We start from the raw sequence: 119,177 nt of genomic DNA, 5'->3' as shown, positions 1-119,177 counted from the left end.
ATGGTAAAAAGAAAAGTCTTCAGTCTTAATTTAAAAGAACAGTTTCAGCAGACCTGCAGTTATCTGGGAGTTTGTTCCAGATATACGGAGCATAATAACTGAACGCTGCTTCTCCTTGTTTAGATTTGACTCTGGGGACAGAAAGCAGACCTGATCCCAGACGACCTGAGAGGTCTGGATGGTTCATAACGAAGCAGAAGATCAGAAATGTATTTTGGCCCTAAACCATTTAGTGCTTTATAAACTAACAGCAGGATTTTGAAATCAGTGCTTTGACATACAGGAAGCCAATGTAAAGACCTCAGAACTGGAGTGATGTGATCCACCTTTTTGGTCTTAGTGAGGACTCGAGCAGCAGCGTTCTGAATCAGCTGCAGCTGTCTGATGGTTTTCTTAGGGAGCCTGTAAGGACGCTGTTACAGTAGTCGAGTCGACTGAAGATAAATGCATGGATACGTTTTTCCAGGTCCTGCTGAGACATAAGTTCTTTAATCTGTGATATATTCTTCAGGTGATAGGCTGACTTTGTAATTGTCTTAATATGGCTCCGCAAATTCAGGTCTGAGTCCATGACAACACCAAGATTTCTGGCTTGATTTGAACTTCAGTTTTATCTTTGTTCAAGTGAAGAAAATTCTGGCACATCCAATCATCGACCTGCTCAATACAGTTACTCAGCGCCTGTATGGAATCATAGTCCCCTGGTGAAATGGTTATGTAAATCTGTGTGTCATATGCATAATTATGGTAACATATTTTGTTGTTTTTCATAATCTGAGCCAGTGGAAGCATGTAAATATTAAACAAAAGAGGCCCCAGAATGGAGCCTTGGGGAACTCCACGTCATTTTTGTCAGCTGGGATGTGTGATTACCTATAGACACAAAGTAGTCCCTGTCCTTTAAGTAGGATTCAAATCATTTTAGTACTGTGCCAGAAAGTCCAACCCAGTTTTCAAGTCTGTCTAGTAACATGTTGTGGTCCACCGTGTCGAATGCAGCACTGAGATCCAATGATACTAAGACTGAAATTCTGCCACTGTCAGTGTTTAAATGGATGTCATTGAAGACCTTAACAAGAGCCGTCTTAGTGCTGTGGTGTGGTCGAAAACCTGACTGGAAGACATCAAAACAGTTATTTAGTGTCAAGAAAGCACTAAGCTGTTGAAAAACATGATTTGATATGGGCCTATAATTGCTCTTTAGTGAACTGTCTAGATTGCTCTTTTTTAAGAGTGGCTTAATGACTGCAGTTTTCAGGGCCTGTGGGAAAAAACCTGAGAGGAGAAACATGTTGACAATTTGTAGTAAATCTGAGGCCGTGCATTTAGACACATATTTGAAAGAACCTGTTGGCTGAATATCAAGGCAGCATGAGGAGGATTTCAGATGTTATGTCCTCCAGGTTTTTATGGTTAATAGAATCAAATTGTCTCATGCTATATGAATTGTTTTTGAGTGGACACAGGGACAAGACATATCCTGTTACTGGCATGGAGGCACTGATTGCTTGTCTAATTGTTTGAATTTTGTCTGTGAAGAAGGAGGCAAAGTCATTGCAGACCCTGGTGGATCAAATAAAATCTCCATCCGTCAGCTGTTTCTTAGACAAACTGGACATTTGAAAACGAAACTGTGATGAACATTTTTACTACTTTCTGACATTTTAAATACAATTAATCACCTTATCAAAATAAATTAACAGAATAACCGAAAGTAAAATTAATCTTTGTTAAAAAAAATCACAATGTTATTAAATAAAAACTATAAAATCTACATTTAAGATGATCAATAAGTGCTGAAGCCATGGAAATCTTATTTCAAAGAAAGAAAGCAAATCCTTCATCAACCATCGGTGTGTGAAATTAAAAACTGTAGGATCATCTCCTGATTATTGTTCCCGCCGCTGTGTCCCGCAGTTTGATGCTTCATGTGGTTTAAATTCTCATTTGTTCCACTGCCCCTGAAGGCATCTCCAGCCTCCCTGCGATGCACAGTACGCATGCGCCGTGTTCGCGGAAGAAGCAAGTTGTGTTGACGGCGTCTGTTGTGTGTCTGCTAGTCCGGCTCAGAGGGTCCGTCTGGGTCGGAGTCTCCGGCTCGTTTCGGTCTGAACAGCCGGGAAGATGAGCTGCTGCCCGGACATCTCCCGCAGGAACCCGCAGGAGGACTTCCAGCTGATCCAGCGGGTCGGCAGCGGGACGTACGGCGACGTCTTCAAGGTGGGGACAGCGACGTCACAGACCGACTCTGCGTTAGCTTAGCAGCAGGTCAGCTCGGAACCGGGCTGCAGGTACAGGTGTGCGCGCGGGTGGAGGAGGTGGTTTAGAGGTGACGTCAGATCAGGTAAACAAACTGATTTTTAGGTTCAGTTTTATTGAGATGACAGAGGTTAGAGAGCAGGTCCAGATCCAGTTGGACCCAGTTTCAACCACGAGCAGCACCGGGCCACACCGGCAAGGAGAACTCCTGTTAACAGGTAGAAACCTGGAGCAGAACCTGGTCTGGGGGGGCAACGCCAGACATCACTGAAAATTAATTATAGGTCTAATAAGAATAACAGAGGGTGTAGAGCAGCTCCAGACCCCCCCAGATCCAGACCCCACAGCTCCAGACCCCCCCAGATCCAGACCCCACAGCTCCAGACCCCACAGCTCCAGACCCCACAGCTCCAGACCCCCCCAGATCCAGACCCCCCCAGATCCAGACCCCACAGCTCCAGACCCCACAGCTCCAGACCCCCCCAGATCCAGACCCCACAGCTCCAGACCCCACAGCTCCAGACCCCCCCAGATCCAGACCCCACAGCTCCAGACCCCACAGCTCCAGACCCCCCCAGATCCAGACCCCACAGCTCCAGACCCAACAGATCCACAGCCCACAGATCATCATCACAGAGCATCATCACAGAGCATCATGGGAAATCCCCCAGCAGTCTAGGGCTGTGTCTCAAAAGTCAAAAAAATCTCCTTTCCTAACCACCTTTCCTTGACCTCAATGGAAAACGTCATGAGGTCAAACTACGTGTAAACATGGTTCAGGAGAAACGAAGAGTCTGTCAGTTCAGTTAAATTCAGTTATTGGGATGGTGTTTGTTGCCGAAGCTGAAAGTCACATGAATAATAAAATATACATAATAAACAATAAAATGAAATTAAGAAAAGAGAAAACAAACTAAAAACAAAATTTACGTTAAAACTTGGTTCTGCTTTTTGACGAGCAGTAACAACTCCTGCCGAGGAACAACAACAATCATTTATTATTTGACACAAACATCGACAGAGGTTTATTTTCTCTCTCGGTCTGAGCTCTGAGGTTCTTCTCAGTTTGTGGCGTGACGAGATGACTGTTCTCCCTGTCAGCAGAGGAGTGAGGTCTCTCTCCCTCTCTGTGGGCCAGGATGAGGTTTGTTGTGTATCCTTGGCGTCCCGGTGACTGCGGCCTCATGGGAAATCTCAGGTGACTGCGTCTCTCGTCCTCACGGAGTCAAAACTCAGTGTGACGGCAGAAAAAACTGAAAGTTTGTCCATTAAGTTGATCAATAATTCAGCAGCGTCCCTGCTGGGCTCTGCTGCTTCCTGTAACACGACCCCCCCAGAACCTCCGTGGTCACCCTGGAGTCTCCCACCTTGACTTTGACATCTGATTGGCAGGACGCTGGTGACTGTTTGCTGCCTACAGCTATTGATCCTTTTCAGTATCAATCAGTAGCTGGTCAGTTTATCATTTATTTCAGTCTATAAACAGGATCCGGTTACTGATCAGAGAAACTGGGACTAGAAGGACTGGAGCTGCCCCGGGTTTCCCTGGACGGTGTCACTAGTAGTGTTAACGCTGAGCTCATTACAGAGAAATACACAACTAAAATGAGCTGCTCGTTTGTGGGTTCTGGTTCTGGACGCGTGCAGCAGCAGTAGGACGTGTGAACGCAGACCGATCAGCATGATGGAGGATGTATAACGGTACCGACTGGTTAACCCTGATCCTCCTGGTGGTCGAAAGCGCCGGTGCTGGAGGTGGAAACAAGCGCCATCGCTCTGAGCTCATCCCCTGTTGATCGTCTCATTGGTTCAGCTTTAGTTCAGAGTATCAGCATCACATGACAGGAAGTTGACATTCGGCAGGTCTACTAATGATAAAAACAGCAGAAGAATCCGTCAGTTCAGCTCCTCCCTTAGTCAAGATGACTCATAACATGTGGTGGATTTACTAACGTTGGTTCTGTTCATGATCAGAACTGTTCCTTCGGCCTTCAGTGAATCCTGAACCATTCATGAGTTTATGTTTGCTGCCAGAACTCTTCCCATGATGCACTGAGATCCTCTCTCTCTTCATCTGTATTAATGCATCTTACTAACTCCACTGCTCACCTCTCTGGTGGTCTTGTGCTGTCCCGGTTCTGCTCCAGGTTCCTGGCCTCTGTGGCCTGTTGGGTCTCATATTACAGAGTGTTCAGTCTGGATCTGCTCGGTCTGGAAAGTGTTGCTGGTGCTGTATAAATAAAGCTGAACTAGGTTCTCTTGGTTTGTGTGTGAAACACGATCCGGGTCAGAACTCAGAGAGAGTGGATCTGATCTCCGCGTTAACTCAGCGTGACGCCGGCGTGATGTCATAGTCTGACAGTGAGCTCATCAGTGATTCAACACACACTCCGCCCCCTCACCCTTCACTGATCAATACCTGGGTGGGCCGTTTCCCACGATCCTCTGCTCTGGCCCGCTGCGTGCGTGTCATTAGCATTGTTAGTCAGGAGTTATTGATTGTCGTCCCGAAGCTCCATCAGCTCGTATCGACCCACCGTCAGGACGCTGCTGCTTCACCTTCCAGAGGGTCGTGTTTTAATTACCGCTCAGTTGGGGAGCGGCTGTGTGCTCAGAGGTGTGAATATCATTGCTGTGTTGAAGTGCTGAAGCGGCGCGATGATGGAGGTCAGGCCGGAGGAGGATCGATGGGGCGCAGCCTGTCCTCCATCAGGTCCTCCGGTCCCTCCAGACACCGTCACCTTCTTCTGGCCCTGCAGAGACATGAGAAGCCTCATGCAGGTTCCTTCTGTAGAAACACAAAGAGATACTGTGATACTGCAGGAACCCTCAAGTACTCAGGCACGCTTTTCATTAATAAACTCTTGCTCCACACTGTCTCCGTTGGACTGAACTGATGGCAGGTCAAAACCTGGAGCCTGAGAGATCAGATCCAGTACTGTAAAGTACTGCAGGTTAGCAGCGCAGCAGGAGTGCAGAGAGACGAGAGGTCGATCTGAACACGCTGAGGTTTCAACAGCATGAACGTGAGCAGTGGGTCAGACAGGAAGAGTAACTGGGCTGTGAGGCTGTGAGGCTGTGAGGCTGAGGGAAGGTGAATCCACGTTAATAATTATCTTATTGATCAGTGGTGACAAGAAGTGAACTGTGTTGAGCCAACACACACACACAGTAACACACACACACACACACACAGTAACACACACACACACACAGTAACACACACACACACACTCACACACTCACAGTAACACACACACACACACACAGAGCTCTGAGGGCGTGTGCATGAATTGATGGCTGCTGCTTCGGATCCTGTGTTTAATAAAATGTAAGTTTATTATGAGCAGCTCATTTTGCAGAACCTTTGGAACATGAGAACAAACATTAAGAAATGTTGAATGTTGATGATTAAGAAACGATCTCTGTCTGTCGGCAGGCGAGGAGCGTCGGCACCGGAGAGCTGGCCGCCATCAAGGTCATCAAGCTGGAGCCTGGTAGGAATCAAAGCAGCAAAATCTGTTCATCCTGCCGTCACATCACGCGCCATTATCTTCCCACAATGCACTGCGAGCCCCACTGTACCCACTGCAGTCAATCACCACTGCATCACATCACAGGCAATTATCTTCCCACAATGCACTGCGAGCCCCACTGTACCCACTGCAGTCACTCACCACTGCATCACATCACGGGCCATTATCTTCCCACAATGCACTGCGTGCTCCAATGTACCCACTGCAGTCAATCACCACTGCATCACATCACATGCAATTATCTTCCCACAATGCACTGCGAGCCCCACTGTACCCACTGCAGTCAATCACCACTGCATCGCTTCATATCACATGCAATTATCTTCCCACAATGCACTGCGAGCCCCACTGTACCCACTGCAGTCAATCACCACTGCATCACATCACAGGCAATTATCTTCCCACAATGCACTGCGAGCCCCACTGTACCCACTGCAGTCACTCACCACTGCATCACATCACATGCAATTATCTTCCCACAATGCACTGCGTGCTCCAATGTACCCACTGCAGTCAATCACCACTGCATCACTTCATATCTCATGCAATTATCTTCCCACAATGCACTGCGAGCCCCACTGTACCCACTGCAGTCAATCACCACTGCATCACATCACATGCAATTATCTTCCCACAATGCACTGCGTGCCCCACTGTACCCACTGCAGTCAATCACCACTGCATCACATCACATGCAATTATCTTCCCACAATGCACTGCGAGCCCCACTGTACCCACTGCAGTGAATCACCACTGCATCACATCACGGGCCATTATCTTCCCACAATGCACTGCGTGCCCCACTGTACCCACTGCAGTCAATCACCACTGCATAGCTTCATATCACATGCAATTATCTTCCCACAATGCACTGCGAGCCCCACTGTACCCACTGCAGTCAATCACCACTGCATCACATCACATGCAATTATCTTCCCACAATGCACTGCGAGCCCCACTGTGTACCCACTGCAGTCAATCACCACTGCATCACATCACATGCAATTATCTTCCCACAATGCACTGCGAGCCCCACTGTGTACCCACTGCAGTCAATCACCACTGCATCACATGACATGCAATTATCTTCCCACAATGCACTGCGAGCCCCACTGTACCCACTGCAGTCAATCACCACTGCATCACATCACATCACATGCAATTATCTTCCCACAATGCACTGCGTGCCCCACTGTACCCACTGCAGTCAATCACCACTGCATCACATGACATGCAATTATCTTCCCACAATGCACTGCGAGCCCCACTGTACCCACTGCAGTGAATCAACGTGTTGTCAGGTCTCTTCAGCTTTCTGTCTCTTGTGAAGTTACATTGTTGTTGCGGTGACTTCCTGAAGACGTAGTAGGTTAGTTTTGACAGATGATTGAGACGTTTTCACTTCAGTGATGCAGCTCTTCATCATCTTCATCCTCCTCATTAATCAGTGCAGGCAGACTGCAGCAGTCTGCAGGGGGTCCAGCTGCATCGCACTGTGTGTGTGTGTTACTGTGTGTATCCTGAGGCTCCCCATTTGATGATCAGGCTATAGAAACTAATGAAGACAACTGCAGAACTGTGTTACTGTATGTGGGTGTGTGATATATATCCAGTGAATACTGATCAGGTGTTTATCATTCTGCAGGTTAACACACACACAGTCTCAGAGCATCCTGCTGTATCACTGTCTTTATGAGGACACTGATATTTTCATTAAGCCCTGCACGCAGCGCCCCCTGCAGGCTGCATTACAAACAGCATCCTGATCATCGAGATGACGGCGGCTGACTTGGTCTAACGTGTGCTGCAGGTGACTGCAGGGGCGGGGAATAAAAACGCCGTCAAGTCGGATACATTCTACCTACGCGAGCTTACTGTGAGCTGAAATCAATGACTGATGACCAGGCAATAGTGTTGTTCCAACTTGGTGCAGCCGTGGAAAAGCAACTGCGGCCGCCGGAATCGGCGCCTGCATCTGGCTTGCCCCCGCAAGGTTTTAATGTCATGTGACATGGTGACGTTTTGCAGCGCCGGTGAAAGTCGGACACAATTTCTAACCAGCTTGCCTTATTTTAAGTCCAGCATGCATCACGTTAAGTCAGCACTGCGCAGCATGAAGTCAAACCCACCTATTAACATCTAATGCAGTGGTTCTTACCCTTTCTGGCAGTCCGAACCCTTTTTGAGGTTGAAAATATTTCGCGACCCCCCTCCCCCAACACATACACCTCCATCCTACTCACTTATGGGACTTTTTTTCATTCTTTTACTTCTTTGGTGTTTCATGGCGGTTGGCATCACCTCCACCTACTGGATTAACCCGTGGAAACTATTTACACCCAAGGTGATTCCACTCACAACTATACAGGTTTTTCAATTCAATTTTATTTATGTAGTGCCAAACCACAACAACAGTTATCTCACAGCGCTTTTCATAAAGAGCAGGTCTAGACCGTATTCTGTGATGATATTTACAGAAGCCCAACAGTTCCCACCAAGAGCAGCACTAGGAGACAGAGGCAAGGAAAAACTTCCTTTAAGAGGCAGAAACCTCGAGCAGAGCCATGACTCAGGGTGGGCGGCCATCTGCCTCCACCGGTTGGGGGTGAAGGGGGGGGGGGGGGAGGCAATGATAGCAATCGTAATGTTAAAGATTATAATAACAATAATAAGACTAGTAACAATAGTCGTTGCAACAGAGGGTGTCGAGCAGGAACACGGGGGCAGCAGGTGACCCGCAACCACAGATTCAGACTCCATAGCTCCAGAGCCAGAAACACCTGCAGGAAGTGATAGGAGGAGAGAGGAGAGGGACGAAAAAGCACAAGACTACCGGAAAGGGGAGAAGTTGTGTTAGTAACATGCAATAATGGGATGAGGTTCCATACAGAGGGAGAGAAAGTAGAGGAGAGAGGAGCTCAGTGCATCATGGGAAATCCCCCGGCAGTCTAGGCCTATAGCAGCATAACTAAGGGATGGTTCAGGACTCACCTGAGCCAGCCCTAACTATAAGCTTTATCAAAGAGGAAAGTCTTAAGCCTACTCTTAAATGTGGAGATGGTGTCTGCCTCCTGAACCCAAACTGGAACCTGGTTCCTAGTCTACTTTTGGAGACTCTAGGAACCACAAGTAACCCTGCATTCTGGGAGCGCAGTGCTCTGGTGGGGTAGTAAGGTACTATGAGCTCTTTAAGATAAGATGGTGCCTGACCATTAAGAGCTTTGTAGGTAAGAAGAATGATTTTAAATTCTATTCTGGATTTTACTGGAAGCCAATGCAAAGAAGCTAAGACAGGAGAAATATGATCTCTTTTCCTGGTTCCTGTCAGAACACGAGCTGCAGCATTCTGGATCAGCTGAAGAGTCTTAATGGACTTTTTCGAGCAGCCTGATAATAAGGAATTGCAGTAATCCAGCCTAGAAGTAACAAATGCATGGACTAGTTTTTCTGCATCATTTTTAGACAGGATGTTCCTGATTTTCGCAATATTACGTAGGTGAAAAAAGGCGGTCCTTGAAATTTGCTTAATGTGAGACTTAAATGACATGTCCTGATCAAAGATAACTCCAAGATTCCTCACAGTGGTGCTGGAGGCCAGGGCGATGCCATCAAGGGAAACTATATCTTTAGATAATGCGTCAAGGAGGTGCTTAGGCCCCAGAACAATAAATTCAGTTTTATCTAAGTTTAACATTAGAAAATTACAGGTCATCCAGGTTTTAACATCCTGAAGGCACATTTGAAGTTTAGCTAACTGATGAGTTTCATCTGGTTTGATCGAAAGATATAACTGAGTATCATCTGCATAACAATGAAAGCTTGTGGAATATTTCCTGATAATATTGCCTAAAGGAAGCATATATAAAGTGGGATTGGATTGGACAAGGATTGGACAAGGATTGGTCCGAGGACAGATCCTTGAGGAACTCCATGACTAACTTTGGCGTGCATGGAGGACTCATCGTTAACATGTACAAACTGAAATCGATCTGATAAATAGGACTGGTCCACTAATAAACTTGGCCAGATTTCTAGAAATGAGAGCTGCTCCTTGAGATGGATGCCGTCTCTCCGGATCAGACCAGGTCTTCCCCAGAAAGTCTGCCAATGATCTACAAAGCCCACATTGTTTGCTGGACACCACCTCGACAACCAGCGGCGGAATGACGACATACGGCTATACATGTCATCACTGGTCAGATTTGGCAGGGGTCCAGAGAAAACTACGGTGTCCGACATTGTTTTTGCATATGTACACACCGACTCAACATTAATCTTAGTGACCTCCGATTGACCGCTGACGTGAATAACAGTCTTACTGTATTTACGTTTATCCTTAGCCAGCAGTTTCAAATAAGACTCAGTGTTGCCCGCTCTGGCCCCAGGGATGCACTTAACTATGGCCGCTGGCTTCGCTAACTTCACGTTTCTCAAAATGAAGCTGCCAATGATCAGAGTTGGTTTCTCAGCGGGTGTGTCGCTGAGTGGGGAAAATCTGTTAGAAACGTGAACAGGTTGATGGTGCCCCGTGGACTTTGAATGCTTACGACTATCCCTCCTTCGGACAGTCACCCAGCCCCCCCCCTTTCCTGGCTGCTCAGGAGATTCCGGGGGACGGCTACCAGAGGCTAACTCAGGCCGTTCCGCACAGACTACCGGGGACTGGCTAGCTACAGTAGCTAAAGACTGATCTACCAAGGTGCGGAGCCGGACTTCTAAATCACTGAGTCTCGTCTCCATGTCTATAAATAAACTACACTTATTACATGTACCATTACCGCTAAAGGAGGCAGAGGAGTAACTGAACAGCTGACACACCGAGCAGGAGAAAGTGGGAGAGAGAGAGGGAGAAGGAGAAGCCATCGCTAGCTGCTAAGCTAAAGTCGCTAACGGCTAAGCTAAATTACTGTAGCGTCAGCTACCAAAACTTTAGAACAACTATGAGATTGAACAGCAGTCACTAAAAGATGGAAAGAACTGTGAGTGCTTAGGCAAAATTACTGTAAAGAATAAGTGTTTAGCAGACAGTTGGCTGCTGTAATCTAACAAATGTAGCTGGTATTTAGCGAGAGCAGCACCACACGGTACCAACACACAAGCACCGGAAACAGAAATGAGTCGACACGCTTACCGCAGTACATCATGCGGCGTGGCATGGAGTCCATCAGTCTGTGGCACTGCTCAGGTGTTATGAGAGCCCAGGTTGCTCTGATAGTGGCCTTCAGCTCTTCTGCATTGTTGGGTCTGGCGTATCGCATCTTCCTCTTCACAATACCTCATAGATTTTCTATAGGGTTAAGGTCAGGCCAGTTTGCTGGCCAATTAAGAACAGGGATACCATGGTCCTTAAACCAGGTACTGGTAGCTTTGGCACTGTGTGCAGGTGTCAAGTCCTGTTGGAAAATGAAATCTGCATCTCCATAAAGTTGGTCAGCAGCAGGAAGCATGAAGTGCTCTAAAACTTCCTGGTAGACGGCTGTGTTGACCTTGGACCTCAGAAAACACAGTGGACCAACACCAGCAGATGACATGGCACCCCAAACCATCACTGACTGTGGAAACTTTACACTGGACTTCAAGAAACGTGGATTCTGTGGCTCTCCTCTCTTCCTCCAGACTCTGGGACCTTGATTTCCAAAGGAAATGCAAAATTTACTTTCATCAGAGAACATAACTTTGGACCACTCAGCAGCAGTCCAGTCCTTTTTGTCTTTAGCCCAGGCGAGACGCTTCTGACGCTGTGTCTTGTTCAGGAGTGGCTTGACATAAGGAAAGCGACAGCTGAAACCCATGTCTTGCATGCATATATTTTTGAATGGGTTTTGTTTCACAATCCTCTCCAGGGTGCGGTTATCCCTATTGCTTGTACACTTTTTTCTACCACATCTTTTCCTTCCCTTCACCTCTCTATTAATGTGCTTGGACACAGAGCTCTGTGAACAGCCAGCCTCTTTAGCAATGACCTTTTGTGTCTTGCCCTCCTTGTGCAAGGTGTCGATGGTCGTCTTTTGGACAGCTGTCAAGTCAGCAGTCTTCCCCATGATTGTGTAGCCTACAGAACGAGACTGAGAGACCATTTAAAGGCCTTTGCAGGTGTTTTGAGTTAATTAGCTGATTAGAGTGTGGCACCAGGTGTCTTCAATATAGAACCTTTTCACAATATTCTAATTTTCTGAGATACTGATTTTGGGGTTTTCATTAGTTGTCAGTTATAATCATCAAAATTAAAAGGAATGGACACTTGAAATATATCAGTCTGTTTGGAATGAATGTATACATTATACAAGTTTCACTTTTTGAATGGAATTACTGAAATAAATCAACTTTTTGATGATATTCTAATTATATGACCAGCACCTGTAGTCCGTCTAGTTATTTTAAAGGTTTTGTTTTTCCTATTTTTGTGTCTATAGTAGCATTCTCGCGACCCTCCTGGGACCAGGTGGCGACCCCCAGGGGGTCCCGACCCCCAGGTTAAGAACCACTGAATCTAATTGGTTCATCCTCTGGAGAGCCGGGAGGAGATCAGTCTGACTTGTGACTGTGTATTTCAATTGTTGTAAGGTGGACCGGAGGTGGAGACTGATTGGTTGTATAAAGGTGGACCGGAGGATAGGCTGGTTTAAAGGTGGACTGGAGGCAAGGCTTGTTTTAAGGGGGACCTGAGGTGTTGAATGAGTCTGATTAGATGTATAAAGGTGGATCGGAGGCGAGGCTCGTCTAAAAGTGGACCTGTGGTGGTGACTGATTGGTTGTATAAGGTGGATTGGAGGGGAGGCTTGTTTTAAGGTGGATCGGAGGCGAGGCTCGTCTAAAAGTGGACCTGAGGTGGTGACTGATTGGTTGTATAAGGTGGATTGGAGGGGAGGCTTGTTTTAAGGTGGATCGGAGGCGAGGCTCGTCTAAAAGTGGACCTGTGGTGGTGACTGATTGGTTGTATAAGGTGGATTGGAGGGGAGGCTTGTTTTAAGGTGGATCGGAGGCGAGGCTCGTCTAAAAGTGGACCTGAGGTGGTGACTGATTGGTTGTATAAGGTGGATTGGAGGGGAAGCTTGTTTTAAGGTGGATCGGAGGCGAGGCTCGTCTAAAAGTGGACCTGAGGTGGTGACTGATTGGTTGTATAAGGTGGACAGGAGGAGAGGCGTGTTTTAAAGTGGACTTGAAGTGGTGACTGAGTCTGATTAGATGTATAAAGGTGGACTGGAGGCAAGGCTGGTTTTAAGGTGGACCAGAGGCGAGGCTCATCTAAAGGTGGACCTGAGGTGGTGACTGATTGGTTGTATAAGGTGGATTGGAGGGGAAGCTTGTTTTAAGGTGGATCGGAGGCGAGGCTCGTCTAAAAGTGGACCTGAGGTGGTGACTGATTGGTTGTATAAGGTGGACAGGAGGAGAGGCGTGTTTTAAAGTGGACTTGAAGTGGTGACTGAGTCTGATTAGATGTATAAAGGTGGACTGGAGGCAAGGCTGGTTTTAAGGTGGACCAGAGGCGAGGCTCATCTAAAGGTGGACCTGAGGTGGGGACTGATTGGTTGTATAGAGGTCGACCTGAGGATAGGCTGGTCACTGATGGGGGTGTGTGGTGCTGATCCAGCAGCCGTCTCTGTCCTGCAGGAGGATTTTAACAGAATCAGTCGAGGTTGGTCGCTGCAGGAATAAACACGTCTCTGATCTGAAATCACTGCAGAGTTCAGAATCTGTTCTGTGAATCACAAACATTTGTTAGTAACAGCAGATCATCAGAGTCGGAGGAGACAGGAAGTTCCTGTTGCCACCGCCGTATGTTGACCATGTTTGAGGATGGTGGACGTTGACGGACACAGGTTGGACGAGCTCGGTGTGGAAGAGTTGGATGTCAGAGTTACAGCTGTCAGAGGTAAAACCTGAATTTCATTGTGAGTTTTTGTTATTTCTCGGGGAGGAAAACTGATTTCCAGCAGCAGAGTGAGAGCTCTCCTCCAGCATCAGCTCACAGCAGAGCTTCTGTTTTAACGAGACGTTACATAAATCCTGTGTTTATTATTCTGATCAGCTGGAGGACGGTGGAGCTCTAATGAGGCCTGAAGCCTGCGGCAGCAAAGATCCACAACAAAGACTCTTTGTTCTCTTTTATTCTCAGCTCTGACATGATGAGCACATTCAGCTGTGGACAAAATAACAGAAACACCTGCAACTCCGTCTGCATACTGAGCAGAAGAGTAAGAGTTTACCTGCTGGACAGGTGCAGAGTCGGTAGATCATCAACAAACAACAAACAAAATGCATTTTCATTATCAATTGATCAGCCCATCAGCTTCTTGATGGATCAGAGAATTGGTTTGTCTATACAGAATCTGCACCACTGGAGTATCAGAAAATACTCCAGTGTGATGTTTTGTTCGACCAACAGTCCCAAACCCTAAAAGTTTACTGAGATATAAATCAGAGAAAAGCTGAAATGAGAAGCTGAACTGGTGAAGGTGGAAAAAGGACTGACACGATTGTCAACCAAGTTTTATTTTTCTGTGGACTGACTAATTAATGCATCACCTTTCAGCTCCACATGTCACTGCATGTTTTCTGTCTGATGTGTTAAAGAAAAACAAAAGGTCAGAGGTTACAGAAGTCCCAGAGAGCATTGCTGTAAATCATTCAATCAGAGAGTTTCAGACATTTGAATTCGTCTGAAAGGAGCTGAAGGGTCACCTGGCTGATTGGGTCAGTATCAGGTGCTTGCTATGGAGTCCCATGTAGTTACTATAGAGATGTGAAGTGGGAGGGGACCACTCAGACTCATGTACTGTGAGTACTGAGCTCAGAACTGAACTCAGTTCTGTGTTTTCTCTGTGTGTCTGTAGGTGAGGACTTTGCTGTGGTGCAGCAGGAGATCACCATGATGAAGGACTGTAAACACTCCAACATTGTGGCGTACTACGGCAGCTACCTCCGGTAACATCTACAAAACAGCCAACCAGTCTCCAAACCAACCAACCAGACTCTAAACCAACCAACCAGACTCTAAACCAACCAACCAGACTCCAAACCAACCAACCAACCAGACTGCAAACGAACAAACCAGACTCCAAACCAGCCAACCAGACTCCAAACCAGCCAACCAGACTCCAAAACAACCAACCAGACTCCAAACCAACTAACCAGACTCCAAACCAACCAGACTCCAAACTAACCAACCAGACTCCAAAACAACCAACCAGACTCCAAACCAACTAACCAGACTCCAAACCAGCCAACCAGACTCCAAACCAGCCAACCAGACTCCAAAACAACCAACCAGACTCCAAACCAACTAACCAGACTCCAAACCAACCAGACTCCAAACTAACCAACCAGACTCCAAACCAACCAACCAACCAACCAGACTCTAAACCAACCAACCAGACTCCAAACTAACCAACCAACCAACCAGACTCCAAACCAACCAGACTCCAAACTAACCAACCAGACTCCAAACCAACCAACCAGACTCCAAACTAACCAACCAGACTCCAGACCAACCAATCAACCAGACTCCAAACCAGCCAACTAACCAGACTCCAAACCAACTAACCAGACTTCAAACTAACCAACCAACCAACCAGACTCCAAACCAGCCAACCAACCAGACTCTAAACCAACCAACCAACCAGACTGCAAACTAACAAACCAGACTCCAAACCAGCCAACCAGACTCCAAACCAGCCAACCAGACTCCAAACCAGCCAACCAGACTCCAAAACAACCAACCAGACTCCAAACCAACCAACCAACCAGACTCTAAACCAACCAACCAGACTTCAAACTAACCAACCAGATTCCAAACTAACCAACTAGACTCCAAACTAACCAACCAACCAGACTCCAAACTAACCAACCACCCAACCAGACTCCAAACCAACTAACCAGACTCCAAACCAACCAGACTCCAAACTAACCAACCAACCAGACTCTAAACCAACCAACCAGACTTCAAACTAAACAACCAGATTCCAAACTAACCAACTAGACTCCAAACTAACCAACCAACCAACCAACCAGACTCCAAACTAACCAACCACCCAACCAGACTCCAAACCAACTAACCAAACTCCAAACCAACCAGACTCCAAACTAACCAACCAGACTCCAAACCAACCAACCAACAAGACTCTAAACCAACCAACCAGACTTCAAACTACCCAACCAGACTCCAAACTAACCAACCAACCAGACTCCAAACCAACCAACCAACAAGACTCTAAACCAACCAACCAGACTTCAAACTACCCAACCAGACTCCAAACCAACCAACCAACCAGACTCCAAACCAACTAACCAGACTTCAAACTAACCAACCACCCCACCAGACTCCAAACTAACCAACCAGACTCCAAACTAACCAACCAGACTCCAAACTAACCAACGACTCAACCAGACTCCAAACCAGCCAGCCAACCAGACTCCAAACCAGCCAGCCAATCAGACTCCAAACCAACTAACCAGACTTCAAACTAACCAACCAGACTCCAAACCAACCAACCAACCAGACTCCAAAACAGCCAACCAACCAGACTCCAAACTAACCAACGACTCAACCAGACTCCAAACCAGCCAGCCAACCAGACTCCAAACCAGCCAGCCAACCAGACTCCAAACCAGCCAGCCAACCAGACTCCAAACCAACTAACCAGACTTCAAACTAACCAACCAGACTCCAAACCAACCAACCAACCAGACTCCAAACCAGCCAACCAACCAGACTCCAAACTAACCAACCAACCAACCAGACTCCAAACCAGCCAGCCAACCAGACTCCAAACCAGCCAGCCAACCAGACTCCAAACCAACTAACCAGACTTCAAACTAACCAACCAGACTCCAAACCAACCAACCAACCAGACTCCAAACTAACCAACCAGACTCCAAACCAACCAACCAACCAGACTCCGAACCAGCCAACCAACCAGACTCCGAACCAGCCAACCAACCAGACTCCGAACCAGCCAACCAACCAGACTCCAAACCAGCCAGCCAACCAGACTCCAAACTAGCCAGCCAACCAGACTCCAAACCAGCCAACCAACCAGACTCCAAACCAACCAGACTCCAAACTAACCAACCAGACTTCAAACTAACCAACCAGACTTCAAACTAACCAACCAGACTCCAAACTAACCAACCAACCAACCAGACTCCAAACTAACCAACCAGACTCCAGACCAACCAACCAACCAACCAGACTCCAAACCAGCCAGCCAACCAGACTCCAAACTAGCCAGCCAACCAGACTCCAAACCAGCCAACCAACCAGACTCCAAACCAACCAACCAGATTCCAAACTAACCAACTAGACTCCAAACTAACCAACCAACCAACCAAACAGACTCCAAACCAGCCAACCAACCAGACCAACCAGACTCCAAACTAACCAGCCAGATTCCAAACTAACCAACCAGACTCCAAACTAACCAACCAACCAACCAAACAGACTCCAAACCAGCCAACCAACCAGACCAACCAGACTCCAAACTAACCAGCCAGATTCCAAACTAACCAACCAGACTCCAAACTAACCAACCAACCAACCAGACTCCAAACTAACCAACCAGACTCCAGACCAACCAACCAACCAACCAGACTCCAAACCAGCCAACCAACCAGACTCCAAACCAACTAACCAGACTTCAAACTAACCAACCAGACTCCAAACTAACCAACCAACCAACCAGACTCCAAACTAACCAACCAGACTCCAGACCAACCAACCAACCAACCAGACTCCAAACCAGCCAGCCAACCAGACTCTAAACCAACCGACCAACCACACTGCAAACTAACAAACCAGACTCCAAATCAGCCAACCAGACTCCAAACCAGCCAACCAGACTCCAAACCAACTAACAAGACTTCAAACTAACCAACCAGACTCCAAATTCACCAACCAACCAACCAGACTCCAAACTAAGCAACCAGACTCCAAACCAGCCAACCAACCAGACTCTAAACCAACCAACCAACCAGACTGCAAACTAACAAACCAGACTCCAAATCAGCCAACCAGACTCCAAACCAGCCAACCAGACTCCAAACCAGCCAACCAGACTCCAAACCAACTAACCAGACTCCAAACCAACCAGACTCCAAACTAACCAACCAGACTCCAAACCAACCAACCAACCAACCAGACTCCAAACCAACCAACCAACCAACCAGACTCCAAACCAACCAACCAACCAGACTCTAAACCAACCAACCAGACTTCAAACTAACCAACCAGATTCCAAACTAACCAACTAGACTCCAAACTAACCAACCAACCACCCAACCAGACTCCAAACCAACTAACCAGACTCCAAACCAACCAGACTCCAAACTAACCAACCAGACTCCAAACCAACCAACCAACCAGACTCCAAACCAACCAACCAACCAGACTCTAAACCAACCAACCAGACTTCAAACTACCCAACCTGACTCCAAACCAACCAACCAACCAGACTCCAAACCAACCAACCAGACTCACCATTGTTGTTGTCGCCCAGTTCTGTTTTAAACTGGTCAAACATTTCACCATCATCCGTGTGTGTGTGTGCAGCAGGGAGAAGTTGTGGATCTGTATGGAGTTCTGTGGAGGAGGATCACTTCAGGACATCTACCACAGTGAGACACACGTTTGCCTATGTCACTTCCTTCAGACCGACCCAACAAACCCTAAGCACTGACCCAAAACTCATTTGGACAGTCCGTCACCGATCAGCTGGTCTGTTGTCACATCTTCTTCCCCTTTAAATGCCGTGACTGCCGAGTGCAGACACAAAACGGTACGGTAGGACAGGGGCAAACACTGAGCCAGGGAGAACACAGAGACAGGAAGTACAAGTTCAGACACCAGGAAGAATCGTTTCAAAATAAAACAGGAACTAACACAGACAGGGATTTAAACCTGGAGGCTCCTCAGAGCAGCAGCATGCCTTTAGTCTGACGTGTTGTGCTGTTTGTTGAGGGCCGTGGCCGAATGAGGGGCCTCCTCTCTAACTTCTGTCAGGAGGTGATTCACCTGAAGGGTTTCTGCTAGATTCACTGACTGTGTTCAAATCAAAGGCACTTTTCTAAACTCCCTTTGGAGGATTTCTGAATTAATTAATTCTGGCTGGTGGATTTGAAGTTTTTACTCACAGGTGAGCCTCACCTGTCTGAACCTCTGATCGTGCTGAGGTTTAATATTATAATGTACATGTGATGTGGTAATGATTCAATTCAATGCAGTCTAGGCCTATAGCAGCATAACTAAGGGATGGTTCAGGACTCACCTGAGCCAGCCCTAACTATAAGCTTTATCAAAGAGGAAAGTCTTAAGCCTACTCTTAAATGTGGAGATGGTGTCTGCCTCCTGAACCCAAACTGGAACCTGGTTCCACAGGAGAGGAGCTTGATAGCTGAACGCTCTGGCTCCTAGTCTACTTTTGGAGACTCTGGGAACCACAGGTGCATTCTGGGAGCGCAGTGCTCTGGTGGGGTAGTAAGGTACTATGAGCTCTTTAAGATAAGATGGTGCCTGACCATTAAGAGCTTTGTAGGTAAGAAGAATGATTTTAAATTCTATTCTGGATTTTACTGGAAGCCAATGCAGAGACGCTAAAACAGGAGAAATGTGATCTCTTTTCCTGGTTCCTGTCAGAACACGTGCAGCATTCTGGATCAGCTGAAGAGTCTTAATGGACTTTTTCGAGCAGCCTGATAATAAGGAATTGCAGTAATCCAGCCTAGAAGTAACAAATGCATGGACTAGTTTTTCTGCATCATTTTTAGACAGGATGTTCCTGATTTTCGCAATATTACGTAGGTGAAAAAAGGCGGTCCTTGAAATTTGCTTAATGTGAGACTTAAACGACATGTCCTGATCAAAGATAACTCCAAGATTCCTCACAGTGGTGCTGGAGGCCAGGGCGATGCCATCAAGGGAAACTATATCTTTATATAATGCGTCACGGAGGTGCTTAGGCCCCAGAACAATAACTTCAGTTTTATCTGAATTTAACATTAGAAAATTACAGGTCATCCAGGTTTTAACATCCTGAAGGCACATTTGAAGTTTAGCTAACTGATGAGTTTCATCTGGCTTGATCGATAGATAGAGAGTATCATCTGCATAACAATGAAAACTTATGGAATATTTCCTGATAATATTGCCTAAAGGAAGCAAATATAAAGTGAAGAGGATTGGTCCGTGGACAGATCCTTGAGGAACTCCATGAGTAACTTTGGCGTGCATGGAGGACTCATCGTTAACATGTACAAACTGAAATCGATCTGATAAATAGGACTTAAACCAGCTTAGAGCGGTTCCTTTAATGCCAATGAAATATTCCAGTCTCTGCAATAGGATCTGATGGTCAATGGTATCAAATGCAGCACTAAGATCTAATAAAACCAGTACAGAGACAAGTCCTTTGTCTGATGCAATAAGGAGGTCGTTTTTCACCAGTGCTGTCTCTGTGCTATGATGAGCTCTAAATCCTGACTGAAAATCCTCAAATAAACTATTGCTCTGTAGAAAGTCACACAGCTGTTTAGCAACTGCTTTCTCCAGAAGCTTAGAGAGAAATGGAAGGTTAGATATAGGTCTATAGTTGGCTAAAACATCCGGATCAAGTTTGGGCTTTTTCAGAAGAGGTTTAATTACAGCTACTTTAAAGTACTGTGGTACATAGCCTGTTGATAGAGATAGATTGATCATATCTAGTATAGAAGTGCTGACTAAGGGTAAAACATCTTTAAGCAGCCTAGTCGGGATGGGGTCTAAGAGGCAGGTTGATGGTTTAGATGAAGAAATTATTGAAGTTAGTTGGTAAAGATTGAGGGAAGCAAAACAGTCTAAACATGTATCTGGTTCTACAGCTGTTTCTAAGGTTCCTGAGTTTAGAGATAAGTTGGTGCCAGTTGAGGGCAGGTCTTGGTGAATTTTGTCTCTAATAGTAAGAATTTTATCATTAAAGAAGCTCATGAAGTCGTAACTACTGAGAGCTATGGGAATACTTGGCTCAATAGAGCTGTGACTCTCTGTCAGCCTGGCTACAGTGCTGAAAAGAAACCTGGGGTTGTTCCTATTTTCCTCTATTAATGACGAGTAGTACGCTGCTCTGGCATTACGGAGGGCCTTCCTATAAGTTTTAAGACTATCTTGCCAAATTAAACGACAATTTTCCACTTTGGTGGAACGCCAATTCCTTTCAAGTTTCCGCGATATTTGCTTTAATTTGCGAGTTTCAGTATTATACCATGGAGCTAACCGTCTTTGTTTTAGTATTTTCTTTTTTAGAGGGGCTACAGAGTCCAGTGTCATTCGCAGCGAGCCTGCAGCACTATCAACAAGATGATCGATTTGGGACTGACTGAAATTAGCATAGGAGTCCTCTGTTACTTTGTGACTAGATAATGTATTTAGAGCTGATGGAATCGCGTTCCTTAAATTTAGCTTCAGCACTATCAGACAGACATCTTGTATAGAAAGTTTTGCCCAATGGCGAGTAGTTCAGCAATACAAACTCAAAAGTTATCAAACAGTGGTCGGATAAAGAGGGATTCTGTGGGAACACCACTAAATGTTCAATTTCAATACCATACACCAAAACAAGGTCGAGGGTGTGGTTAAAACAGTGAGTCGGTTCATGAACACTCTGAGAGAAGCCGATGGAATCTAACAGAGAGATAAACGCAGTACTGAAGCTGTCATTCTCAACATCCACATGAATATTAAAATCCCCTACAATAATAACTTTGTCTATTTTAAGGACTAAAGTTGACAAAAACTCTGCAAATTCAGATAAGAATTCAGAGTACGGGCCAGATGCTCGGTACACTATAACAAAAAGAAGTGGTTGCAGTGATTTCCAACTTGGGTGCGAAAGACTAAGAACAAGGTTTTCAAATGAGTTATAGTTTAATTTAGGTTTAGAGCTGATTAGTAGGCTAGAGTGGAAGATAGCTGCAACTCCACCTCCTCAGCCTGTGCCTCGAGGAATGTGAGTATTAATATGACTGGGAGGGGTGGATTCATTTAGGCTAACATATTCTCCATCACCCAGCCAGGTTTCAGTAAGACCAAATAAATCAATATCATAATCTGATATTAGTTCATTTACTAGTACACCTTTAGAAGAGAGAGATCTGATGTTTAAGAGTCCACATTTAACTCTCCTATTTGTTTGCACTATTGCTCTTGTGGTTTTAATTTTTATGAGGTTTTTATGCACAGCTCCTCTTCTGTTTACCTTTTTAAATAATTTCGATGGTCGGGAGGCAGACACCGTCACTATAGGATTTTCACTAAGTAACTCCTGAAATGGAGGAGCAGAGAAGTGTGTTAAACTGCGACTCTGCCTCCTGGTCTCAACTCTGGGTTGTCATGGATTTGGTCCACTAATAAACTTGGCCAGATTTCTAGAAATGAGAGCTGCTCCTTCCCAAGTGGGATGGATGCCGTCTCTCCGGATCAGACCAGGTCTTCCCCAGAAAGTTTGCCAATGATCTACAAAGCCCACATCGTTTAATGATGCAGCTGTTGTACATATCCAGTGGTGTGTAGCTCAGCTGACAGAGTCCAGGTTCTGCTCCAGGTTTCTGCCTGTTAAAGGGAGCTGTTCCGGCCTCCTTGGCCCGGTTCTGCTCACGGTGGGAACTGTTGTAAGTAATATTACACAGAGAATGATGTGGACCTGCTCTGAAAGGAACGTGACACGAGATAACTTTGTTATATAAATGGGTTTTTATGTTTTCTTGGAGAAGCTTCTTCTTCTTCGCTGTTCTTTTCACCGGCAGATGGAAAGTTTGGAGCAGAAGAGGTTCGATGAAAAAAACAGAACACAGTTTAACTTTTCTGAACCAACAGACAGATGGTGCCTGTACTGTTGGCTCACAGAGTTTCTGACCCGATCGGACTGAGGAACCGAACCCTCCGCCAGACTTCAAAGCAGTGGTCGGCAATAGGTGGCCAGATTACTTTGATAGCAGAAAAATAAAAAATAAATAAATTGATAGCGGCTGGTGCATGACAGCTACAGTTACTCACATAATCACTAATCAGTGATTGTGCCTCCAAAATAAAAGCGTGAGAATGTTTTTTGCAGCAATGCTTCATGTTGAGGTGATTGAGAGCTTTTACTTTGAAAGGTTCTGAAGGACGTTCGAAAGAGTCTCTGGCTTTCTTGACAAACCTCTGAAAAAGTAAAGGTCTGATTGGATTCCCCTGAATTTCCTCAGTGAAATGAAAAATAGTGTCCACAGGTTTATGAATGCGGATCAAACGCCGGGACATGCACAGCACTGCAGCACATATTTAAAAAATGTGCAAAAGTGTCCTAATAGGCTGATCAATTTGTTTAACAGAGAAAAAAAAGTCTGCCAGATTTTGGGATCGATTATGGAACTCCTCCAACGGGAGTCCTGCACTTGACCCACTGAGCTGGACGTGCAGATGAGCATCCAAGAATGGGAAATAATTTGATGAAGTAATGTTCTGGCCCGCCATGTAGCCTAATGGCTGGAAAAAATGTGGCCCGATGTCAGCGTTATTTGCCGACCCCTGCACTAAAGGATCCAAAAAACAAACTGTTTCCCTTCCTGCGGCTTTGAAAGCCTCCAGCATCTGATCTCTGTTCAGTAATGAGGGGTCATTCTGAGGCGGCCATCTTTAAATCTTCAGCCGTCCCTGTCGCCATGACGACACCCACACTGCCTTCATGTCTCTGCTCGTTAGGGCCCGGGCTCGTTAAGGCGATGTCGGTGAGACCCGAGGGTGTCTAGTTGTCGTCAGCGAGCTTTAATGAGCGGTGGAACGGCGGCCGCTCGGCCTCATTACACCTCACTGCAATGCCGAAGGTGACCGGGGGCGACCCCCAGACCCCCCGCCAGTCTGATATAATCCCCCCCCCCTGTGGAGAGAGGAGGCCGAGGCAGACCGCAGCCTGACTCCCTGCAGACATATAATGAGTGAAACTACAGTCAGTTCACACACATCTCAAGCACCGCCCCCTCACTGCAGGTCACCTGACAGTGTGTTTTCACTGTCCCAGCATGCACTGGGATGGAGGCTGCATATGGACACTGATCGTGTTGTTTTGTCTTTCAGTCACTGGCCCACTGACTGAGTCCCAGATTGCCTACGTCCTGCGGGAAACACTGCAGGTAACGTCCAATCAGACAGTAGGCTGAGGTCACTGTTACCTGCCTGTTACCTGCCTGTTACCTGCATGTTACCTGCATGTTACCGGCCTGTTACTGGCCTGTTACCGGCCTGTTACCTGCCTGTTACCGGCCTGTTACCGGCCTGTTACCGGCCTGTTACCTGCCTGTTACCTGCCTGTTACCGGCCTGTTACCTGCCTGTTACCTGCCTGTTACCTGCATGTTACCTTCCTGTTACCAGTATGTTACCTGCCTGTTACCGGCCTGTTACCTGCCTGTTACCTGCCTGTTACCTGCATGTTACCTTCCTGTTACCAGTATGTTACCTGCATGTTACCGGCCTGTTACCGGCCTGTTACCGGCCTGTTACCTGCCTGTTACCTGCCTGTTACCTGCATGTTACCTTCCTGTTACCAGTATGTTATCTGCCTGTTACCTGCCTGTTACCGGCCTGTTACCTGCCTGTTACCTGCATGTTACCGGCCTGTTACTGGCCTGTTACCGGCCTGTTACCGGCCTGTTACCGGCCTGTTACCGGCCTGTTACCGGCCTGTTACCTGCCTGTTACCTGCCTGTTACCGGCCTGTTACCTGCCTGTTATCTGCCTGTTACCTGCATGTTACCTTCCTGTTACCAGTATGTTACCTGCATGTTACCTTCCTGTTACCAGTATGTTACCTGCCTGTTACCGGCCTGTTACCTGCCTGTTACCTGCCTGTTACCTGCATGTTACCTTCCTGTTACCAGTATGTTACCTGCATGTTACCGGCCTGTTACCGGCCTGTTACCGGCCTGTTACCTGCCTGTTACCTGCCTGTTACCTGCATGTTACCTTCCTGTTACCAGTATGTTATCTGCCTGTTACCTGCCTGTTACCTGCATGTTACCTGCCTGTTACCTGCCTGTTACCTGCATGTTACCTGCCTGTTACCAGTATGAAGTAACACCGTCTGTTTGTGTTCTGCAGGGCCTCTTCTACCTGCACAGCAAAGGGAAGATGCACAGAGACATCAAGGTGAGCTGCAGTGTGTTATTAATGATTATTATTAATTATCACAGTGTGAATCACCAGTCAGGTGCATTAAGTGTGAGCCTGAGTGGGCGGAGCTACAGCGGCGAGCTAACAGTTTGTGTTGCATCTGCAGGGAGCGAATGTCCTGCTGACTGATAACGGATACGTCAAACTGGTGAGTCTCACGCACCTGGGAGGTCTGTGATGTCATGAGCAGACTCCGCCCACTGATCAGGTAGAGAGGCGGGTCTTGTGATATGTCATATGTCATATGTCACACTGAGTCAATCAGCCTGTCTGAGACAGCAGACTTCCTTTTCTGAATTAAACCATTAAAATAATTCAGACTTACGTCACTCCTCAGTGTCTCGTGCTCGTCGTTGGTTCATGCAGTTTATATTTCCACTGTGTGGTGATGTCACAGCCTGTCAGCCATATGAAGTATTACGATGCGGTCATACACAGTTAATGTGTGCTCAGAAGATGGCTGGTTTGACCTTTCACCCCTGGCTCTGTGTGTGTGTTGGCAGCGGACTTCGGCGTGTCGGCTCAGATCACTATGACCATCGCTAAGAGGAAATCCTTCATCGGGACGCCGTACTGGTACGACATTGTTCCCCCTTCTATTGGTGGTCTCTATGGTGACGCTGAGGTCAGCAGCCTGCAGCCGCCGTCTTGTCTCCCAGGACGATGATGACGATGATGATGATGATGAGGCTGCAGCTTCATGTTTCTCTGTTGTGTCTCGACTTCCTGATGTATTTATCCAGTCAGCTTGTCGGGTTCTGTGATTGGCCGAATCTAAGCCAATGGGTGTGTGTTGTTGCAGGATGGCTCCGGAGGTGGCGGCGGTGGAGAGGAAGGGTGGATACAACCAGCTGTGTGACATCTGGGCCGTCGGCATCACCGCCATCGAACTAGCCGAGCTGCAGCCGCCCATGTTCGACCTCCACCCCATGAGGTTTGTAGTTTCCACACCAGAGAACAGAAGAATTTATCAACGTGGTGTGCAAACACAAAACTCAAGAGTAACAACACACATTAGAATAAAATGACCATATAATGCAACAACAAGCAGCAGATCATCCACGAGCACATGACTGTTCTATCTGTTCGTGTGCCTTACCAAGGATAAATAACCAATCACGATGTTTGTTTACAATAACTCGCAAGTAGAAAGCCTCTTTGTTACGTACAATTTAACGCCAGCAACGTGTTGAATGTTTTATGTTTTCAATACATTACATACGGTGGATATAGGTGCTGGTCATATAATTAGAATATCATCAAAGTTGATTTATTTCAGTAATTCCATTCAAAAAGTGAAACTTGTATAATGTATACATTCATTCCACACAGACTGATATATTTCAAGTGTCCATTCCTTTTAATTTTGATGATTATAACTGACAACTAATGAAAACCCCAAAATCAGTATCTCAGAAAATTAGAATATTGTGAAAAGGTTCTATATTGAAGACACCTGGTGCCACACTCTAATCAGCTAATTAACTCAAAACACCTGCAAAGGCCTTTAAATGGTCTCTCAGTCTCGTTCTGTAGGCTACACAATCATGGGGAAGACTGCTGACTTGACAGCTGTCCAAAAGACGACCATCGACACCTTGCACAAGGAGGGCAAGACACAAAAGGTCATTGCTAAAGAGGCTGGCTGTTCACAGAGCTCTGTGTCCAAGCACATTAATAGAGAGGTGAAGGGAAGGAAAAGATGTGGTAGAAAAAAGTGTACAAGCAATAGGGATAACCGCACCCTGGAGAGGATTGTGAAACAAAACCCATTCAAAAATATATGCATGCAAGACATGGGTTTCAGCTGTCGCTTTCCTTGTGTCAAGCCACTCCTGAACAAGACACAGCGTCAGAAGCGTCTCGCCTGGGCTAAAGACAAAAAGGACTGGACTGCTGCTGAGTGGTCCAAAGTTATGTTCTCTGATGAAAGTAAATTTTGCATTTCCTTTGGAAATCAAGGTCCCAGAGTCTGGAGGAAGAGAGGAGAGGCACAGAATCCACGTTTCTTGAAGTCCAGTGTAAAGTTTCCACAGTCAGTGATGGTTTGGGTGCCATGTCATCTGCTGGTGTTGGTCCACTGTGTTTTCTGAGGTCCAAGGTCAACACAGCCGTCTACCAGGAAGTTTTAGAGCACTTCATGCTTCCTGCTGCTGACCAACTTTATGGAGATGCAGATTTCATTTTCCAACAGGACTTGGCACCTGCACACAGTGCCAAAGCTACCAGTACCTGGTTTAAGGACCATGGTATCCCTGTTCTTAATTGGCCAGCAAACTGGCCTGACCTTAACCCTATAGAAAATCTATGGGGTATTGTGAAGAGGAAGATGCGATACGCCAGACCCAACAATGCAGAAGAGCTGAAGGCCACTATCAGAGCAACCTGGGCTCTCATAACACCTGAGCAGTGCCACAGACTGATGGACTCCATGCCACGCCGCATCGCTGCAGTAATTCAGACAAAAGGAGCCCCAACTTAGTAATGAGTGCTGCACATGCTCATACTTTTCATGTTCATACTTTTCATTTGGCCAACATTTCTAAAAATCCTTTTTTTGTATTGGTCTTAAGTAATATTCAAATTTTCTGAGATACTGAATTTGGGATTTTCATTAGTTGTCAGTTTTAATCATCACAATTAAATGAAATAAACATTTGAAATATATCAGTCTGTGTGTAATGAATGAATATAATATCCAAGTTTCACTTTTTGAATGGAATTACTGAAATAAATCAACTTTCTGATGATATTCTAATTATATGACCAGCATCTGTAGGTGTTGCTGCAGTAAACAGCAGATGAGATGAAATTTAAAGAGCTCCAGTTTGTCACTAAGATGATGACTGATGATCTGTTTCCCTCTCAGAGCTCTGCTTCTGATGACCAAAAGTAACTTTCAGTCGCCCAAACTGAAAGACAAGGTGAAGTGGTGAGTATCTCTCAATTCAATTCAATTCAAATTAGCTTTATTGGCATGAATGTAATAACATTGCCAAAGTATCATATATACACAACATAAGAACAATCAGCCCCATACATTTCATTAAACAATTAAAGCGTAAAGTAATCAAAGTGTATGTGTGTTTGTGTTTAAAAAAATATATATATATAAAAAATTTAAATAAATCAAATGGTAAGTGTGTGTGTGTGCATGCTAAAAAATATATAAAAAATAAAATAAATAAATGAAACAGTAACGTGTGTGTGTATATTAATAGACAAAAAACCCTTTTTTTAAAGAATTAATTGATTAAAAAAATAATAGTGTCAAATGTAAAAACAAACAATTACTAAAATATCAAACGATCAAAATAATAATAATTTGAAAATCTGTCCAATTATTTATCAGTCTGAGGTTCTACTGGTTGTCTTCACTTCATGGCATGAGGAGACATATTTTGCAGCAATTATTTCACATTTGGGCATTTCTCCCAGTAAATAGGGGAGTTTCTGTGTGTCTGATATGAATTTGAATTCGGGGTATATTTGGGAAATGTTTGCAAAGTGTTTTTGTCTTTGTGTTTTATATTAAGGACATGAGGTTAGAAAGTGCAGCTCTATTTCTACCTGTCCTCTGTGTCTCTACCTGTCCCCCGAGTCTCTACCTGTCCCCTGTCTCTACCTGTCCCCTGTCACACTGAGAGCAGAGTCTCTCCTCTTGTGGTAGCCAGCTCTGTCTGTGTCGACCCTTTTCTATGGCCAGGCTGTGTTCACTCAGTCTGTACGTTGTCAACATTTTTCTTAGTTTGGGACATGTGTGTTCCTCTCCCTCTCTCTCTCTCTCTGTTCCTCTCTGTCTGTGTTCCTCTCTCTCTCTCCCTCTGTCTCTCTGTGTTCCTCTCTCTCTGTGTTCCTCTCTGTCTGTGTTCCTCTCTGTGTTCCTCTCTCTCTCTGTGTTCCTCTCTCTCTGTGTTCCTCTCTGTCTGTGTTCCTCTCTGTGTTCCTCTCTCTCTCTCCCTCTGTCTCTCTGTGTTCCTCTCTGTGTTCCTCTCTCTCTCTCCCTCTGTCTCTCTGTGTTCCTCTCTCTGTGTTCCTCTCTCTCTCTCCCTCTGTCTCTCTGTGTTCCTCTCTGTCTGTGTTCCTCTCTCTCTCTCCCTCTGTCTCTCTGTGTTCCTCTCTGTCTGTGTTCCTCTCTCTCTCTCCCTCTGTCTCTCTGTGTTCCTCTCTCTCTGTGTTCCTCTCTGTCTGTGTTCCTCTCTCTCTCTCCCTCTGTCTCTCTGTGTTCCTCTCTGTCTGTGTTCCTCTCTCTCTCTCCCTCTGTCTCTCTGTGTTCCTCTCTGTCTGTGTTCCTCTCTCTCTCTCCCTCTGTCTCTCTGTGTTCCTCTCTCTGTCTCCCTCTGTCTCTCTGTGTTCCTCTCTGTCTGTGTTCCTCTCTCTCTCTCCCTCTGTCTCTCTGTGTTCCTCTCTGTCTGTGTTCCTCTCTCTCTGTGTTCCTCTCTCTCTCTCTGTGTTCCTCTCTGTCTCTCTGTGTTCCTCTCTGTCTGTGTTCCTCTCTCTCTCCCTCTCTCTCTCTCTGTGTTCCTCTCTCTCTCTCTCTCCCTCTCTCTCTCTGTCTCTCTCTCTCTCTGTTCCTCTCTCTCTCTCTGTTCCCCTCTCTCTCTCTCTGTGTTCCTCTCTGTCTCTCTGTGTTCCTCTCTGTCTGTGTTCCTCTCTCTCTCCCTCTCTCTCTCTCTGTGTGTTCCTCTCTCTCTCTCTCCTCTCTCTCTCTCTCTCTCTCTCTGTTCCTTCTCTCTCTCTCTGTTCCTCTCTCTCTCTCTCTCTCTGTTCCTCTCTCTCTCTCTGTTCCTCTCTCTCTCTCTGTTTCTCTCTCTCTGTTCCTTTCTCTCTCTCTCTGTTCCTCTCTCTCTCTGTTCCTCTCTCTCTCTCTGTTCCTCTCTCTCTGTTCCTCTCTCTCTGTTTCTCTCTCTCTGTTCCTTTCTCTCTCTCTCTGTTCCTCTCTCTCTCTCTCTCTGTTCCCCTCTCTCTCTCTCTCTCTCTCTGTTCCTCTCTCTCTCTCTGTTCCTCTCTCTCTCTCTGTTTCTCTCTCTCTGTTCCTTTCTCTCTCTCTCGTTCCTCTCTCTCTCTCTCTCTGTTCCTCTCTCTCTCTCTGTTCCTCTCTCTCTCTCTGTTCCTCTCTCTCTGTTTCTCTCTCTGTTTCTCTCTCTCTGTTTCTCTCTCTCTGTTCCTCTCTCTCTGTTCCTCTCTCTCTGTTCCTCTCTCTTTCTCTGTTTCTCTCTCTCTGTTTCTCTCTCTCTCTGTTCCTCTCTCTCTCTGTTCCTCTCTCTCTCTCTGTTCCTCTCTCTCTCTCTCTGGTCCTCTCTCTCTCTCTCTCTCTGTTCCTCTCTCTCTCTCTGTTCCTCTCTCTCTCTCTGTTCCTCTCTCTCTCTCTCTCTGTTCCTCTCTCTCTCTCTCTCTGTTCCCCTCTCTCTCTCTCTCTCTGTTCCTCTCTCTCTCTGTTCCTCTCTCTCTCTCTCTGGTCCTCTCTCTCTCTCTCTCTCTGGTCCTCTCTCTCTCTCTCTCTGGTCCTCTCTCTCTCTCTCTCTTTCTCTGTTCCTCTCTCTCTCTCTCTCTCTGTTCCTCTCTCTCTCTCTCTCTCTCTCTGTTCCTTTCTCTCTCTCTCTCTCTCTCTCTCTCTCTCTCTCTCTCTCTCTCTCTCTGTTCCTTTCTCTCCCTCTCTCTCCCTCTCAGCATGGAATCAGTGAAATAATATGTATGAGGACAATCAAGAAGCTGCTGAATTATTAACATCAGCCAGCCAGGTGCTGTTAATGCTAATAAGAAGAATATTCTCTTTGAATGTCAGCCGGAGCTCAAGCAGAGCAGCGACGTGAGCAGCAGACTGATGGTGAATTTAGACAAACTGGAACTTTACATCCCAGTAGAGTCAGCATAAAATCCAAACAACATCACTGGAACAGTTAATATCACCACAGGAACAGTTAAATCACCACAGGAACAGTAAATCTCAACACAGGAACAGTTAAATCACCACAGGAACAGTAAATCTCAACACAGGAACAGTTAATATCACCACAGGAACAGTTAAATCACCACTGGAACAGTAAATCTCACCACAGGAACAGTTAAATCACCACTGGAACAGTAAATCTCACCACAGGAACAGTTAAATCACCACTGGAACAGTTAAATCACCACAGGAACAGTTAAATCACCACTGGAACAGTAAATCTCACCACTGGAATAGTTAAATCACCACTGGAACAGTAAATTTCACCACAGGAACAGTTTATATCACCACTGGAACAGTTTATATCACCACCGGAACAGTAAATTTCACCACAGGAACAGTTTATATCACCACTGGAACAGTTAAATCACCACTGGAACAGTTAAATCACCACTGGAACAGTAAATTTCACCACAGGAACAGTTTATATCACCACTGGAACAGTTAATATCACCACTGGAACAGTAAATTTCACCACTGGAACAGTTAATATCACCACTGGAACAGTTAAATCACCACTGGAACAGTAAATTTCACCACTGGAACAGTTAATATCACCACTGGAACAGTTAATATCACCACTGGAACAGTAAATCTCACCACTGGAACAGTAAATCTCACCACAGGAACAGTAAATCTCACCACAGGAACAGTTTATATCACCACTGGAACAGTTAATATCACCACTGGAACAGTAAATCTCACCACAGGAACAGTAAATCTCACCACAGGAACAGTAAATCTCACCACAGGAACAGTTTATATCACCACTGGAACAGTTAATATCAACACTTGAACAGCTGATCTCGCCACTGGAACAATAAAGCATCGCTGGAACAGTAAAACGTCATTTGCATTCTTAAAGATTCTGAAACACTTTTTTACTTTGTCCACATTTCCCAGCATGCATCTCTGCGCACTCGACAGTGTAGGACACTGGAGCAGCTCCCCGTGGTATGCCTTGTTGGTTGTTTTCACAAAAACGTAACGGTGTGCTACATCATGCTCGACTTCACTGTTGGTATCGGTTATCACCTCTTTTCTAGCTGATGTCAATGTGCTTGTTAGAGTCTGGTGTTTATTTTTTCTCACTACCACTAGTTGATAAATATAAAATATATAACCCGAGTATTATCAGTGAGGTATTTAGTGTTCAATCTGTGTGTTTTTATCTCTGCAGGACTGGAAACTTCCATCAGTTTGTAAAAATTGCTCTGACCAAAAACCCCAAGAAACGACCGACAGCTGACAAACTCCTGCAGGTAGTAAAACGGTGCTGTGACGATGCAGTAGAGTCTCAGAATACGTTTCTAAACCTGTCATGGTCAAACTGCACGGCCACAAACAAAGCTGTGTCCCCTACTTCCTGAATAAACCAGATTTCCACTTGACATCAGCATTATGTGTTGATGAAGGATGCAGATTAAAGGGACATGATGATGTTTTTTGTCCTCCCCCAGCATCCGTTTGTCTCTCAGCCTCTCAGTCGGACTCTGGTCATCGAGCTGCTGGATAAAGTCAGTAACCCGGACCAGACTTCCTACCAGGACCACCTGGACGATGACGAGGCCGATACAGAGGTGGGGGGGGGGGGGCAAAGGACTCTTAACGTCTGCAATATCGTCAGATATTTGTTGGTCTCTCACAGTAAATGTTCTGGTGAAGTCGGTTAAAGACAGGTAAAGGTCAGTGTTCAGAGTCACTGCAGCTCAGCAGTGTGAGCTTCGTGTCATTCACTACATTCAGACAGCTGCTTTTCCTGTTGTCAGCTCTGTGGAGGGAGAAATGGTTCTAACATTCTGACTAACTTGTATTTGACTAGCAGAGTAAACAGACAGACCTAAAACAAAATACATTAGTGCGTCTCTTGTGAGAGGCATTTTAAAACCCGATTGGTCCAAATCTGAGCAGCAGAGGGGGAAATTTCCTGACTAACCCTGAAGACACGTTTAATAACATGTGTGCTCATTATTCTTACATTAGACTTGTAATCACCAATAGTCAGTCAGTTCAGTGTCGACAATATTCTTTTTTAATATCCTCAGTGGATCCTCAAACCTTATTGGTGAACACTGATTTGATCTTTAATCACCACAGAGCCTCTGGTCACATCCGGGTCACATCCGCGATAGTCACATTGCAGAATGTGTAGTGTCACAGAAAGCAATTCACTCAAACACGTCATGTGTTTTGCTGCTTGATACAAAAGGAAAACTTTTCCAAAACCAATCTCCAAGAGAAGTCTGCATGGTGTCACATCATTTAGTCCAGTGCAGTAAGTGATTCTGGAGAAATCACGCCACGATACTGAGCATACAACGACAGCAAGTAAGTTGTAAGTTGTGTTTAGCTAACCTCGGCTACAATTGCTGCTGCAAAGCTATCATGAAGCTATCGTGAAGCTAACACGCAGGGAGGCCGGCACAGCGGCTCCAGACAGCTCTCCATCACAACAGTGTTGGTGAAGTAGGGAGGAAGCTGAATGTCCGTGGGCGAGTCATTAAACGTTAATGAACAGTGCTGTTGTTGTTTCCTGTGTACAGAGCACAAACAGTTCCCAGCATGCTCTGCACCATCTGCTGAACTTCACTGGATCTTTTCATATTGCAATGAAATATTAATTCCCGTTCATGTTCCTTCCTGTTCCTTCCTGTGCCTTCGTGTTATGTCACGTTCCTTCATGTTCCTTCCTGTTCATGTTCCTTCCTGTTCTGTCACGTTCCTTCCCGTTCATGTTCTTTCACATTCCTTCCTATTCATGTTCCTTCATGTTCTGTCACGTTCCTTCATGTTCCTTCCCATTCATGTTCCTTCGTGTTCTGTCACGTTCCTTCCCATTCCTTCCCGTTCATGTTCCTTCGTGTTCTGTCACATTACATCATGTTCCTTCGTGTTCTGTCACGTTCCTTCCCGTTCCTTACTGTTCCTTCGTGTTCTGTCACATTCCTTCATGTTCCTTCCCATTTACGTTCCTTCGTGTTCTTTCACGTTCCTTCCCGTTCATGTTCCTTCACGTTCCTTCCCGTTCAGGTTCCTTTGTGTTCTGTCACGTTCCTTCATGTTCCTTCGTGTTCTTTCACGTTCCTTCGTGTTCTGTCACAGCAGTAGTGCCAATCCTGTTCTGTACAGTAATGTGTGTCAGGTAACTGCTGTTTTGCTAATTAGTCAATAAATTGATGAATTGATCAGTGATGGGGGGCAAATCCTCCTCTTTCACTGATTAATCATGTTTTTTTCAGTTTGATAGCAATAAAAAACTGGGAGGGAGAAACAATCTGAAGACAACACTGAATCACACCTTTCATTTTATAACCAATAAAAATCAGGCATTGACTGAAAAAAACAATCAATAGATCAGTAAGGATCAGTTGGTTTCCTCTCCTCGTGCTGAGAACATGTTCAGTCCGTCAGCACCTGACTGAAGCATCAGATGAAGCTGTGAGGAGGAAGCAGAACTGATGCCAGCATCACAGTTGATGCCCAACACGAGGCTTCGAGGCCCTGGAGGGTTCAGCTGAATGTGTCTGCCCTGACTGAAGGATGCCGCTCAGACGCCGTCTTGGATCTGCAGCTGTCACTTTGTGCGTGTGTCTGCTGTGAAAGTGTCCTCTGCTGAGAGGAAAAGGATGCCGAGGGAATCCCCTCTGTGGCGGGCCCCCCCTCACCCCCATAAAATAAAGAGTAAAAGTCACCTCTGTGTTCTTGAGGTTCAGTAAACCTGTTGAATGTGTTCGTCCTCGTTAAACACATGTATGTCAGCGCACAGATCAAACCACACGGGGACGCCGCTGCAGCGCCGCAGAGGACCATTAGCACACCTGTAGTTACTGACTTCCTGTCTGTCTGCAGCTCGTGTCTGTCCCTCAGAGGATCCCGTCCAGAAACACCAGAGAAGGAAAAACTCTGTCTGAGATCACCTGTAAGTTTACGGTGGTGGTGATGATGATGATGATGGTGGTGATGATGGTGAGTGATGGATGGTGAGGGTGAGGTTGAGGGTGATGGTGATGATGGTGAGTGATGGATGGTGATGGTGAGGGTGAGGTTGAGGGTGATGGTGATGATGGTGAGTGATGAATGGTGATGGTGAGGGTGAGTGATGGTGAGGGGGGTGGTGATGATGAGTGATGGTGATGATAATGATGGCGAGTGATTGTGATGATGGTGATCATGGTGATGGTGAGGGTGAGTGATGGTGAGGGGGGTGGTGATGAGTGATGGTGATGATAATGATGGTGAGTGATTGTGATGATGGTGATCGTGGTGATGATGAGTGATTGTGATGATGGTGAGTGATGGTGATGATGGTGAGTGATTGTGATGATGGTGATTGTGATGATGGTGAGTGATTGTGATGATGGTGAGTGATGGATGGTGATGATGGTGAGGGTGGTGATGGTGAGTGATGGATCATGATGATGACGATGATGGTGAGGGTGGTGATGTGAGAGATGGATGATGATGGATGATGATGATGGTGAGTGATGGTGATGGATGGTGATGATGGTGAAGGTGGTGGTGATGATGAGTGATGATGATGATGATGATGGTGAGTGATTGTGATGATGGTGAGTGATGGATGGTGATGATGATGTGATGATGGTGAGTGATGGTGATGGATGGTGATGGATGGTGAGGGTGGTGGTGATGAGTGATGGTGATGATGATGGTGAGTGATTGTGATGATGGTGAGTGATGGATGGTGATGATGGTGAGTGATGGTGATGATGGTGAGTGATTGTGATGATGAGTGATTGTGATGATGGTGAGTGATGGATGGTGATGATGATGGTGAGTGATGGTGATGATGGTGAGTGATTGTGATGATGGATGGTGAGGGTGGTGGTGATGATGAGTGATGGTGATGATGATGATGGTGAGTGATTGTGATGATGGTGAGTGATGGATGGTGATGATGATGAGTGATGGTGAGTGATGGATGGTGAGTGATTGTGATGATGGTGAGTGATGGATGGTGATGATGATGATGGTGAGGGTGGTGATGATGGTGAGTGATGGTGATGAGTGATTGTGATGATGGTGAGTGATTGTGATGATGATGGTGAGTGATGGTGATGGATGGTGGTGATGATGAGTGATGGTGAGTGATGGATGGTGATGATGAGTGATGGATGGTGATGATGATGGTGAGTGATTGTGAGTGATGATGATGGTGAGTGATTGTGATGGTGATGATGAGTGATTGTGATGATGGTGATGGATGGTGATGATGATGATGGTGAAGGTGGTGGTGATGGATGGTGATGATGGTGAGTGATGGATGGTGATGATATGAGGGTGGTGATGATGGTGAGTGATTGTGATGGTGAGGGTGGTGGTGATGATGGTGAGTGATAGATGGTGATGATGATGATGGTGAGTGATTGTGATGGTGATGAGTGGATGGTGATGATGATGGTGAGGGTGGTGGTGATGATGGTGAGTGATAGATGGTGATGATGATGATGGTGAGTGATTGTGATGATGGTGAGTGATGGATGGTGGTGATGGTGATGATGGTGAGTGATGGATGGTGATGATGGTGAATGATGGTGAGTGATTGTGATGATGGTGAATGATGGTGAGTGATTGTGATGGTGATGATGAGTGATTGTGATGATGGTGAGTGATGGATGGTGATGGTGAGTGATGATGAGTAATTGTGATGATGGATGGTGATGGTGATGATGGTGAGTGATGGTGATGATGATGATGATGAGTGATTGTGATGATGGTGAGTGATGGATGGTGATGATGGTGAGTGATTGTGATGATGATGGTGAGGGTGGTGGTGATGAGTGATGGTGATGATGATGGTGAGTGATTGTGATGATGGTGAGTGATGGATGGTGATGATGAGTGATGGATGGTGATGATGGTGAGTGATTGTGATGGTGATGATGAGTGATTGTGATGATGGTGATGGATGGTGATGATGGTGAAGGTGGTGGTGATGGATGGTGATGATGGTGAGTGATGGATGGTGATGATGTGAGGGTGGTGATGATGGTGAGTGATTGTGATGGTGATGAGTGGATGGTGATGATGATGGTGAGGGTGGTGGTGATGATGGTGAGTGATAGATGGTGATGATGATGATGGTGAGTGATTGTGATGATGGTGAGTGATGGATGGTGGTGATGGTGATGATGGTGAGTGATTGTGATGATGGTCAGTGATGGATGGTGATGATGGTGAGTGATTGTGATGATGGTGAATGATGGTGAGTGATTGTGATGGTGATGATGATGAGTGATTGTGATGATGGTGAGTGATGGATGGTGATGATGGTGAATGATGGTGAGTGATGATGAGTAATTGTGATGATGGATGGTGATGGTGATGATGGTGAGTGATGGTGATGATGATGATGAGTGATTGTGATGATGGTGAGTGATGGATGGTGATGATGGTGAGTGATTGTGATGATGGTGAGTGATGGTGATGATGAGTGATGGTGATGATGATGATGATGGTGAGTGATTGTGATGATGGTGAGTGATGGTGAGTGATTGTGATGATGGTGAGTGATGGATGGTGATGATGGTGAATGATGGTGAGTGATGGTGATGATGAGTGATTGTGATATTGGTGAGTGATGTGATGATGGTGAGTGATTGTGATGATGAGTGATTGTAATGATGGTGAGTGATGGTGATGGTGAGTGATTGTGATGGTGATGATGATGATGATGAGTGATTGTGATATTGATGAGTGATGGTGATGGTGAGTGATTGTGATGATGAGTGATTGTGATGATGGTGAGTGATGGATGGTGAGTGATGGTGATGGTGAGTGATTGTGATGGTGATGATGATGATGAGTGATGGTGATATTGGTGAGTGATGGTGATGATGGTGATAATGGTGAGTGATTGTGATGATGATGAGTGAGGGTGGTGGTGATGATGATGATGAGTGATGGTGGTGATGGTGGTGATGATGATGGTGAGGGTGGTGATGATGATGAGTGATGGTGGTGATGGTAGTGATGGTGATGGTGGTGATGATGGTGGTGATGGTGATTAGTGATGGTGGTGATGGTGGTGATGGTGGGGATGATGGTGAGTGAGTGTGTTTTGTCTTTCAGTTGATCAGATGAAGTTTGATCCTCCTCTGAGGAAAGAGACTGAAGCGCACCATGAAGAGGTAACACTCTCAAACTGTTGGGCAGGGCTTATATACACGTCATTGCTGATTGGGTAACACCTCTGACACCAAATGAGAGAAAACATAGCTCAGAGGAAACACGGCATCCCCCAGGTGGATGTGATGCAGGTCACATGGTAGCACCAGGTGGTCACGCCGCCATATTCTGTCTGACCCGTCTTGTCTTGTGTTTTCAGGCCGACCCGGATCGTTTCCTGGACTGTGAGGAGGAGCTCTACTACACCGCGAGATCCACCCTGGTATTTACCGCTGCCTCTTCCTGTTTCCTGTTAGCACTCCAGCTAACTGACTTGCCACGCTAACAGGCCAACAGCTTCTTTTTGTTTTCTTCTTCTTCTCTGCTTTTCCACCTGGATGATGTCACTTCCTGCTCTGCTGTCACTGGTCTGTGTTAGTTAGTCTGTGATTCTGTCCAATCAGCAGTTTAGAGGTGTGCCAGTGACAGAGCAGTAGAGTCACATGATGTGTGTCAGACAGCTGATTCGTTAAAACCGTGAGTGAAGTGTGGAGGGGGGGGGGGTACAGCAGCGCAGCGGCGTTTGGGTCTGTAAGGAATCAATCAGCTGCCTCCACATCTGCTCTGGAATTTGTACAGCAGGCTTTTAGGAAAGGGGAGGGGGGGAAAGATCAAATCCTCTAAGCTGAAGATAATAAATCGTGTCTCCTGCAGGAGCTGCAGATGGAGGAGGAGGATTCTGCTGCAGGATCAGGATCAGGATCCAGCCTCAGTGGAAACAGGTGGGAAACACAGGATCAATAAAACATCTCCGTCACATTTAAAGATCAGACACAAAGCAGCAACATGTGAAGGCGTCCAGGCAGAAGGAGGGAAGTTCTGATCACATCCAGAGTGAGTGGAAGACTTCCTGTGATGCTCAGACAGAGACCACCGTCGGGCCTCACGTCCTCGGGCCACCATCGGGTCTCAGGGTCTCGGGTCACCGTTGGGTCTCACGTCTTCGGTGCCACCGTCGGGTCTCACTGCCACTTGTATGTTAATGAGCTCACCTGTACAGGTGTTAGCTGGAAGCTAGCAGCAGTGTTGAGACTCTCTCCTGGTTCTGGAGAACTTCAGGACGAGGCTCTCGTGCTGTCTGAGCTATATCTGATCACGCCTCCTCTAGAAGTCACATTTTTTAACTCAGTTCAGTGAAAAGGCGTCCTCTCACCTGAGCACGCTCAGTGGAGCCCTCCCGCATTTAATTGTTGATGATAAAACGGGACAGTGAGTCGGGGGGGTTGGTCCCCAGCACTGGTTCTCTGGTCCTGGGGGCCACATCATGTAAACGAGCTGCTGGTTGGTAATTGTGGAGTTTGCAGACCCTCCGCAGCACACGTGAACGCAGCACGTGAAGAAGAGAGTTTCTCTCCTCCCTCAGCGAGTGCAGACTTCGGCTCCGGCTGAATTATTTATTGCTCGCCGATGAAAATTTAAAGACGCTGCATTTGAGCACTTTGGAATTTTTGCTAACGGTGAAGAAAGCGGTTTTAAATGGACGGCTGGCATTTCCACTGACGTTTTCTTCTTCTGCTGCTGTCTGAATGCGCCGACCTCTGACCTCGCCGCTGACCTCTCACTTCTCGTCACACCAGGGAAATGTGTCTGATGATGAGAAAGACTGTGAAAAGGGAGAGCAGACGGGTCTCCTGGAGAACCTGCAGGGTTCTGGCAGCTGAATAAGGTTCTAAGAGCTCTTTCAGATGAGACGCCGTCCGACAGCTCAGAAGGATTTTTACTGACAGGAAATCAGAATATTGAGGAAAAGTTCATTAATTTAAGCTTATGGAAATCCAGATCTGAAAATATTAGATCTTTAAATCAGAAATGTGGACCTGAGACGATCAGAGAGTCATGCTTCACCTGCTGACGAGCTTTATGGAGACGCCGGTTTCCTGTTCCAGCAGGATCTGGCACCTGCCCGCAGGACTAGAACCACTAGGAACCGGTCTGCCAACCGTGGTGTTCCTGTGATTGGTCGGCCAGCTCACCTGACCTGAACCCCTCAGAGACTCTGAGAGACACCAGACGGGCTGAAGGTCTCATCAAAGCTCGGCAGGCTGGTCGCCTCCTCGCCGCCCTGAAAGCGAAACTCGACCAGCTGCTGAGAGGAGAAACTAACCAACCAGAAGGTTTTCAGAAGATCCACATTTCTGTATAATTTATTTATTCTAATATTTAGAGATCTCGATTACTGATTTCCATGAGCTGCAATCATCAAGATGAAACTAACGAAGAAATAAACGTGTCACCTGTAGACATTGTTCATGTTTAACATTCACCTGTTGAACATCACCTGGACGCTTCACCTTTCCACATCACACCGGGTCAGTTTCATACTCGACCCTGATTGGCTCCAAGCCAGCTGTGATGTCATAACTCGTGCTGGTAAATCCCGGTGTTAAGAGGTGAGTTTAGAGAGAACGTCTCGTCAGCTGCATCACTGCTGACGGAAGAGAAAATGCCATGTTTGTAAAAGGTGTTGTAAAGTGACATCAGTTATTGGTCAGCTCATGTTTAAAGACTGAGTTTCTTTTTTTGTTCCCTCCAAACTGTCCAATCAGGAGCCAGCTGAGGTCTGTGGAGGAGGAGCTCAACCAAAGGTAAGCCCCGCCCCTCCACGCACTGACAGGTGTGACATCCCACAGGTGATACGTGTCGGTGACACGCTCACTTACTGAGTTATCTGTGAACCTGGAGATGCCTGTTTCCTCCACAGGGGCCATGACACTCACCTGGATGAGGTGGCTGCAAGTGAGGATGAAGGTAAGACTGAGGATGATGATGAAGGCTGTGTGGGAGGAGAGAACCAATCAGGCGTCTCTAATTCTCCAGATCACCATGACAACGACAATGGAGACAACATGCCGCAGTGAGTGTGATGAACACACCTGAAAACACCTGACGCTAACGTTGCGCTAGCTTTCAGCCTGAAGTGAAAATGTTTGGTTCTGGTTCTGGTCGGACTCACAGGAAGTTCTCTTCTCTCTCTCTGTGTCTTTCAGTGTAAAGGACTTGACGTTGCGGCCCGGCCCTCCTCCTGAAGCCCCCCCCCCCCAGGTGTGTCCTCCCACCTGTCCTGGATCTGTCTGTCTGGATCATGTCTGTCAGAACCAGCATCTCATATCTCTGCGCCCCCTACAGGAGGGACCACCTTCTTCTGATGACGACCATCATGGCGACCAGGGTACCATAAAGCGCCATCCTCCGTCAGAAAGCCCGGTCCGCTCGGCCACCCAGGGTCCACCCAGACCTCCACCCCCTAAACTGCCCCCCCACAGACTGAGCAGCCTGGGTAAGTTCTGCTGGAACCTCTGAGAACATCAGATCAGGTCGTTTGCTTTCACATCTCAAGCGAACAGGTCAGGTGTGAAAGCACCTGCAGCTTCCACTACACTTCATGTACACTTCCGACACACCTGGAATACACCTGCCGTGTGTCCAACAGTCTCTCTCTGTGCAGGTAACGCCCCGCCCTCCTCTGAGCAGCACTCCGCAGCGCCTCCTGCTGGCCCCGACAGGAAACATCCTCCGGTAAGAAACGGATTCATCTTTCATGTTTCTGCAGCAGCAGCAGGGAGCAGAGGTCCGACAGGCTGCAGGTAAACCCCGCCCCTCTGCTGCACCCTGCAGGTGAAAACTAACCGCATAAAAAGAGGCAGACGTCTCTTACTGATAACTGATGTGCACATGCTCAGAACTCATGCTGATGTCAGTGTTTGTTTCTCCATCAGAAACCCGCCAGCAACGGACTCCCGCCTACACCTAAAGTCCACGTAGGTCCAACACACACACAAACCCCCACCCCTAACATAAACCGGACTCTAACCTCAGAACGTCTGCTGCACTTTACATCACAGCTCAGCAGTGTGATAATAAGCTAATAATGAATAATTAACTTCCGCCTGGTCAGTGTGCCCGATTCATTGGACCCTGACAGCGATCCTAGGACTGAACCCTGAGGCTCCACCAGTGACCTGGGTGGTGGATCTAAAAGCAGAACACCACGTCAGCTGTTTAACGAAGACTAGATGATAGAAGGGCTGAACGCTCAGAGACCCTGAGCTTTATGTTGGTTTCTGTTTCCTCCTGTTTTCAGATGGGAGCCTGTTTCTCAAAGGTTTTCAACGGCTGTCCTCTGAAGATTCACTCTGCTGCCTCCTGGATCAACCCGGACACCAGAGGTACGTCCATTCATCACATTTCATCACACCAGGATCGCCTTCGGTCCGACCCGGCTTCAGTCTGGGAGTCTCTGGGATGAGTCGGTGCAGGAGGGTGCGGGGTGTCTCGCCATGGAGAGTGAGCCCTACACTGGTTGATGTGTCCAGGAAAACTGGTGCCTTATTGTGGGTTTGGTGGGAGGGGCTTAGCGGAGTGACACGAGCAGCAGAGTAGTTGTTCCCAACTGCTGCTTTGAAGGGGAACTTCTGTATTTTACTTCTGGACCCCATTTTCAGTCTGCAGCCATTTCACGGCTTGTGGGTAACCTCGTCTCGTCAGAGTCGATCCACCGCAGAGCTGGTTTCTGCCGGGCTCAGACAGTTATAGTGGAAAGGATCCTGCAGAGAGAGACAGGAAGGCTCTTCGATGAAATTCTGCCCCTCTGGTCCGCCGCTGCCTCCATCAGTCAGCTTGTGTTATTGTGTGACTTTGGTGTTTAGGGTCCAGTCCGTCCCAGTCCGTCAGTGTCGTAGTATTTCTGTGTTCAGTATTGTTTGTGTGCTTCTGTCCTCAGATCATTATCTCATCTTCGGAGCCGAGGAGGGAATCTACACTCTGAACCTGAACGAGCTCCATGAGAACTGCATGGAACAGGTGAGAGACAGGAAACAGCTGCTTCTGGAGGGCTCACCTGGTCCACCTGGTGGTGCTCGGACCCCTAACCCAAAAAACACTACAAACATTGTAGACTTTAGATTTCAGCTGACGGCACAGAGGTTAGTGCAGAAATGCAAATAAATAAAAGAGTTTCATCAGGAAGACTATTCGGGTTTTTAGTTTTGACACCAGATTCAGGGTCTGATCTAGTTTTCAGTCCAGATCAGGAGGCCACGGCAGCGTGGGGTTCAGGGTCTGAGGCTGAGTGCAGGATAAATCAGTGACCGCTTTGTGTGTGTGCAGTTGTTTCCTCGCAGGTGTACCTGGGTTTATGTGATGAACAACACTCTGATCTCCATCTCAGGTCAGTCACACACCGTTGATTTTTTATTCTGCTCTTATTGTCTGCTTTAGTTATTTTTCATGAATTAACTCTAACAAGTGAATGACTCAACAACACGAGACAAAAAGTCCTTGAAGCAAACTGACACCTGAGGAAGGAAAATAAGTAAAGGACTCGAATCAGGTCATTAAACGAATCAAAGAAAAACAAACTCTAAAATCTTAATTTGATTCATAAAAACAATGCGAGACTGTAAAAGAAAAACAATGAAAAAGGAAAACTATGATGTGTGTTACCTGACCCCTGCGTCTCGTCTGCAGGTAAAGCCTCTCAGCTGTACTGCCACAATCTGGCCGGCATGTTCGAACAGGCTCGACAGAAACTGAAGCTGACGTCTCACCGGCTGCCCGATCGCATCTTACCGCGGTCAGTTCCTGAAAACATTCAACACATGTTACAAGCTTTAAACACAAAGGCTCACCGCTCCCTGGGTGCAGCCTCACAGGGGTGAGGACTCGTAGCGTCCTGGAGTTCAGTTCTAAAATGTTCTTGTTTTTAGTCTCCTGGAGCATTATGGGTAATGTTTCAGGTATTGTTTTGGACATGGAAACGGTTGTAATCCTCGCTCGGCTCGCTCACGTTGTCCCGGTACCTTAAACGCCCTCCTGATCGTTTGCCTTATTGTTTTGGTCTCCAGGAAGTTTTCCATCTCCAACAAGATTCCCGACACCAAAGGCTGCCTGAAATGCTGCGTAGGTGAGTCTCCCATGGTTTCCCATCATGCACCACACCCTCTCCACTGAAGCTGGCAGGCTCTGACCACATGTACATGAGATACACGACACGCCTTTTAACCACGTGTTCGCACAGACAGCCGGCTACAGCGTCCGTTGCTAGGTAACAGATATAAAGGGGGACAAGAGATGTTGGATTGAGTATTTAGGATTCCCAAACTTGAGAGAAGATGGGGTTCCTTAAATTAGTTTGGTATTCCAGAAGCCTCTTGTCCTGACTTCAGACAGGAGGCTTCTGGGATTTGGGTCCCGGTCCTTGTCTACAGCCGGCTCTGCTCTGTGCAGCCAGACAGACACATGTGATTATCTTTGACACCTGTCCCTGCTCCCCACAGTGAGAAACCCCTACACTGGTCACAAGTACATGGGCGGAGCCTTCCAGTCCGGTGTGGTCCTGCTGGAGTGGGTGGAGCCGATGCAGAAATTCATGCTGGTCAAGGTAAGAACACAGGGCTAATCAAACCAAAAAAAGCGAGACCAAGACACCTGAAAGTGAACACAGCACAACACAGGAAGTACAGTAATCTGGGAAAATAAAACAGAGGACGTGGACGACCAGAACAGATCCATGGACCAGGAAGAATGAAAGTGAAAACTTAAAACAAGGAGATCAGACCTGTCAGGAAGTCAGAGCTCGGGAGAGAAACTAAAAGAGAAGGACGTGAACTAGGAAACCCAAAACCATGACCAGGGGTGGAAACTAACCAATCATGTTTACTCGCGTTACTATAACTGAGTACTTTGTGTACTTTTTTTAAGTCGTTTTTATAATCTGTAATTTTAAAAGTATGTTTTCTTTGAAGTTTTGTACTTCTTTGTAGTTTTAAATCACAGCGTTACTGAGTAAAACACAGGACTGACTGTGACTCAGCCAGCTGCAGAAGCACCAGGGCTGAACGTCGTGCTACATACTGCACCGCAAGAGAAGGTTTTCGACTCGACGCGATTTTAATGATGTGCACCTCGCGCTGTGAGTCCAGGCAAAAGCTGGGAGGCTACAGTTTTTTAATATGAACATCTTGAAAGTGAAGCGCAGCCTGTGAGCTGCTCTTCAACAGAGCTGAACATGTGGACTGTGGAGAGATTTCTGCCTGATCAATCGTGTGTAATCAGTATAAATCAAATCTTAAATGTAAATCAAATATTAAATCAATTAAATCATCATATAAATCTGATATTAAATCAATATAAATCAGATATTAAATATAAATCAGATATTAAATCAGTGTAAATCAAATATTATATCAATATAAATCAGATATTAAATATAAATCAGATATTAAATCAGTGTAAATCAAATATTAAATCAATATAAATCAGATATTAAATCAGTATAAATCAGATATGAAATCAATATAAATCAGGTATTAAATATAAATCAGATATTAAATCAGTGTAAATCAAATATTAAATCAATATAAATCAGATATTAAATCAGTATAAATCAGATACTGCGGTGGACTGGTGATCTGTCCAGGGTGTACCCCGCCTTTCTCCAGCCCCCCGTGACCCTGTACGCAGGATAAAAGGTTGACAATGGATGGATGGATATAAATCAGATATTAAATCAATATAAATCAGATAATAAATCAATATAAATCAGATATTAAATCCGTATAAATCAGATATTAAATCTAAATCAGATATTAAATCAATATAAATCAGATATTAAATCAATATAAATCAAATATTAAACAAATCAGATATTAAATCAATATAAATCAGATATTAAATCAGTATAAATCAGATGATAAATCAATATAAATCAGATATTAAATCAGTATAAATCAGATCTTAAATATAAATCAGATATTAAATCAGTATAAATCAGATATTAAATCAATATAAATCAGATATTAAATCAGTATAAATAAAATATTAAATCAATATAAAGATATTAAATATAAATCAGATATTACATCAATATAAATCAGATGGACTGGTGATCTGTCCAGGGTGTACCCCGCCTTTCTCCAGCCCCCCGTGACCCTGTACGCAGAATAAAAGGTTGACAATGGATGGATGGATATAAATCAGATATTAAATCAATATAAATCAGATATTAAATCAGTATAAATCAGATAATAAATATAAATCAGATATTAAATCAATATAAATCAGATACTGCGGTGGACTGGTGATCTGTCCAGGGTGTACCCCGCCTTTCTCCAGCCCCTCGTGACCCTGTACGCAGGATAAAAGGTTGACAATGGATGGATGGATATAAATCAGTATAAATCAGATATTAAATTAGTATAAAACAGATTAAATCAGTATAAATCAAATGTTAAATATAAATCAGATATTAAATTAATATAAATCAGATACTGCGGTGGACTGGTGATCTGTCCAGGGTGTACCCCGCCTTTCTCCAGCCCCCCGTGACCCTGTACGCAGGATAAAAGGTTGACAATGGATGGATGGATATAAATCAGATATTAAATCAGTATAAATCAGATATTAAATCAATATAAATCAGATATTAAATCAGATATTAAATCAATATAAATCAAATATTAAACAAATCAGATATTAAATCAATATAAATCAGATATTAAATCAGTATAAATAAAATATTAAATCAATATGAAGATATTAAATATAAATTAGATATTACATCAATATAAATCAGATACTGCGGTGGACTGGTGATCTGTCCAGGGTGTACCCCGCTTTTCTCCAGCCCCCCGTGACCCTGTACGCAGGATAAGCGGTTGACGATGGATGGATGGATATAAATCAGATATTAAATCAGTATAAATCAGATATTAAATCAGTATAAATCAGATATTAAATCAGTATAAATCAGATTTTAAATCAGTATAAATAAAATATTAAATCAATATAAAGATAGTAAATATAAATCAGATAATAAATCAATATAAATCAGATATTAAATATAAATCAGCTATTAAATCAGTATAAATCAGATATTAAATATAAATCTGATATTAAATCAGTATAAATCAGATATTAAATCAATATAAATCAGATATTAAATCAGTATAAATCAAATATTAAATATAAATCAGATATTAAATCAGTATAAATCAAATATTAAATATAAATCAGCTATTAAATCAATATAAATCAGATATTAAATCAATATAAATTAGATATTACATCAATATAAATCAGATACTGCGACCCCGCCTTTCTCCAGCCCCCCGTGACCCTGTACGCAGGATAAGCGGTTGACGATGGATGGATGGATATAAATCAGATATTAAATCAGTATAAATCAGATATTAAATCAGTATAAATCAGATATTAAATATAAATCAGATAATAAGTCAATATAAATCAGATATTAAATCAGTATAAATCAGATATTAAATATAAATCAGATATTAAATTAATATAAATCAGATACTGCGATGGACTGGTGATCTGTCCAGGGTGTACCCCGCCTTTCTCCAGCCCCCCGCGACCCTGTACGCAGGATAAGCGGTTGACGATGGATGGATGGATATAAATCAGATATTAAATCAATATAAATCAAATATTAAATCAGTATAAATCAGATATTAAATCAATATAAATCAGATATTAAATTAGTATAAAACAGATTAAATCAGTATAAATCAAATGTTAAATATAAATCAAATGTTAAATATAAATCAGATATTAAATCAATATAAATCAGATAATAAATATAAATCAGATACTGCGGTGGACTGGTGATCTGTCCAGGGTGTACCCCGCCTTTCTCCAGCCCCCCGTGACCCTGTATGCAGGATAAAAGGTTGACAATGGATGGATGGATATAAATCAGTATAAATCAGATATTAAATTAGTATAAAACAGATTAAATCAGTATAAATCAAATGTTAAATGTAAATCAGATATTAAATTAATATAAATCAGATACTGCGGTGGACTGGTGATCTGTCCAGGGTGTACCCCGCCTTTCTCCAGCCCCCCGTGACCCTGTACGCAGGATAAAAGGTTGACAATGGATGGATGGATATAAATCAGATATTAAATCAGTATAAATCAGATATTAAATCAATATAAATCAGATATTAAATCAGTATAAATCAGATAATAAATCAATATAAATCAGATATTAAATCTAAATCAGATATTAAATCGATATAAATCAAATATTAAATCAGATATTAAATCAATATAAATCAGATATTAAATCAGTATAAATAAAATATTAAATCAATATGAAGATATTAAATATAAATCAGATATTAAATTAGTATAAAACAGATTAAATCAGTATAAATCAGATAATAAATCAATATAAATCAGATATTAAATCAATATAAATCAGATATTAAATCTAAATCAGATATTAAATCAATATAAATCAGATATTAAATCGATATAAATCAAATATTAAATCAGATATTAAATCAATATAAATCAATATAAATCAGATATTAAATATAAATCAGATATTAAATCAGTATAAATCAGATATTAAATCAGTATAAATCAGATATTAAATATAAATCAGATATTAAATCTAAATCAGATATTAAATCAGTATAAATCAGATATTAAATCAGTATAAATCAGATATTAAATATAAATCAGATATTAAATCAGTATAAATCAGATATTAAATCGATATAAATCAAATATTAAATCAGATATTAAATCAATATAAATCAATATAAATCAGATATTAAATCAGTATAAATCAGATATTAAATATAAATCAGATATTAAATCTGTATAAATCAGATATTAAATTAATATAAATCAGATATTAAATCAGATATTAAATCAATATAAATCAAATAGTAAACAAATCAGATATTAAATCAATATAAATCAAATAGTAAACAAATCAGATATTAAATCAATATAAATCAGATATTATATCAATATAAATCAGATACTGCGGTGGACTGGTGATCTGTCCAGGGTGTACCCCGCTTTTCTCCAGCCCCCCGCGACCCTGTACGGTTGACGATGGATGGATGGATATCAATCAGATATTAAATCAATATAAATCAGATATTAAATCAGTATAAATCAGATATTAAATCAATATAAATCAGATATTAAATCAATATAAATCAGATATTAAATCTAAATCAGATATTAAATCAATATAAATCAGATATTAAATCAGATATTAAATCAATATAAATCAGATATTAAATCAGTATAAATAAAATATTAAATCAATATAAAGATATTAAATCTAAATCAGATAATAAATCAATATAAATCAGATATTAAATCAGTATAAATCAGATCTTAAATCAGTATAAATCAGATATTAAATCAGTATAAATCAGATATTAAATCAGTATAAATCAGATATTAAATCAATATGAAGATATTAAATATAAATCAGATATTAAATCAATATAAATCAGATACTGTGGTGGACTGGTGATCTGTCCAGGGTGTACCCCGCCTTTCTCCAGCCCCCCGCGACCCTGTACGGTTGACGATGGATGGATGGATATAAATCAGATATTAAATCAATATAAATCAGATATTAAATCGATATTAAATCAGATATTAAATCAGTATAAATCAGATATTAAATCAGATATTAAATCAATATAAATCAAATAGTAAACAAATCAGATATTAAATCAATATAAATCAGATATTAAATCAGTATAAATAAAATATTAAATCAATATGAAGATATTAAATATAAATCAGATATTAAATCAATATAAATCAGATACTGCGATGGACTGGTGATCTGTCCAGGGTGTACCCCGCCTTTCTCCAGCCCCCCGCGACCCTGTATGCAGGATAAAAGGTTGACAATGGATGGATGGATATAAATCAGATGTTAAATAAATATAAATCAGATATTAAATCAGTATAAATCAAATATTAAATCTGTATAAATCAAATATTAAATCAACATAAATACGATATTAAATCAGTGTAAATATAATATTTAACAGCGCACTCTGCTGGTGTCCTGCTGCCACTGTATGTTTAACTTTCATTTAAAGCAGCAGCGCCTCAAACATCTAACAAGCTGCGGTGGACGAAGTATTCACATCCATTACTGCAGCAAAAGTACTAATACTACACTGTAAATGTACTTTTACAAGTAAAAGTCCTGCATTGAAAATGCTAATCAGGAAAATGTACTTAAAGTATTAAAAGTAAAGTACTCAATGCAGAAAAACGTCCCTGTTGTACTATTATATACAGTATGTATGTATATAGACTGAGCTGAAACTCTACACTGTGATCAGCATGATGGTACCGACTGTGAGAATCTAACCCAGAACTCTACCTGTGTCCCCGCCAGAACGTGGACTTCCAGCCTCCGTGTCCTCTGGAGGTTTTTGAGCTGCTGGTTGTCCCGGAGCAGCTGTACCCTCTGATCTGTGTCGGCCTGAGCAAAGGAGCTAAAGCCAACCAGCCCGTCAGCTTCCAGACCCTCGACCCCAATTCTTCCTGCCCCGCCCCCCCTGAGACAGGTACACCCCCCCCCCCGGACTCAAGGATACCTTCCCCCCAGACTCGGGTACAAGTCCTTCCTATTTAACTTCCACTCTCCTTGCAGAAAACCCTCAGAGCTGTGTGATCCACATCACTCAGCTGGAGAGAGACACCGTCCTGGTCTGTCTGGACCGTAAGTTCATGAAACCATTTTAATGACAGACGTTTTATTTTGAAGGCTGACGTCACCTGAGCTGGTTGTACCTTCTACTTCCTGCAGGTTGTATAAAGATCGTAAACCTTCAGGGGAAGCTGAAGTCCGCCAAGAAGCTGTCAGCTGAGCTCACCTTCAATTTCCAGATCGAGTCGATTGGTAAACCCTCAGCTTTGAACCACCTTCAGACGGTCACCTGATCTAACTTCACCTTCAAAAATAACTACATTTGATACTACGGGGAAAACTGACTCTGAGGGAGAGATAAATCTAACGAGGCTAATTAATAACCCAAACAGCTGATGATTTTGTTCGATTGATTATTGGCAGCCCTGCCGTCACATGCATTAGGTTCATCTCAGACCACCTTAAAACCACCTGAACCCCCCTCCAGGTGTGCTGACCCTCTCCTCCTCTTCTTCAGTGTGTTTACAGGACAGTGTTTTGGCCTTCTGGAGACACGGCATGCAGGGGCGGAGCTTCAGATCTAATGAGGTAATGATCATCATCATAATCAGAGGCCAGGAACCCGCCCACTTCACTGCTGTGTCATAACCTCTTCCTCCTCCTTTTTTCTGCAGATCACTCAAGAGATCAGCGACAACAGCAGGATGTTCCGCCTGCTGGGCTCCGACAGGTGAGACACCTGTCCGTCAGCTCACTCACCTGTCTGTCAGCTCACCTTTCCATCCACCTGTCCGTCAGCTCACTCACCTGTCTGTCAGCTCACCTTTCCATCCACCTGTCCATCAGCCAGCTCACCTGTCTGTCAGCTCACCTGTCTGTCAGCTCACCTGTCCATCAGCTTGCTCACCTGTCTGTCAGCTCACCTGTCTCTTCACCTGTCAGCTTGCTCACCTGTCTGTTCACCTGTCAGCTTGCTCACCTGTCCATCAGCTCACCTGTCTATTCACCTGTCTGTCTGCAGGGTGGTAGTTCTGGAGAGCAGGGCGACAGATAACCCAACTGAACACAGTAACCTTTACATACTTGCCGGACACGAAAACAGCTACTGAGACCAGGACCGGCTGTGGACCAAACCAGGACCAAACCAGTTAAAACAATTAGAACCAGGACAAAAACACTTCAAACCAGGTCCGAACCAGGACCAGACGTGGCACAAACCAGGACTAACCAGGACCAAATCAGTTAAAACAATTAGAACCAGGACAAAAACTGTTCAAACCAGGTCCGAACCAGGACCAGACGTGGAACAAACCAGGACCAAACCAGTTAAAACAATTAGAACCAGGACAAAAACACTTCAAACCAGGTCCAAACCAGGACCAGACGTGGCACAAACCAGGACTAACCAGGACCAGACGTAGACCAAACCAGGACCAAACCAGTTAAAACAATTAGAACCAGGACAAAAACACTTCAAACAAGGTCCAAACCAGGACCAGACGTGGCACAAACCAGGACTAACCAGGACCAGACGTAGACCAAACCAGGACCAAACCAGTTAAAACAATTAGAACCAGGACAAAAACTGTTCAAACCAGGTCCGAACCAGGACCAGACGTGGAACAAACCAGGACCAACCAGGACCAGACGTGGAACAAACCAGGACCAAACCAGTTAAAACAATTAGAACCAGGACAAAAACTCTTCAAACCAGGTCCGAACCAGGACCAGACGTGGCACAAACCAGGACTAACCAGGACCAGACGTGGAACAAACCAGGACCAAACCAGTTAAAACAATTAGAACCAGGACCAGACGTGGAACTAATTAGGACTAAAATTGGACCAAACCAGTATCAGACCAGATCAAATGAAGTTCTACACCAGAACTGTTCCAGTTACCAGTCACTATTAAACTACCAACTACCATCATGCATTGAAGCTCACCTGTATAGTATCTAACCCAAGAGAAAACAAGCTTAGAGCCAATCATCCTATACTGGACCCACAGCATTATTATATTATTGTGTCTAAAGTACTAAAGTACTGATGTACTTGAGATTCAGTCTGAAACGCCACCTTCAAGTACAATGGAAAAAATCACTGTCTGTGCAGCAGAGACTAACTCAAGGTTCATTTTACGCTCGCTGCCTTCACAGTCTGAGCTGAGCAGAACTCACCTGCTGGGTTCAGAGTGCTGTCTGAGGCACATTCGGAAAGATCAGGGGCCAAAGGCCCAGTCTCAAAGGTCCGAAGCCAGAGGCCCGGTCTGTAAGGTCAGAGGCCCGGTCTGAAAGGTCCGAGGTTTTACTGATCGGAGGTCACATGTTCTACACACCTGTATTTATTCTATGATGCCAGTTAAAGGTACAGAGAACGTAGAGCAGCAGCTTGTTTCTACAGTAACGTGTCTGCATTTGAATTTTAAAGCTGCTTTTAGTACAGTTTACATTTATTCTTTTTTATGCTGATGTGCAAATACTGTAAAATAAAAACTGACTTTGTACACTCTGACCCAGCGTCGCTCTGAATCACTTAGAATCTGAATCACTGTAAATAATAATTAGACGATATATATATATATATATCCTGAACGTCTCGGGCTCTTCAGGTTTACTTAATAAAATAAAAATATTCTATGGCAGGACATTTAGATTTAAGAAATGAGGCAGTACCGGGACATGAACCAAGACACAGGTCTAAGCACTAACACATAACTGGGACATGAACTAAGACACAGGACTAAGACCTAAGACAGGACATGAACTAAGACACAGGACTAAGCACTAAGACAGAACCGGAACATGAACTAAGACACAGGACTAAGCACTAAGACAGAACATGAACTAAGACACAGGACTAAGACACAGAACTAAGACCTAAGACAGAACCAGGACATGAACTAAGACACAGTACCAAGACCTAAGACAGAACCGGGACATGAACTAAGACACAGGACCAAGACCTAAGACAGAACCGGGACATGAACTAAGACAGAAAATGAACTGAGACACAGGACTAAGCACTAAGTCAGAACATGAGCTAAGACACAGGACTAAGCACTAAGTCAGAACCGGGACATGAACTAAGATACAGGACTAAGACCTAAGACAGAACCGGGAAATAAACTAAGACAAAGGACTAAGCACTAAGACAGAACCAGGACATGAACTAAGACACAGGACTAAGCACTAAGACAGAACCGGGACATGAACTAAGACACAGGACTAAGCACTAAGACACAGGACTAAGCACTAAGACCTAAGACCTAAGACAGAACCGGGACATGAACTAAGACACAGGACTAAGCACTAAGACACAGGACCAAGACCTAAGACAGAACCGGGACATGAACTAAGACACAGGACTAAGCACTAAGACAGAACCGGGACATGAACTAAGACACAGAACCGGGACATGAACTAAGATACAGGACTAAGCGCTAAGACACAGGACTAAGACCTAAGACAGGACATGAACTAACACACAGGACTAAGACAGATCCGGGACATGAACTAAGATACAGGACCAAGCCCTAAGACAGAACCGGGACATGAACTAAGACACAGGACCAAGACCTAAGACAGAACCGGGACATGAACTAAGACACAGAACTGGGACATGAACTAAGATACAGGACTAAGCACTAAGACACAGGACTAAGACAGATCTGGGACATGAACTAAGATACAGGACTAAGAACTTAGACGGAACCGGGACATGAACTAAGACACAGGACTAAGCACTAAGACAGAACATGAACTAAGACACAGGACTAAGACCTAGGACAGAACAGGGACATGAACTAAGACACAGGACTAAGCACTAAGTCAGACCATGAGCAAAGACACAGGACTAAGCACTAAGACAGATCCGGGACATGAACTAAGACCTAAGACTAAACACTAAGACAGAACTGGAACATGAACTAAGACACAGGACTAAGACCTAAGACAGAACCGGGACATGAACTAAGACACAGGACTAAGCACTAAGACAGAACAGGGACATGAGCTAAGACACAGGACTAAGACAGAACCGGGACATGAACTAAAACACAGGACTAAGCACTAAGACAGAACAGGGACATGAGCTAAGACACAGGACTAAGACAGAACAGGGACATGAACTAAGACACAGGACTAAGCACTAAGTCAGAACCGGGACATGAACTAAGATACAGGACTAAGACCTAAGACAGAACCGGGAAATAAACTAAGACACTTGACTAAGCACTAAGACAGAACCGGGACATGAACTAAGACACAGGACTAAGCACTAAGACAGAACGTGAACTAAGACAAAGGACTAAGCACTAAGACAGAACCAGGACATGAACTAAGACACAGGACTAAGCACTAAGACAGAACCGGGACATGAACTAAGACACAGGACTAAGCACTAAGACAGAACCGGGACATGAACTAAGACACAGGACTAAGCACTAAGACACAGGACTTAGACCTAAGACAGAACCAGGACATGAACTAAGACACAGGACTAAGCACTAAGACCTAAGACCGAACCGGGACATGAACTAAGACAGGACTAAGCACTAAGACACAGGACTTAGACCTAAGACAGAACCAGGACATGAACTAAGACACAGGACTAAGCACTAAGACCTAAGACCGAACCAGGGAATTAACTAAGACACAGGACTATGACAGAACCGGGACATGAGTTAACTGAGATTCTTTAACCGGATAAAAGAAATTCATTTAAAATCTAAATTCGGGTCTATCCAGACTTTTGTGGACTCAGTGTGGATCCACAAAGAAACTTTGGTCTGATTTAACTCGTCGGTCACTCAAACATTTCTCTAACAGATGTAACATGTTGCTATGACAACAATAAAGATTCGTCTCTAAATAATGTTCTTAACTTTTTGTTTTACTGGGAACATTTTTCATTCAGAAGCAGAACTTCTTTGGATCTCAACTCTCTTATCAGTGGACTTTCAGTCCCTTCTCAGGTATTTTCCCTAATAAACAATAACAGAAATATAGACGGGTACTAAAGTGTAATCAGTGATCAGTGACTTTATCTTCAAGTCTTTCGTTTTGTAATGAATTTATTTCTCTACATGTCTTCATCACTTTTTCTGCAGTTGTTTGCTCCCTGATGAAAACGTTTGTTTCTAAATTTTATCTGGTGTGTATTTGTATAATGTCTCTGACTAAAACATTGCAGTGACGTCATTCAGCGGGCCGCTCAACAGGTTATAGAGTGAAATCGAGTTTGTAACTCCCTTCTGCTACGTAGCAGACAACATACATTAATATAGATGTTTATTTAATTCACAGGATGAATCATTAGGCATCATAATACAATATGAGCTCACTAATTATGCATTTAAACCTCGGCGAGATGTCACGCGCACGAGAAAATACAGATAACATAGGTGTACTGGAAATAAATCCCAATATAAGTCAATATATATAAACAGAAGTATCACTTACAAATAAATTAAAAAAAATTCTGAAGGCAGCAGGATCCGGATTTGGTTTCTAAAGACAGTAAATAGGCACATTTATTATTAGTTCTTTTTTCTAATTAGATTAATAAGTTAACAAGCTCATTCAGGGGAGGGGGGACCCTGTGGGACCCACGACCGGGACCCGGGCCCGTCTGCGGGCGTCGGGACCGGATACGGACGGTTTACCTGCTGGCGCGTGCGCAGTCCAGCGCCGCTCTGTGTGTGTGTGTGTCTGTGTGTGTTGAATCCAGTGCGCATGTGCGAGAGTTTCTCAGCTCCAGGTTTGCCGTCTCGACACGAGCCGGGTTTGTTGTTGTTGTTGTTGTTGTTGTTGTGATTGGCGGACGGTCTCAGCAGCTGTACACTCACCTGGCGGACAGGTGCGACCGGAACCAGGTGAGATAAACACTTGCTAGATGACTGTTCGGACCCGGTCCAGACAAACTGTGCTAACCAGGCTAACGTAGAGAGGAATCTGCATGCTAACCGTGCTAACTTTGCCGTGCCAAGTAAACCCAGTCCACTTCTGGTCCCTGCTGTATCTGAAGCGGGTCCGCTGTGGTCCTGTTGGTCAAGCTGGTAGTTCTGTCTAACCCGAGTCGGTCTGAAAAGGATCAGCGGCCTGTGCTCGTTTGTTTGGACAGGGTCCCGGGTTGACCTAGTTTCCCTCCCGGGGCTAAGCAGACTGCCGGCGGGTCCAGCGGCACCGCGGTCCGGTGCCGGACCTGAACCGGTTTACACCGAAGACACTTTATGCCACATTTACCTGTTTAATGAATCTGTAGAGGTTCTAGGAAAGTCCGGGTCCTTCAGGTTCGAGCAGACAGCAGTGATACGGATCAGTGTGGATTCAGGAAAACCTCCAGGTGATCCGGACAGGTTTTATAATTAAACTTCAGTTACATCAAAATAAAACAAAGTAAATAAAGAGTTTGTCTTCAGGAAGTCTGACTGATCAAATTAAAAGACTTCCACCCACCAGAGCCGTCAATCAAACCAGACATCAGTTAAATCATCAGTAATTCAGAGTCAGCTGATCCAAACCAGCAGCAGCTGATCATCAGTCCATTATTACTTATTACTAAGTTATACCTGAGTAAAAGTACACCAATAGTAAAAAGTACCTCTACGCTGATCCAGGACCAGCAGGCAGCAGCATCCCGGATCTGGAAGCAAAGGCTGAACAGGATCAGATATTTATTGTAATAATAATGTGACGGTTTGTCTAAGTTCATGATGTTTTTCAGTTCATTAGACATCTCAGCAGAAACACCTGCTGTCCGTTCGTTACTATAAAACATAATCATACACTACAGGCTCTTCAGGATGCCTCCATGTTTGTAGTTCTTCTGCAAATCTACGTAGTTCAGGTCCAGTGAAAATTAGATACAATACGGCCCACATAAAGCCTCTGTGTGTATCAACGGGCTGTTCAAGGTGTCACTGTAGAAACGGGTTCCTCTGCTGCAGAATAGGCTGAAGCCGTTAAGAAAATTTACTTTTACTCATTTAGCTGAGGCTTTTTTTATTAAAGCGACTTACAGTTGGTGAAAATGCCAGAGGTCACCTGAACACCAAAGGCATGCGTCCAGTCCACTGTACCATCACCACATTAACTCGTTGTTGATCCCTGAAAACTGTTTATCTCTGAATTTACTTGGTTTCTCAGTTTGTGTGAGCTGAGCGTTGTCTTTGTGTCTCTGGTTATTCTGCAGCAGAGGAAGGAGATGAAAGTTTTACTTTTGTCCCGTTTCAGGTGTTTCACTGGACCTGGACGTCTTAGATTTATAGAAGAACTAAAAAAAATGGAGTTCTGAAACACTGGCAGTGTGTGTGTGCAGGAACAGTGATCAGACCTCAGGACAGGTGAACAGGTGTGTTTCTGTGTGTGTGTTACAGGAATAAGAAATACTCTGCAGGTCAAAGGTCGGCTCCTCCCCCAACAGTGATGGCTCTGATCTCTTTGGAAGACCTCGACGGATTGGACGACGAGCAGCTGGACGATGACATCACAGACAACCCCGAACCAATGGATGGAGATGACCGACTGCTGACACACTGGCAGGCGGTCGCCAGTACCCACCAGGTGTCGGTTCCTCCAGGTGAGGGGAGGGGTTGGGGGGGCCAGTACCCGGGCCAGCTGTTAAGCATCGAGTGTTTCTTCATCAGCTGCTCCTCAGACCTCTTCTTCTACATCTTTGATGACGTCGTTGTCAGGTGATGTCATTAGGATCAATGAACCTGAAAGTGTCTAAGGTGACATCAGCACACCTGTCTGTCTGTTGCAGAGATGACCGGACCCATACAGGAAATGACACGCAACAGCCAGCAGAGGGAGCCCCTCCCCTTCGTCCCCGTGTCCTGCCATGAGAAGGTAAAGACCGCCACAGACCAGACCAGCAGTCAGCAGCAGGGTTTGATCCAGGTGTCATGAAGCTGGCTCACCTGTGCTGCATGTTGACAAAGGGTCACCAGTCCTACTGACCAATCAGATCAATGGATCAAAACCTCCATCCTCTTCATCGGTCTGATCAGAAATCTTCTTTTCAAGAAAACTAACCAAATTCATTTTAGTTAATTTAGTTTATCTGGACCTGGAAAGAGCTTTGATACCGTTAACCATCAAGTCCTGCTCCAGTCAAAACTAAATTCATCTTCTCTGAACCAGCTGTCCGCCGCCGGATTTAAATAAATAATGAACGTGTGTCTGCAGATGGGCGAGGTTCTGTACGAGGAGCGGGTCTACCCGGCAGGGAACTGGGCCTGCGTGACCCGACGAGAAGACCTGTACGAGCAGAGCATCTCCATGGGCTTCATGAAGCTGATGCGCTTCATCTGCAAAGAGAATTCTGCAGGTCAGACTCCGCCGTCACACTCTGTTAGCCCCTCCCACCCACAGCACACCTCAGGTAGCCCCCCCCACCCACAGCACACCTCAGGTAGCTCCTCCCACTGACATATTGATCGTGTATAGGCAGGTACCTGGGGATGACAGTGCCAGTGATAAGTAACATCCACATGATGGAGGACGGTGTGACGTTTCAGAAAGACGTGGAGACAGCGTTCTTCCTGCCCGCCGACTACCAGGCCAACCCCCCCCAACCCTTTGACAGTGACATCACCATCGTCCACAGAGAGCCAATCAGAGTCATCTCCAGGTGAGAACACCCTCCGCTTCATTAACATGGCGCTTCAGTCAGAGCTGAGTTTAACCTGCAGGAATCCCCACTGTCCCTGAACGCAGCGCGACTTCCAGTATCAGTCAGGTGTTATTGATCAGCTGATCTTTAGAACAGATGCCGTCAGGTGTTGCTGATGAGAGATAAAACCATCTGTTGCTGTAGTTACCAGAATGTTTAACGAGCGTCTCTGCAGTCTGTCTGCTGTGACCTCATTGCGAAGGCGCACAGGTGTCAGACTGGCGTGTGAGATGATGCTCTGCTCTCTGATTGGCTGTCAGGGTGTTCTTCGGGACGACCACGGAGGAGACGGTCGGCCGTCAGATCGGCCTGCTGTGGGAGATCCTCGGGGTCACAGACGAAGTCAGCAGCCGCGACTACATGGTTGCCGTGTACGAGAACCCCAGCGTGCCCCGCCGCAGGAATGAGATCTGGTTCATCAGACGCAACCTGTAGACGCCTTCCCATCATCCTCTGCTCCAGCGCCACCTCCTCCTCCTCCTGTGATTGGTTGCTTTGTTGTTTGCATAGTGACACTAAGCCCCGCCCCTCCTCACTGACTGTCCTCCCATTGGTTCACACTGCCCGTGTCATAGCAACAGCAAATACATCACTATTTTGTCAAGCTTCCGTCTTGATTGGCTGTAATCCGACCAATCGGACGTTCTCAGCAGACCAGGTTTTCCCGCACTTTCCAATGCAGGTCATGAGTTCACGGTCCGATCGATAACACTGTAAACGTAATCCCCTGATACCTTCTCCAAACCTGCGCAAGTACATCCAGCTGCAGCCCGCACACCTGACGCAAGTCACCTGACGCAAGTCGAACTTCCAAATCTGGTTTGTCCCAGAAGCCACCGCGCACAAAACGTGATGACGTTAATCTCGGCTCACGTACAGGATAGATCCTGATGCAGACCGTTTTATTCTTTAGAGGCCAGCAACAGAACTTTAATATACTTCTGAGAAGTTTTGAGACGAGAAATCTACTGTGTAGATTTCGAATATCGGCAGTTTTACAAAAATTGGCGGCGAAAGTTCAGAAGCTCCGCAAGTGCCGACGGGTGTTATACAGCTGCAGTAACGCCAGCGGAGGCTGCGCAGCAACAGGTGGTGATGGTTAGGGTGAGGAAAACACTCGGGGGGGCTGTCAGGAATAGTTAGCCAGCTAGCTCCGGTTATCTCCCCCAGGTCCAGTCGCACAGACCACTGCAGCAAAGACGAGTCCAGCAACCGCTGGACGATGCTGTTAATGTTCGAACCGCTATTCTGTCATTAACGTCTCAGAAATGTTGTAAAGTTTTAACCTAAATCGAGACACAACTGGCTCGTGATGTAACGCTACACAATATTCTTGGTCTTTGAAACTTACAGTGGTATTAATTGAAACATTGCTCTATTATTATTTGGCTATTATAAATAAAAATGTGCAGGAATTATAGTATAAACATACTATATTAATATATAACTATCGTATAGTAAATATTAACACATAACGTACACCGATTACTACGTTGACACATTTTTTTAACAGCTCTTTTTTAATTTAACGGCTCTGCGTGGGCCGAGCGGTCGAGGTAAACGCCATCACATTTTGTGCGCGATGGCTTCTGGGACAAACCATATATGGAAGTTGAACTTCAGTCACGTCTGTCTGCGGCTGCAGCTGGACTCTTCTCGACCTGCGAGTCAGACAGGAAACTAACTGTAAATAAAGATGGCCGCCGCATCTCCATTTCCTCCCACTGTACAAAATAAAGCCAAAATATCCTGTCGCCGCCATCTTGTGCTGGTGACGTCATCTGGTGCCAGAGCCCGCTCTGTAGTGGGGGGGGGACTATTTTTAATATCTGAAAACTGAGTAAAAACAAGACGCAGCTTTTAAAAGGTGACCTCATCATTAAGAGACAAACTATCCGAACCACACAGGGAGGGAACGTTAAATCAGGAGGAACGTCCTCTTTCACAGCACCGTCCTCCCGCCAGGTAGCAGAACATGACCAGGAACAGCTGCACAGCGTGACACAGTCTGCCCAACAGGAAGTGACTTGTAAAGGTTTCAGAGTAAAACAATGAAGCCGCAGTCCGACAGGAAGTGACTTGTAAACGTTTCAGAGTAAAACAACGAAGCCGCAGTCCGACAGGAAGTGACTTGTAAACGTTTCAGAGTAAAACAACGAAGCCGCAGTCCGACAGGAAGTGACTTGTAAAGGTTTCAGAGTAAAAGGATGGTGGTGGATTAAATATTTAAATTGTTTAAGAGTCTGTGGGTTTTGTTGTGAACTGGCGGTTACGTGGTTTCCCTCCTGTCTTTGTGATTTGATGTGAAATCAGTTTAAAATCAATCAGCTCTGTGATTTTTGGTGCCTGTTTGAATTTTAATATTCTTACTGTTTTTTTTTTATGGTTTCCTTCTGTTCCAACATTTGTGTATAAAATATTAAAATAAAATCTGAAATCAAAGTGACGACCGTCTGTGTGACATCAGCTTTGAACATTTTGGGTTTTAACCCTGAGCGGCGAAACCCAGGGTAAAACAAACCTTCGCCGTGAGGCGTTTGGTTGCTGACCGACGCCGTGTTCAGGTACGCTCCGTTCATTCGCTGATCAACATCAGAAACACTGTTGGTCATCGATGAGCCGTCCAGCTGCTCTCCTGTGACGCCGCCATGGTAACCCTGTACGACCCAAATGGGACGTTCCGTTTCAGAACAGACGAGAACAGGCTGACGTGGAACCAAAACAACTTTATTTACAAAAACGGGTCTGCAGCCTTTCGCTCGTCTCTACCAGATCAAAACACCCTAAAACATCCAAAAATAAAAACAGAAAGCAACACAGGTAAAAAGGGGCGGGGCTCCGTGTGACGTCGTCCAGGTGACATCAGATCAGGTCGGCCACTGCAGACAGAGAACAAACATGTCAGCCAATCACAGGAAGCGTGCAGCGCAGGGTCAGTCAATACCGACCAGTTCTGATGATGCAGCGGATCCAGAAGAAACCCGAGTACTGACATCAGTGAGTACTGAGACTGAGTACTGAGACTGAGTACTGACATCAGCGAGTACTGACATCAGCGAGTACTGAGACTGAGTACTGAGACTGAGTACTGACATCAGCGAGTACTGAGACTGAGTACTGAGACTGAGTACTGACATCAGCGAGTACTGACGTGTTGCAGTACTGACATCAGTGAGTACTGAGACTGAGTACTGAGACTGAGTACTGAGACTGAGTACTGAGACTGAGTACTGACATCAGCGAGTACTGAGACTGAGTACTGACATCAGCGAGTACTGAGACTGAGTACTGACATCAGCGAGTACTGAGACTGAGTACTGACATCAGCGAGTACTGAGACTGAGTACTGACATCAGCGAGTACTGAGACTGAGTACTGACATCAGCGAGTACTGACGTGTTGCAGTACTGACATCAGCGAGTACTGAGACTGAGTACTGACGTGTTGCAGTACTGAGACTGAGTACTGACGTGTTGCAGTACTGACACTGAGTACTGACGTGTTGCAGTACTGACATCAGTGAGTACTGAGACTGAGTACTGACATCAGTGAGTACTGACGTGTTGCAGTACTGACATCAGTGAGTACTGAGACTGAGTACTGACATCAGTGAGTACTGACGTGTTGCAGTACTGACATCAGTGAGTACTGACGTGTTGCAGTACTGACATCAGTGAGTACTGACGTGTTGCAGTACTGACATCAGTGAGTACTGACGTGTTGCAGTACTGACATCAGTGAGTACTGACGTGTTGCAGTACTGACATCAGTGAGTACTGAGACTGAGTACTGACATCAGTGAGTACTGACGTGTTGCAGTACTGACATCAGTGAGTACTGAGACTGAGTACTGACATCAGTGAGTACTGAGACTGAGTACTGACATCAGTGAGTACTGACATCAGTGAGTACTGACATCAGTGAGTACTGACGTGTTGCAGTACTGACATCAGTGAGTACTGAGACAGAGTACTGACATCAGTGAGTACTGACGTGTTGCAGTACTGACATCAGTGAGTACTGAGACTGAGTACTGACATCAGTGAGTACTGAGACTGAGTACTGACATCAGTGAGTACTGAGACTGAGTACTGACACTGAGTACTGACATCAGTGAGTACTGAGACTGAGTACTGACATCAGTGAGTACTGACATCAGTGAGTACTGAGACTGAGTACTGACATCAGTGAGTACTGAGACTGAGTACTGACATCAGTGAGTACTGCAACGCGTCAGTATTATTCAGATAAATGTAGATCAGGTTCCCTCTGAGCGTCTTGCGGGGACAGATGGCGAGCCCCGCCTTCCTGCTGTCGGACTCGTCAGTAAGAACTTATCAGTTTGTCTCCTCAGCAGGAAGTGAGACTGCCTCGTTCTGATTGGCTGAGACTGAACCCAGCGGCGTGTGCGATTGGTCGGCTCGTACCGTTCATGGGCATCTCGTCGATCTGGGTGGAGTAGTACTGCTCGATGTCCCGCAGGATCCTGATGTCGTCGTTCTTCACAAAGTTGATGGCCACGCCCTTACGGCCATAACGACCGGATCGGCCAATCCTGGAGGGGGTCAGAGATCACGTCGTTACACTCGACCTACTGGCCCCGCCCCCCACATTTAACCACAGACACAGCTTGAAGCTCATTTCTAATAAACACCTACAGATGATTAAAGACGGCGGCTGACCGGAGATGGCGAGATTCTCAACAGTATTCAGTAGAAGAAGAATTTCTTTCCATTGAGCTGAAGCTTTTATCCAAAGCGACGGACAGCGGCTGTAGAGGTCAGAGGTCGCACGCCTCTGGACACACGAGGGGTTCAGTATCTCACTAGGGGACACATTGGTGGACGTGTCACGGTGGGAATCGAACCCAGATCTCCCGCACTGAGGGCGTGCGTCTTATCCACTGCACCGTCACCACCCATAGCGTTAGTTTAACCCGGAGGAGACTCTGGGCCCCGACAGATCCGCCTCCTGATCCTGTGACCCAGAGATCGATCTCAGCGCGGGGAAGTCCAGGAACACACACGGCGTGCACACGGCGTGCACACGGCGTGCACACGGTAACGTTACGTCAGGCAGAGCTGCTGAATCGTCCAGCCCCAAGTCACGAGTTGTTTCAGATATTTAAGATGGTCAAACTCTCCTTCCTGCTCCTCCTTAAAGACGTTTCACTCTGAGATCCTGAAGTTCAGCGTTCCCACGGCGAGAGAGACGCCGCACACATTAACACACGAGGAGGCAAAAGAACTTTACACGTCCCGACAGGATCATCAGGAAACGGTTCGCGGGTTTGCTGTTCAAATCGAAAGGAGGAGCAAAACACATCGGACCCTCGTTAACATTTTCTGGACTGATGGTTTTTATTGAACACAGCTGATTTTATCAGAGATCGTGATGAAACGGGACGAGTTGTTCGCTTAGACTTGTGGTTTCTGTAAGAATTAAACTGGGGCTTTAACATTCACATCACAGCCCTCTGCCTCGTTTCCACTTTCCCTTTGACCCGGTCGCTACAACATAAAGACAGACGCCAGATTAATACGTTCATCAAACATCATTCATTCATTCACCAAAGCCGTGGCGCCGTTACGATCACTGTTTGATGGCCCAGTGGAGCAAATGAAGCACCGTGAAGCTTCAGTGAACCGACTGGACGGAAAGCTTCGATGCTTCGTGAGGCTTCATCTCGCCGTCGCCTCAGTTCAGCTGTTACCAGCAGCCGTCTTACGAAGGCTGCGACGTGCACAACATTACTGCAAATCGCCAGAAACGCAGTGAGATTTTGCGGTTGGTTCAAACTAGGTAACGCGAGCAGTTACAGTCTGAAGCCTTCCTACGCTCTGGTCAAATCTCCACCTGTCCACCGTGCGGAGGAGCCAGTGTCCACGAGAGTTGTAGCATTTTAACAAAGGCAGGAAACTGTTTGATGTTAATATATTAGTTACAGTTCTGTTCTTTTTAATGTCATATTAAACACATAAAAATAAATAATAGTAAAGTTTGCAGCTTCCCACCACTTCATTAATTCCAGTTTCAGCTGGTTCACTTTGTTCATTGTAAGCAGGCTACAAACTCGTCAGTCATCGCTCCACGTTGTTGTAACGGGGATGTTCAGGCGGCCTCAGGGCGGCCGGTGCACCGGGGAAATCCCGGCGTGGCGGAGGGTTACGGTCGGTTCGCACAGATCTATTTTTAGGGGCGTATAAGAGCGCACGGTAGATCCCTGCGCCCAACGCTACGCAGAATCACCCCGGAGACCCTGTGCTGACGTCAGCATCTGTTCACTGTTGTCATAGTAACAGAGCTCATTACGTTTCTTCTGTCTACATGAGCTCTGACCCCCCGGCGCCACTTCCTGTCAGCGTACCTGTGGATGTAGAGCTCTCTGTTGTTCGGCAGGTCGTAGTTGATGATCAGAGACACCTGAGGGACGTCCAAACCTCGAGCCCAGACGTCGGTGGAGATCAGGACCCGGCTGAAACACACAGGAGCAGCTCAGAGTCCAGTTCAGAACCAGTACAGTACAGCAGGTGGAGCATTTACACACGGGTCCAGCAGCAGGGAAATGAAGCTGCTGCTGCTTGACTGCAGGGTCCCGGTCTGGCTCAGGACCTGCTCCGTTACCTGGCTCCTGATCTGAACTCCTTCATGATGGACTCCCTCTCTTTCTGAGGCATGTCTCCGTGCATCGACGACACCGTGAAGTTGGCCTCCCTCATCTTCTCCGTCAGCCAGTCCACCTGAAACACAAGCACAGACCCGCTCAGTCCGGTTCTGGTTCTGTCAGACGGTCCGAAGGGGAACCATCGGGTCAGGGAGCTGAGCTCTGAAGGTCTCAGCACGTTCAACTCTCTCTCGCTCTCACCTTCCTCTTGGTGTTGCAGAAGATGACGGCCTGAGTGATGGTCAGCGTGTCGTACAGATCGCACAGAGTGTCAAACTTCCACTCCTCCCTCTCCACCGCCACGAAGAACTGCTTGATGCCCTCCAGGGTCAGCTCGTCACTGAGGGGGGAGACAAAGGGGGGGGACTTCAGAACAGAGCTTCTGGACTGTGCCAGGCAGGTTCATGAGGACCGGCTGGGCGCTGCTGGCGGACTCACCGTTTGACCAGGATGCGGATCGGGTCTGTCATGAACTTGTTGGTCATCTCCAGGATCTCGTGCGGCAGCGTGGCGCTGATCAGAACCACCTGTGTGGCCGGAGGCAGGTAACGGTACACGTCGTAGATCTGCTCCTTAAACCCTGAACAAGTAACAGGTAAGAAGACCGGTGAGACCAGCACAGACCGTCTGCAGGGCCACGTTACAGCTGGGTCACAGCTAAACCAGGAGGAGGAGGAAGAGGAGGAGGAGCCCAGGAGGAAGAGGAAGGAGGAGGAAGAAGAGGAGGAGGAGCCCAGGAAGAAGAGGAGGAAGAGGGAGGAGGAAGAGGAAGGAGGAAGAGGAAGGAGGAAGAAGAGGAGGAGGAGCCCAGGAGGAAGAGGAGGAAGAGGGAGGAGGAAGAGGGAGGAGGAAGAGGGAGGAGGAAGAGGAAGGAGGAGGAAGAAGAGGAGGAGGAGCCCAGGAAGAAGAGGAGGAAGAGGGAGGAGGAAGAGGGAGGAGGAAGAGGAAGGAGGAAGAAGAGGAGGAGGAGCCCAGGAGGAAGAGGAGGAAGAGGGAGGAGGAAGAGGAAGGAGGAAGAAGAGGAGGAGGAGCCCAGGAGGAGGAAGAGGGATGAGGAAGAGGAGGAGGAAGAGGAGAAGGACCCCAGGAGGAGGAAGAGGAAGGAAGAGGAGGAGCCCAGGAGGAGTTTTGAAATTCTCCATCCTACAAATCCCTAAAACAGTCCTGCATCAGCCATCGCTGCTTAAAGGCCTCTGCACCAGACTCCATTCAGTTTTTGGTCATTTTAAGAGACGTATTCACAGCGGACCTTTCCGGTACAGGAAGTCTCTAACGTCATATATTAGGCTTGTTTTGTGTGGAACATACGTAAATTCTGAGTTTCCACACAGACATTAAATGGCGGACCAAATCTCCGCCTTGCGGCGCTGCACGCTTTAGCCAGTAAAGTGTGGCCGGCGCAGAGAAGCCTGCGCTTTAAGACCCTCCCTTATTGTTAAGGTCTCATTTTTGGGAACACTTCGGTTTCCACAACAACGGACAAGTCGGTAAGACGAAAGCAGCGGGCCGACATTTCTCAGTAGTGATCGATGTTTCTGGCAGCCCTCTGTTAAGATCACCTGACCAACAGGAGTGAAGCCGCCAGGTGACATCACACCTGCACGTGCTCAGTCTCACCTTTGTTGAGCATCTCGTCGGCTTCGTCCAGGACCAGCATCTTGATGGCTCTCGTCCTCAGACTCCTGCGGCGAATCATGTCTGCAGAAAAACACACAAACAAACGTCAGCCTCTTATTCCAGGTTTTCCAGGTCTGACATCAGGAAGCGCGTGTGCGGTTAAACTCACCAAACACCCGCCCGGGCGTCCCGGACACCACGTGCTGACCGTAGTCCAGCTTCCTGATGTCCTCGCCCACGTTGGTTCCCCCGATGCAGGCGTGACACTGGACGTTCATGTAGTCTCCCAGAGCGAGCAGCACCTGGACACACAGGACACACAGCCAATCAGAAACCAGGACAATACCTCACCGCTGACCGGCCGGGTGTGATGGCGTGGGCGGGACTACCTTCTGAATTTGTCCCGCCAGCTCTCTGGTTGGAGCGAGGATCAGAGCCTGGGTCTCCCTCACCTGCAGACAGGAAACACATCACAGCATGATGTCATCACGCCAACACCTGCACAGGTGAACCCCCTGAAACCTTAACGTGAACACTGACCTGGATGTCGAGACACTGCAGCACCGACACACAGAAGGTGGCGGTCTTTCCTGTTCCAGACTGAGACCTGAACACAGCAGAGAGCAGCTGTTAAACAACATCAGGGGAGCACTGCGGGACGCCGAGGGACTCACTACGGGGAGCACTGCGGGACGCCGAGGGACTCACTACGGGGAGCACTACGGGGAGCACTGCGGGACGCCGAGGGACTCACTACGGGGAGCACTGCGGGACGCCGAGGGACTCACTACGGGGACTCACTACGGGGACTCACTACGGGGAGCACTGCGGGACGCCGAGGGACTCACTACGGGGAGCACTGCGGGACGCCGAGGGACTCACTACGGGGACTCACTACGGGGACTCACTACGGGGAGCACTGCGGGGAGCACTGCGGGGACTCACTACGGGGAGCACTGCGGGACGCCGAGGGACTCACTACGGGGAGCACTACGGGGACTCACTACGGGGAGCACTGCGGGACGCCGAGGGACTCACTACGGGGACTCACTACGGGACGCCGAGGGACTCACTACGGGGAGCACTGCGGGACGCCGAGGGACTCACTACGGGGAGCACTGCGGGACGCCGAGGGACTCACTACGGGGACTCACTACGGGGAGCACTACGGGGAGCACTACGGGGACTCACTACGGGGAGCACTGCGGGACGCCGAGGGACTCACTACGGGGACTCACTAGGGGGAGCACTGCGGGGAGCACTGCGGGACGCCGAGGGACTCACTACGGGGACTCACTACGGGGAGCACTGCGGGGAGCACTGCGGGACGCCGAGGGACTCACTACGGGGAGCACTGCGGGACGCCGAGGGACTCACTACGGGGAGCACTGCGGGACGCCGAGGGACTCACTACGGGGACTCACTACGGGGAGCACTACGGGGACTCACTACGGGGAGCACTGCGGGACGCCGAGGGACTCACTACGGGGAGCACTGCGGGACGCCGAGGGACTCACTACGGGGAGCACTGCGGGACGCCGAGGGACTCACTACGGGGACTCACTACGGGGAGCACTACGGGGACTCACTACGGGGAGCACTGCGGGGAGCACTGCGGGACGCCGAGGGACTCACTACGGGGACTCACTACGGGGACTCACTACGGGGACTCACTACGGGACGCCGAGGGACTCACTACGGGGACTCACTACGGGGACTACTGCGGGACGCCGAGGGACTCACTACGGGGACTCACTACGGGGACTCACTACGGGGACTACTGCGGGACGCCGAGGGACTCACTACGGGGACTCACTACGGGGACTACTGCGGGACGCCGAGGGACTCACTACGGGGAGCACTGCGGGACGCCGAGGGACTCACTACGGGGAGCACTGCGGGACACCGAGGGACTCACTACGGGGACTCACTACGGGGAGCACTACGGGGACTCACTACGGGGACGCCGAGGGACTCACTACGGGGAGCACTGCGGGACGCCGAGGGACTCACTACGAGGAGCACTGCGGGACGCCGAGGGACTCACTACGGGGAGCACTGCGGGACGCCGAGGGACTCACTACGGGGACTCACTACGGGGAGCACTACGGGGACTCACTACGGGGACGCCGAGGGACTCACTACGGGGAGCACTGCGGGACGCCGAGGGACTCACTACGAGGAGCACTGCGGGACGCCGAGGGACTCACTACGGGGACTCACTACGGGGAGCACTACGGGACGCCGAGGGACTCACTACGGGGACTCACTACGGGGAGCACTACGGGGACTCACTACGGGGAGCACTACGGGACGCCGAGGGACTCACTACGGGGACTCACTACGGGGAGCACTGCGGGACGCCGAGGGACTCACTATGGGGACTCACTACGGGGAGCACTGCGGGACGCCGAGGGACTCACTACGGGGAGCACTACGGGGAGCACTGCGGGACGCCGAGGGACTCACTACGGGGAGCACTGCGGGACGCCGAGGGACTCACTACGGGGACTCACTACGGGGAGCACTGCGGGACGCCGAGGGACTCACTACGGGGACTCACTACGGGGCGCCGGGGATCACTGCAGGACTCACTACGGGACGCCGGGGATCACTGCGGGGACTCACTACGGGGACTCACTACGGGGACTCACTACGGGGACTCACTACAGGACGCCAGGGATCACTACAGGACTCACTACGGGACGCCGGGGATCACTGCGGGACGCCGAGGGACTCACTACGGGGACTCACTACGGGGAGCACTGCGGGACGCCGAGGGACTCACTACGGGGAGCACTGCGGGACGCCGAGGGACTCACTACGGGGACTCACTACGGGGAGCACTGCGGGACGCCGAGGGACTCACTACGGGGACTCACTATGGGGAGCACTGCGGGACGCCGAGGGACTCACTACGGGGACTCACTACGGGGCGCCGGGGATCACTGCAGGACTCACTACGGGACGCCGGGGATCACTGCGGGGACTCACTACGGGGACTCACTACGGGGACTCACTACGGGGACTCACTACAGGACGCCAGGGATCACTACAGGACTCACTACGGGACGCCGGGGATCACTGCGGGACGCCAGGGATCACTACAGGACTCACTACGGGACGCCGGGGATCACTGCGGGACGCCAGGGATCACTACGGGACGCCAGGGATCACTGCGGGACGCCAGGGATCACTGCGGGACGCCAGGGATCACTGCGGGACGCCAGGGATCACTACGGGACGCCAGGGATCACTAGAGGGACTGTACTGAGTTCAGTGTTCTTACTGGGCGATGACGTCTCGGCCTTTGATGATCTGCTTGATGGCTCGCTGCTGGATGGCCGACGGCTTCTCAAAACCTGAAACACAAAACAAACTTCGTCACATAAGGTCACATCTGTCAGTCCTACAGCGAGTTCTGCTTCCTGCCCCGTTAAATAAAACAAGTTCATCACCTGCAGCAGCTCTGAAAACAACAGGGGGGCTGACTGAACCACATCCCCCTGGATAAAGAGGACCGGGCCTGCTCTCAGAAAGTTTAATTCATCTCGACCTACCCCACCAGACTCCAGCTGAGTTTCTGCCATTTAATGTTCTCCTGAAGCACAAGAGACACGCCGACATTTTCTACATGTTTCAGCCTGTAACAGTCTGCTCACTACTTCAGCTGCCTCCTGAACTCGGTGACTTTAACAACACGGTGACTTTAACGCTGGTTAGCTTCACTAGCGTAAATCACAACAGTGTAAAGAACTCAGCCGAAGTGAGCCAGAGTTTTTCTCCACATGATAAAGTGTGGGAGGCGGTGAAGCCTGTTTCAGTTACACAGAGAAGCAGCTGCGCAGGTGTTAGCGGCTAATGCTAACCAAAGTTTGTGGTCAACAGTAACACAAATAACAGATATTTTAGAGTTAATCCTACACTGTTAAAACCTTAACAACACCGTGTCAATAACTTAGTTTAAACTACTTTATTTAATCGTCTCATTAAAACGTTTCGGGGATGAACAGTTAGCTTTAGCATGACGAGCTAACTCTCCCCCCGGAGGCCGCGCGGATCCCCGGCCTACCGTAAGCGTAGATGCCGCGGAGCAGGTCCTCCCGGAGGCCCATGGTGTCGAAGGTGGGGGTCACATCCACCTCCTCGCTGGTCTCAAACTCCACCTTGGTCATGTCCTCCTCCCGCAGGAGCCTCTTCCTGCCCTGCGTACCGGCCGCTGCCATCTTTCCTGCGCTTTTACTTAGTGAAACTCGGTGAAACTCCGCTCCGCGCTGCCGCTAACCTGCTAACACGCTAACACGGGGAGAGAAAGAGCGCCGCCGCGTCGATGACGTACAGTGAAAGCGACGCGGTCCACGACGTCACAGTCAGCAGCCGGACGCGTCTTCTTCGTCTTCTTGTTTCCGCGGCGTGTCGCTGCCTCCTCTGTTCGTTATTCACATCTTAACGCTAATTGCCTGGATCCTTTTGTATAAACCAGTTTCATCACTCTAAGTTAACTAGAGAGCGTGTGTTAAATATAGTTGCTCCAGTTGCTCCCAGGTCTCTAAACAGTTTCCTCCTTTGGCGAGAGTTGTTTCTACAAAGAACTAATAATGCTTCACTGTTTCCGTCAGGGTGTTGAGCAGTCAGAGCCAGCGCAGACCTCCGTCTCTCTTCTCTTACATCTGAAAGCACATTTTCCTTTCTCTACAGTTCTTTGTACTGAATATGTTCTTCCACTGACCTATTTATTATTTCTGTGTAATCCGGAAACCCATATTGTAAATTAATTTGAACTCTTTCCTCCGGCGCCGCCTTCTGCCTCCTCATTACCCTCCGCTCCCATGTACCCACACAAACCCCACCTCATACCCTGCTTTGTGAATTCTATACAACACCTGCATAACAAGTAAATCGGGTCTAGAGTTCATTTTAGTATCTTTAATTGTAATCAGAGTTGCTGCTGAGTCGCTACATATAAGTGAATATTCCTGTTTATAATGCCCACAGCACTGCCAAAAGACCGACATATGATCTGGAATCCTACATCCTTTTTATAACCTATTTCTGGAATGCTTACACCAAAAACCAGCCGTTTTCTTTTTATTTAAATTCCTTTCTTGTTTTTCTTCTGATATGCACTTGATGCTTTCTGCAGTACGTGACAACTCGGTGCCACGTTTCATGTTTCTGTATATGGAATATTTGTCAATAAAAAAAAGAAGAAGAGCACCCAGAAAGTGTTTTGGTATTTGCTCACAGACCAGAACAAAACCTCAGCAGATTCCTCACTGACCATATCTATAGACTTTTATTGTGGAAGAAAGTTGTATTTTGCTTTTATAGAGGTCAAAGCAGTGGCTGTTCTACACCAGTTTTATTAAGGGGGCCGGGGCTGGGGCCGGGCTGGGGCCGGGCTGGGGCTGGGGCTGGGGCCGGGCTGGGGCCGGGCTGGGGCCGGGCTGGGGCCGGGCTGGGGCCGGGCTGGGGCTGGGGCTGGGGCCGGGCTGGGGCCGGGCTGGGGCTGGGCTGGGGCCGGGGCTGGGGCCGGGCTGGGACTGGGGCCAGTTTAGTCAGAGGCAGCGTTCAAGCTTTCAGACTGTCTTGTTTAGTGTATAATGTCATGTTTCAGTAACTTAGTTAGACTTTTATTAAATTACATTGTACAAAGAAAACCTTCCTGTTTTCTTTAGCTCGAGTTACAGAACATTCTCTGATGCAACACTTCTTTGTATGAACAGTAGAGGAGGACCTCCTCCTGTCTCCTCCTCTCCTCCTCCTGTCTCCTCCTCCTGTCCCCCTCCCGTCCTCCTCCCATCCTCCTCCTGTCTCCTCCTCTCCTCCTCCTGTCTCCTCCTCCTGTCCTCCTCCTGTCCCCCTACTGTCCTCCTCCTGTCCTCCTCCTGTCCTCCTCCTGTCCCCCTACTGTCCCCCTCCTGTCCTCCTCCTCTCCCCCTCCTGTCCTCCTACTGTCCCCCTCCTGTCCTCCTCCTCCTCCTCTCCTCCTGTCCTCCTCCTGTCCTCCTCCTGTCCCCCTACTGTCCCCCTCCTGTCCTCCTCCTCCTCCTCTCCTCCTGTCCCCCTCCCGTCCCCCTCCCGTCCTCCTCCTGTCCCCCTCCCGTCCTCCTCCCATCCTCCTCCTGTCTCCTCCTCTCCTCCTCCTGTTTCCTCCTGTCCTCCTCCTCTCCTCCTCCTGTCCTCCTCCTCCTCTCCTCCTCCTGTCCTCCTCCTGTCCTCCTCCTCCTGTCCTCCTGTCCTCCTCCTCCTCCTCTCCTCCTCCTGTCCTCCTCCTGTCCCCCTACTGTCCTCCTCCTGTCCTCCTCCTGTCCCCCTACTGTCCCCCTCCTGTCCTCCTCCTGTCCTCCTCCTGTCCCCCTACTGTCCCCCTCCTGTCCTCCTCCTGTCCCCCTACTGTCCCCCTCCTGTCCTCCTCCTCTCCCCCTACTGTCCCCCTCCTGTCCTCCTCCTCTCCCCCTCCTGTCCTCCTCCTGTCCTCCTCCTGTCCTCAACACAGATGAGCGGAGAGGCTGCAGGTCAGCAGGTTGAGCCTTGATCGGCGGTGATCGGTGCTTGAGGAGAAGTAAACCTACAGCTCAGAGTCTTTAGAGACGTCCATTCTCTACACGTCGTGAAAACATGTCGATCACGTACCGGGTCACATGCAGGTTGCTTCCGCCGGATGTGGCCCGCGGCCGCCAGTTCAATGGGGCTGCTGTACCCTGGGCTCTACTTTTCGTTCAGCGGGGGGCCATAGGGGTGTCCAAGGTCTGTGGTACAGGGGCACTGGCCCCTGTTGGCCCCCCACCAAAACCACCACAGAGTCAAAGTAAAGAAAAGTTGTACTTCATTCTAAATTTATTAATTCTTTTGGCAAAATTTCACATCCATAAATGTAAATTCAGCACTAAAAAACCTCATTCCCCACATCTGTTCACTACAGCTGGCACCAATTCAAAGTGGGCCGGTACTCACCAGTACGCAGGACCAGTACGCAGGACCAGTACGCAGGACCAGTACTTCTATATTTTACTCTTTGGTGTCCCGGGACCTTTTCTTGCAGACAGACACTGCTCTGCCCTCTCTCACACGCCAACATGTGAACAACATGTGAACAACATGTGAACAACATGTGAACGGGGACTGCTGGTCACCCTGGAGTTCAGGCTGGGGGTCCCAGGTTTAAGTATGCTGGATGGTTGCGAGACTTTTTAAAGACGTGTTGCGCCCCCGTCAGCTCGCTGTATTAGCACAGCGGTTTGAAAGTAGAAAGTTCATCACGTGCTGCCTGAGAAACGTTTCAGTCTAATGTAGGTCAAACGGTTCCATCAGCAACAGATACTAAACAGTCGGGATCCAAAAATTTACTCTCTTTTCCTCTCTCTCTCCTGAATGCAGCTGTTTCCAGACGTGGGGGGTAAATCCTGAGATAACTTCAGATTCCAGCCGTGGAGGAAATCTGGTTACTTTGGAGAAATGTTTGTTTGACGTCAGCAGAGAAACGTCTGATTAAGCTCCTCGTCATGAGCGCTCTCCATAGCAACGACAAATCCAACCTGGAGCAGCTTCTGCCGTCTTCACCTGCCCCCCCCTCCCCCGCAGCGCCGTCTTCACCTGCCCCCCCCCCCTCCCCCGCAGCGCCGTCTTCACTTGCCCCCCCCCCGCAGCGCCGTCTTCACCTGCCCCCCCCTCCCCCGCAGCGCCGTCTTCACCTGCCCCCCCGCCGCAGTCCTCAGCTCATTTTTCATTATTTCAAGACGCTGAAGAAGAAGCTCAAACACAGAAATTCTGAGTCAGTTTGGAATTTTATTTCTTCTAAACAACAACCAACCAATCAGCTGCTCGCTCTGTTTGTCCCAGCCACGTTTGACACATCAGTTCTTCTTCGTTGGTGTAAAAGCTGAGCGTCAGTATTTAGTTCCCACCACCAAGGAAGAGAAGCTGGGACAGAGAGGGTGTTTTTATTTTACAGCTGATTCCCAAAAGAACAGGGTCAGGGGCCTGGCGGGGTCAGGGGCCCGGCGGGGTCAGGGGCCCGTGGTGTGCTTGGTGATCATCACCAAGTCTTCTGATTGGCTGATTATTGATCGTGCAGCTCTGCAGAAACACACGTGAACAAAGAAAACAGGAGGTCGGCGAGCAGCTTCAGAAAGTCTAAAACTGCTCTCCAGGTCAGACCGGGTCCGGAGTCAGAACGGTTCCGGACTCAGACCGGGTCCGGACTCAGACCAGGTCCAGAGTCAGAACGGTTCCGGAGTCAGAACGGTTCCGGAGTCAGACCGGGTCCTGCAGAGGAAATGAATCCCGATCAGACCGTCAGACCGGGATCAGCTCCTGTTTGTCCTCTTCGTCTGAACTCATCACTACATCAGCGTTCAGACGGCCGAGTGTCCTCAAACGCACCAACAGCCTCCCCGTCCTCAGCCGACCCCCCCCCCGATCAACGCCGACCTGATGACGAGACTCAATCAACATTTAAACAAGCAGGAAGTGATGTCACAGGTGAAAACAAACAGCTTTCAGATTTAAACCTGTTTATAAAAACAACACGAGAGCAACAGAGTGAACCTGGACCTGGACCTGGCCTGCTGTGAACGTGGCGTGACCATGAACATGAACGTGGGCGTGAACGTGGCCGTCAACGTGGAGTGAACCTGACATGAACGTGACGTGACCATGGCGTGAACGTGGCTGTCAACGTGGCGTGAAGTTGGCGTGACCATGAACGTGGGCGTGAACGTGGCTGTCAACGTGGCGTGACCATGAACATGGCGTGACCATGAAAGTGGCTGTCAACGTGGCGTGACCATGAATGTGGCTGTCAACGTGGCGTGACCATGAACGTGGCGTGACCATGAATGTGGCTGTCAACGTGGCGTGACCATGAATGTGGCTGTCAACGTGGCGTGACCATGAATGTGGCTGTCAACGTGGCGTGACCATGAACGTGGCGTGACCATGCAGTGGCGTGACCATGAACGTGGCGTGAACGTGGCGTGACCATGAACGTGGCGTGACCATGAACGTGGCGTGACCATGAACGTGGTGTGAAGGTGGCGTGAAGGTGGCGTGAAGGTGGCGGTGCCTCGAGGCTCCGTGTTTTAGGATGAGAAACACAGAGAGAGTAAAAACACAAATACATTCATGTAGAAATACTGCGATACACAGGATGTGATGACATCATCGGCGCATTCACCTGAACGCCTGTCTGATGACATCATCACTGCGCGTCACTTCTTCCCGGTTCATCAAATGAATGTCCGACAGCTCAGAATGTTTCCTCACACTTTATTGTGGAAAGCTCGCTGACTGTAGATCACTTCCTGTCTGAGCCGCTGTTGTTTACATGATGACGACAACAAAGAAAAGTAAACAAACCGACCGCAGGAAACAAAAACAAAACAAGAGTCCATGAGTCCAGAGGAGGTCAGCTGACCGTCACCTGACCGTCACCTGACCGTCACCTGACCGTCACCGTCACCTGACCGTCAGTCGTCTTTTGATTGGTGGACGTCCAGACTGACGACCTGCAGCTCCGTCAGGTTACTGCTGCTCTGCTGACTGATGAGCATCTGAAACACAGAGACAAGTTACTGCAGTACTACTGTAGTACTACTGTAGTACTACTGCTGACTGATGAGCATCTGAAACACAGAGACAAGTTACTGCAGTACTACTGTAGTACTACTGTAGTACTACTGCTGACTGATGAGCATCTGAAACACAGAGACAAGTTACTGCAGTACTACTGTAGTACTACTGCAGTACTACTGCTGACTGATGAGCATCTGAAACACAGAGACAAGTTACTGCAGTACTACTGTAGTACTACTGTAGTACTACTGCAGTACTACTGTAGTACTACTGCAGTACGACAAGTTACTGCAGTACTACTGCAGTACTACTTGTAGTAGTACTGCTGACTGATGAGCATCTGAAACACAGAGACAAGTTACTACTGTACACTACAGTAGTACTGCAGTAGTGCTGAGTACTGAGTGAGTACTGTAGTAGTACTGAAGTAGCACCGAGTGAGTGTTGAGTGAGTACTGAGTGAGTACTGAGTGAGTGCTGAGTGTGTACTGAGTACTGAGTGTGTACTGAGTACTGAGTACTGAGTGAGTACTGAGTGAGTACTGAGTACTGAGTGAGTACTGAGTGAGTACTGAGTGAGTACTGAGTACTGAGTGAGTACTGAGTGAGTGCTGAGTGTGTACTGAGTACTGAGTACTGAGTGTGTACTGAGTACTGAGTACTGAGTGAGTACTGAGTGAGTACTGAGTACTGAGTGAGTACTGAGTGAGTACTGAGTACTGAGTGAGTACTGAGTGAGGAGTGAGTACTGAGTGAGTACTGAGTACTGAGTGAGTACTGAGTGAGTGCTGAGTGAGTACTGAGTGAGTGTTGAGTGCTGAGTGAGTACTGAGTGAGTACTGAGTGAGTACTGAGTGAGTACTGAGTACTGAGTGAGTACTGAGTGAGTGCTGAGTGAGTACTGAGTACTGAGTGAGTACTGAGTGAGTACTGAGTACTGAGTGAGTACTGAGTGAGTACTGAGTGCTGAGTGAGTACTGAGTGAGTACTGAGTGCTGAGTGAGTACTGAGTGAGTACTGAGTGAGTACTGAGTGAGTACTGAGTACTGAGTGAGTACTGAGTGAGTGCTGAGTGAGGAGTGAGTACTGAGTGAGTACTGAGTGAGTACTGAGTACTGAGTGAGTGTTGAGTGAGTACTGAGTACTGAGTGAGTACTGAGTACTGAGTGAGTACTGAGTGAGTGCTGAGTGAGTGTTGAGTGAGTACTGAGTACTGAGTGAGTACTGAGTACTGAGTGAGTACTGAGTGAGTACAGAGTGAGTACTGAGTGAGTACTGAGTACTGAGTGAGTACAGAGTGAGTACTGAGTGAGTACTGAGTGAGTTGGTACCGGGTGCAGCTGGACTGCAGAAACGGGGATCTGGGCGCCGACCGGAGGCAGCGAGGTGAGGAAGACCTGCGGGAGAGAAGCTGGAGGACAGAACACAACCTGTCAGTACTTGCAGTTACTACATGAGCCTGTACACACCTGTGTACTGCGTAGTACATGTACACGGCGAGGATAAACTGCTGTACGGTCGTGACGCAGCGTGAGCGAACAGAAGAAGACCGGTATCTGCTGCGACCCCCTTCACCTTCAGGCCCCGCCCACGTCGAGCCGCTCTGGGCATGAAGGGGGCGCTCTGTTCCGAGTCGGGCTGGTACTGAATGGACCGCGCGAGTTAAAGCGGCGGGAAGCAGACTGGGAGTCGTCACCGAGGAAGCGGCGCCACGCAGAGTACAAGAGTAGAAGTGTTATTTACACAGTACAGAGTATTTTAATAAAACGCTCAGCATCGTGTTTCTGCTTTGCATGACTGATAAGAGCCAATCAGAGAGCCGAGCGTGAGCGTCACCGTTTCTAAGGTCCGTCTGCACTAAAACGCCCTCCGGAGCTTCTGTTCACTCACTCTGCGCTCTGATCCGACAGGGTCGTACCGGGGTCATGTGACTGGGCGTGGCCCGTCGGGGGGAAGGTGTTGAGCACGGCGAGGCTGCCGTCGGCCAGCGAGGACGTCGGTGCGGCGTACATCACCGTGTGCCCGCCGGGATACATCATGTGACCTGTCACTGAGGAGGAGGAGGAGGGCGAGGAGGAGGAGGAGACGATGCAGGCAGGGAGGCCGGCTGCAGAGAGAGAGAGAGACACACCTGGTCATCCACCCCGCCACCTGCTCACCTGTGGAGGGGGCGGGGCTCTGTTCTAATCTGTGGAGGAGGCGAGGCTCTGTTCTTACCTGTGGAGGAGGCGAGGCTCTGTTCTAACCTGTGGGGGGGCAGGGGTCTGTTCTAACCTGTGGAGGAGGCGAGGCTCTGTTCTAACCTGTGGAGGAGGCGAGGCTCTGTTCTAACCTGTGGAGGGGCAGGGCTCTGTTCTAACCTGTGGGGAGGCGAGGCTCTGTTCTAACCTGTGGAGGGGCAGGGCTCTGTTCTAACCTGTGGAGGAGGCGAGGCTCTGTTCTTACCTGTGGAGGAGGCGAGGCTCTGTTCTAACCTGTGGGGGGGCAGGGCTCTGTTCTAACCTGTGGGGGGGCAGGGCTCTGTTCTAACCTGTGGGGAGGCGAGGCTCTGTTCTAACCTGTGGAGGGGCAGGGCTCTGTTCTAAACTGTGGAGGAGGCGAGGCTCTGTTCTAACCTGTGGAGGGGCGGGGCTCTGTTCTAACCTGTGGGGGGGCAGGGCTCTGTTCTAACCTGTGGAGGGGGCGGGGCTCTGTTCTTACCTGTGGAGGAGGTGGGGATGTGGATGTCTGAGCTGCTCTGATTGGTGGAGGTCTGCTGACCGCTGTGCTGAACCTGGATGGTCTGTAGCTGCTGAGAAACTCCGCCTCCTGATGAACACACAGGTCATGACATCATCGATCAGTGAATAATTGTGAATATTAACACGACGGTGAAGCTCACTGATCGATTGGATTAATAATGTAAAATCAACACGTCCGCTGCGGGGAGACAAGCGGCTCCTCGCCGCTTGGGCTGGAATCTGATTGGCTTTGGGAAATAAAGACGTTAGAAAAGTAAATATGTTCAAAGTGAAATCTGTGAAACGTTTCTCACGGCAGATTTTGATGTACGAGAGTCATTTTGATTCACTAATTACAAAACGTCTACTTTGACGTTCTTTCTCTCTCTCTCTCTCTTTCTCTCAGGTGGGCGTGGCAGCTGACCTGACAGTGACACGGTGGCGGGGAGGCGGAGCAGCGTGGTCGGCTGTGTGTGGGGAGCGAGCAGCTTGGCAGCGGGGCCCGGGGCCACGGGGCCCTGGATGGCTAGAGGCTGGCCCTGCAGCTGGCTGAGGGGGATGGTGTGTGCGCCGGGGGGCAGAGGGTTACCTGCGGACAGGTGGGGGGGGGGGGGGGGACATGTGTTCAGAGCAGCAGGGAGGAGCTGAGCGGCCCCTCAGGTCTGACCTGTGAAGCTCCGCCCTCCTACCTGACATCAAGGTGAAGCCTCCGGGAAGCACGACGCCGGCCGACGTCTTCAGCACCGTCCCGTTGGAGGAGGAGGGCGGCTGCCAGGAGGGGGCGCTGGTCTGCACCTGGACGGTGGAGCAGGAGGAGGTCTGGGTGGTGCCGGGGGGGCTGGACACTGTGAACGCTGGTTTGATCAGGTCCTGAAAGAGACAGACGGGACGGACCAATCAGGGACGAGGCTGAGCTGAGACACAACAAGGACAAACTCTACCTGAGAACACCTGAGCAGCCAATCAGCTGCAGGTCCTCCACACCCACAGGACCCTGTTCTGGTCCGCTCTGACAGAACCACCTGTCCTCCCCACCTCACCGCACGTTGAGCGTGGCGTTACCTTGGTGGCCTCGGAGCAGCCGTCGGCCTCGGACACCTGGTAGGTGAGGTCGGTCTCCTCGAAGCCTGTGGCGCTCATCCTCTGGTCGGAGGAGGGGTCTGAGCGAGGCGGGGAGTCCGGAGAGTTGAGGCAGGTCTGGATCAGAGCTTTGCCCGTCTCCGACGTGATCATGGGCTGCAGCTTCCTGGTGGCGAAGGTGTACACGTGACCCGTCTCGCTGGCGACCAGCAGCAACACCTGAGTCCCGGTCAGCGTGGACAGCTCGTACGCCTGCGGGAGGGAGAGCAGGCGCTTCAGTACCAGCAGAACCCAGCAGTTCCTGAGGCGGGTTACCTGTGCTAGGCTCCGCCCAGCAGCCCCACCTGCAGGTTCCACTCTGAGGGCTCCAAAACGTTCTAAAAGGTTCTTTATGTCGCAGCAAAAACTGAGATCCATTTATCTAAAATCTGATCTTTGAAATCCAGCAGGATTTCTCACGTGCACTGGGCGTGTACGTGAAACAGGAAGCAGACGTCTACTCCGCAGCTAGAGGCGGGGCGGGTCCTCGACGTAATCGATTACGGAAATACGTCGGCTCGCATTAGTGCGTCGAAGCGTCGCTGCGGCCCGTGTCAGCAGGGATCCTCCGGGACAAGCTGCAGCTACCGGGCGCCGCCTTCGCCCGTCTGAAGTCTGGGAGTATTTTAGACTCTGAACAGGAAACAGCTTCACTGCGCCAGCTCCACATATCCCGTTTCCTTTCTGTCTCCACACGAGCACGAGGGTACGCCATCAGCACGAGTGATCTTCATCGCTCAGCTGAGGAACATTGAGGAACATTAAAGCGGCCTGATGACGGTCTGTCGGTCATGGATTTCATTTTCATGGATTTCATTTCGTTTATCTGACGCTTTTATCCCAAAGCGACTTACAATTACTCTACATGTCAGAGGTCGCACGCCTCTGGAGCAACGAGGGTTAAGTGTCTTGCTCAGGGCCACAATGGTGGATGTGTCACAGCGGGAATCGAACCCTGGTCTCCCACATCAAAGGCAGGCGTCTTATCTATGCGCCATCAGTGACGGTGACGAACAGACTGGATTGACGTTACGATGCTGCCGCCGTCATCAGGATGACCGAATAAAATTTGACATGATTTATTTTGTTAATCGAGCGATTGGCAACTTTTCTTCTTTAGAAAACACAAACAGCGATTTCTCTGCAGGGAGCGACAGCGAGGAGGAACTGTTACTGCGAGAAGAGACGGTGGCGGCGGGGAACAGTACAGGAGTAGAAGCGTTCTTTACACGCTGCAGGATACTTTAATAAAGGGCAGTTTATGGAAAGACACCAGAGGACGGGCTGAAACTAAATGTTGAGAAAGCAGGAAGAAGATCCTGATACAGAACCAAGGAGAGAAAAATCACTGCTGCGGGAAATCTAAAACACCAGAGGTCAGAGGTCAGCAGGAGACCAGCTCGCAGGCGAGCCGGGATGCCGAGTTCACGCATCGTGTGTAAAACTACTCAGCGATCAATAAGTGATCAGTGAGGAGATCGATAACATCAACAGTACTACTACAGTACTAGTACTGCAGTACTGTAGGTTCTACCTCCTCTGAACAAACACAGTCTGATCAGGTGACCAGCTGGGTCCCCGCGGGGGTCCAGTCCCGGTCTGACCTCCTGTATCACAGGTAAGGAGGTGAAACTGGACCGGAACCACCAGCCCAGGTGACCCCTGTCAGGGTCTTCCACACTCACCTTCTTCATGATCCCGGTCTTCCTCTTGCTGAAGGTCGTGTACCGCCTCAGTTTGTTGTCTATGAACTCCATCTTGATCTTGACCCTTCCTCTGGTCTTCTTACCGGGTTTGGCTCCAGGGGCCACGGGGCTGACCCCTCCGTAGCCCCTGCTCAGGCCCCCGGAGGCGGCGGACTGATGGCGGACCCCCCGCTCCCTCCTCTCCCGCTTCACGCCTCTCCGGTCCCCGCCTGAACCCGCCGTGTCCTCGTCGTCCCCGGAGTCCGAGTCCTGGTCCTGGTCCGAGCCGCTGTAGATCACCTCGGTGGTGTACTCCCTGTCGTCAAACTGGACTCCGTCGGACTCTGAGGCTGCTGCTCCGGTGTTCAGGCTGCTGATTCCGGTTCCGTTGCCCGCGCGCCCGACTCCGGTTCTGGTGCCCATCCCGGATCCGCTCCCCGCCCCGGGCCCGAGACCCAAAGCTCCTGTTAGCGGTGTGAACACCAACACGTCCCCGGGGCTCCGAGCTCACAGTCCGGGTAGAGTCGGCTAACAGGACCGCTAAGCTAAGCTACGCTAAGCTAAGCTAGCGGCTACTTTAGCAACAAGTGAAGCTATCTGTTCATCCGGAAGCTCCGGAAACCGCCGAGAGCCGAGGCCGAGCGGCCGGAGCACTCCGGGGGGGAACCCGGGACAACCCTCATCATAAAACCCGGTCCCGGTTCTGCCAAAGTCCAGAATAAAGTTCCAAAGTTCTGTTTCTGTCGGTACCAGCGAGGCCCGGCCCCCCCACGATCACTCCGCTCCACATAAGGACAGGACGATCACATCCCTCCGCCCCGGGATGTAGTCCCGCATCCTGTCCGCGCTACAGTCCCGCCTCAGATCCAAAGTACCGCACATCTGATCAGAACCGTGACACGGATCGATTCCACGCGACTAATGATGGAAACATGTTAAAATTAGCGGAGTTTGTGCGCAGTTATACCGACAGGAACTACTTTCCTCCATATAATGAAATCATTGGACCGGGTCAGACCGGGACCGACCGGGTCAGACCGGGACCGAGGGGCTCACCTCAGGCTGAAAAACTAGCTGTAGAAGAGATCCCGTGTAACAGACAGACCCGGTCCTGAACAGGGACCCGGATGTAGATCAGTTTGTGTGCATAAAGTTTATAAGAAGTTATTATCAGTTATTATCATGATCGATGAGTCTCACTGTCGCTTCCTTTAAGAATCGATCTATCAGTGAAACGGCGCAGCAAACCAGCAGGAGCCGGATCAATAAAGGACCCAGTGACTGTTCAGGTATTTCATTATGGCAACACGTCACCGTCCTCTCTGTAAGATCCTGAACATGGACCCAGCCTGAGCAGCTCCAGCAGCTCCAGCTGCTCCCAGCAGATCCAGCAGCTCCAGTAGCTTCCAGCAGCTCCAGCTGCTCCCAGCAGATCCAGCAGCTCCAGCAGCTCCAGCTGCTCCCAGCAGATCCAGCAGCTCCAGTAGCTTCCAGCAGCTCCAGTAGCTTCCAGCAGCTCCAGCTGCTCCCAGCAGATCCAGCAGCTCCAGCAGCTCCAGCTGCTCCCAGCAGATCCAGCAGCTCCAGTAGCTTCCAGCAGCTCCAGTAGCTTCCAGCAGCTCCAGCAGCTCCAGCAGCTTCCAGCAGCTCCAGTAGCTCCAGCTGCTCCCAGCAGATCCAGCAGATCCAGCAGCTCCAGTAGCTCCAGCAGCTCCAGTAGCTTCCAGCAGCTCCAGTAGCTTCCAGCAGCTCCAGTAGCTTCCAGCAGATCCAGCAGCTCCAGTAGCTTCCAGCAGCTCCAGTAGCTTCCAGCAGCTCCAGTAGCTCCAGCAGCTTCCAGCAGCTCCAGTAGCTCCAGCAGCTTCCAGCAGATCCCAGCAGCTTCCAGCAGCTCCAGCAGCTTCCAGCAGATCCAGCAGATCAGCAGCTCCCAGCAGCTCCCAGCAGCTCCAGCAGATCCCAGCAGATCCAGCAGGGTAACATGTTCATGGTGATGGTTTGTAAGTCAGATGTTATTTAGACTCTGGACAGACCCGTCAGCCAACAAGCAGCTTCACTATCAGAAGGTCTGAGGTTAGAAGCTCACACATTTCTAACTAGCTGGCACATATTTGACCTCAGACGTTCTGCTGATGAAGCTCCAGCAGCTTCACTATCAGAAGGTGTGAGAAATAAATTCTAGGAACGCTGATAACATCAGGCAGGTTTATTTCCTCAACACAGGTCTGTAATCCTCCTGCTTTAACCAGGGTCCCGGGCCCTGCACAGGGCTGCATGTGGCTCCTGATGTGTTCATTGCCACAGTGCAAATACCTTCCAACATCACCGGGGCGGGTTTTGTTCTGGAAGCTCGATGTTGTTTGGAACGTGGCTGTGTGGACATGTAAACAGTGAACATGGCCGAGGACAAACTGGGGCCCCTGTGCTGGTCTGGCTTTGATAGGGGGTCATAGAAAGTCAGCTGTAAAACTTACCAACCAGAAGACCTGCTGCGGTGATCAGGATTCTGTTCAGTGATCCAGGCGTCCGATTTTTAAAATAAGTGGACCGGATTAAAAGATCAGGAATAAAAAGAGTCCTAAAACTGTCGTGGACTTTGGTACAGCTGTTTTCAAGGCACAAACAAAACGCCACGCTGCCGTAGGTTTGAGTTTTGAGTCTTACAGCGTGAACCCGGATCCCTGGAGAGGAAATATCTCATTCTGTCCTACATTACATCCCCCTGCTCTGTAATAAATAGGCTCACTTACAAATTCATTTTCCTCAGCTTCTGATCTTTCACAGGAGACCAGAATGCATCTGGGCCACCAGGCTGAGGTGTAGGAGCCATGTCAGGGTTGGTCCAGTAGAGGGCCCCACGGTGCCGGCACATCAGGCTGAGGCTCATCTTAGCAGAGCAGGTGCAGTCAGACGGAGAAGCCAACTCGTTTTTCACAGCCACAGACGCTGTGGCTGTTTGTTTGATGTGTTTCCAGGCTCTTGAAACATTGGGGGCCCAGAAATCTTTCATGTTGTCACCTGTTTTCACCCCCCCCCCCCCCCGCCCCCGCCCAAAGTAAGTCTATAAAGATTTAGAAGAAGACTCAAAGTCTAAGGAGCTGGTTGTGGATCTAAGGAGAGCCAAGGCACCAGGGACCCCTGTTTCCATCCAGGGGGTCAGTGCTGTCCTGTTTGCTGTTGCATGCTGGGGCAGCAGGCTGAGGGTAGCGGACTGATCCAGTGACGTTGTGGGGGTGGAGCCGGACTCTCTGAGAGGAGGATTCTGTCCAAACTACACGTCATCTTGGACAGTGTCTCCCACCCGCTCCATGACGTGCTGCTCAATCCCAGGACTCATCCCCCAGAATGCACCACAGAGCGCCACAGGAAGTCATTCCTGCCTGTGGCCATCAGTCCTCCCTCTAAGTGTCTGACACACGGACACTTAGTTTTAAACTGGACCTTATTTTCTGTTTAAATACTTCATGTGCAAAACTCTGCTGCTGTTTATTCTTTATTACTGTTCACCACAACGATTCCTTTAACTCTGTAAATATTGTACACACCCACACTCCTTTATATTTTATTTAAAACAGTAGGTAAACAGTAAATCACCTCTTGCACTGACCCAGAAACTCTACCAACCGTGTCTTTCCATTTCACTCTGTTTCATTTTAAATATCAAAGGCCATATAAACACATTTATTATGATCACTACAAATATCGACAGTAGATTACTTTCCTTTTCTGTTGTTGGCATGTCAGTTTATGTGTTAGATGTTGAATTTGTTTATGTTCATACAAATAATATATATATATATGCTTATATATATATATGCTATATATATATAGCTGATTATATATATATATATATATGCATATATATATATAATCAGCTATATATATAAGCATATACATATATATATATATATATATATATATATATATATATATATATATATATGTATATATATGTATATATACATATATATATATAGCTGATTATATATATATATGCAGATCACAGTGATGAAGGTTTGAACGGAACATGAGCGAAATTAAAAGTAGAATATGGACCAAAGAAGATACTGCAGTAAAGAGTAGAAGTTATAAAAAGTGGAAAGTTGTGAACAACTTTTTAATTTTATGTAATTATTTTGCTAGTTTCTCCCGCTCCTCGCTGCTGTCTTCAGGTTAAATGAACAGCAGCACTAAAATTTAAATTAAAAGAAAAAAACGTTATAAATTAAATTTTCTTCTTTTTTTTACCTTCATTAGAATGATAATTAGAAATATACAATATGTTTTCATTTAAAATGATTTGTTGACAGTAGTCATGTCTTATGGGAAAACAGTGAACATAGTCAAATTATAATGTTTACTTATATTCATATTCTTACATATTCAACATATTATTACCGCATGTTGTTAAAATTGTTTATTTGTATTTATAATAATATTTTATCAGTAATTCCTTTATATTCTCATGATGTTGTATTATCTTAAGTCTTGTCTACGTTGTAATCCTTTTTCTTAATGAAATCTTTATATTTCATTTGTTTGGACGGACTACCATTTATACGAGAACCTGTTATGTTTAAGTAAAAACAATCACTATTCTGTTGTCTATTAGAGGTAGATATGTAGTCATTTAAAAGCTGTGTATTTGGTCTATTCTTGAGCTGTGGTTAGACGTCTAACTTTTCACTGACAGCCCAAATTCAACCTTTTTAGCCCAGACCCATTTTCACCATCTAATACACGTCTATATGTAGCCGTTCAATGGCGGTCTAATTGATGACTAGACTATTTTTGGGCTGTGTGGGCACATTCTGTGATGTGAACCCAGAGCCTGTTCTCTCTCTCAGTATGTGGTAGATTGGTTTCAATGGTGGAGAAGATTCAAATGAAGAGGGGGGTCTGGGGTCCTCCCCCAGAAAATTGTAGGCATTGAGGACTTCATTTCCCGTCGTCTGGTGAAAAGTTTTGCCTTTTCTGCCTCAATTTATTGTGGAAAGTCTGCATTTAGGTAAAGGGGAACTCAAAATTCAGGCAGCAGGTGACAATTCAAAATATAGAAAATGTCTAGAATATACAGGTGCTGGTCATATAAATACACAACGACACGACTCATCACAACTGTCTAACCCTAACCCTCCACTGGCTGCAGCTGAAATTAAGTGAGCACATCAGCATCACGTTCAGACAGCGAGCCCTGCAGCCAAGCTGTGGTCTCAGATGGAGCTCATCTGTAGGCTGTAACTGAATTCTCCTCAGTGTTTTCACATATTACAGAGCCGGGGGGTAATAAACTGAGAAAAGAAACCCTAGATCAAAGTTTCAAATTCACCAGAAGAAAAATGGGAAATTCCCTGAAATTAAAGTCACAAAAAAATCACTCTGGTGTTTCTCTGAGGTGCATGATAGTGACTGTGGGCTAAACTCACCAGTATTTCCTCACTGCTGAATCCAATTGCAAAGTCTGCATTACAGAAAAAAGTATATTTTAACTTGTATTTGCAGTCATTGTCAGGATTTGTCTGCTGTTTGACATTACAGTTTGGGTGAATGTCCTTGATGCTGTGTCTGTGCCTATATTTTCAGTATGTGGTTGTGACAGGATGTGAGTCGCAGCAGCTGTAACTTGTATTGTTAAATGAAAGACAGCAGTAAGAGCTTTATTCTTCAGAATGTTTAGGCATTAAACCTTGTAGGAATGTGTCAGTAAATATGATTTTGGGAGACTGAGTATGTGTGAGAGTTTAAACATGACGTATTTTTCTTGTACATGGCGTGTGGTACAGAAACTCTGTAGGATCAAAGTATAATGTACCGTCTTCAGCAGATCCAAGTGTGTAAGTATAAGCTGGCCTGTTTCTGCAGATGCATTCTCCTCACTTCTCCTAAAGTTCAATGACTTGAATGAATTTATTAATAAAATGATAAATGATGACAGTTGAGCAAAGCTGAACAGAGTAAAATAACCAACACACTTTTCACATGTCAAAACCAAACACAATCAATCAATTAATTGAAAAGACTTTTTGATAATGTGATAATATCATCAAACTTTGTCACACTGGGATCAAACATTAAAACAAGGTTAATCACATCAAACTACTTAAACCAAATAATTATAAACGCCAGTATTACACTTTATAAACTCTGATACTCTTTGTCAGGTAAAGTGAATATTTGTTATAAAAACTGTTGGTAATTTAGCATTTTCTGTCGTTTATTAATTAGATATCATCCTTCACTGGCAAGGACCACAATCAACAGAAGATGTATGAAGCTTGCAGTAGCTGAATAGACATCCTCCGGTTAGGCAGGAAACTTTCTTGTCTCAATTTCCATCTCATCTCCAAGTCACAAACAAAGGTCTTCTATATTTTTGAATGTTCTGTTAACAAATAACAGTACGTAAAGCAAAAATGCTTATAAGTCAGAGTAAAGATTAAGAAAAGAGTAAGATCAAAAGTAAAAATACACTCTCACACAACATGAGTGCACAACATTACTACAATGGTGATTAAACCATGTGTTTAAGCAACAACACAGCAACATAAGTTAGTAATTAACTTTAGCTATGTATTCAGAAATTTTACTTCAAACCAATATTATCGTATGATTCATTAAAGGGTTAAAATAAAGAAATAAAATATAATAATCATAAGATGATTTCTCATTATATTTTCTGTCAAAGTGAATCACATTTAAACACATTTCCCTACCAATTCTATGAAATCCCCCTCTAAATGGTAGCTTTGTGAGACCTTGTTGTAAGGAACACCCTCACTGAAGAAGTCAGAAGACTCTGCAGGAGATCCTCCAACATGACAACCAGGTAGGGTTTAAACATCTGTTGTTTGAAGTGTTTTGTCAAAACTTGATCTGAATGAGCAAACCTTGTGTTTTATGACTTAGTAATTATACTGTGAGGGCTGTCAGAGGCACAAACTAAACATAACAAGGATACATGTGTCTCCTCCCCAGTTCAGGTAGGTGGGCGCTGCACTAAAGTTTCCTGAAGCTGACAAAAGGAGGACATACATTCAGATCAGATGCAGTTTTGATTCATCAACATAGGCGAGGAATTGGGTCTCACGAAGAGGTATGTTTTTTCTTTAGGTTTTGGGGGTGAAAATATTTTATCTACTTTGGGAACAAATGTTAAATCATGTGTCATCAGCATAGAGTCTATGTCTCGTTGGAAATGTGATGTGAAGTTAGTAGTTTGGGCATTTTTATGATGGCTTAATGATTAAAAACATATTTAAAAGAGTTTTTGAAAGGTTCTGTACCAAACACAGATGCACAGCCAGGACATCTCTGCAGCACAATATTTAATTTTAAAATGACATTTTGACACACATTTTCTTTAAATATAGTGCTTTACCAAAATGGTTGAGATGTTGTGTTCTAAAAAAAAATGTACTATTATAATGCTAGTAATATGTTAGAGTACCGGGTTTCAAACCCCGGTTGCCCCGGTCTTTCTGTGTGGAGTTCTCCCCGTGTCTGCGTGGGTTCTCTCCGGGTACTCCGGCTTCCTCCCACCATCACCTTCCTCACCACCAAGACATGCAGTCTAGGTTAATTGGCGACCCTAAATTGTCCTTAGGTGTGAGTGTGAGCGTGATAGGTTGTTCGTCTGTGTGGCAACCTGTCCAGGGTGTACCCCGCCTTGCGCCCGATGTGGATGGATGGATGTTAGAGTACCAATATATTTTGATTTAGTCTAGATATTTACAGTACTTTGAAAAATCTCAGAAATTGTGAAGTTTTGAATCATATCTATATATCTATCTATATATATCTATATAGATAGATATATAGAATAGAATATAGATATATAATATATATGATTTTAACAACAGTGAATGATTGTAAGTTTTAACATTTATTATCTTAGTATCACTATTATTAGTGAATGACAACCGTTTGGTTGTCATATTTTAAACATTCAGAAATCACACTTGGGGAATTATTTCAGCTTATATATAATACAAATAACATGTAATCATGGTAACAACAATTAATGATCATAAGTTTTAAATTTTGTAGCAAATAGTCAATTTCAATTTTCTTTTTAATTTTTATCTACCTTTACCATAAAGTGACAACTCAACCGTTTGGTCTGGCATTTCTTAGAAAATTTGTCTACTCTTATTAGTCTTAGTTTAGTTGTCTCAAGTTATGTAATTCTGTTAAGTAAGACTTCTGAAACTATAATATATAAAACAAATATGCTTTGAATATTCCACCAAACAGAGTCCTCATCTCTGGACTTTGGAGACACAGTGCCATCTGGTGGATTTCTTATACTAACACATTTAACCGAGTAGTAGAGGTGACTTTCAATAAGATATAGTGACTCAAAGGGCAAGCCAATGGTTTCATGTAACTATATAAAGGGCTTCATGTAGTTTTAGTGGCCTCGGTTTACGCTTAATGTGGCAAACACATGACAACAAGGGTCACATATTATACATAGCCAGTTGTATTTTGGTGATGGTGGGTAGGATGGATGGATCGTAAGTTAACCGCTTCACATAGGAGCGTTCAGTTTCCGTGTGAAACAAGATTTATAAAAAGATTTATGAAGTTCCGTACTTGTGAAAATGTAAATGCTCTGTATTTGTATGGCGCCTTTCTAGTGTTTTCTACCCACTCAAAGCTTTTTTACACTACATCTGCATTCACCATTCATACACTGAGCTCTGAGGGATTGACACCGATTAACAGACAACCTCCTGAGCCACAGCTGCCTGTACATACGTACGTATGTACGTACTTATGGTCTACGTATGTGCATACGTACGACCATAAGCACCTATTGAAGACAGAATGGTAAATCTGTTAATCTCACACTGCAACAGTACAGTAATATTTTTTATCAGCTTAATGTTAAACTAATCCATGCTTGTTAGCGTCACGTACCATTGGCTACATTTAGCTGTCATACCGTTTTTTCCATGTTTCTGTAGGCCTATGTTTCCACAGAGGCTCCGCTAGCAGAGCTAAAGTCTACTGGATGATTTAGTGACTAAAAGAGTCAGAGAGTTAGACTGAATATTATAAAAACCTTACTATAACTTACTGACTGGGTCTCACTCTGTGGTGTTCACCGGCAGATCCGTATACTAACTAACTAACTAATACTAACTTGGCTGCGCCTGTTTTGTATGCTCGTATTGCTTTAGTGAAGTAATGTGACGAACCATCTAACTTTCGGATAACGTTAGCTGTTCAGCAGCATGCTAATATTGGTGGTAGCATTTTGTGTTCAACATCAGCAGACTCACAGCTGAAGATGAAGATCTGTTCCTTCTGTATTTAACTGTGAACTTTTAAAGCCTCTAAGTTTTAAGTGGACGTTGAACTTGAACTCTGTTCATATACAACAGATATATTTTGATGAAGTATTTTATGTATTTGTTTTCCTTGCATGGCTAGGCGACTGTTTTTGGAGAATCTGGACGTAACAGGTGTCTTCTCTTGAATAATGTTTGTCTTGATGGACTTTTTTCACTAATATTGTCTTCAGAGGGAGAGCAAAGGACAGTAATGTTAAAAAATACTTTAGTGTAACGTAACTTTTGACAGAAAGTCTGTCTTTGTGCTTGATGAAATGATTTGTCCATCTGTGCATGTATGATTGTAATTATTATTATTATTATTATGAGCACTTTCTGTAAGGCAGCATCTCTGCAGACTACCCCTGAGGGAATTACAGTTCATAGCGTTGGGATGTTAAACACAGGGTCACCAGGGGAAGGTAAACAGAAATGGAAAGAGCAACTAACAAGAACAAGGGGGTTTAACGGGACAGCGCTTTGCAACATATCACGCTACGCTACCTTGACCACGCCAAAACAATTGTGCGTTTTTTATTTGACAGTTTTTACTTTCTTAACAGCCGAGGCACCGAAGGACAGCCTGTCCGATTTGAACATAATCCAGGCTCTAGCTGAGTAAAATCATCCCTTCACAATTACCTGTGGAGAGGAGGTGAACATCGCCTTCCCCTGGTAATACCGTGTTTAACGCTATGAACTGTGGGTAATTCCCTCAGGCAAAGTCTGCAGAGATGCGGACTTAAAGAAAGACTATCAAAAAATTTGTGAATGAGTCCAACACAAATGTTCCAAAACAGTGACGGCCAGAAGACATACTGACAGTTTCTTTAGTAAAGCGTGTGCAGACTTATAAAAGCTCTATGGCCAACTTCAGTGCTGACTTTGGGAACTGGAAAATACAGTAAATTTAATCTTGGGAATGAAGGGTGTAGCCGTACTGACGTAAGGCGTTCGTAACCTGAGAATGGCTTTAAATTAGAGTTTGGCCTCATCAAGAATACCAGCCAACCAGAGCATAAGGGACGGGGAGGAGTGTCAGCATTACTGTCTGTGAGCTCTGAGATGCACTTACATAAACTACACATGATGGAGCATAGACAAAAAAGTGGCTGTAAACAAAGATGCTTTTTGGGCAAGAAGCTGGTTTGGACACAATTTATTTTTTCACAAGCTGCTGAATGTGAAGCATACACTTAATTACTACCAAATAATGGTAGACAGCAACATACTGGATTGTTCTACCATGGTCTGTAACTGCAGCAGCTTTTTAAACTTAGAAGTGGTAAAAATCATTTACACTCAGTGTTCCCTTACTAGAGCGACCAACAGGAGCTGTCCCAATGCAGCTGTATCCCAGGTGAGTCCTCTACCTGCTAGAGAAAGTTACACATTCAACATGACATTAAAATATAGTCTTAAGTAATGTGCTGTTATTTGGTTTGGTTTGACAAATAATATATGATACACTTTATACACGAAATGTATTTTTTATGATATTGCAGATTTCTCTCTGGAACGTTCCTCGTGGAACAAACTTGACCTTGGAATTTCCCAGTGGAACCATTATAATCCAGGTGAGTCCTCTACCTGCTGGTTAAAGTTAAAGTTAGATTTATTAAGAAATGATATTTACTGAATTATTCAGTAAAACTTGGCCACTGACACTGAAAATGTGACCGAAGAGTGTGAAACACTGTCACTGTTTCTGCACCACAGTCCTTTATAAACCACACATTAGATAAAGTTTATACAAACACTGAAAAGGGAAACACGTTCATTCTCTCTGTGATTATGGATCCTCGCCAAAACTGCCCGCCAATAATATGGTAAATATGATACACTTTATATACGAAAAGTGTTTTTTATGATATTGCAGATTTCTCTCTTGAACCTTCCTCATGGAACCAACTTGACCTTGGAATTTCCCAGTGGAACCTCTGCATCCCAGGTGAGTCCTCTACCTGCTAGTTAAAGTTACACATTCAACATGACATTAAAATAAAGTCTTAAGTAATGTAATATATCATTTTAATGTAGCTGTGATTGTGTGTTGTTGCTCTTTGGTCAGGTGGCCCCTGATGGGACGGCATCTGGAGGAGGCCTCTCAGGTAAATCCTGTACTCTTCCTGTCGGGTTCGCTACACTTCGCACATGCAAACATTTTACTTTAAGATGTCTATGAAGATTCTCAGTCATCCAGGTCATAGTTCTCCAACGAAGGTTAAAATCAAGGGCAACTGGACTTGGTTGAAGATACTGGAAGACGTTTCGTCCCTCATCCAAAGGACTTCTTCAGTTCTGACTGACTGGCAGGGAAACTCAGCTATTGACCTCAGTGGGGTCGTTGGCCCGGGTCATCGATACCGCTGGTTCGTTAGTGTTCCTTGTTGCTGTGACGACAGTCGTTACGGTCGTTAAGACTACCTGTGGCCGAGACTGAACGACCATCGTTGGTATCTTCACCTGAGGCCAATAGGTTACGTCTGTTGAGTTTCCTGGGAAGTGATGAAAGGACAGCATTGTAAGTGGGGGATAAGTGGTGGCGTAGACCCCCTCCTCTGTTCAATGACGGCTTCTCAACCCTGGTGTAGATGCTTCCTTGACACCTCTTTCAAACCATCCATCTTCTCTGTCTAAAATGTGCACCTGGTGGTCCTCAAACGAGTGTCCTCTGTCCTTCAGATGTAAGTAGACTGCAGAGTCTCTGCAGTCTACTTACATCCTGGGCCCTCTCTCCCATGGAGACCCGGGAGTCCAAACTGTTAACGAATACTGTTACCTTAATCTGCTTTTTCACAGTGAACATTTGAGTGCATGTTAACAGCCTGATCAGAAACACTGAAGGCCTCAGTGAGTTGGTGCATTACTCAGTGCTAAAGGAAAAGTTTCTGTTTGAATCGAGTACCGTGCGTTTATGAATGACTGACCAAAGGCAGATGTTCTCCCTGCAGGAACGGGGCCTCATCTGACTCCGCCGTCGACGCCTGATGAGGAGGAACCAATGGAGGTGGATTAGCAGGACGACTCTCGTTCAGGTATATTTCAGTTCTCTCTCAGGCTGCTCACTGTGAAGAACTTGTGACATAAAAGACTTGTTGTAAATGTTGGGGAATCCACAGATTCACCTTCTTGCTGAGAGTTAGATGAGAAGCTTGGTGCTTCTCTGTCTGACCGGCCAGCACGGAGCTACAGCCGGAACAACTCAGTGTGGTCATTAGTGAACTTTAAGAGTTACTTCAGACACACCCGGCCTTTATGCTAAGCTAAGCTAGCTGCGTGCTGGCTGCAGCATTATCTTTAACGGACCAACGAGGGACTGAAGCCAGCTTATTTCCTGGGCTGACCCTGAATAGTTGAAGATTCGATGAGCCTGATTGGACGGCTAATCTTGGCAGCAGCGTTATGAAGCCAGGATCAAACTACTTTGACTTTAAGGGGGAGCTTTTATTTATTATATTCATGTTATTCATATTTCATATTTAACGTGTCTGCCTAACCCTTAACGAGGGGGGGCAGTAAGTTAACTCGGGAACAAAGACCACGCCTCGAACACATCCCGTTTCTGCTCAAAGTATTTAAGCACAGTTCACCCGTTCTCTTCCTCTTCCCTCCCACCCAAACCCCGTTCTCCTTTTCTCTTCTCTCACGTTCTGTCTCGTCTGTTTGGATGCAGGCGGCTGGCGGCTCCATCCGAAGAGACGGTTCCCCGTCCTGTCTATCTGGCTGACGACATTCCTGAGCGCTTGAAGAGACGCTGCCCTGCCCTCTGTCACTAAATAGAATATAATAAATCCTGTGATGGCAATTTGAGATTTTAAATAAACAGCTCAGTTAAACACTTATCTTTCTGCGAGTTTTATTCAAGTCTTCTGCAGAAGGACTCACAGCAAAACACATACGCCGTGTACGTGTGCTCCAATGAGTGAGCCTGTTATTTATCCAGCTTTAGGGCCAATCTTATCATCCCACAGAGACATATTGTCCCTGAAGTCTGGATACCACAGAGAACAGAGAGATTTGGACTGTTACGTTTACACAGATTCAGAGCCACAGCACAGATGAGTCTCCCTGAGTCCAGGGTTACATGCAATATGTTTGGAATTACCATTACAATCCAAATCCACATTGGCGTGAATATTCTTTATTAGAGAATAGGGAGATTACATATGCATCTGTCTCTACCAGGTGACTCCTTGTTGAACACGGACTCGTTTACAACAAGCTATGATGTTGTATTTGTCGGCGCCTGTAAGAGGCTGCTGCTGTAGAAACAGGTAAAGAATAAGAACATACAACACAACAAAGGAAGACTTTGAACTGTTGACTAACACAATGTCCTTCTAGCTGCGTACCTCTACATCACAGTGTGTTACAAAGCATTTATTACCTTTCTGTATGAGGCTTATTTAAAAGCTAAATAGGGGCACTCGGGTGTTATTCTGACTTGTTGTTGTTGACGTCAGCTGATCACTGAGGACTGGACCTGTGTAGCTAGATTATGATAAACATTAGGGGCCGAGCCCCTCCAGGAGCGCTCCGCTGATTTAACACATGAGGTTCAGATCCCTCGTGTCCCCCATGGCCAGGGAGTAACGGATTACATGTAACAGCGTTACGTCATCAGGATACAAAAAAGCCTAACTGTATTCTGTTGCAGCACAAAAACTAAAGATGTAATCAGATTACATCTGGGAGTACTCATAGGGATTACTTTAAGCAGAAAGTTTCTGTGCGTCTCTGGTGGAACACTACATGTTTCTGTAGAAACACAAAGCTGGGGAGGGACGTGTCGCAGGTATTGATTGGCGTTTACAGTCTCCAGCAGCGCCCAGTGAGTCTTTACGCCCCCCCACCCCATCATGCAGACTCTGAGCGGACCGGTTCCGGCTCTTAGTGAGCAGCTGGACCAGGACCGAGCGCAGCCTCCGAGACCGACAGAGGCCAGTTTGACCACTGGGGATCCAGTCCTGAGTCAGCTGATAGAACCGCTAGCAGCACGGCTAACTGAACGAGCTAACCAGCCACAGATGCAGGTCCAGAAGGAGGATACTGGTCTGCACGTGTCAGGACTAAAGACTTGTGTTCACCTCAAAGTTGCACAGGAAACATCGCCTGCAGTTTACACCAAAGCATGAAATCAGTTTCCATCAGTACACAAGAGCGCTCTAAAGCAGTTCTTTGTAATATTCAGATAAAAAATGAAATACTATATTTGGTATATTAATTACGGAGGACCAACAGAGGAGAATGACCTTAAATTCTACTCCTGTAATCAATACTTAATCACCAGTAAAGTCAGAGACACTTCCTTTAAAGGGATGACTTGTAGCTTCTGTGCTGACTGTCCAGAAACATCTGTATCACCCTATTGTGGAAAGTTTCAGGCAAAACTGATGTGGCTTTATTCCTGATAATATTGTTGAAAGTTTTGCTTTGGAAGAATGTTTTGGCCAGAAGATAACGTACAGAGAAACACTTCTTCATATTCATCAACAGATAAGAAACGTTGCTGTCTTTGAAAGAGTTCAAACATTACATCATTTTAATTCAGTGGTCTGAAAAGCAAAAGCAAATTCGAACTGCAGCAGCTTGTGTTGTATCTAAAGTTTTCATTTAGTCCCTTACTCAACTCATGCACTTGATTCTTTCTACTGTTACAGTTGTTTTATACTTGTGTCATTCTTGCAAACTCAAATAAAGTTGTTAAAAAAAGTGTGGCGTTGCCAACAGTCCTGTCTCAGGAGGTACAGCTGCCATCTAGTGGCTGAAAATAGTAACTGCACTTAGTTTGAAATCAAAGTGAATGTCGTGAACGTTACAGTGAAAATAAAGATCATTTAATGTTTCAAACGTTTTCTTTCATTTGATGATATGATATCCGGCTCCTCCCAGGCTGCAGGGCTGAAACCTACATGTAAGCTGGTCTGAATCAGGGCTACAGCCAAGCCGTCAGACCACTTCCGACCACTGACTGGCTCAGGCGGGTGGCCTAAAAGCAGACCACACCTGTAGCTACAGACAGACCATGTTAATGACATTTAATTACTTGTAGACATTACTGACACAAAAATAATGTAAGTGGCCAGTGAGAGTTGTGATTGGGCCATCATGGTGTCGGTACAGAAAAAGAACCAACGGGCCGCTAACCAATTTTTTAAACAGTTATAACGTAAATTATGTATTTAAAACCGTGTGGTTTTAGGAGGCATAAACGCCCTTTGTCAGGTCGGAGGACAGGTCGGGTTTGTCACCAACGTTTTTATTCTTAATTTTCACCTTAAATACAAATGAACAGTTTTCTCCCACAACACAGAGCTAAACTTCACACCTGGTCCTGGTTCAGTTTAACATCTACAGACTTTCAGGCTCCTCCAGAACAAACTCATCCTTCAGTTCATCTCTGTCAGCAGGAAAGAACAGGAACCTGGACTGGACCCCAGAGTCCAGGACCCAGTTCTGCGTCCAGAGTCAGATGTTATAAACTGACCTTGGATCCTGCGCAGGTGCAGAGGCCTGAAGGACGGAGGATCTTCTGCATTTAACCCGGGTCGGGTAGAAAAAAAACTGATCACTGAAATACAGACAGGCAAGTCCGAGTCCTGAACTTTGAGTTCGAGTCCTGAACAAGTCACGCTGTGCTCTTCACCAAGTTTAATACCATTTCATATTTTTGACAAGATTCAAATCGAAAGAAACTTTGTTTAATAAAGTTTTAACCTGAACAGGAAACAGGCAGAGACACCCGTCGGGTCATTTCATGAATTAAATCAAGTGTCGATGTTGTGACAGCTTTTATTGAATTCTTTGTCATTTATATTCTGTGAGGGTCCAAGTCAGGTCGAGTCTGAAGGCTCCAGTCCAAGTGAAGTCACGAGTCACTGGTGTTAAAGTCAAAGTCGAGTTGCACGAGTCCACACCTCCGGCAGAAACAGACTGGATCTTCTGGCGCTGATGGCGAGGAGAAAGTCCTTCAGACCTCAGCAGGTGTTTCAGGTCTGAGGACTCGCCGTCAGACCAACCGTGTGGGACGAGAGTCAAAGTCGGATCATGGAAAGTTGCCGTGGGAGCTTGTATTCGGGCGGATGTGGTAACCCCCGGTACCGTCCGACCTCCGGTCCCCCCACACTTTGGTCTGTCAGCTGACCTGAAGCTGGTCTACAAGTTGGGCACAAACTAAGTGATGTCGTTTTCTTCTTCTCTACTTTGGGCGTCACGACTTGGTGAAATCAGCGTCCTGCTGGCGTCATCTGAACTGAGCAGGGGTCACGAGTTCATGGCATCCTCCAGGTCCGCCGAGGTCATCAGAGCCTCTCACATTCAGACTCAAAGCTGGGCTCAGAGGGGCGGGGCATGTCGATGTAGAACACCTCCTTGTTGACGGGTGGCGGCGTGCAGGGCGGGCTTCCCATCCCGGAGTCCGGGCTGGGGACCAGGTTAGGCTGGTTCCCGGGCGAGTACTTCTTTTCTGGCCAGTTCAGAGGAACTTTGAGTCTGGCTCCGCCCCCTGCGGCGGGCCGGGCGTGGGCATCGGCCTTCGGCTTGAAGCGCTTCAGCTTGACGGTGTCTTTGGCATCGCGGGTGCAGGGTAGCAGGACCGCCACGTCTTTGCGGAACTTGGAGCTGAGTCCGAAGTAGATAAGGGGGTTGTAGAAGCTGGCGGACTTGGCGAAGAGGCGGGTGAAGATGCTGGTGAGGTTGGGCACGTGGAAGCCACAGGCCGACCATATGGACACCACGGCGTACGGAGACCACGCCAAGATGAAGGCCGTGCAGATCACTATGGAAACCTGCAGGAGACGATTGATTATTCAACCAATTAGAAACTTTGCATCAAACCTCAAACCTTCTACTGAAACCAGAAAACCAGAGTGAGTCCGGCCGCCATCGCTGAGCTCAGCGTCCTGATTCGGACGCTCTCTGTGCCGCCTACACTCTGATCCGCTGGAGGCACAGGTGGAAGGCAGAGACGGTTTCTAACATCACAACTTCAAACTGCAGACAGAACGCTGATCGATTAGGTGAGGCGACAAATTCAGGGTTAAGAAAACAGTCGAATAATGTCACCGCCAGACGGCGATCTGCAGGACTGGATCTCTGCCCGTCTGGCTCTTCAGCGCTGAATTCATTTCTTATTTCTCCATTGAGCTTTATTCATTATGTCACATCTTCCCGTTAGCGATAATGCTAGCAGCGCTGAGCAGTGGTAAAGACTCACTATGGTGACGTCCCGCTCGATCTTCCTCTGGCGGTCGGTCAGGTCTCCCTCAGCGGACAGGGCGTTGCCTCTCTTCACCGTGTTGATGATGGAGACGTAGCAGAAGAGCATGATGAACACCGGGATGAAGAAGCAGACGGTGAAGACAGAGATGATGTAGGACTTGTAGACGGCTGAGTAGGTCGCTTTGGCCCAGTCGATCTCACAGGTTCCATACCCACGATCTGCAGAGGGGTCAGAGGTCAGAGGTCAGGTAAAGCATTGAAGAGGTTGAAACAGAATCTTGCTTGGATGGTTTCCTGCCTGTGTAGCTCCCCCAGCCGAACAGCGGAGCTCCGGACCAGAACCCAGCTGTGATCCAGATGAAGAGCAGGCAGAAGCACACGCTGGTCCTGCTGATGTGACGGGCTGAAACACAACAAACACCCTCTTACCTCTTTATCCTTTTCAGATTACAGTCAACTTCAATCATAGAGAGACTAATAAAAACCATCTGTCCACCTCTGAACTGTCAGAATGAAAAGACGCCGGAGCTGCTGACGAGGAAACTAAATCTGTTCACGTTCTGAATGTTTCAGTGTTTGAAACTCCAGGTTTCAGGCTGACAGAGAGTCACAGCTTTATTGAGCCAAGTATTCCCATAGCTCTCAGTAGTTACGACTTCATGAGCTTCTTTAATGATAAAATTCTAGCTATTAGAGACAAAATTCACCAAGACCTGCCCTCAACTGGCACCAAATTATCTCTAAACTCAGGAACCTTAGAAACAGCTGTAAAACCAGATATATGTTTAGACTGTTTTGCTTCCCTCAATCTTTACCAACTAACTTCAATAATTTCTTCATCTAAACCATCAACCTGCCTCTTAGACCTCATCCCGACTAGGCTGCTTAAAGATGTTTTACCCTTAGTCAGCACCTCTATACTAGATATGATCAATCTATCTTTATCAACAGGCTATGTACCACAGTACTTTAAAGTAGCTGTAATTAAACCTCTTCTGAAAAAGCCCAAACTTGATCCGGATGTTTTAGCCAACTATAGACCTATATCTAACCTTCCATTTCTCTCTAAGATCCTGGAGAAGGCAGTTGCTAAACAGCTGTGTGACTTTCTACAGAGCAATAGTTTATTTGAGGATTTTCAGTCAGGATTTAGAGCTCATCATAGCACAGAGACAGCACTGGTGAAAATTACTAACGACCTCCTTATTGCATCAGACAAAGGACTTGTCTCTGTACTGGTTTTATTAGATCTTAGTGCTGCATTTGATACCACTGACCATCAGATCCTATTGCAGAGACTGGAACATTTCATTGGCATTAAAGGAACCGCTCTAAGCTGGTTTAAGTCCTATTTATCAAAACTATGAGTCCTTAACAAGGATCTGTCCTCGGACCAATCCTCTTCACTTTATATATGCTTCCTTTAGGCAATATTATCAGGAAATATTCCATAAACTTTCATTGTTATGCAGATGATACTCAGTTATATCTATCGATCAAGCCAGATGAAACTAATCAGTTAGCTAAACTTCAAATGTGCCTTCAGGATGTTAAAACCTGGATGACCTGTAATTTTCTCATGTTAAACTCGAGTCTCCAAAAGTAGACTAGGAGCCAGAGCGTTCAGCTATCAAGCTCCTCTCCTGTGGAACCAGATTCCAGTTTGGGCTCAGGAGGCAGACACCATCTCCACATTTAAGACTTTTCTACCCCCCCCCCCAAATTCCTGCTGCTGCTAGTTAAAGTGTAAATATGAAGGTTTGGACTGGGACCTCTGCTCGGGTGACATCCTTTGATGTAGCGGGTGATGCTGATGACTGTCAGTGTGAGGATGCTGCCCAGACCAAACACCAGTGTGAAGAACCCGTCCACCTGCAGGAGACAAACAGGACAGGTAACAGGTGTGTCCCATTTCGGGTTCAGGGTCCACCAGGGGTGGCCGACCAACAAAGCTCCTTATCTCCATCTAAACATTTCAGGTGGGTTTCAGGTGTTTGGTACCTCGCAGGTCCAGATGGAGGAGATGATGTATTCGCTGTTCTGGAAGACTTTGAAGACCTCCACAATGCCTCTGGAGTAGCCGAACACTGAGATGCTGGCGTCAGAGACGGCCAGGTTAAAGGTCAGGTAGTCTGTGGGCTGCAGGGTGGCTCTCTGTCTGTACAGGACGAAGAGGACGATGCTGTTTCCAAACCAGGACAGCCAACCTGAAAGAACCACAGAGACAACAGGTACTGGATCAGGTCCACGTCTGCAGGACACATACTTGCTTCTAGACCACCTGCATCTGTTCAAAGAACATCTGACGTGTTTGTGCTGAGGCATGTGGGTAGTGTCAGGATGTTGTTGTGTCCTTGTGCACCAGGACACTGAGATCCAGAGACACAACAATCAAACAGGATTTACAGGTGAGAAGGTGCCGGACCAGCCAGGGGCGGCCATCTGGAATTTTGGGAACAATCCTGAGTGGCCCGGTTTTTATTTGTCAGTTTCTTATGTTCATCTTTAAAAGATCTGCGACTGCGCCGGCCGGTCAGCTGCAGTGAACGCTGCCTGCGTCTGCTCTCAATACGTTGTGTCGGGGCTGGACTCAGAGCTGGTAAATGTGGAAAAGAAAGAAAAAGGAAAAAGAAATGTGAGGTGCACAAGAGGCCGCTGAATGAGCCAAATTATCCGCAGAGTCAGGCTCCTGCAGCTGAGGCACACACAGCTCTATTTTATGAGACTGCATCATAGTTTCTGATTACATTTCACTATTTTAGCACTGACTGACTCGGGCTGCCTGACCTGGTCTTCTTCAGCGCAGCGGTGCCTTGCTCATACAAACTGAAGAGACAGGCATAATAAAGTTTCTTGAAGGTCTTAATGAATGAACACTAAATATTAAAATTAAAATGTCTTTCTCTGCACCCCCCACACGGCGCTTCCATAAAAGGCCTCTCCGTCTCAAGGTCCCGGGTTGAATTGAGTCCCGGTACACCCCGAGACCAGAGGAGACTGCACACAGGCCCAGGACACACCTGTAAACAACCAGTCACCTCACATCAGGAGACTGAGTGGCATTATTCACACGTTCATCCATCAAAGGTGTCTGTGATCCGATCAGAGAGAGAAACCTGGACTCACCTTCACCAGCTGACACAAACACGCCATGAAGCAGCGTGTTGCTGCTGTCTGGTCCCAAACTTAAAGGTGTTGATGAGAGTTTCTGCTGGTTAGTGCGGCTTTAATGTTTCTGGAGATACGAGGTTTTCCTCTGACAGAAGTATTTAAAGTAGCAGTTTGAAGACTGAGTACTCAGTACTGTGTAGTACTGCAGTGTGTGTGTGTTGCAGCGTGGACCCACCCAGCAGCAGCAGGTAGACTCCGATGATGGTCTCGCCCTGGTCGGTCAGAGGAGGGTCCCTGCCCCCCCCCAGAATGAAGCTGTGGTTCCTCCAGGGGGGGCCGGCGGCGGCGGCGGCGCTGCGGACAGACATGATGGTGCTGGGAGTGAAGCGTGTGAGGAGCCGCTGCTGAAGCTGCTCTGCAGTTAATCTGAGATAATTATAGACTCCTGATCCTGGTTCAGCTCTGAGCTCCTCAGCAGGAGACCAGACCACAGCTCAGAGGTCACGCGGTGGAAAATCCTGAAGAGCAGTAGCACGTATTGGAACGCACCCCGGGGATCGGATTGGCCGATTGACTGATGATGTCATAAACACTGCTGTCTGTTTTGACCTGATTCAGGACCAGGTGTGTGGACATACGAGGAATCTACAGCACACACACATTTCCATTTTCTGCTACTTCATGCTGTGATTTATTTACTGACTTTAGTCCAGTTTTATTTCTGACAGCAGCTCCCTCAGGATGACTTCATCATTCAAGGACTCCAAAGCTTCTTCTCATTAAGCCACCTGGTGTTGTACCACCTCTGACCGTGCAGTACATGCATCGAGCTCCAGAGAGAGGGGTAAAATATAATAATGATACAAATATCAATAAACAGGATGATGTAATCGCCCTGCGATGGACTGGCGACCTGTCCAGGGTGGACCCTGCCTTTCGCCCGATGGCAGCTGGGATTGTACGCAGGAGAAGCGGCTGACGATGGATGGATGGTGATGCACTGTGCAGTAAAACTAAGCGTATTTACGAAGTATGTTTGGTGTATTTTACTATTTTTAACGGCCCATAAATGTTTACGCTACAGAAAGGATCTGGATCTGGAGTCTGTCATAAAGTTTTGTTTGATTGATTTTATGATTATGAAAAACTCGTGAGGAAGACGGCCTGCTTCAGCCTGACCTTTGACCCCTGAGTGTCGGGGGGGGGGGGTAATAGGTGCATTCAAGATCAGTGACTGACCAGGCGATAGTGAGGTTCCCTGCAGCCGCCTGGCTGCCGCGAGGTTTCAGTGTCATGTGACATGGTGACGTTTTGCAGCGCCGGCGAAAGTAAGACACAATTTCTAACCAGCATGCCTTGTTTCAAGTCCAGCATGCATCACGTTAGGTCAGCGCTGCGCCGCATGAAGTCAAACACTCTTTCCAGAGTCTGGATCAAACCCGCAGGTCTCCCTAATGAATATTAAATAAATGCTCCATGAATCTGTTAGAAAGTCCTGAACGTGGGACTGATATTTTCTGCCAGTCAGAAACTTTTCTGTGGTCTGATATAAAGTTCTGGTTCTTGTCTGTCCCGGGTCTCCTCCAGGCTGCGGGTTCCGGCAGTGAGCAGCAGGGGGCGGCAGCGCACCGCATCGCGCCGCTCCGGTCTCTGCAGCGGCTGAGACACAAACCCCGCCCGTCTATCCGCCTCCCGCTCCTCCGGATCAAACACACCTACAGCTCAGAGACCGGCAGAGGACAGTCCAGGTAAGACCTCTTCACTGTTCACCTCAGATACCTGTACCATGGTCCTGCTGTAGGTCCGTGTGCAGAGGAGGACCAGGGTCTGAGGAGGACTAGAGACAGTCCGCAGATTATTAGACCTGGAACTCCGGAACCAGAATCTGTTTGATCAGATTTAGATTTTAATTTAAACCATTTGTGTTTTGATGAAGCTGCAGACACGTTTAATGACCGCGGGACTTCTCAGGACTTCCTGAACAGACGGTTCAGATTTCAGCCTGTTAACACAGTACTTTACTCAAGTACTGCAAGTACAAATCAGTACTACAGTAGCTACTTTAGTGTTTTCTTTTCATGCAACTTTCTACTTGTACCCACCTCAGAGGGAAGTACTGCACTAAATACTGCAGTACATCTATCTGACAGCTTTACAGAATCAAACACAGGGAGAGTTTATGAAATGTGTTTTGTTATTAATCAAACTTTTCAACAATTTAACACATTTCTAAAGTAAAGAAACCGTCTATTCATTTAATCAACAGAAAATTAATTATTAACTACTTTGATCTGGGAAATCATTTATCAAGTAAAACTTTTCATGGTTTCAGATTAGATAGTACCTTCACTTCAATACTTTAACTACATTCTCCTGATTGTACTTTTACGTTAGTAATGTTCTCACTGGAGCACTTTTACAGTGTGTATTTGTACTTCACTGAAGTTTAGCATCTGAATACTTCTTATAGAAATATGAATAGATCCAGACTTGAATCCTTATCAGTGAAATAGTAAATGTCAGCACAATTTCCCATAATGCAAAGTGAAATCCTCTGAATACTGTGTTCGTGACTCTTTGTTCTCAGTTTGATCTTCAGGATGAAGTCTCTGCAGATTTTTCTCCTGCTGAGTCTCTTCATGCTTTCAGCTCAGCAGCTGGACGAACCCGTCACCTACGCAGTGAGTCCACTGATCAGATAATACACTGATATTTATCAGCGGTACTGGGAAAACTACTCTGCAAAAATACTCAAATTATTTACCAGGTGTGTGTACAAATATGAGGAATTAGACTGTGGACCACACACACACACACGGCTGACCCCCAATAGTAGAAGATTCGATGCCTGATTCAACTATCAATCTCGCAGTGAAACAAGGATCACGCCATTTTGGCGACATGGGGGTTCTCAACGTCTGATTTTACACAGAACTACCAGTTTATTCCCAATAAGTTAATATATAGCCTGTTACAATCTACATTTCAACGTTTAATGCTGTAAATAAACACGTAAAAAGAATAACACTTACAATAAATGTTTTTAAAGTGTGTGAATAAATCCTAGATTGTAACGCTAACCCTGGATGTGTGCGGTGGCAGCAGAGGAACGCTTGCTGAAGAGATGGAGCTCCAGCTTCACTGGTGTTGTGCCGAGTTGTTCGCACCTCGCGGGACTTTCAGATAATTTCTCACAGTTGATGAACCACACAAAGAATATTTTATCATTTTTTAACAGTCGCTACTTGAAAAAGACCCGCGAGGAACCGCGGCGTCTCTCATCTCATTGTTCTGTACAGAACGATCCCTGTCAGAGTGCTGTGTGATTTATTACTGACTGAGTTTTAATGGAGCAGAAGGTCGAATGTCTTTCTACATCATGTTTCAGATGTTTCTTATGTAAAAGCTGAAGCTGTCAGACAGAAGTAGCAGCACATTCAAATACTTAAGTAAAAGTACCTCAAAACTGTAGTAAAGTAAAGTACTGGAGTAAATGTGGATGAATTAAGTAACAGAAAGTTAACAATTGAACAGACTGATGAGCAGCAGCTGAAGGGTTAAACTGATGGTTGTGAAAAAGAGCTGCAGGTCCAGATCCTCAAAACCTGGTCTGCCTGCTCCAAGACTTTGAGGCAGGAACATTCAGTAAATCAGAGAAGACAAAACATAACTCAGTGAAATGACCTGTTCAGTTTGATCATCACATTCACAGTCAAATCCACTGTGCAGCACCCGGGACCAAGTCCAGATCTGAACCAGGACCTGGGTCAGAAGGTCGAGCCACGAGGCAACCGTGCTAACACCGAGACAAACACATAAATAAGTTTGTGTTTAGTTGAACAGTAACCTGTATTTATGCTACAATGAAACATCTTTAAACCAGATGTACAGCCTGCAGGTATTTTCACAGGATTACTGAAACGGTAACAGTCACAGATCTTTAGGATGTGACGTTTGTCAGATGAGTGCAGCTCCAGTTCATTTGATCCATCACTAATCGATAACTAACCTTCTTCTCTGACAGTGTACGGAGGGCTACGAGTTCAACCTGGAGGAGCAGGAATGTAAAGGTGAGTCACACCCTGCTGCAGGTCTCTGACCAATGATTTTAGATCAATGACAAATAATAAAGGGCCACAGAAACCATCTGAGAGACTAAGATCCAACTCTGAGAGTCAGAAGGCTCATTCTAAAGAAAACAACAGTTGGTTTTTCTCTTTTCCAAAAATGAAACAATCTCTTCCACAAGGCCGACCAGTGGGCTGGTGAGGTAATCAGTTATTAAGTATTAGTCATTAATTACCTCAGCTCTGGGAGGAAAAGCCAAGCCTTTGAATAACAGAGCCGTGTGACTGAGTGAAGAGAGAGGAGCAGGGGGTCCAACACAGAACCCTGAGGGGCCCCAGCAGCTACAAGGTTCTGTGCAGGTTACTCTGTAAGTGCCGTCTATCCGACTACGTTTCCCAGACATCAACGAGTGCGAGACGCTGCCAGACGCCTGTAAAGGAGGGATGGGTTGCATCAACCACTACGGTGGATACTTCTGTCTGCCGCTGAACGCCCAGATCATCATCAGCAACAGCGAGGAGGACCCCCCCACCGTGACCCGCCCCCCCCCTCCTCCACACTTCATCCCCATCCCTGCAGTGCCCAGCCACCGTGGCAACTACCAGATCACCAGACTCCAGGCCGGGCAGACCTTCTACACATGTCCAATCGGATTCACCGCAGACGAGTTCAACTTCTGCAGAGGTGAGAGACAAAGAAGAGCACCAATCAGAGAGGTTCGAGTCACTAGGTGAGGGTCAGCAGTCTTCTGATCAACTGTGGTTATTTAAATGAAGGGCTGGGCCACATACAGACCACCTGCAGGCAACTAGAGCAACAACAGGACAAGTAGAGCAGCTAAAGAGTAACTAAAGTGCAAATAGGGCAACAGCAGAACAGCTAGAGCAACTAAAAACCAACTACAGAACAGCTAGAGCGACTAAAGGACAACTAGAGCAACTAAAGAGAAGCTAGAGCAACTAAAGGACAATTAAAGGCCAACAAGAGCAACAACAACAGATTGTTGATCTTTGTTGTTGTATATATTTATGTTGTCAGTTTATATATTTACATGTACACAATATTCTCTTCCGTTGCGTTACTTCTGCACGGCACAGACCCAGAATAATGCTCATGTATATATCTGTAATGTTGTTCTTCCATATTTCTTATATTTCTACATTTATTTATGTCGACTGTATGTTTGTCTACGTGTACCACCTTATCACCATAGCAAATTACTTGGCAATAAAGCTCCTTCTGATTCTGAGCAGAACAGCTAGAGCAACTAAAGGACAACTAAAGAGCAACAACAGAACAGCTAGAGCAACTAGAACAGCAGAACAGCTAGAGCAACTAAAGGACAACTAAAGCGCAACTAGAACAGCAGAACAGCTAGAGCAACAACAGAACAGCTAGAGCAACAACAGGACAACTAGAGCTACAACAGAACAGCTAGAGCGACTAAAGGACAACTAAAGAGCTACAACAGAACAGCTAGAGCAACTAAAGGACAACTAAAGAGCAACAACAGAACAGCTAAAGCAACTAAAGGACAACTAAAGAGCAACTAGAACAGCAGAACAGCTAGAGCAACTAAAGGACAACTAAAGAGCAACAACAGAACAGCTAGAGCAACTAGAACAGCAGAACAGCTAGAGCAACTAAAGGACAACTAAAGCACAACTAGAACAGCAGAACAGCTAGAGCAACAACAGGACAACTAGAGCAACAACAGAACAGCTAGAGCAACTAAAGAGCTACAACAGAACAGCTAGAGCAACTAAGGGACAACTAAAGAGCAACAACAGAACAGCTAGAGCAACTAAAGGACAACCAGAGCAACAACAGAACAGCTAGAGCAACTAAAGCAACAACAGAACAGCTAGAGCGACTAAAGAACAACTAAAGAGCTACAACAGAACAGCTAGAGCAACTAAAGGACAACTAAAGAGCTACAACAGAACAGCTAGAGCAACTAAAGAGCAACAACAGAACAGCTAGAGCAACTAAAGCAACAACAGAACAGCTAGAGCAACTAAAGGACAACTAAAGCGCAGCTAGAGCAACAGCCGAGCAACAGAGTGAGTAAAGTTTTTACGACATGAAACCTTCAGTTTAACACACAGTCTGCTGTTTGATGGTTTGTTGTCATCTGTTGCTGTCCGCTGTTTCTCAGACCTGGACGAATGCCTGCAGTCGTCCTATATCTGTCAGTGGAGGTGTGTGAACCAGCCCGGCTCCTACAGTTGTGTCTGTCCTGAAGGATACCAGGTGCAGGGAACACACATGTGTCAAGGTACACGCCAACACGCCTGCAGCCAACATGCCTGCAACCAACACACCTACACACCTGCAGCCAACGCGCCTGCAGCTAACACGTCCGGTATTTTAGAGCACTTATATATCCAATATATCCAACAAAATATCCAATATTTTTACCTTGTTTTAAGTTTGATATTAACGGTTTGTGATTTTTAAACATGTAAGTGAAAACTGTGTGACTGAACATCACTGAGTAACTTCTGAGCTTGTAGTGCTACTGTTACAGTAGCTTAGCATTTAGCATGATGGCATTATTACTACTTGCAGCCACAAACTGACATCATTTCAGTGGTTAACATCTGGCCAACAACAGTTTATATATTTTTGGCTAATGTGGAAATATTTACAGCGATGTTGATAAATGTGCATTTTCCCTCAAAAAATAAATAACACATTTGGTAAAACCATCCATCGTCAACTGCTTATCCTGTGTACATGGTCGCTGGGGGCTGGAGCCCATTTGGTAAAACCAAGTCAAGTTACAGAGGCAGGCAAAGGTCATAACAAGGTCAGAGATCCAACACCAGCAAACAAATCCAAAATCCAATGTCCAAAAAACAGGCAACGTTCAAGGGGAAAGAGATGATCTAGAAAATCCAGGCTGGAAACTGGGTCAGAGGGGCGGGACCAGACCCACTAAGTAAGAACTTTATCACACCATCACGGAGCACACAGTCAGAAAGCAAAGTTAGAAAAAACACTTTATTAACACAATATTATATGACAAACACAACAACAGTACAGGGAGCATGTATACCAACAGAGAAATGAGAAAACAAACAACACCAACAAATAAATAAACACATACATAAATGAAAAGATTTAACAGCAGTTAAAGTCTGTCTATTCAAAAATGAATGCTTTCTTATTTTTATTATCACAACTTCACCAAATCAACAGTTTTACAGATGTTGGAGTCCACATTCAAAAATTATACCAGGAAGCAAGTTTAGACACAAGAGGAGGGTTTACCAAAATAAAAGAGGTGAACTCTTCCTCCTAAGTGTTAATGCATTAGTTAACATCTATCATTCATGTGTTCTCCTGCAGGCGAACTGACCTGTTTAGAACCTGCTTCTCTAAAATGTGTTATGGTTCTGATGTCGACTTTCTGGTTCTGTCCACAGACATTAACGAGTGTGAAACAGGACCAAACTGCCACGAGGACCAGGTGTGCTGGAACTATTTCGGAGGTTACCGCTGCTATCCCAGAAACCCCTGCCAGGAGCCCTACGTCCAGAACGGGGAGGGGTGAGACTGGGACACTGTGGGGGGTTTGACGGTTCCAGGAGGGGTGTGACTGGGACTCTGGGGGCTTTGATGGGTCCAGGAGGGGTGTGACTGGGACACTGCAGAGGGTTTGATGGGTCCAGGAGGGGTGTGACTGGGACACTGCGGAGGGTTTGATGGGTCCAGGAGGGGTGAGACTGGGACACTGTGGGGGGTTTGACGGGTCCAGGAGGGGTGTGACTGGGACACTGCGGAGGGTTTGACGGGTCCAGGAGGGGTGAGACTGGGACACTGCGGAGGGTTTGACGGGTCCAGGAGGGGTGAGACTGGGACACTGCAGAGGGTTTGATGGGTCCAGGAGGGGTGTGACTGGGACACTGCGGAGGGTTTGATGGGTCCAGGAGGGGTGTGACTGGGACACTGCGGAGGGTTTGATGGGTCCAGGAGGGGTGTGACTGGGACACTGCAGAGGGTTTGATGGGTCCAGGAGGGGTGTGACTGGGACACTGCAGAGGGTTTGATGGGTCCAGGAGGGGTGAGACTGGGACACTGCAGAGGGTTTGATGGGTCCAGGAGGGGTGAGACTGGGACACTGCGGAGGGTTTGATGGGTCCAGGAGGGGTGAGACTGGGACTCTGGGGGCTTTGATGGGTCCAGGAGAGGTGTGACTGGGACACTGCGGGGGGTTTGACGGGTCCAGGAGGGGTGTGACAGGGACACTTCGGGGGGTTTGACGGGTCCAGGAGGGGTGTGACTGGGACACTGCGGGGGGTTTGACGGGTCCAGGAGGGGTGTGACTGGGACACTGCGGAGGGTTTGATGGGTCCAGGAGGGGTGAGACAGGGACACTGCGGGGGGTTTGACGGGTCCAGGAGGGGTGTGACTGGGACACTGCGGAGGGTTTGACGGGTCCAGGAGGGGTGTGACTGGGACACTGCGGAGGGTTTGATGGGTCCAGGAGGGGTGTGACTGGGACACTGCGGGGGGTTTGACCCACAGAGTCTCCTGATCACTGAACCATACATCCAACGAAGGTTAAAATCAAGGGCAACCTTCGTTGGATAACTATGACCTGGATGACTGAGAATCTTCATAGACATCTTGCTAACCATACATCAGACCTGCGACATCAGAGCTGTATGACACGAAACTCTCCTGTTGGATCGTAACTGTGTTGATGTGTTGTCTGTAGTCGCTGCAGCTGTCAGTCTCTGAGCGCGTGCAGAGGACTTCCTCCCACCATCGTCTACAAGTACATGAGCATCACGTCGGAGCGTTCTGTGCCGGCGGACATCTTCCAGATCCAGGCCACCAGCGTCTTCCCCAACATGCACAACACCTTCCGGATCAAAGCCGGCAATGAGGAGGGACAGTTCTTCCTCAGGGTGAGACGCCAAACATACTTACATAACTTACATTTCTAGAACACCAAAAAACTCCCGTCTCCGCTAACCTGACCAGCTTCAGGAGGATCATCTTAACTTCACTTTGTTCTGACTCTTAATTCTTTAACAAGACGTTAACTGTGATCTTCAGTCTGATTTGTAATCTGGAATAGTAACCCGTTCTCAGACAGTTGTCTCTGATGATGGTTGTCGTTGCAGCGATCCAGTAACGTGAGCGCCATGCTGGTGATGATGCGCCCTCTGATTGGTCCCAGAGAGCACGTCCTGGACCTGGAGATGGTGACGCAGAACTCCGGCCTCAGCTATCGATCCAGCTCTCTGCTCCGCCTCACCATCATCGTTGGTCCGTACGCCTTTTAGAATCTTCCACAGTTTCACAGGAATCTGTTTCCAGGACACTTTCCAGGCCTTGAACATGTTTCTTCCAGTGGCTCCGTTAGTTTGAGTTCGTCTTTGCTGTGAAACCTGGACTCTTCCAGGAAAGTGCTTCAAGATTTAAACATCTGCAGTGAACCATTTTAACATTTAGTCCTTCAACCCTTCTACTCACTAATTAGAAGCTACTATTGTGTATGTTTATTGTGGCAGCGCCCTCTAGTGTCCATACAGCACAACACATGACTAAGACGTCACGTATTATAAGTAACCAGAAGGTTGTACTCCGGTGGCGGTGGGATAGCAAGTCAGCCGTGTTTCTCCTGAGACCGGCGTTCAGTTCCCGTCTTCAACAGGTTAAGTAGCATTAGCTACTTTAGCTAGCTAGCTATATTAGCGTAAAGGCGTTGACCTTCACAGGTAGGGGCGCTTTCAGGAAACGCTAATATGAGTCGTATTTGGAGGTTCGTTAAAACGACTTAAGTTGTCGTTTAGGTTGGAGGACTTCGTCCATTAGTTACTAGTAGCTATTCCTGTTTTACTAGAAACAACTGATTAGATACTAGTACTCAATTTTCCCGTTCCAAAAGACAGTAGTAACATTTTCATTGTTTTGGGTTACTAATCATTCATTAATGACAGTCTGTTGATGAACATTTTAACTCTTACTAGTAACTAATGGAATCGTTACCAGTAAGAGTTAAATAGGTGACATCTAAACTGCAGAGCCTGAAAGATTTCAATAGGAAACATGTGCACTTAGTTACTAATAAAATGGGAATAGAAATAAGTTCTAGTAGCTTTTAAATAGCGAGATTTAAAGAATAAATGTTAAACAGTTTGCCGTAAACATCTGACTTCAAACATTTAGGCCACGTTTCCACGTCCTCATCACAGGGCGTCCAATACCAGCGCTTTCAGAAAAAGTGACAAAACGTAGTTATTTGACGCTCATTGTCAAGTTCTGTGTGTTTTTAATTGATTACAGCTCAGCCCAAACTTGAAAACTGCTTTTCTCTCTGAAGAACGCAAAGGACAACTCAATCTTTTCACTTCTTGATTCTTTATTTTCTTTGAGATGGTTTGATAGACCAGTGATGGAATAATATGGTATAGTTTCTTGAATGTGACTTGATAGATCAGTGTGGGACAGTAGGTATAGGTTGATAACCTTTCAAATGCACAAACCAAAACATGAATTAGTTACAGATAAGTCATGAATCAGTCACACATAAATCACAATACCACTTTCTCACAGAAGTAATAAATAAATGCTATTGAACCTTCAAACCAAACTAAACACGATCCTTCAGTCTAACCTAGGATTTTAACAAGAAAATACCAATCCCATAATTAAACTCATGCACATGTTACTTCTATCAAGTTCAACATTCACATAACAAATCCCTATTACTTATTTTAAATTGCAAATTACAATCCAAGCAGAACCTGAACATTTAAAACTCAATATATTCAAACACAGTCAATCATAAATTGTCCTACCAGTTGCGTCTTTGAGTGATCAGGAGCTGTAATCATAGTGTCCTTTTCCAGGAATAAATGAGAGAACCAACCGAACTCTCTACAAACATTTCAATGCCATGCTCTCTCTGTGGGTGCGCAGGCAAATATAGTCCCAAAAGCTACTTCCCCAAAAGTTGGTTCCACCAACTTTTGTTGCATGATTGCCCCCTGCAGTTTGGGAGTGCCCTGAGAGCCCTGGGTGAATCTAGGCTTGGATTGCTCAGTACAACTAAAGCAAAGTAACCATAAATTGACACAACATCTCCCACTTGACCTCCTGGTTCTTCAACCCAAGGAGGTCACACCAGAACTGTGACGTGTCGGATTTAGTTACTCCATTTTTGGTCCTGTTGCTACTGCTGCTCTTCAACTGGAAGTAGGACAACTATCCGTCTGACATCCCTGTGAAGAACTGTTGCAGGTATCTTGGTTGAGTGTTTTTTCATCTTTTTAGTCGGTTTCACAGTTGCGACTGGGTAGCTGGGGAAGGATCGGAGATATACATCCCTCACAATTCCCTTCCTGTCAGTGTTGACGTCAATGACCCTGGCAAGCCTGAACTGACCTCTCAAGGCATTCTGGTCAGCCAACCAGACGACATCTCCAACTGCCACATTCCTGTGAACGGTGTGCCACTTGGTCCGGACAAACAGATTTGGTCCGGCTAACTGGCTCCATTTCCTCCAGAATCGGTCAACTTCTGTTTGGATGATTCTCAATCTTCTGTAAGGATAGCCTTTAAAATCAAAGGTCTCTGGATCTCCCCTGTGTCCAGTTCTTCCGAGCAGAAGCGAATTTGGGCTGATGTATTCCACACAGTCCTCCCGGCTCTGAGTCCTGGCATCAATAGGTCGTTCATTTGCAAGGTTGGAAGCCATATAAAGGAAAGTTTGAAACTCACCCCATGTGAAGACTCCATCACCCCCCAGATTGTGCAAAGCTCGCTTTATCATCCGGACAGCAGCCTCAACAGCTCCGTTTCTGTGAGGTGAGTCTGCTGGATGGATCTTCCAGCTCCATTCTGTGCCATGCTTGGAGACTTCATCTTCAAGCTTTGATTTCTCCAGTCGGTCCAGAAACATGTAGAGCTCTTTGAGGGCAGGTCTGGCTCCGACGAAGTTCTTCCCAGGATCCGACCACAATTTCCTCGGATGTCCTCTCAGTGCCGTAAATCTTTGGTAGGCTAGAAGAAAGCCTTCAGCTGACTGGTCACTGACAAGGTCTGTATGCATGGCTCTGGACGCCATACAACAGAAGACGATTCCCCACACTTTGAGTCTCACTTTCTTTCTCACCTCATCCTTCACTTCATAAGGTCCAAATAGGTCCACTGTCGTGTACTCAAATGGATTGGCTGGAGTTATTCGCTCCGATGGAAGGTCACTCATGATCTGTTGGCATCTTCGGGCCTTAAGTCTCCTGCATGTCACACAGTTATCAACAATCTTCTGGACTAGTTTCCGGCCTCTTACTACCCATGCTTTCCTTCTCATCCGGAGGAGTGTGCCTGCAATTTCTTCATGATTTGCCTTATGGGCTTCTTGAGCTAGAAGAGTGGATACCCATGATGTACAAGGCAGGACTGGTACTGCAGTTTTTTCTTCATTAAAGATTTGGAATCTTCCTCCACAGAGCAAAAGTCCAGTGCTTTCCTCCCTGACCACAGCAAGCCTGCTGAGTGTGGTGTCAGGTAAGGCTACCTCCATTTGAGCCGCAAGGAAGAGATCCCTGAGCGCATCCTCACATTCGATGATAGTGAGTGTAGTTCCCTTGACTCTGGACTTAATCTCAAGAGCTGAAGGAATTTCCTTCCTCTTTGGTTTGCTTGTGGTTGAGGTCTTGACCAGCATTTCCTTCCATCTTGTGGCAGCTCTCCACACCCAGCCAATGATTCTTATCAGCTTGGTTAAACTACTGAACCTACTTATGTCCAGGATTTTCCTCACTGAAGAACCAGAAGGTGGTCTCCTGACTTGGATTTGGTCCCCTCCTTTCCCACTAGGGATGCTTTGCAGATCGTCCTTCTTTTCATTAGAGATTGGGAACCTTGGCATTGTAGTGGTAGGTAGAGCATGTTGTTTTTTTTCCCTCTGTGCTCGGGTCAGTGCTGCTGTAAAACATTTCCTTTGGAGCTTGTTTATACCTTCTTTAGCTTCTGCAGCAACATCTCTGGCTGACTTTGTCGGCCACTCCCCAACAGGTCGTTTCAAAAACTCTGGGCCATTTTGCCACACAGAGTCCTCTTTCAGGTCTTCTGGGGTTGCTCCTCTTGTTGTGAGGTCAGCAACGTTTTGCTCACCTGGAATCCATCTCCAGTCTTCAACTGATGTGGACTTCTGGATCTCTCCCACTCTGTTTGCAAAAAAGGTCTGGTACCCGTAACTGTCCCTTTGGATTGCACCTAGCACAGTTTGACTGTCCAGCAGATGGAACCAACGTTCAACTTGTATCCGACTGTGCCTTTCAATGTATTTTCTGAGTCTCGCAGCAAACACAGCACCACAGACCTCAGCCTTCACTGCTTCTCCCTTTTGGTCAAGCGGTGTGAGCTTGGCTTTGGACTCAACAAGCCGGACCAGGATGCCTTGCTCGGTCTCCCACCTGAAGTATGCAACAGCTCCATAGCTCTGGTCGCTACCATCTGAGAATGTTATTCCCCAGGGTTCTCCAATCCTTCTGACTGGTGTGAGACTTCTATGGAAGGTAATTTGGTTGAGGCGTGTGTATTCCTCAAACAGGTGGATGGCTTCTTCTCTAAGTCTTTCAGACAGAGGTGCGTCCCATGTGTCTCGTGTTAGAGTTTTGCCTCCAGCTTCTTGAAATGCTTTTCTGACCAGAATGGCTCCTTTCTGTTTGGCAGGTGTTGCAAGACCTATTGGGTCATACAAACTAGCTACTTGGCTAAGCAGTTGTCTTCTAGTCAATGGGTTTGGAGTTTTTCCTCTCACCTCTTCTTCGACGAGATTTTGGCTCATCCTCATCTTCTTTTTTCTCTTTGAGAAGTTTATCAATGTCATGAGGTACAATTTGTCTGGTTCGACCAGGTAACCAACTCCAAGGGCTTTGTTGTCTCCTTCTCTCATTTGGTTGGGGAGAATGAAGACTTCATCTGACGATGCTGGACGTTCTGATGTAGACGTCTGCCTCCCACTTTGACCTGATCGGACCCACGGCTTAAGGAAGAATCCACCTGCCTTCAGTATTTCTTCGACTTTTTTGGTGGTTCTGTCTAGCTTTCCCAGGTCATTATGTGATGTCAGAATGTCATTTACATAGGAATCCTCCTCAAGGACTCTCCGTTCCTCCTCCAGATGAGTGAACATGGGCAGCCTTGCTGTCTCTCTCATGGCCAGTTGTGCGATGCACCCTGCTGGTCGATCGCCAATGTTGACCCTGGTGATACCATATTCCTCAATTTCTTCATCTCCACTGTTTCTCCAGAGAAATCTATGGAGGTGCATCTCCAGATCTTCAAGCCACACAGAATTGTACATCTTTTTGATGTCGCCGAGGGCAGCATGGACTCCTTTCCTGAACCTTAGTAGCACTGCTCGAATGGGATTAAGTACATCAGGCCCTTTCAGGAGAAGGTCATTCATGCTGATCCCTCTAAACTTCTGGCTGCTGTTCCATACCAGTCGGACAGGTGTTGTTACAGAGTGTGGGTTTGGTGCCACCAAGTGACTGACGTACCATACTGGTCCTTTCCAGTCAGCAATGGTCTCTCTACTGAGTTTCTTTGCTGCTCTCCTTTCCACCATCTCATGGACTTGAGTTGTGTATGCTGTACGCCACTCTGGTTCTTTCCTGAGCTGTTTTTCCGTCCTCAGAAACGTGGCTTCCACTGTGCTTCTGTTGTTGGGCAGGGAACTTGGATTTTCAATCCAGGGGTATTTTGTGTCCCAGTGAGGCTCCTGACTATGCGCATCTGACTTCACATAGCTGAGGCCTCGCCTGATCACCTCAAGCTCTCTCTCTTCACTCAGAGTCATGTCTTTGCCTCCTGGCTGACAGTTACCACACCGGCATCCTTCACACATGGGTTCGCAGGCTGCACCAATGCGGTCCCACTTCCACCAATCCAAGAACTCCCTCCCAATAACAGTGGTTTTGGTTTCAGCTCTAGATTCTTGCATCTCAGCAATTTCTTGATACTTCACTGCTGTGATTCTCATTGATCGTGCAAAGTGAGTTTCAGAATTGTGTAGGGCCATACCCAATACTTCACAGAGATCTGGATGTGCTCCGCCAACAGTCTTTCCTAAAGGGCTTTCCCACAGGACAAGATCTCCTACCACCTTTATTCTCTGTGGAGCAAGTCTTCCTTCACGGTGGCTTATGAGAAGTTCAACATTTTCTGGTCTGTGAAGATCTTCCAGGTTGGTTTCGGGGAAGAACTTCTTGAGTTGCTGTGCTTTGATCACTCTGTGAACTTTGGCAATTTCATCCAACCCATAACAGATCAGCTCATGAGCTCTTTCCGTGTCTCTAGGTGTCTTGACTCTTACCCTAAGTAAATATCTTTTGGTTCTTACTTTCATGGCCATACCTCCAACTCCATGGACGACAAGCGTGATCTTTTCACTTTGAAGTTTCAATCTCTTGGCAGCTATATGAGTGATGTAATTGGTATCTGATGCTAAGTCAATGAGAGTTCCAATTTTCTGTCCTGCGTTGGTGGTTACTTCAAGAAGCATAAGAATTACTGGTAACTCACATGTGCTTGAGTCCATCACTCCAGGAAGACTTTTCCCTGAGCAGTGTGATTTTGCAGCCATATTGGTGAAGGCTCTCCTGACTTTTTCCGCCATGTCCGGGGTAAGCTCAGACATCAATATCTCTTGTTCCTCTGTGAATATTTGCCTTCTGGTGCTGGGTCTCCCCACTTTCACAGATTCTTTCCTCTTGAATCCTCCTTTCAGACAAAGAAAGAAATGGTGATCTGAAGAGCTCCCTCTTCTGCAGTCTCTGTTCCTGCATAGGTAAAT

General features: G+C 46.6%; 6 protein-coding genes across 13 annotated transcripts; 3 read left to right on the top strand and 3 right to left on the bottom strand.

The window, feature by feature from the left end:
* Positions 1-1,749: 1,749 nt before the first annotated feature.
* LOC119899874 (mitogen-activated protein kinase kinase kinase kinase 3-like) lies at positions 1,750-53,064 on the top strand. Of its 4 annotated transcripts, XM_038714687.1 has the most exons (35): positions 1,750-2,220; positions 5,699-5,756; positions 14,630-14,720; positions 18,343-18,407; positions 23,875-23,930; positions 24,897-24,944; positions 25,075-25,116; positions 25,471-25,544; positions 25,771-25,902; positions 27,838-27,900; positions 31,822-31,872; positions 32,099-32,180; positions 32,379-32,498; positions 34,768-34,837; positions 38,008-38,066; positions 38,264-38,326; positions 38,758-38,825; positions 40,650-40,688; positions 40,805-40,957; positions 41,091-41,145; positions 41,230-41,380; positions 41,549-41,619; positions 41,820-41,861; positions 42,185-42,269; positions 42,824-42,903; positions 43,210-43,270; positions 43,570-43,675; positions 43,947-44,005; positions 44,379-44,482; positions 50,297-50,468; positions 50,555-50,623; positions 50,711-50,803; positions 51,069-51,139; positions 51,226-51,281; positions 51,573-53,064. In XM_038714687.1, exons 1-35 carry the CDS (start codon positions 2,125-2,127, stop codon positions 51,658-51,660), a joined length of 2,793 nt encoding a protein of 930 aa, XP_038570615.1. In that variant the 5' UTR covers positions 1,750-2,124; the 3' UTR covers positions 51,661-53,064. The 4 variants fall into 4 exon arrangements, with proteins under 4 accessions (XP_038570615.1, XP_038570617.1, XP_038570616.1 ...); XM_038714689.1 differs by lacking the exon at positions 40,805-40,957 and having other exon boundaries at positions 1,751-2,220; XM_038714688.1 differs by lacking the exon at positions 31,822-31,872 and having other exon boundaries at positions 1,753-2,220.
* Positions 53,065-56,265: 3,201 nt separating this feature from the next.
* soul4 (heme-binding protein soul4) lies at positions 56,266-61,675 on the top strand. Its single transcript, XM_038714725.1, has 6 exons — positions 56,266-56,425; positions 57,929-58,131; positions 58,318-58,403; positions 58,743-58,884; positions 59,004-59,187; positions 59,490-61,675. Exons 2-6 carry the CDS (start codon positions 57,978-57,980, stop codon positions 59,662-59,664), a joined length of 741 nt encoding a protein of 246 aa, XP_038570653.1. The 5' UTR covers positions 56,266-56,425; positions 57,929-57,977; the 3' UTR covers positions 59,665-61,675.
* Positions 61,676-61,940: 265 nt separating this feature from the next.
* eif4a3 (eukaryotic translation initiation factor 4A3) lies at positions 61,941-71,836 on the bottom strand. Its single transcript, XM_038714718.1, has 12 exons — positions 71,583-71,836; positions 70,800-70,872; positions 68,051-68,117; positions 67,900-67,962; positions 67,680-67,812; positions 67,511-67,591; positions 66,332-66,473; positions 66,095-66,233; positions 65,854-65,969; positions 65,597-65,704; positions 63,657-63,784; positions 61,941-62,108 (listed from the first exon to the last, which is right to left on the bottom strand). The coding sequence occupies exons 1-12, from the start codon at positions 71,734-71,736 to the stop codon at positions 62,092-62,094; spliced, it is 1,221 nt and encodes a 406-aa protein (XP_038570646.1). The 5' UTR covers positions 71,737-71,836; the 3' UTR covers positions 61,941-62,091.
* A 4,924-nt stretch (positions 71,837-76,760) lies between these two features.
* On the bottom strand, positions 76,761-83,413 carry LOC119899886 (serum response factor-like). Of its 5 annotated transcripts, none has more exons than XM_038714713.1 (8): positions 82,611-83,412; positions 80,869-81,138; positions 80,496-80,676; positions 80,231-80,395; positions 79,787-79,894; positions 78,977-79,193; positions 78,418-78,497; positions 76,761-77,064 (listed from the first exon to the last, which is right to left on the bottom strand). In XM_038714713.1, exons 1-8 carry the CDS (start codon positions 83,031-83,033, stop codon positions 77,036-77,038), a joined length of 1,473 nt encoding a protein of 490 aa, XP_038570641.1. In that variant the 5' UTR covers positions 83,034-83,412; the 3' UTR covers positions 76,761-77,035. The 5 variants fall into 5 exon arrangements, with proteins under 5 accessions (XP_038570641.1, XP_038570639.1, XP_038570643.1 ...); XM_038714711.1 differs by having other exon boundaries at positions 79,005-79,193; positions 82,611-83,033; XM_038714712.1 differs by lacking the exon at positions 76,761-77,064 and adding an exon at positions 77,368-77,426 and having other exon boundaries at positions 82,611-83,413.
* Positions 83,414-97,319: 13,906 nt separating this feature from the next.
* LOC119899899 (opsin-5-like) lies at positions 97,320-104,375 on the bottom strand. Its single transcript, XM_038714737.1, has 6 exons — positions 103,518-104,375; positions 102,173-102,378; positions 101,944-102,043; positions 100,470-100,574; positions 100,167-100,390; positions 97,320-99,738 (listed from the first exon to the last, which is right to left on the bottom strand). The coding sequence occupies exons 1-6, from the start codon at positions 103,648-103,650 to the stop codon at positions 99,253-99,255; spliced, it is 1,254 nt and encodes a 417-aa protein (XP_038570665.1). The 5' UTR covers positions 103,651-104,375; the 3' UTR covers positions 97,320-99,252.
* A 1,497-nt stretch (positions 104,376-105,872) lies between these two features.
* On the top strand, positions 105,873-115,344 carry LOC119899893 (EGF-containing fibulin-like extracellular matrix protein 1). The gene is made up of 7 exons (XM_038714724.1): positions 105,873-105,963; positions 107,307-107,352; positions 107,750-108,034; positions 109,509-109,628; positions 110,782-110,905; positions 112,077-112,269; positions 112,489-115,344. The coding sequence occupies exons 1-7, from the start codon at positions 105,883-105,885 to the stop codon at positions 112,648-112,650; spliced, it is 1,011 nt and encodes a 336-aa protein (XP_038570652.1). The 5' UTR covers positions 105,873-105,882; the 3' UTR covers positions 112,651-115,344.
* The last annotated feature ends 3,833 nt before the right edge of the window (positions 115,345-119,177 follow it).

This window comes from Micropterus salmoides, unplaced genomic scaffold (genome assembly GCF_014851395.1).
Source record: "Micropterus salmoides isolate LMB-PRFRI ecotype aquatic unplaced genomic scaffold, ASM1485139v1 Ms_hic_scaffold_12, whole genome shotgun sequence".
Lineage (NCBI taxonomy): Eukaryota > Metazoa > Chordata > Actinopteri > Centrarchiformes > Centrarchidae > Micropterus > Micropterus salmoides.
This window is presented reverse-complemented; position numbering and strand designations above follow the sequence as displayed.

What these genes read in the sequence shown, in the direction of transcription:
- soul4 (XM_038714725.1), top strand. Translation starts at nt 57,978, where the DNA reads ATGGCTCTGATCTCTTTGGAAGACCTCGACGGATTGGACGACGAGCAG. An exon ending in CCGTGTCCTGCCATGAGAAG is followed by an intron (nt 58,404 to 58,742) that starts GTAAAGACCGCC and finishes GTGTGTCTGCAG; the next exon opens with ATGGGCGAGGTTCTGTACGA. An exon ending in CCAATCAGAGTCATCTCCAG is followed by an intron (nt 59,188 to 59,489) that starts GTGAGAACACCC and finishes ATTGGCTGTCAG; the next exon opens with GGTGTTCTTCGGGACGACCA.
- LOC119899893 (XM_038714724.1), top strand. Translation starts at nt 105,883, where the DNA reads ATGAAGTCTCTGCAGATTTTTCTCCTGCTGAGTCTCTTCATGCTTTCA. An exon ending in GGAGGAGCAGGAATGTAAAG is followed by an intron (nt 107,353 to 107,749) that starts GTGAGTCACACC and finishes TACGTTTCCCAG; the next exon opens with ACATCAACGAGTGCGAGACG. An exon ending in TACGTCCAGAACGGGGAGGG is followed by an intron (nt 110,906 to 112,076) that starts GTGAGACTGGGA and finishes TGTTGTCTGTAG; the next exon opens with TCGCTGCAGCTGTCAGTCTC.
- LOC119899886 (XM_038714711.1), bottom strand. Translation starts at nt 83,033, where the DNA reads ATGGGCACCAGAACCGGAGTCGGGCGCGCGGGCAACGGAACCGGAATC. An exon ending in GCTGCTCCGAGGCCACCAAG is followed by an intron (nt 80,677 to 80,868) that starts GTAACGCCACGC and finishes TGTCTCTTTCAG; the next exon opens with GACCTGATCAAACCAGCGTT. An exon ending in CGCCACCGTGTCACTGTCAG is followed by an intron (nt 79,895 to 80,230) that starts GTCAGCTGCCAC and finishes TGTGTTCATCAG; the next exon opens with GAGGCGGAGTTTCTCAGCAG.
- LOC119899874 (XM_038714687.1), top strand. Translation starts at nt 2,125, where the DNA reads ATGAGCTGCTGCCCGGACATCTCCCGCAGGAACCCGCAGGAGGACTTC. An exon ending in AGATGCACAGAGACATCAAG is followed by an intron (nt 24,945 to 25,074) that starts GTGAGCTGCAGT and finishes TTGCATCTGCAG; the next exon opens with GGAGCGAATGTCCTGCTGAC. An exon ending in CGCCTGCTGGGCTCCGACAG is followed by an intron (nt 51,282 to 51,572) that starts GTGAGACACCTG and finishes GTCTGTCTGCAG; the next exon opens with GGTGGTAGTTCTGGAGAGCA.
- eif4a3 (XM_038714718.1), bottom strand. Translation starts at nt 71,736, where the DNA reads ATGGCAGCGGCCGGTACGCAGGGCAGGAAGAGGCTCCTGCGGGAGGAG. An exon ending in TGCAGTGTCTCGACATCCAG is followed by an intron (nt 67,963 to 68,050) that starts GTCAGTGTTCAC and finishes TCCTGTCTGCAG; the next exon opens with GTGAGGGAGACCCAGGCTCT. An exon ending in CGACGAGATGCTCAACAAAG is followed by an intron (nt 66,474 to 67,510) that starts GTGAGACTGAGC and finishes TTACTTGTTCAG; the next exon opens with GGTTTAAGGAGCAGATCTAC.
- LOC119899899 (XM_038714737.1), bottom strand. Translation starts at nt 103,650, where the DNA reads ATGTCTGTCCGCAGCGCCGCCGCCGCCGCCGGCCCCCCCTGGAGGAAC. An exon ending in CCTCCATCTGGACCTGCGAG is followed by an intron (nt 102,044 to 102,172) that starts GTACCAAACACC and finishes TGTCTCCTGCAG; the next exon opens with GTGGACGGGTTCTTCACACT. An exon ending in TCGAGCGGGACGTCACCATA is followed by an intron (nt 99,739 to 100,166) that starts GTGAGTCTTTAC and finishes CGTCTCCTGCAG; the next exon opens with GTTTCCATAGTGATCTGCAC.